Below are 144,179 nucleotides of genomic sequence, written 5' to 3' on the forward strand. Positions count from 1 at the left end.
TTGCGTCACGCATGGACAAACGCCTCACGAACCAGTCGAAAGCATCATTAAGAATCTCAAATCCGTAAATCACATTTCCACATGTCTGTTCTCCTGTGTGTCAGAGACCAGAGGAGACATTTGTCTTGATCCCAACCTGCTTTTTTCCTTCCTTTTTCATAAGTCTACGCTTGACTGAGAAGCTGGATTTGAATCTTCACTTGTGCTCTGACGTGGCAGATGTGATGAGGTGATGGGCCCTCTCATGCACAGTCGTCGTTGCGAAGAGATTTCACACGAGCGTGAACGCTGAATGAGACGCACGCTGGGGTCAGGGCCGGTTGGAGCTGCTTTGGCGGGAGAACAGCTGGCCCGTGTCAGAGCCGAACTCTCTTTCCTGAACCAACATGTGGATGTGAGGAGAAGCCCAGTGTACCGTTTCCTAGCCCCTAATTAACCTGCACTTAGCACTGTTATCTTAAGGAAACCCTCAGGAGCTGTGGATCAGTGACAGGAGTTAGGAGTGTTTCTGCAGGGAAGATTATCACTGCTGCACCTACTTCACCAAAAAAGCTTTTTTCTAATTTCTCAAAACATTTCTGTCCATCATCAGTCTCAGTCCTGACATTATTATCACATTCATGGATGCATGAAGGTGGTAAAAAAAAATATTATTATTTAGTGTCATTGTTAATAAGCAGCTGCTTATTCTTAGAAATAAGTGAAGTAGAACACTGATGAGGTGGAGTGCAAACCAAAACAAGCAGGTTGATTTTTCCACTTGATAAAAGCGCAGTGGCAATTTTCCCTTGTTTGAGTATTTACAGTCCAGTGGCGTCTGCATGTGCACGGGTCAGGTTTTTCCAAAGCGATCCCTTCTCTGTGTGGGAAGGTCATACCTGGGTGAGAGGCCTCCCACTCACTGCACACATTTCCACTGCAAACTCAGAGGCTCATGTTAAACGACAGGATTAAAAGTTCTATGGCAAAATCCACTACATAATACCCCTTAATATGTTTAAATGTATAAATGTTGAATAATTCTGAAATTAAAAACGCCAACATAGGGAGATAGGCGGGGTACAACCCTGGATAGTTTGCAGAAAGGCAACCCTTGTTCCAACCGGGGCTCCCTTTAGGGGTCGCAACATCAACTCTTCTGCCCCCATCTTGTCCTCTCTCTTGTATCCTCCTGTGTAACACCAACTGTCCTCATGTCCTCCACCACACCATCAACAAACCTTCTCTGTGGTCTTCTGCTTTTCCTCCTGCTCAGCAGCTCCATCTTCAACATCCTTTGTCCAACGTTCCTCGAAATAGGAACATAAATTACAAAAATTATGTTCTATTGAAGGAGAGCTGAAACTAGCAATTGAGACCAGTATCTTCTCCTTTTATTGGTTTTGTATGTTTTAACATAAAAGTGAGAAGTAGAAGCAAACTGTGACTTCCTGGGATTTTAATGAATGGAGGTCTTCCTGGGTTTGAGAAGCTCCATGACCTGAACTTGAGCTGTTCAAATGTCGAATCACTCGGGATAGATGTTAGATAGATACCAGGTCTAAAAAGAAACTGAAGCTAAATACACAATCACAAATGCTGTGAAATGTCTTGGCTAATGTCCGTTATTCCAAAATTTAAGCGAGTGAGACGGTGAGTTCAAGCCATGTCATCATGCCAGCACAAGATCTATTCTGCCTGGACCTGTGAAATCAGACCGCTGACCGACTTTTGCTTTGACTGAATGCCAGTATCCAAAGGTGAAAGATCTTGCATGCTGCGTTTATATTATTGTCTGGTGTCTTATAAATGGAAGTCCATGTGTCTTATTGCAGTCCATAATTCCAATTCAATCTCCAGAGATTGACAGATTTTTCTAAGATCGACTCGATCTGGAGAAGCGAGAAGCTGGAAAACAACTTGTTTGATTTGACTAAGAGAGTCGGTAAAAACGCTCCGTCAGGTGGATTCAAACCTTGGTGATCAAGTCCAACATGTGTTTCTCGCTGATTTGCTCTTCACCTTCAGACTGGACGTCATTCCATCACAGCAGCTCCTCCAGAGCCACATTTTTCAAAGCAGGAAAAACATGTGGTCCTGATTTTTTTAATTCAATGACTCGGCTCTGAGTTGGACCCAGAGTCACCCTGGTATCTAGGGTGGATGCTAACCGCCGCGCCACAGATCTGATGCCCTCAACTTCATCTGTGTGTTTTCATTGCTTTGACAGATTCCTTGTTTTGCGTTTTGTTCCGTTATGAAATGGAATTCCTTGCACACGGGATCTCTGGTAACTGCATCTCCTTGTTTCAAATAAAGGTGTCAAATCCAATCAGAGCAAATGAAAACGAGAGCACGGCCTGCGACTCTTACGTACACATTTTTGGTGAACATGTCGTGTCTGTGAACTCGGAACCCATGATGCACTTGGTTCTGCGGGTGTGTGCCTCCCTCACAGCTCATAATGTGCTGCAGCACAGCGGTCGAGAGCGTCGGCGCGTATGTAATGTGTCAGGGGGGAAGTGTGTCATGCATACTTGCGAGTATGAACAGCGTCTGCAGCTGTGGGAACCTCACGCACTTTTGATTATATATTTCTTTATTGCCTGCCTCCGTCTCTCGTGGCTTGGACGCTCGTTTTGCCTGGAACTTAGAGACAAACATGCTCGCTGCTGCTGCTGCTGCCACCGCCGTGTTGACTCTGCAGTGGCTTAGCCACAAACACACACCTGCTATCAATTTGTTTGCACTTGTACGACACTGAAGCTCCAGGAGTGTTTCATTTTCTGCTTGCGGTTGAAACTACAGCAGATAGATAACGACAACCAATACCCATAAAAGTAATAATAATAAAAAAAAGATAAAAAACAGATTTGTAGACGTCAAACTTGGACAGGGGGAGAGGATTTGTAGCTCCACTTTGACTCGTCTGCTCTGCGACTTCATTAAATGTGACATTTGGTGGCAAGAGGCAGCAAGTATTTGACCTCAGATCCAGAAATGTTTGAAAATTAAAAGCACGACATTGTTTCCACGACTTGCACGCAGGTGCAAAAGAGCAAAGAGAGAATTAACTGTTGCTGCTAAAGTTTGTTTGCTATCAAATGACTACATTTTTAATAAAGTTCAAAAGGATAAACAGTTATAATACTACTCATTTGGCTTAAGGAATAGCAATTTCATAGCTGTATTGTAGCTTGATACTTTTTTTTCTAATTAGTACCAGTGCTGGCTACTGATTGGTTGGATAGTGTGTCATGTTTCCTGTGTCTGTTCCCGGGTTTGATTAAAGGTGCATTATGTAATAAATCTAAAGCAACTGGCCATAAAATCCTCCTAATATGTCACAGACTCAGGAATAATAATAATTAAAAAAATCATATAACATACTGAACTCACCAACAACAACAGTACAGCCAAAATATTCACATTTTTTTAAATCATATTTTGGCATGTGGCACCACCTACCGCCATCTACCAATCATTGCAGTCAGTAGAGCCTCAGCGGCAGAGAAACCACAGGTTGCCAGTTATCTGAGCTACAATGGTCGGAGCCTTTAAAGCTATGGAACTCGAAGACGATTTTGGAATTTTTGGCTAATGTAAGTAACAAAATATATGACATTCATCTAATTTTTTACACATTTTAAAGCAGAAATTTGGGAAGAGCTGTTACCTATTGGTCCCTTCTGAAACTTCCAGTGACTTACTGGCATTTTGTTGTTCTAATTGCCATTTGCTATGCATTGTGATGCCGACTGGATTCAGAATTGTGAGTACTCTCACTTTTTTGTGCATAAAATTGTTAACTAAGTTAGTAGCATCAACGGTGGCTAATTTGTCCCACAAAAGCAACATTTCAGGTGATGTACACATTGAAATATCTTGCAATGACACAGATTGAGGTAATACATTATAACAATGAGGTAAAAGATTTAACATTTAAATAAAAATGAATGTCACTTTCTCACCAGGTTTTTATTCCCTTCGGGTTTTCCAGAGCTTACTGTTGCTTTGAATTATTCTTGTGACTGTGGAGCCATTGTTCATTTTATTTGCACCTGTTATGTGTATGTGTGCGTGCTCTGACCTGCAACCAGGCTTTAATGAGCTATATGTCACTAAAATGCAAATAATTAAAGCAATAAATAAGCTTCACTGTCACAAAAGGATTATATAGAGAAGCGTGTTGAGGAAAAACAGGGCAGCAGTTTGACAGTCAAATGAAGTGGCAGGAAGTGAAGGTGAGGAGGGCAGAGGGTGAACCCGCAGTCACATGTGACTTCAACTCTAATGCAAATTCTATTGTTTCAAGATTGAGAAGATTTGTTTGATTCTTTTTATGATTCAAGCTTCTTTTTCTTCATGGATGTACGGATGTCATCGCGTTTGTTTAGAGAAAAGTTGTGTAATGTTGTCTGAAACTGGTGCTTGTGTTAGCGATGCTAATTGAACTTTCAACAAACGTGACACCATAATAAATAAATAAATACATTTTTGAGCAGACACGTGACATTGACACAGATTGTTGTAATGGCTCAAGATGTAGCCAATGTTGTAAGTATCTTAGCATTGATAAATTAACTTTTAGCATAGGTACAGAGAGTTGTGCAATGGTGTCAGACATTAGTCAATGTTGTGCTAGTGTTAGCTATGTTAACTGGAGTTTTAACATACTTACACATACAAATATAGCCAATGTAGTGCTTATGTTAGCATTGCTAACTGGACTTTTAACATATTTATGCATACAAACAGTGTTTTTTAATGGTGTCAAACACAGCCAATGTTGTGCTAGTGTTTGCTATGCTAACAAGAGTTTTAACATACTACAGAGTTGTGTCGGATGTACCCAATGTTGTACGTATCTTAGCATTGATAAATACATTTTTAGCATGGTTACAGAGAGCTGTGAAATGGTGTCAGACAATAGCCAATGTTGTGTGTCTTAGCATAAATTAATTAACCTTTAACATGGTTACACAGAGTTGTGTAACAGTATCAGACAATAACCAATGCTGTGCTAGTGTTAGCTATGTTAACTGGAGTTTCAACATAGGCTGATACACATCCAAAGAGAGTTTTGCAATGGCATCAGATGTAGCCAATGTTGTGCTAGTGTTAGCATTGCTAACTAGACTTGTATGTATACAGAGTTTATTTACACAGTTATTGCCTTCAGTGGTCTTGGCATGTTTTTGACAGCATTGAACAATGGCTTGTGCACAACAATGTTTCTAAGAAACTTGTGTGGACAGGATTATTTTAAACATCAAATCAGGAAAAACTAATTTTTCAAATAAAAATAACCATCGCTGTGTGGACGAGGCCTGATTAAGACTGATGTGAACCAGAAAAAAGGACGGGCATTTTAAATTAACTAATAAAAATATTTGCCATAAAAAACCCCAGCTCAAAACAACACACATATATCTCGACTGTAACTGACTTCTATTGCTTTAATGATCTTTTTTCTCCTTAGGAACAGGTAAGCCATGACAATATAATGTAAATGATAAGCGCAAAACAAAATCTGAGACCCTTTTGTACATAGCACATTCAAACAAGTCCCATCTGTACACAGGGGTCACAGGACAAAACAAAATCACTGAAATAAGGTGACTCTTGACTCAAAGCCAAAAGGTACAATGCAATTTTTTTAACATGTTTTTATTTATTTCAACATTTTTCTTTTTATATTATTTCCTTCTCCAAATGAAAAGTGAAATGGAGCCAGTTAGTAGTCGATTTAAGAGCACTGTACCTCTTTGCTTTCAACTTAAGTGCCACCGCACATTCCTGCATCCATTAACACTGACCATCAAAATGTCAACAATAAAATGAAAATTAAAAAAAACAAACATACAAAAAAAAAACATGTCAGGAGAAATAAAAGAATAAATAAGAATAAATAAATCAATTGACTTTTGGGGTTGAGCAGGAGAAAATGCCTTTGGCAGTCTCACAAAAGCTACAGCTGCAGCGCTTCTTTGTGTTTATTCACCGTCCAGCAACTGACACCCATGTGGAATTCATGTCACCCCTCTGTTGGTATTGTGAATGGAAGTGCTTTGTTTTCACCTTTATTTCCCAGACTGTTTCCTGCCAGAAAAATACGACAGACAAGGACACGTTTGCCTCATTCCACTTGAGCAAAATGTGTTGTTTTAAAATGTGAAATGTAAAAAAACATGGTGACTGATGAGCATTTGAACATATATATGTGTATATATACATATATATGTGTATATGTGTATATACATATATGTGTATATGTAAATATACATATGTGTATATGTAAATATACATATATACACGTATGTATATGTAAATATATACACGTATGTATATGCACATATACACATACATATATGTATATGCACATATGTACATACACACATATATATGTATATATATATATACATATATTTGTAAGTAACATGCATGTTTGAATCTTTGGCAAATGATAATCAGAACCGTCATGGCTGCATACAGCTGTTTTCATATTGCGTTTGAGGGTGGATTCTTCTAAATGTTTTTTTTAATTCCCTTTGTCTAAAATGTGCGTGTTTTATTTTTTTCAATCTATCATCTTTGACTTCTACGAGCGTGTTTCTGCTCTTTTTTTTAATAAAAAGAAAGAAAAAAATACACGCTCACACGCTTTTGTCCATGCAATTCAGACCCTCGGCTTCTACCTCACTCATGCCCTACCTCATTCTGAGAGAATGCAAACCAAAGGGAAAAGAGGGGGAAAAATACAAAAAAACAATGATGAGCTGAAAACAAACATATACATGTACAAAGTAATGTACACCATATATTCAAACACATTTCAAAATCGTCAGACTTTGAAATCATTAGCCAAAATAAGTATATATTTTTTTTCTCAACCCATTAGGTAATCTTCTTTATCTAGACTGTACAATATATGTATATATGAGTAATCATGAGGGACCAAAGCAACAAAAATAAATACTTTTCGCTATGTCACCTTTCAAAGTAGTATATCTATGTACATTTATTTTCAATATCAATTTTCCTTAGCTTATTGTGAATGGTTGAGTGTGTTCGACAAGCAGGCATTTACGCAGTGTGGAAACTCCTCGTGTTCCTTTTTTGTTGTTTTGTTCGGTTTTTCCTCTTTTGCTCTACGTTGTATCGAAATGTAAAATTTTGACGACACTGTGGAAAAAAACAAACTTGTCCCCGATCAAGCGAAAAGGTAACCCTGGCTCAAATGAAAATTAAAGAGAGAGAGAGAGAAAAGTAAAAATATAGCATCTCACCATCATGTGACTAATTCAACAATGGGTTGTCTACTTCTTTTCTGGACTCTTGAGAAGAGTACAAAAATGTTGTCTATTTCATGCAGTCTTTGACAAGTCATACAGCCTCAGTGTCTGAAGGTTTTTTTTTCTTTTTTTTTAAAGTTGTTTCCTTAAGCACACAGCATAGAAGAAGAAGAAGAATGTTTTCAGTGATGGCGAATGGAGCTACTGAATGGGGGGGAAAAGGTTGCATTTACGGACAAAAACATGCATAAAGAACAGTGCATAGGTCCAGGTCGTTGAGCCACTTCCTGGTCTTCTCCAGTGTGTTTCAGTGGCAGCGTCTATCAACAGATCCACTACAGCAAGCAGTCACAGATGGGGCAAGTCTATGGGACGCTGGGGGTGCAGGGTCCAAGCCTTAATGAGTGGCGCCATCTTGTGGACAGTTTCCCCCTCGCTCTGTCTGCCATGCAATCAGGAGGATGCTGATATCAGTAAATCCAATAAGGTTTTAGGACAGAAAAGAGACAGAGTTCAGGCTTGGACTTGAAGCGGAGTGTGTGGGGACATTAATGTGGTGGGTTTTCCTTTTCCCTTTTTTTTTGTTTTTTTCTTGAGTCTGGTCTGCTAAGCGCAGTTTAGATCAGTCATCGTTTCACTGCAGAGCCCTTTCCAACACAAAACAGACCTGGAGGATAAACCCACACTAAGGATTTCACTATGACTTTTTTTTTTGTTGTGGAAGGTTGAAGAACCAAGCTTAAAGATCAAGCTAACATGCATAAGGTCTTCAGACACTGTTTTGCTAAAAGCCACGAAGGCCAACTTTTTTCCTGAAGACAAGTTCGAGAAGAAACTGAAGTTCTTTTCTCTCTTTTTTTTTTGTTTTTTTCAACACTTAATCTTTTGAAAAGAGGAAATAATTACAATGGCTTAAAAGCTACATCATTCTTGCACTTGTATTGCAACGACCTTTGGTAAATCAATCAACAAAAACAGAAAACCCTGAAACATACAAGTCCTTACGCATTCCCCCCCCCCAACTAAACATAGCATTGTTCCTTAAAGTCTTTAGCGAGCATTTTCCTCATGAACAGGTTACCCTGTGATTTCATTTTCTCCCTCCCGTTGCCTCCACTTTCCTCACGTTCTCAGCTCCATGCCACACATCCTCTAATCCCACCTTTGATCCGCATCAAATAGGCTTTCTTTCCCAAAAAGTCATGACAAATCCGCAAGGCAGAGAGAAAGAAACAAAGAGAGGAAGGAAGATGGAAACAAACCAACACGGAAGGAGGAGAAACGGAGGATATCATCGTGTCCTGGTGAAAAAAACACACCGATGACGAGGGAAGCTCTCAAAACGACCGCTGCCATTTCAATTCTGGGGGGGTTTCACCGTTTCATCATTTTGGAGACAAAGCTGACGATGGCAGAGGCGGGCTGATCTATGTCCAGCTCGGCAAACAGGTGGCTCACATTGTCTGTTGTGCTTCCTTGTTTCCTTGCAACAAATCCAAAAAGCCTGGAAGAACAAGACAACATCCGTTTTTGCTTTCTCATTTGTTTTTTTTAATTCTCGTTAAAGTGTGGTGATACGAAGTATTGACTCCTTGTTAGCGCTGGCTAAAGACCAGGTTTGGATGTTTTGCGCTCACTGAGCAACTCACTTCACCACCTGATTAAGTCTAGAATATCTTAAGAATACGTATACTTCTTTATCACTCCTTTAGACGGCATTTACCAGCTGGAAATTAAAGAATTAAAGAAAACTGAGTCTAAAACTAAAACTAGCAGTGAAAAAACAGTTTAGTTGACTGAAATCAAAATAAAAACGACAATGAACAAAGCAAAACCAACTAAAATTAAACTGAATTGTCGATAAATTCAGCTTTGTCAATTCCTCAAAATGAAAACTAAACTAAAACTACTAAATCATTTGTTGAATTAACTAAAACTAAACTGAAAATGTCAAAGCTATAATAACCTTGCCGTGTCTCCATCGGGAAGTTCAAATTTGTTTTATTGTGACTTCAGCGTTTGAAATCCTTCATTCAGCTTTAACTCAGTGACACAAACCAAACAGGGTGGCAGTCAACCAGCAGTGCTAAAAACAGAGATTTTCTGTATGGACTTTTTGTGGGAGAGTGAGCACTTTATAAACGTCCGGAAAAAACATATCCTTAAGATTTTGTAGACTTCTGTTTTTTGTGTGTGTTCTCAGCAGGAGCAACTATCCAATTTCCCTGGCTTGAATCTCTGTGACCCTCAACTTACCTCACTGAGCCACCACCTTCTTTGCCCCATCTGTGCAATGAAAATAAAGAAATATTTACCTTAAATGACAACCACATCTGGCATTTTTCAAGATTGTACATGGAATAAATGAGCCTTGAGAGTGGTCTTACTTTCTGTCCTGGGGATCAGTGTCACAGAAAGTCACTGTGTTGAGGGGATAATGTCGCCTGAAGAAAATCCTGCAGTGGCACAATGAAAACACAAACAAGTTATCATAATGGTGAGAATTGGTTTGTATGTGTGGAAACATACAGATGTCAGATCAGTCCTCACATACACCACACAGCTAGTTTTAGTATTGCTGTCCAATTTGGTGCCTTTACTAATCAACACATGAGCCTCTGGGGCCAAATCTGGGATTAAACAACAGCTACAATAAATATAACTCTAGCAGTTTTCAAACTGTGTCTAATTCACAGCATGGTGGTTTAAAATGCTATGTATATGACCATCCTATTTGTTATTTGTAATAACATCCACTTTAAAGATGGAGCGTGTGTTTTACTCACTTCCTCTGACTGTCGGTGAGCGTGATGCCCTGTGCGGACACCTTGAAGTGGACGGTTGTCGCCGCTGGCAGAGGGTTGGTCTCCAGCGTTTGACTGATTGCCTTGGAGACGGCCTGAGGCCCCGTGAGAGACTCCATGTCGACAGAGTTGATGTATAGAACGTTGCAGGCTAAAAGTCAAACAGAGCTGCTAGTAAATAATATTATTTTGTTTCGTTTTAAATGGAAGAGGCGGGTGGCGGGCGGCGGCGGTGCCCATGCAAGTTTACCGTGCGATGTTGCTGTTGTTTAGTTCGCTTTCGCATGCTTTGTTGCAAGCACATACAACATGAGCCTTCACTTCTAGTGTGGTCATTCTCATTGAAGTCATAATAATGATTTCATTTTTAGAGTACGTTTCAAGCTTATGTAAGCAAGATTAAAAATAAAAAAGGAATACAGAGTAAAATTATAAGTAGAACAAGTCATGCGCCCCATTCCCCTGAATGTATATCAAGTACATGGCAAAATACAATAAAATGTAAAAGTGGGATTAAATGTGCACCATCTTATAACAGTGCATTTTTAGAAGGCAATAGACTGCACATGCTGAGCAAAACTGCTTGTATCTGTGAGAGCAGGCATCAGAGTCAAAGCAGAGCAGACGAGTATTTACCATGGGCTTCCTCAGGAACCTTCTGAACTGTAAGGTAAAGGTGACAGGCGTGTGGGAAAGTGAGCGTTGTTTGTTCATGGAAATCAAACAGATGTCCTCTTATCATGAAAAATCCGACACTCAGATTAAAGCAATCATGGTCCGTTCAACCCAAATTATGGTTTCCAGAATATTCTGGTGAGATGTTCAGCCCACTACTACAACTACCCAGACTGATGATAACCAAACATATTTGACATTTTGGATTTACGATGATTTAATGAAGTGAAATTGAATATGTTTCCCATAAGTATGTTTGTTTTTAAGTGTATAATTACAATTTATACCCTTTTTTCTAAATACCTTTCTGCTCCCTGACATGCTATTTCTGTAAAATTGTGATTATGGCTGCACTTTTAGTTTAATCCTTACCTGGTCCTTGCTTAATGAGTTCAACGACTGGATCGGTAGGTGTTGCAAGTTCCAGCGCTTCCTCATTTGGGTCTGTGAGCAAATAAAACAAAGTTGGAATTAAAGAAAAGAAAGCATATCATGCAGAATAAAACACTGCAAATCTAAATGATTCAAACTTCAGTGAAATAAGAGGGGCGTGGCTAACCTTTGGTGGGGATCATCAGTTTACAGGGCAGAGCCAGTGGAGTCATGGAGTGTTGATAGACGAGAGCAGACAGACAACCTTCAAACACAAAGTAATGTCCTTCGTTAATGCACATTAGCCTCTCTGCTCAGCCTGATTCTATCAACCAGAATGATACACTCACCGAAGTAGGGTTCATTGGGACAACCCTTCAGACGGACGCCTTTAGGGCTCGTCTCAATCAGGAAGTGTCTTACCAGCTCGTTAGTCATGTCGCCCACTGGAAAAGATAAAACAACGAGGTGAATCCAAATGTGAGGACAATGTGCCTTTATTCTGTCAAAATCACTTTTGTTTTTACTTTTTTTGTTTTGCTGGACAGTCGGTGGAGGGCAGGCCACCTTCATGGCGAGACCATATGCCCCGCGGAAGGAATGGCTGTCCCTTATGATGAACGCCCCGGGCTCCCTTTCCTTCAACAGATTGATGGCTGGATGTTGGAGAGGAGAGGAGATTAGAGGATTAGAAACCAACCGTGAAAATGAGCCAACCTGAAATGATTCATAAAGCGTTGGACTCTCACCTTGCTCTCTGGAGATGTCCGGTTTGTACCAGTACTTGGACGTATCCTGGACAAACTTGACGTTCATCTTGATGTCTGGACAACCGTCTGTGCGGACGAGGGTGGAGAAGAAATCTGAATACACATGGTACAATCCCATTTCTAATTCCTACATCTTTCCCCCTTTAAACTGATTTGTAATCCACCCCTACAAAATGGGACACCTCTTCGACAACACATGAACTTAGCAGTCTCAGGTGGCTTTTAGGCAAGTTTTTCCTGGTCAACAAGCTCTATTGTAATATATTCTGTGCTTATCTTCAAGCTTGTGGAACAATTTTTGGCATGAACGAGCCAAGTTTTGTTGTCATAAGCCTTGCTACACAATATGCTAACCAGTATTAGCTTTATGACGGTAACATTAGCTTCCTCAGATTTTGTTTTTCTCATTAAGAAACAGCCTGAAATGTATCTGTGACAAACCTTTACTTTAAATGACGAATTGGCCCTTTAAATTCTGCCTCCCTCTCCACCTTAACACAGTACACTTTTATATAAATGCACAAAACAGAGGGGTAGCTAACCGCTACAGGGAAGAGGTGAAATGGGACCTTACCATATATGGACTTGGAGATATCCGGGAGTGTGTGAGTACCAGACAGGTTTGGCGCGCTTCCACCACTGGCCGGTGTCAGGTTATTGTTGTCCATCCTCTCCGCGTCCCCGCTGGACATGTGCCTTTTCTCTGGCAGCTGTGGGGAGACGGGGAAGGCGGGCGTGGGCGGCGGTTGGGCGCTGCCCTGGCGAGAGGCAGCCCCCAGCTCGTCAGGTGTGCTGTGTCCACTTGCTGCTGTGCGCCGCCCCATCAGAGGGCTGGGAGGCACACCGGAGGCCGCCGACTTACGGCCAATCAGAGGGCTGGAGGGGACGCCGGTCGGAGGCGGGTGTCTGCCCAGTGAAGGGCTGGCCTGACCCAGGCGTCTCTGGAGGGCAGGGCTTGGTGGCGTGTTTGTGGCCACTGTGCGGTGGAGGGTGTTGGGGCTCCCGGGGACTTTGTGGACGCCCATGATGTTGACCTGGGAGCCCTCAGGAGAGGCAGGTCTGTAGTGTTGGGGGGAGACGGGGCTGTGAGGGGCGCCATCTGCAGACCCAATCCTCCTCCTGTGGTCAAATAACAAGGCAGGCACACATTAGGGATGGCTCAGTTCTACTATGTGTGTTTGATAAAAACATTTTAGTTTGTGATATCAGTACCAGTGCACTGAAAGCAATGCCTGATTCAAACAGCATTTAACTAATTCTCATTTTTTTATATTGGTAATGCACAAACGTCACCTGCAACCAGGTTCCTATTGGATGATACCAGCTGTCAATCGCACTGGTGTACTGGTGTTTATTGTTCGTTTTCTTCTAAATGGAAACATCTTTTACAAAATTAATATCATATTCTATTGTGGAAGAGTTGAAACTCTGGATTGAGACCATCCATTCTATGAAGTAGGAACTACTTTTCCCATGACTTCAATTCAAACAGTTATATTTTCGCCCCCTGGTGGGCAACTGCTCCTCCTTCTTCCGAGGCTTGACTTATCAAACCCTAAGGAATCCATTTTTCATATTCAGATTATGATAGGTATCGTACACTGCGTATTGTATTGGTTCATCTTAAATTCACATGTGTAACGGAATCTGAATACTCACCCGTCAACACCGTGAACAGGACTGCTGGATGACTGTAGAGTGTTGAATGGTTGTGCTCTTGAGTCCCCAAAACTGTGATTATCTACAAAAAGCAAGCGACAACAAAAAAATCACAACATTGATGAGTCTCTGTTTTGTGAGACACTTCTTTTGTCCAGGATAATGGGATGCAGTTATCAAAAGATAATATTTCTTGCAGCAAAACACACAAAATAGAAGGTTTTTTTTGAGGAGGCTGTGCTGATGAAGATGCTCACAGTATGATGTCATCTCAGAAATGTCCTTACCTTGCTCTCCGTCATTAGAGTCAGAGTCTAGCAGCCCCGAAAAAGACAGACGGCGAGGGGAGAGGAAGATGGAAGAAGATGTGTGGAGGAGAAGGGGAAGACAAGGAGGAAAAACTTGAGTGTAAAGCAGGAGCTGCTGAAGTGTGTTTGTTTGAAAACATTTCCAGGCGTAAGAAAGAGCTGTGAACACCAGGGGGCAGCAGAGACTAACACGTGCGGTGTTCAAGCCACTGTCTGCTCACTGTGTTGCAAAATTACATAATGCAGTGGTGCTAAGTATCAAAGCTTCTATATGACCTAGATGAGATGAGGGCTGGACATGACTCTGTATCTATGGACTCTCTACAAGACAAAGGTTAGGTCAAGGGCACTGCACCTTTAAAATGTTACAATTACCTATGATAAGGGAAACCCCAATTTCACTTTTATACCAGGATGTAGTATAAATGAACAATCATAATAATATTACTACCACTAATACTACTACTACTAATAATAATGTTTATATATATATATATATATATATATATATATATATATATATACATACATATAAATATAATATTTACAGTGCATCAGGACACAATAGAATAAAACTAAATATAACTGAATAGAATAGAATATAAGAAAATAGGATAGTACAGAACAAAATAGAATAGAACAGAATAGGTCATACAAGAATAGAATAGGACGGAACAGAATACAACGTAAAAATAAAAAATAAAACAGAACAGAAGCTAATAGAAGGAAATATAATTGTACAAGACAGAACAACATCCAGATCCCCAAGCACATTGACTGTAAGACTGAAATCAAAGAGCTTAGTCGTTTTCCCGAGAAGCCTGAGACGACACCGTATGATTGTGAGTTGGACAAATGATCCAATATCTACTCCTTCCACGTGTGTGTGTGTGTGTATAGTTGCCGCTCTTTTGTGCGGCTTGCTGTGTAAACTCACCCGATCCACCTTGATGATGAGGCTGCAGGCCCAGGGGCGACAGAGGAGTCTTGATCAAGCCTGGAGGAGAGCGAGCTACACACACAAAGAAGAAGAAAAACACTGCGATTTAATGAAAAGAAACAAGCAAAATCATACATAACAACAAAAAAATCACTTTTGTATTCTAACTATATCAACACACCAGAGCAAAAGGTACCAAAAAATGTTTCAAATCGGATTGAATTTGTGAAATTTGGAAATACGTCACAGTTCAATGTTCACTTGGCTCGTCTGAAAAAAAATTTTTTTTATTTAATTTATGACTTCTGCAAAATTATTGCTCACTTCATATCACTGCTAAAAACGCAATATAAAAGGAATCATAATTTTGACTCAACGAAACAAAGACGAAAAAAAAAAACTTTTTAAAGGCTGTATGTAACTTATAAACACACACACCGCCAGGATGTCCATATAAGGAGTTCAATTTACTATGGGTGCCATGAGAGCACTAAGGGTTAAAACCGATGCTATAGATAACGGTATCTCCGTTGATTTTTAAGGTATTAAGGTATCTTAAAAGATACCTTAATACCTTAATTAATTGACACGAGAAACTGTTAGATTATAGCTTTTCTGGTTAGAAAATAAGTCATTAACACTTGCACTTTGTTAATAGCAGTTGGTACTTGCAGTGTTGTCCTTCATTGTCCTTTTTTAATTTTTTTAATTTTGCATTTCCTTTCACATCAACCCCTCTTTACATTCCTACATTTGTGTTCCAGGAAAAAGCCAACACTGTGACAGGCCATCTCCTTGTCATTTAAATCCGCGATTTGCGTCCTTCCTCTCGAGTCCTCTGTGTCCTTCACGGCCCATGGATAAGCATTTGGCCTGAAGCACAAAGCATTTGTTTTTGACGACTGAGGAAAAAGTCGTGAAAACTCACTCTCCGTGTGATTTTACAGCCCTTTCTGTCCACGATATAGTTACACTTACTATTTTTTATCCACTTTCATATACTGTATGAATGAATCATTTAGCGAGATTCAATCTAAATCTTTTGGAGCACATATTAAAGGTGACATGTGACCTTTACCATTTAGTAGTTTAGTAGTAGTATAATCAATTTCTGTCAATGAAGCCTCCTAAATGTTACACACTGGATGTTAAGATTATCCTGTCTTGTTCCGTCTGACCAGTCAGTTCAAAATCCACAGACATTTAGAGCTGCAATGAAAACTGCAGTAGTCCTTGGCTTTGTGTTCTGGTGTCACCTTATGCAAAAACTTGCAAACACGCAGCATAAATATGTCCAAAATCTGCTTCCATCCACACTTGACCAGCGAGACTCTCTCTATCCCTGACACAACACAGCAATGACTCCAACCTTCGCCTGCATCCTGCTCCTACTGAGCTTGCCCGCAGGATTTGGCAAGTATGTGTACGTCGACCAAGCAATGTGTTGGAGAGAGGCTCGGGACTTCTGTCGGAATAAGTACACAGACCTGGCTCCAATCAGTAACAGTAAGGACGATGACCTGCTGAAGCAACTTGCTGAAGTACTAAATGAAGGTACATATATATGGATAGGAATGACAAAAGAATCTGGGCAATGGATGTGGTCAGGAGGCGGTCAGGTGCTCACATTTAGGTGGTCACCGGAGAATACCATGCGTAGTGAAGAGCTGTACACTTCGATTGACGAGACAGGGTGGTACGATACTTATAACAGCAGGAAAAATAAGTTTGTGTGCTACAATGCGATTGTGGTGACGGAGCAAATGACATGGGTTGAAGCCATGGAACACTGCAGGCAGCATCACCGTGAGCTGGCCAGCACTGCATCGGAGACAGAGATGCTTCTGATCCAGGGAGAGTTAGAAGAGCACAACGTCAAAGAAGCCTGGGTCGGTCTGCATTTCCTCTCTGGCGACTGGCTGTGGGTGGACAGGCAGCCGCTGGTTTACGAGTCCTGGGCTATTCCTAAGCCAAAATGTCCTTTACATGTCTACAAGGACTGTGCTGTGTTACAGACAGTAGGAGGAACACGGGCGGTTGATTGTCAGGAGCGACACTCTTTTGTTTGCTACAGAGAGAACAACTTTTGAAATCTATGTCAAGTTGGCACTAATTTAAACCTCATATGCAGTTTTTAAGGCTTTTTCTGAAGTGGTGTTTTCAATGTTGCTGATTTTACAATTTAATCAATAATTTTTTTGCGTGCAGTTTGTAATCTAGTGCTAACGAATAATAGCTTAATGATATACTTGACAAATATGTTGACATTCTGGTAGAAGCTCATTTATGAAGAGTGAAATTTGTGAACTTGAGAGCAAGCTTCTCTCCACTCTGGCTCATGTCATACACACTCCTGTTTTTGAAGGTTGAATGGTTTGAATATCTTGCAAACTGTAGAAGGAGTCATGTGTCACATCGGGCAAAAGAATGAAAAGAATAATAAATAATTCTTTGCAGAGCAATTCCACTAATAAAACTTATAGTGTGTGTTATTTAAGAGCACCCCGACACATGTGGAGGTGAGGGGTCTGTGGAGAATTCTCACCACTGCCTCCAAAGGTGGGACTGTTAGCAAAACCATCTGCCCTGTTGTCCTCAAACGCCTCCCGGTAGCTGTGCATCAGATCCTTGAAGGCAACACAAAGAGAAATCTCATTCAAAGAAGGTTTACTGTGAGGGTTTTATTTTTTTTTTAACTTCACAGACATTCTTAAGTCTGCGGAGACTGTCCAATGTCTTTTTAAATCAACTCTGTAGGTAAAACACATCATATAATAACTGTCATAAACACCACTTCACTAGTTACTATACCCATTCCTTTTCTCTCTTTTCTCTGAACAGTTCTGTTTTCTGCACATGGAATAACCTACAGAACACATTAAAGCTGAATAACTGTTCTTACTAAGCTTGTCTTGTTGTCCTTTCTCAATTGTGTGACAAACTTAGGTGAGCTGTCTTGTCCCTCAAGAAATGTTTCCATCCCAGAGAACTTCCTGGTTACATGAAGATTAAATAATAATAATGATAACTAAAAAGAACCTGACAGAACACTGTAGTTGTACATTATCTGTGTATCATGCGTTCATTCATTTTTCAAAATAAAACCAGATATAAAAAACAAAAAAACAACTTTGTGTACAGAATCAAAATGAAAAAAACGGATAATGATTCGTTTATCAATATTTCCGATTTTGTGCTGAAATGAAAAACGTAAGAAACAGAAAAAGAACGTTTTACGTTTAATCCAATATTGATAAATGCAAGTTACGTGACCCGGAAGTGACCTTTACTAGAAAGCTATCAGAGGGCCTGCAAAACAAACCGAAGAAGTATGGCTGGACAGGAGGATTATTCCGGCAAGAGTGGGCAACTTTTTACGACGGTGTATTAGGGCCAAGTATGAAAAAAAAAAATTCGGACCGAGGGAGAGGGGTAATATTTTGAGGAAAAAGTTGCAGATTTACAAGATTAAAAGTAGCAAATCTACGAGAAAATATAGTCATAGATTTATGAGATTAAAAGTGGCAAATCTACGACAAAATATAGTTGCAGATTTACGAGATTAAAAGTGGCAAATCTACGAGTCACAGGTTTACGAGATTAAAAGTGGCAAACCTACGAGAAAATATAGTCGCAGATTTACGAGGTTAAAAGTGGCAAATCTACGAGAAAATAAAGTCTTGCGCAAACATGCCGTCACTGATATGCTCTGTGTTTAAGGGGTTAACATTGGGACTGCGAGTATGGTAAGGTGTTCATTGTGAAACAATCGGACCATACGGCTGGTTGCTGTACCTCTCTGTGTTGTCCTCCAGCGTGACGGGCCAGATTGTTGGCAAAGTCTGGAGAATGGACCACCGTCGTGTCTTCATGGCTGCCCTGGTACTGACCCTCACTGGTAGTTCGACGTCGGCCTGTCTCTTGAGTCACTTCTGGGGTCATACCTCGAGAGCGAACTCCTGTGACAGGCCCAAAATGGTCAGTATATGTGCAACTGTCTTTCTGTAGATTTCATTACATCCAACTCTTACTGTACAGACATTTTTTCATGTCTTTATAACCTTGGCCTTTAACAGGAAAGCTGGACAAGGAGTAAAATAAGTAATGTGCAGGGAATAAAATAAAAAAGAAGTGACAGAAAGAGGAAGTGAGGAAAATTCATGAAGGAAAATCATAAATAATAGAAATTCATTGCAATATAAATGTTTGGGAAGAAAATCAAAGCGAGGGAAAGTGGACAAACCAGAGAAGGAATAGGAACGATGGCGGTCAGATTGTTGCGATGTCATGCTTTCACTGATGCCCCGTATGCGAGCGTTGTACTCTTTTCCCAGGGAGGGAGGTCAGGGTGGTGGATGGAGGGGGGGTGAGGTGGGGTTGGGGGGTTCGTTCAGAGGTGGATGAAGGTGAGAGAGGTCGAGGGGAGGAAGCACATATACAACAGAGAGGTGATGGATTGCACAGGAGAAGAGAAAGAAAAGTCAGAGGAGAAATGAATGGAAACAAGTGTAAACTCAAATGGGATGATGCGTAGATTATAGTTTAAAATTCTCTAGTGTGATCAGTTTTACCGTATACAACATGAAAAGGAGGAATTCAAAACTTTATTCCATTGGATGGCGCCTGTGAGCTCGCACACAGTTTCAAATAAAGGTAAATGTGAATGCAGACAATGCATGGAAGCTTAAACATACTTGGCTATTCTTACTCTACTCCTGTGTCCTCTCTCACCAACATTGGGCTTATTTTACGAACACAGGTCAGTCCAGTGGAAGGGTGAGCCCCGCCCCCCTAATTAATCTGAACAGAAACTGCTCTGCTCACATGCTGTTTGGTTGAATAACATGTGAGGTGCACTAAAAATATGTTCTAACACCATGGAATAAAGCTCTAATTCCACTTTTGCACATGGATATCGATACCAATTTCACAGTATCCACCAATACCAGTCATACCAATAAAGTAGTTTTACATCTTTTATACTACTCAGCTGTTAGTAACACTTTTAGAATCTGTGCTGTAGGCATTTATGTGATACTTGGGGTCATTTTATTGTATTGGATTAAACCAAACATTTTGACCAGCATCGGTCAGTTTGCCCAAGCAGCAACAACAATATATTACAGTTAATCCCTGTGGGAATGAGCTGATACAACGCTAAGTGTTAAAAAATGTAATTCAATGTGATCCGCAAAACCTAAATATGTGAATATGTCATATGACATACATGTAAAAGCTTCACGAACAAATGCTTAGTGATTAAAAAGAAAAATCCGTCACTAAAGTTGTTTGACTGATAGTGTTCTCGGTTGATACTCAAGGATAGATAGAATGGTATTTTCTCGGACACAAAAAGTGGTATCGAGCCATCCCTAAATCCAAGGACGCAGGATATACAACTGATGGAAGCATCTATATTAATTATTGATGCAAGACACTCCTTTTATAGTCTTACCAGCAATACGATGAGCCACTAGGCCTTCCAAGTTTAAGTTTTCCTCCTCTGCATCTTGTTCTCGGACCAAGGAGGTAGAGGAGGTATCCTTGGGTTGGGGCGTGGCAGCTGGGACAGGTGAAGAGGAGGCACTGTAGCCTGGATAAGGAGACGAACCCTGCAGTTCTGGGGAATGGGAAACCCCGCTGCTTGGGTACGAGTTCACAGGTTTCACTGGTGCCTGCTGGTTGAAATTCAAAGGAGGATCTGCAGGGTAGTGGTGGGTTGCTTGGCGTGATTGGAGGTAGGGCTCCGGGGTATGTGTTGGGGTGGTGTTTTGGTGGTGATAGCTGGTATTCAGCTTCTGGGGAGAATACACCGGAGACTCCATAACTGGGCTCTGGTTTGTTGACACTCTCCCAGCCGATCTTAGGGGCTGATGGAAGGAGCTGTTCAGCGACCCAGAGTTGTTGTATCCTTGGATAGCAGAGTCCGCTTGGTAAGAGGGTCTAGCAAGGGTCTGACAGAAGGCCCCCTGCGATGAGTTCAGGTTGTTCTCCCCAGGAGGCGCACTGTGAGACTTAGACATGTGGGAGTTGATTGGATCAAGGTCGAGCATGAGCATGTTGAGAGCCTCGATAGACTGTTCTATGTCCCGCTGTGAAGCTGGGGTGGGGAAATGGGGCAAGCTGTGGGTTGACTGAATTGGAGGGCCAAAGGGATCATCCGGAAGGCTATACTGATGCCAAGTATTGAGACCTCTTTGAACTGCCTCTCGGCTACTGGTGCTCCTCTCAGGGGCCCTAGGCATGAGTTTTGGATTGGTTTCAGGACTTCCAGGAGTCGGATTGCCAAAGGATTGTGAGCGGTACATCCCTGCTCCATTCTGGTAGCTGTCGTATCCCCCCTGTGGTGACGCCAAGTCCACAGACCTCTCTTGCATCGCCGTGGGAGTTCGTACTCCATGCACAGGCATTTCGCTCAACTTTTCGCCCAAAACGCCTCTCTCAAGATATGGCCCGTCGTTCTTCACGCTGACAGGCGTTTCAGATTGGTAGTAGAGGTCAGCTGGTGTTGCCTGGCCCTCTAGGGAAGAAATTGTACCCAAGCTGTCAACACTGTTGCCCTCTTGGCTGTTGGGCAGCTCGTCGTCAAGGATATCCGTCTCACGCTCCTCTGTAGAAGGGGCACCAGCTGGCTTGGTGTGGCTGCCGTTGACGTGTACTTGCGCTGGGACCAGGTGCCGTACTCCCCCTCCTGGACTGGTGGATGTGGACAGGTAAGCTTGCCGTAGATGAGTCGGTGCCTCAAGACCACTCAGAAGCTGATCAAGTTCTCTCTTTTCCTGTGGGCTGAGCGGTGGGTGCGTTGGTGCTGGGTTGTTGTGATTGGCAGCGCTCTGCGTAGACTGGCTGTGCTCATCTGTACGGTCAGTTTTGATAGAGGCGGTAGAGTTTCCCGAATCACTGCTCACAGAGAGGGTGTGGTCCACCGCGGGGAGTGAGGCGTGGCCTGTCACAGGAAGTGTTTTGTCAGCGGTTTGAAGGGGATGGTTGGTGTGCTGCAAAGAGTTCTTGGCATTGGTCAAGGAGTTTTCATGGACAGGGAGGCCATTGATGGTGACAACTCCCTCCAGGGAGTCTTTCTTGCGGACCCGAGCATATAGACTTCCATCAAGTGGACCTTGGGTATGACCAACATCTGAAAGAGATGAAAAGATTATGAAACACATGGACACATATTTGACTTTTACTCTCTGTAGATGATATACAAAAGGATTAAGTTTACATTGGTACCAAGCATGAAGTCACTTTTGCATGGGGCAGATTCTCTCACACGCACAGTGACCCCCCTCTGCATCCGTCATGTTTGACCTGAGGTTCAGCACATTTAGCCCTGCCACCAGTAACACAGCCTCTCCAGCGAGAGAGGGGGGTCACTATTAATAGCTGGAAGCCCCTGTCACGTTGCGTCAGTGCAGGCCCACATGTTCTGTTGTGAACCAGGGTGCGTCCTGTCCAAGAGACTAAAACAGCTGAGTGGGAGCCAAAGAGTGGAGCAGCAGTGCATGTGAAAGAGGGAAAACTGTATTCCTAAAGTTGATTTCAGGCTGTTGGGTTATAATTATGGCTGCCAAATTAGACAGGTTATTGTTCAAAAGTTTGGGGTCACTTAGAAAGGTCCTTATTTTTGAAGGAAAAGCACTTTATTTCACTAATATGGTAAATGACGATTCTCGCTGCAAACGTCTGGTTTTTAATGGAATATGTACATAGGTGTATAGAGGCCCATTTCCAGCAACCATCTCTCCAGTGTTCTAATGGTACATTGTGTTTGCTAATCGTGTTAGAAGGCTATTGGCTATTATAACAATATAATAGTGTCCAAAGTTATATTCAGGCAATAACTTAATCAGAATTACTGTTACCTACTGTAAAAAGTGATTATGTTCCACATACATTTTCCATTGTTACCACTAAGCTATTACTTGTGATCACCATAGATATAACACGGAGAGAAACAGTAGCTACAAAATAAAATGTAAACAGTTTGTGAAAGAGCCTCATCATAAAATCAAGAAGAACTTTTTGATTATTCCCACAGCAAACAGCAACCATGATGGCATGGCAGTCCCATAAAGGGGTTATAGATACTCATTTGTGGCGCATGAAAATAAAATCATATACAGTGCAACTCCCACAGATGAAATACAACATGTACTGCAATTAAACACCAGAGCAACATTTCTCGGACTAGGCTGACTTCCACCAAACAACAATCACACGTGCACCACCTCATTCTGTGGTCAACAAGTAAGAAAGAAAGTGTCCTGTATCCAGCATCGTTTTTCAAAATTATGCATATATTATGTGATGATGGTGGGCTCGTATGTGGGATGTTCCAAATAGAGCGACCCCTCCGGGGACAGATGGTGGATCACTCGGGCCGCAGCTATTTTAAAAACCCGCTGTCAACAACAGCTCCCTGGCATAGCAAAGACAAGCAGGGAAGAGAGAGTGGGCGAGGGACATGTAAACACTGTGTCCCTGTGCTTGTTTTTGTTCATGTCACATAGATTAACAATTTGATGGCTCAGTAACATATCTTGCAAAAATAACTAACCAAAATAGTTCAACGGTTTTAATTTAGAAAGGAAGCAATAATGATCATATAAGAATAAACACAACAATGTTATAGAATCATACTGCTTAAAAAATACTCAGAAAATTCTAAATCTCTATCTCAAATTCAGTCAAAACATCATTACCTGTGTGTCAAAAAAACCTTGTTGTGTTCCCCTTTCTTCAAAAATCCCAGAAAACAATGAAATTGATCCTCTACTTCAGTTAGATCGCCAAAAAACCATACGTCCACATTTCTGTCTGTACATAGAGTGTTTCAGTAGCCTCTGTGCGAGTGTTTCTGCTTCTGGGCTTCGTCCGTCCCTCTCTGATTCATATCCTCCTGTCACCCAACATGTGCTCTACACTGGGGTGAGGTGGAGCTGTAACCACTGAGAGGGGTGAGCTGGCAACTCTGGGAAGATCTCTTGACTGTTCCCGGCACGGGGGGGGAGTGAGTCCACCACCACCACCACCACCTACACCCAACTGACTGCTTCCAGGGAAGACACGTCATTTCAAATGAACTACAACTCCCATGCCATCTGTCTGCTTCACACAGCAGCTCCTCTGCTTGGTGACATCATTGTGGGTGGATCACCCTCACTCCCTTGCAGTCACCATCTACGGTTCTTTCAAAGCAAATATCAACTTCTCTTAGTTATCCCAAAGAAAATATTGCATTCTGTTCCATTTAAAAGCCTTAAAACTGCATTTTATTGGCTAATGAGTTCACATGCCGACAAGAAGGGTCTGATAGTTTTGCTTGACAGAGCCTGTTTTCAGATGATAAACGCAGCATAGAAAAATGTTGTATTGTTTCTCTTCACAGAATAATACAGAAAAAGACAGAATCACAACATCAACAAAAACAAAAATCAACAAAAACTACACACTGCAGCTTTAAATATCGCTTTCCTATTCTCAGGGATTCAGTCGTACACATTTCCCACCAGCGGTGAGCTTTCTGTCCCCGTTTAACCCCCTGACCTTGCACAGAAAAGGGGAATGCCCTTGTTCTCGAGCATGAAAGACGATCCGTGGCAAAAAAACGACTAAAGGATGACAGGTTTTCCAGCTGTTAGTTACCTCCATGCTGAGGTTAAATCAGGGGAGTGGTCAGTGCCAGTGTCAACAACGTTTTAGGCACTCACAGATGGTTTCAGGAAATATTATTCCAACAAAAAAGTTACCATATATAGCAACGTTAGGGGAAAAAAAGATGGACCTCTGACATTTCATCACGGCTCTGACTCACAGTTCAAAGTATGAAAGTTTCCGCAATGAGTCGTCTTTCTTTGCTATGTGTGCTTTAACACCAGCATGAGATGGAAGTGGTGGACTGAAATCACTTTATATGTATGGAAGGTGCGATATAAATAACGATTGATTCATTGATTGAATGACTGATGGTGCTCTTAAGTCACCTGCCATGTTTGAAGCCTGTCAAGCGAACTATGAGATTACGAGAGAGACAGGCATTCCTTGCATTTATAGACAGATACTGGCACCAAATGTTAAAATGTACTGCATGCTTGCAACAGCGTGTGCAGTCGACTGTTAATTCCACTCACCATGAATATGAACACAACAAAGAGGCAGTAAATACCTGCAGCAGACTTTAGACTCAGTTTAATCCAGTTGCGTCAGTGAGGCTTGGCTGCAAAAACAACTTGTTTTCTATGCTCATTACATACAGTATCATGCTTTTTTATTTCATGTTTAGTTCATGAAATTATTTATAAAATAAAAACAACTTTTATAGTAAGGATTCTATATACATTCTCACCCTGTCACACCTGTCAACTCTCTGTATTCCGTCACGTGACAGGTGCCGTCTCTCATGAAAGTGCGAGAGGCATTGCTCATACATCACTGCACACACATGCCATATCACAGACTTAACAGTCATAAAACCAAAAAACCATTTCAACACCTGTGGCCAATGGTTTATTAAAAATAGACCATGTGCACATCAACCATTTTTATAGTTGTATTAAAATAGATCAGCAGGGATGTTGTGGATGCACAAGTTAACACAACTAAGACTTTTGAGATTAAATTACAAATGCAGGTTCATCAAATAAACGCAGTGAAATGGGAACATGGTTGTCCGGGGCTACACGGCGTCGCTGAATGCTTTATTTATACCTCAAGAATGATAGAATGAGTCATTCTAGCAAGAAAAACGTCTTCATTATTATACATTCTGTTTATTTTGAATAGCTGAGGTTCCTCTTGGCTCTGCTCTAGGACCACTTAAGTTACTTTATGATACTGTAAAAATTACTGTACATGCATCATTTAATATGATGTTTTTGGGAGTGGATTTGTCTTGCATCCTCTCACATCACCTTCTCTACAAAGTTTCCAAGTGGCGGCGGAAACTTAAACACAAGCCTGACACTTTAATGTGGAACATCATGACCTTATAAAATGTGCCAAACCCATTTTTATGAAATGCAGTCACATATAAATATAGAAACACACCTAATGTTTACGTGCAAGATTAAAGGCTCCTCTCGTGGGTCTCGTCACAAACTTGTAGGCATGAGCTCTGCAATCATGGTTTTACTGCATAGGGTGTATGATTTCATACACTGTATGTTTATAAATGTATCTATAGACTCATATGCGCGTACACCCACACACACTCAGACAAGCATTTAAAACGAGAGGCATTTTACGGTGAAGTCGGCTAGGTCTGTGTCAGGTTTTCAAAAGAACTTGGGTGTGTATAGAAGAGTTCAGTTAAAGTGGGAGGTTGGGGAAAAAAATAAATGCAAATAAGTTCTTTCCATTAAAAAGTGTACATGATGTCTTTTGCACCATGGATTTAAGTCTAACCTGCACCTTTCAACACTCGGTGTAGACATTTCAAGTGCACATTTATACACTATTGAGGTGCAGAGGTAGATATGTGCCAATGCGGTGATGTCGGAAAACCATCGCGGCACATCTACATTCACAGGTTTTATCAACTGCCACAGCAGACAACAAATCCCTATTGTAATCATAATTAGAATTCAAAAGAGATATTTATTAACACTTAAAATGTGGTCATTTTCTTACAGCTGAACGAGAAACAGAGACATCCTCATAAGTGCTGACATGGCAGTCAGTTGGGGGAAAATGGTGTCATGGTTGGCATATCGGTGTCTGGCACAAGGAAAACTGTCGCGGTTTTATATTTACCGTGTCTGCCTCTCAGTCCATCTATCTCTCAGTGTCCAGCTGTCACAGTTTGAGGTAACGTGGCGTGACTGTATCTGTGTCTGTCTCCAAGACTGCTTGAAGGCTGATGTCATCTGTGTGCCTGAGCTACCATCTGAGTGGCTGTCATAAAAAAAAATAAAAATAAAACTACCTGTCAGTGTATCTGACTGACGGCCAGCTACACTCCACAGCTGATCCGTGTCATGCAGTTTTAAATTTGCAGCTCATGTCATTGCTTCAAATTCCTCTGGACCAATGTCCAAGGAGGAAAGCAACATGTTTCCCTCATGGGACACTGAGTTTGTGTCACTGAGGTAAAGCTGATTTCCAACACCAAAGTCACAAAGAAACAGTTGATTTAAAAGTCCAGTGTGCTGTGGTGCAAAATCACTCATTTAGACAAGATAATACTGATAAAATACTTACTCGACATAAGCCGGAATATAATTTATAGGGTGAGACTTTTGTTAGAGTGGCTAAACTCCGTTTATCCTTCTGTTCCTGTTGGCAGCCATGTTGTCAGTTTGAGAGTGTATGGCAGGCAGATGACAGCTAGCGCTTCAGAGCAAGTCTGCGTCTAAAGAAGTGAATATTGGACCAAAAATGTGCCAAATTAGTACTTTTCTAAGTTTCTTTTCAGCTCTATTCACAATGTCACACAAAGCACCAGGGATGACATAAATACAATTTATCCCATAACAGTGACAGGGCAAGATGATGACCTAAATCCACCTCAGCCACCAAAATATTCAACTGACATCACTTCAACCATCATCCATGAGTGTTTCACTGGCTAAATATGTGTCTGTGGGCATAAAGAAGCTTTAAACCTGCCTTGTTTTGACTCTCAGAGACACTTTCTTCCCCTGCTCTGATGTTCAAAATGTGAACATCAGACAACTCCAGAGACAGATAAATGAACCAAAAGCAATAATATGTGTAAAAAGTAGGAGGAAGAGACAGAAAGATGGCCAGAGAAATGCAGACAAAGCCACATGAAGGAAATTCAAGACAGACGGGAGGAGAGAGGAGGCATTAAGAGATGAGGACTGGCTCAGCAGGGTCCCAGTGCTCGGATTTGAACCTGCTGCTGCAGCTCACCTTGCTGTCAACAAGAGTTCTAACTGGAACCACTGTGAAAACACAAGCGCACACATGCACACACAGAAAAACTGCTAAAATATACAGTCTTATCATTATAGAACAGTGCAGATGGAAGGCAAAGATAGAAAAAGTTTTATTTAATTTTTTTTGCCCGTAGGAAGTATGTGCACATCGCAAATCAAATCGACTTGTAAAGAGATTCCAGCCTGGCTGACCGTCGCATAACAGCTAGCTTACCCTTGGAAACAGGTTCGCCAAGTTAGGCTCAAAACAGCAGCATGCTATAACACCATATTCTGCGTTGAACCGTGTGAAAATCTCTCGCCCACCGTGAGGACAGCCTCTTCACTCCCATCTCCCCGCTCCAGACAGCACAGCTGCTGCTGGTGAGCCACTGCCTGCCTGGTGTAGCGTGATAAATCAGCAAAAGTGCAGCATGATAAATCAGGGAAAATTAAAATGACTCCAAATCAAGGATGCACACCATCGTGCTCAACCCTCAACCCATATCCAACATCTTAGGGCGATCTGACTAACGGTCTGCAGGATATGACCGTCACAGACACACAGACAGACAGACAACTTGCTTTATAGATAGATTATTGTAAACAGTGAAAAACACAGAAATCATGTTACATTTAACAATTTTATTGTTCCAAAAAAAGAGTTACATACACTGAAATTAAAGTGGTGATCCACTGACCCTTGACCCAAAATTCACACTGTACTATCTAGTTAACTGCAAAACCGGATGGAAATTTTAATATAAACACTTTTAACATCGACACTGAAACAGACTGTATAAACCAAGTTGCATCCCTGTGCAAAATCACCAACCAGGGTCCCTCATAGTTTTGGTGCACCCAAATTGCAGCCTGCTCATAAAATGTTCCACACACAAATTGCTTGGCTCCATGACTCATTTTAAGCCATATAAAAGCCAAACGCTCGGCAAATGCCACCACGTTGGCATGGAAACGCAATAAACAGACAAACAGATCCCGCCAGTCTGCGGAGCAAATGCACAAAAGGTCGTTGTAAATTCGTCTGATTTAAAAGTGCGAAAATTGTGAGGCAATATAATGCAAGGCATTATGCATGCTAAAGTCATTCAACATGTAATTTGATAAAGTGTTCAAATTTACAGGCAGGTGATGTGACCTCAGAGTTTAGGGCCTACAGGCTTCACAGAGCTACTCACCAATCAGCTATTTTACTTCATTCCTTATTCTTTCCTCCTCTTCTTTATGTATGTTTCAGCGAAAAACAAAGAAAGAAAAAATACAAATCATATGCAGTCAAAACTTTGGAGAGGTCTGGACTTCTCTGGCCCTCTGTGTCTCTGTGACAGTGATAGTGTGTCTCACTATCACTATGCGTCTCTGTCTGTCTCCATCCAGCTATTCCAGACATGTTTCAGGGCTCGGCCCCAGCCAAATATGGAAGGAGGGCGGTAAACAAGGGAGACGGCCGGGCGCTGTCACTGGGCCATACTGTACAACACACACACAAATTAACTCTTATTCTGCTGTGGCAACACTTCATTTAGTGGTTGGACTCGTTTTTTTTTCATTCAAATATCAGATATTTAAAGTTAAATTGTCTTTTTTTGTCAAATAAAAACACATATTTACATACAACTATCAAATTAGGGATGAGCGAATACCATACAATCAGTCGGTATGCATACATACACAGTTTAATCAAGCTAAGGCCATAGTGCGACTACGACAGGAAATCGGACAGCTTGCCGAGTAAGAGTATACATGAAGAGGAAAATCGATTTATCGAAACATGCAACAGTACTGCAGTTTATAAGTCGCCTCTTTCGACTTCCGGGTCATAGACCATGGAGGAAATGTTAGTGCTTGTGCAGACTGCCAAAGTCCAACTCCAGTCTGACTAAGTGTAGAAATGCAGGAGTAATCAGACTATGAAACGCATCATCTAGGTCTGTTAATCCGACTAGGACAAGTTTGATTTTTGTCTTAGTCTGACTAAAATCAACTGATAACATGCATAAAGGCACTGAATGTCCGTATGATACTGACATACTAAAACCCCTGAATATCACTGACATAAATACCCCACATCAACGTCTACTAACAAGAATGTGAGAGGGCTGCACACATGTGAGCCAGGTTGCTGTCAACATGTCAGCGATGTGGATTTATTTTAAACAAAATTGTTGTTGTGTGTAGCTAGGTAGAAAAGGCATCATAAATTCCGCTCATTGCAAACAAAAAGTGTATTTTCCAACCCCAAAATATACAATCATTTTTAATGATAAAAACTCAATTTTATTTTCAATTTGCATATTTTGAGGTTCATTTTTATTTACTTCTTAAAAAGTGTTGCTTTGTGCTGAAGTGTTGTTAGATAATACGACACGCATCTAATTCCATGGGTATTAAGCCATCCCCCTAAATCAAATAACAATTTATCATTTGTTATTTTTCCTCTAGAAATGTCTAGAGCTCTTACGTTAATAGAATAATAATTTATATACTCCTCCCTACTACTTTATATACTATATACTTTTTTGCTGGATCTTAGGTTCATAGAAACCAAATTACCTGATGTCCTAAAACCCTATTTATGTAGATTTTCACCATGAGCCAATCTTCACTCGTCACCCTCTGTCAAATACGCTGAAAATCAGACTTTGCAGTCCTGTTAATCCCTGGAATTTCATGTAAGATTTATTTTAAAATATGTTTTACTTGTGGCCAAAATGGCCTGCAGCAGCTTCAGTTTCAAAAATGAGACATGACCGAGGTACAGATTATCCAGATTGAAGATTGGTCTTTAAAACTCTACTTAGTGTTTCATGAAAGCCTAACCCTATTCCAGTATACATTTAGTATACCAGCAACACCAGAATATATAAAATAATTCCATTATAAATTAAACATAAATATCAGTCCAGAGTTGGCTCACAACCAATGATTTCTGCTCCCTGTCCCTAGAAATGACTTTGTTTAAGGTTGAGCTAAAGGCTAATTTCATAATCTTATAAAATATTTTGTTTGCATGCATCTTTAAATGAAATAGTCACACATTTGGATTGGTATTCTAACACTTTTCACGTGTCTCCTTCATAAAGCACCGCAGTCGCTGCAGCAGAAGCTGCTCAGTAGCCTAAACAGTGGCGTTTTGACGGGTTTGACCTCCAGGTCGACAGCTGCCCCAGAGTATGGGGCTATTAGTGGAGCAAAGGCAAGTTGACAAACACAAGGTGCACTGCAAAAGATCTACACAAATGCACAGAAATGTACAAGCCTGCACGGAAAGGATATACAAGCCTATAAATACTGTACGAGACACACAGTGCAACACACAAATTCCTTCTGTGGAAGACTTCAAAAACTTCACTGAGCATGTGCATCAGCGTGAAACACACACAGCTCTTAGCCACCTAATCCCGCCGGCCCCCTTTAAGACTGCCATCTTTCGTTGAGTCCTCTCAACTGGATTTTTCAAGGTCGCTGGACTTAAGTTAGCGGCGCCCCCGGATGCGTTCAGACCGCAGGACCAAAACAGTTGTTTCACAGACGCACAAATAAACAATTCTGGATTCCTCAAACGATACATTGTGCGTGGACAGAGTCTATCTTTGTTTGCAAAGCATGTACTAAAATAGGCCATTCTGTCATGGGACTTATAGTATCAGCATTATTCATGTGGCATCGGAGTGTGTGGTCACCTCAGTTCTCTTACTCAAACATGTATCTGATGTAACACCTGATTAACATTCCCTCTATGCCGACTTACAACCTTTTTATAAATACACTTATTCCCCTTGTGGATACGTGCGACCGAAATATACTCCAAAGTCGTTTTGGTCATCATTTAAATGCTGTTGATAGAACGGTTACATTATAGTTATTTTTAAAACATAAGGCGTATCATTTACTACGACGAGATGTTAAAACGAGTTCCTGCACCTTTGGACCAAAATGTCTGCACTCACACCGAGAGATGATTTATGGGGACTTCACTTTGGAAAGACAGCGTTTGTGCCAAAAAGTGATTTTCTGCCAGAAACTGATTAGAGCCGTATCTCGGAATTCAAATAACTATTACAGCTGCTTTCCTCTGGATTAAACCTGTTGTAAAGTGCAAACACATTATTCTGTCTGTGGTAAAAGCAAAGATACGTCTTTGGTTGGTATGTCTGATATCATTGTTGTCATTAAAATGATTTACATAGGTTTTTTTTGGGTTTTTTTTAAAGTAAGTATCCTAATGGAGTGTCCACCAATGCCTGTAAAGGGCTAGTGCAATATGCAGCATTTTAGTTGCCAAACATGTATTTGTGCTTATTCCTCGTGGCTGAGGGGAAGTTTCATTGAGGTGTGACATATTTATAACCCCCTCATCCCATTTTAACTGTTGAAATACCTGTAAAGGGCTAGTGTAAATTGTAACATGTAGTATTGTTGCACCCGAAATGGGATTTGGGCTACCACCTAGCAGATGAGAGTTACCAAAAAAGTGATTTGTGCTAGTTCCTTGTGGCTGAGAGGGTACTTTGTGTCAAAAGGGGCGTGAGGCCCTGGTATACTTACCCTAACTTACCCTAACCCATACACAGCTTGCAAACGTGGACATTGCACGGGCGAACTGCATTTCCGCCCCAACGGTAGGTGGTGTATTAAGCCCCACTCAACAAGCAGAAAAACCATTTTGACAACAGAAGAAGTAGTCACCAAGGATAGTCACCCGAGCCTCAACCTAGCAACCCTCGAACCGCCTGACACCCTGACTTCCCTGCCCGACGGATCTTTCACAGCTGACGAGCCACTCGGACCAGACATGTAGCATCGTTAGAGCTTAGATCAGGCCCAAAAAAATGAAGCCCGACCCTACTTGTTGTGTTCGGGCCGGGTCAGGGTCAGGCTCGGGCAGAGAACCTAAGCATCCTTCCCTTCTTCTTTAGTCGGAATGCGTCCTATTCCCTGCGTCAAGACTTGTACACCACCTTGGAGTGTCTGATGTCTGACCATGAAGTGGTTTTGCAGTAAAAAAATATCCCGTCAACTACTAGGTAGGAGCACATATTGCCCTTGCTTGCTGCTTATTGTTATGTCAATGATGCATTTTCCAAAACACAAGGATGACCTTTTCTGAGAACCATTTGCCCAGTCCTTGAAATTAACAGCCACCTTACTCCTACTGCACCATCTCCCTCTGAACCGCCGAGATTCTCACGTCCAGAGTGCAAGAGCGAACACTGCAATTAGACAAATGAATAAACTGGCAGAGAGCTTTTTTTTCTGCTGAGTGCTGAGAACACTGCTGCCCATTCAATTAGGATCAAACTTGCAATCCTGGCGATTCCCAATGACCTTCTTCCAGCACAGCAATTACCGCAACAGTTCTCTAGGGATGTTCATAAAAATGAAATGGGTCTTTGCAAAGCAATAAAAAAAAAAAAATCCCATATATAAAAGTGGATGCAGCAACACAATGGCTGCCAAGTCCTGACTCAACTGTTTGCGCAAATTTCTCGGATTAACAACAGTGATCATGAATCTCATCAACCCTAAGAGTTTCCAAGGGACTTTGTAAGACTGTCAGTCTCCTTAAGTAGCAACACTGTGTCCTGAATGGAGCAAAGATGGGGTGTTTTATGACGCTGTCAATGGTGTTCACTTTATTGCAGGAATGATCCTGTAATGAAGACAATCCCACAGAGAGACTTTCCTTTACCCATTCATAAACTGCACACACTCATTTACGATAAGAACAAAGCCCAATGAATATAAATACAGAAGAAACTCATTTTTAAAAAGCTACATTTGATTACGTCATTGGAATATCCTTGAATAGAAACGCTTTTTATTCTGTATCTGACACCAACGCCTGACAATTTACTGCTGACATTAGGACATAAAGGAAATGCTTTATCATCTATATTTAGCCAAAAATCTCACGATCAAAATTTGTGTAAATGCCTGACTTAGCAAGTATGCATCATATTTAGGTCAGCAGAAAAAGATTCCTAAATCCACCATGCTACCATATTCTATTTTTCTTTAAACTGGTTTTAAAGCTGCACTAAGTAATTTTTGGGGGATTGTTGTTTCATCCTTGTCACCTGTGTCTGTTCTTTGTGAACATAAATTATCTCATGTTTTATTATTAAGTTATTCCTCTGCGCATGTCAAGCAGTACTATCAGACCCTACTAAGGGAGCGTTTGTGTGTATACAGCAGCAGCTTCAACTGTTTCAGCTCTAATATAGAGTGTCTTATATCCTTTATTTCAGCATAACCTCGGCAATCTGATAAAATTATTAGTATTTTTTTTTCATTTTCACCAACAATAGAAACATACCTGCGCAACATGTGCCCAAATTTTCAAGATTCCTCATCTCCTTGCACAGAAGCAAAAGCAGGTGAGCGGATGGGGGTGGGTTTATGGCACACTGAGTAGGTTCGCTGGCGTTTCAAGTTACAACCCCCGCTTGGGGGGGGGGGGCTGTAGTCAGTAGCAGGGCGACTGACGCGACCCTATTTCTGCAGCGGCTATTTAAAGGCCTCATTGACAGGGTGGGTGAGGGTGGGGAGTAAAGGTGGGTGAAAATAGGGAGAGACACAGTGCATCTCCTCAGGAGAAAGCACCAAGGCATGAATTTCAACTATGGCCTCTGGATTAGTGACATGTTACCTTCATGCAATACAAACATGGCATCAGTTTCCTTTTAAAGGTCAAGTGTGTAACATTGGGAGTCTTTGCTGGCAGAAATTGAATAAAGTACCAAAAGATGTGTTTGTTAAAGTGTATAATGGCTCCAAAATAAAAAGAATATGTTTATTGTCGCCGTTCATACAAGGTTTTACGTGTACAACTCACCAGGGGCGGACGGTGTATAGGGACGATTTGGGCGACGCCCTCCCAACTAGGAGGAGAAAGATAATTTTTTTTCCTCAGCAATTCCAAAGATCCTTAGTACTAATATTCCTTTCAGTCGTCTCTGCCAGCAAAGGTAGTTATTAGCAGTGTTCTAGACATATTATCTGTCATTGTCCAATCAGAATCGTCAGATTCAAGTCACGTTTTAAGGTTCCGCCTCTTCTGGGGTGATTTGATAGACGTGGAGAATTGCCCGAAAATTCTCCCATTGACTCTCATGTTAAAAAAGTATTTTTTCGAAAAACATACCCTGCAATGCATTTTTAATGACGATTTATGTGCGTGCACTAACGCGCTTGCGTCATATGTAAATTGAGCAAAGAGAGGAGGGGATACCTTCTCTTCACTTCACGTCTCTCGATAAGATGTTCGCCTCTCTGCTCGCAGCGCTCTGAGCAAAGCGAATACACAGACGATTGTGCTCGTTTGAACGGTCCCAGCACGAACTGATAAGTACAAATAGTTTTACCAGTGCCACGGAGTTCGTGCTTTCATACGCATTAGCTGTTTATGGCTCATAGCAGCGGACGGGAGTCATTTGAAGCTACGTTCTTTAGCTTGTTTGCTAACATTGTTGATGTTTGTATCGCTCAGGGTTTAACTGCAGGTTAAACTTCACGCAAATCAGACAATCGGACTGTCGGACCGTGTAAGAGAGTATTGTAAGATGCCTTTAGCAACACATCTAAAGATCCAATTCTGCACTTTCCTTTAGACTTAATGAATAATTTGACTGCACTATCTTGTCATATGTGTGTTGTATGTACCTGGTAAAGGTTGTGAAAGCTCTTGATCCTTGGTCAGTTAATAAATACTTGACTTAATATGCTGCCCCTGTCTGTGGTTGCTGGACACATCTTGTGTTCTGCTTAGCTATTTTACATCATACATTAGATTCATGTAAATAATATTTGTTTATCAAGTTGCCATCTAGTGGACACAAGGAGGACTGTTCATCTAAAAACAAATGGATACTGTCTTGCTTTATGCACTTATTAAATGGGTCACCTTAATCATTATCAGAAAAAAATGCCCCCCCCCCCTGAAATTTTCTTCAGGATCCACCACTGCAACTCACATGTACAACTCAATGTCAAACCTCCTTCAATTACATTAAAGAAAAAACTTTCACTAACATGCTCTGTTCTCCAGTTTGGTGTGTAATCTAAATGAATCTGCTTTTTATCTACTAGATATCTCTTTGTCAAACCCTTCTCTGTAAACCCTTGAGATGACTATGCATGAAAATCTCATTAAATCCGAAATACTCTGACCAACAACCGTGCCACATTCAAAGACACTTAAATCACCGCTTTCCTCATTCTGTACCTAATAAAGTGGTCAGTGCAAGTGTGTGTGTTTGGACATACCCTGGTCGCCGTCCGCAGTGTCCTCACATTGTTGGTTGAAGCTCTCGTACGAGTCCCAGCGGATCAGAGGGTCCTGGGTGTTGTAGTCCACTGAGACACTTGGTCCGTTCTCCAGGTGGCCCAATCCTGCGGAAGACGAGAGATGATGGGTAATAGAGGCCCAACAGAAAGAAGCCACGATAAAGAAAATAAAAAAGAAGTGATATTTCAGTAATAAAGCTGAAGATTTACCTTTACCTTTGATTTTCTCCGGGCCATACGAGAAGACAAACTCCACCTTCCCATATTCTGGAAACCTCTCATCTACACATGCACACAGTAGGACTCTTTGTATTGTTGTTTTCTTATAAGTGCACACAAATACACAGTTAAATTGTTCATAAAACAAAGGTTAATATTAATTAGTTTCTGTAAGTGACAGCAGAAAGCGGCTATTTATTAAAGCCAGTTTTAGTTGTTTAAATATCAGTCATACTGCATCTAAATTACAGTATAAACCTGAATCTAAATCTAACTCATAAAGGTTGAGTCTTAACTTTAAACCTAAATCTCAATGTGAATGTTGAGAATTAAATCTAAAAGTTATATCTTATTCTAAATCTTAATTTTGGATCTTATGCCTCTGTAAGTAAATGCTGCCTTCACCACCAGAGGACCCTGTTCAGTCCTAAAATGTGAGGGAGTGTGTTCTTCTGCAGCACAGCACAAATATCTCTATATAGAAAATGGGGAATATTGAAAAAATATCCACATTTTTAGGATCCCATTGGTTACAGAGAAGAAATAAATAACTTTTGAAATCCTACATGGGAATTGAAATAAACTCTTGATTTACACATCAGCTCTGGAGTCTTTAACACCCTGAGGTCACTTATTGTTTGAGTTATTCCACTGTTATTGCTGTGATTGTGATGCCTCCATGTTGTTTTTAGATATTCCTTTTGATAAAACGATGGTCAAACACACACAAACATGTAGAGAAACGCAGCGAAAAACACAGTCACCCACAGAACGAGCTTACCTTTGAAGGTTTCGTCCAGCTCGCTCTTCCCAAAAACCACACCCAGGTCATGGATGGCACAGGTGTGGAACTGAACCCTGAACACCACGTCTCTGGTCGGGTTCCTGTACCTCTTGTGGTAACACTTCAGCTGCGGTGAAAAAATTAATCAATCAATATACTAATTTTCTTATCAATCAGCCCATATCTCTGCATTCTGATAATTTATATTTTAGTTATTTTTTTATTGATCATTTTAATGAATTTATGAAGATTGCAAGCAATAATGCATGTTTTTTCCCAGCATGTTAAAGGGATTGTTCAAGTATGGTTGTATGAGGTATTGAGATTGGAAATATAAGGATATACATATATATATATAATATATGGAGATATAAGGAAAAACTGATTAAACGCCCTAAGCAGAAATACCTCATACAACCACACTTGAACAGAACATTGAAATTGTGTTTTGCAACTGAGCTCTTACCAAGATGTCTCCCTTCAGTAGCAGGCCTGGTTCAATTGTGATGCAGATACTGGTGTTGCTGTCTCCTTGTACGTTACTGTGTAAATAAAAGAAATATATACTGTAATGGCAAATTCAATTTCTTTGTCTCAGAGCTAGAACCTTTCCCTAACACAGATTACCAGGTCCTTTTTTGTTAATTAGGACGTCTAGACTGAACTTGCACCTTCTACAACATCTGCAAGGAGTAGGCTCTGCGATAGCTACAGTAGACAAAGAGGTGTGGAAACATGGCCTGTAAAGGCAGACTCCTTTGTCTATGTGAGGAATGCGAAAGGGGAGTTTCTCAGGTATAAATGTGGAGGGCTCACTATGCTCTGTGTCTTTCTCCAGCTAGGATCACTTGTGTGCTGATCGATCTTTTCTTTGCAAAGAAAATAAAACCTTTTGTCTCCATTTCATTCTTTACCAGCAGCAGAGAATTTCCACAACAATACAAAAAAAGAGTAGTGTCTGAATTCTCTAATTAAAACTAAAACAAACCACTTTAGACTGGAATAAGAGTTTTCATACTATATTCCTGATGTGTAGACTGGTTGCATTGCCTGGTAGATCTTTAAGAAAGGACGGCAGCCTGTGAAGTGAAGTCAAACAAGGAGATGGTTTAAGAAAAGATAAAGCAGCAGAAACACAGTTGTGACTGTGGATTGTGGAAGACGGTGATCGTCACCTCCTTTGGACTCAAAGTTAGGTATGCCGTGCATGATGACGTGGTGCAGGAACAGAGGCTTGTTGTTGATTTTTATGTGTCCCGACAAAAGGCCGTTGAAGTAGCGTACATACCTGCAGACAAAGGAAAAGCAGGCAAAGTCGTAAAAAATGTTGTCAAATACTGTTCATACCGCAAATATCAAGTTGGGTCATGGGTGTGTGGACATCTTGTGATGGAAATTACAGGTTATTTTGTCATTTATAAAGAAAAAAATCCAATACAGAGGGGTGTTTCTCATTCTAGGGTTTTAAAATCAATCAGGTGTAACCGCTAATCGACCTGCTTACGCAGTAAAGGTCACAGAAGTTCAGAGGTCAAACAAGGTGTTATAAGCTATACTCTAGGTTACAGCTTAATAAGTTTTAATGTGGACCAAAAAAAAAGGTTTTAATTTGGGTGACACCGAGTTATGATTATTCAGTTGACTTAATTTAATATGCACATATAATTTTAATAAGCTCACGACCTCACAGCAGACCAATCTCTGCCCCTCATGTGATCTCTAGGCAAATGTCACAATAGAAGGGTGAGTTTGGAGGGGGTGCATCTTTGGAGTTTGTGTGGTCTGCTTGTAAGCGATGATAATGACGATGCTACTGAACGTGACCCTGACCGTCGGGTCGACACATGCAGTCACCCCCCCCCCCCCCCCCCCTTGCTCTGCTGTCTGTCGCCAGATGGTTTCACCTCTGAAATTCAATTAGAGCAGGGAACAGCACAAGAGCAGTGCTGAGCGGAGGAAGGGGCTTGTAATCACAAGACGTGCAGATGTTCTGTCTTTTATGAACTAATGAGCCCATATTAAAGCAATAGTTTGAGGTTTTTGAAGTGTGGTTGGATGAGGTTTTGACACATATCCTTGATTTCCTGCTAGAAAACTCGTTTGTTAACAAATCGATTTCCTGCACCAAATTCCATTGAGAAAACCCACGTTTTAGCTCACAGGAACACAAGAGCTGCTGGTCGACATCTTCCTTGTTTAGTCAGTTTGTAGTTACTTAAGTAACCTTGAACACACGTTTTCTAACACTGAATTCACAAAAGAACATATTTGAATGTAGAGATAGAGGCAGTGGTGGATCAACAACTCCTTTGTGCTGCATTGTAAAAATGACAATATTCACAATGTACTACTGGTGCCTCTATACAAAACAGAACAAATATCTCATAAATAATAACTATATTCAGTATAAAAAAAATCAGGGAACCAGGGAAACAAATTGGCAACATAAATTACATTTCAAATAAATAATTAACGTAACAGAAAAGCTACTATTTGCACTGACCTCAATTAATACTCCTTAACAACACTCCAGCCCTGAGCGATTAGTATACACACACAAACATATCATAAAATGACAAAAGTGGATGGTTTAAACAAGATATGTTTAAAATAAGTGTTTATGCGTGAATGCTGGCCTGGCTGTAACCCAAATTGCCCCTCAGGGATAATAAAGACACCTTAAGCCTACTGATGGTAAACTCACACAAAGCTAATGCATGATGTAAAACAGTGGCAGAAAATAGGCTTGAACTGAACTCATCTTTTACTCTTGATGACAATGTCACACATTCCAGACCATAATATTAGCAGACTCCAGGGGAGAGGTAATTATATCGAAAGCAGGAAATAGCAGCAGGGCAGAGGGCAAGCCTATATACCTGTTAGAAAATGGCTGGCAGCCTAATTCACAAAATGATGTGGTGCTGAGTTGCTCGGTGTTTCCTTGTTTATTCATCTTTTTTTCCCCACTGCTCATCTATTTTCAAGACTCTCACGTCAAGAATCCTCTCACAGCAGGTGAAGGAGAGAGACACTGTGTGGGTTAAGGCTTTCAGCTGCTGACTGTCTAATAATGCAGTGGGGGCTAATATAATGTCAGGAGCAGATTTATGACTTAAAGGAGAAGGCATTAAAAATAATAATAAAAACTAGTTTAAATATCCATTAAAACCACTTCTGCTTGGCTTGACTTGCTCTGGTTTGGGGCTGCTTACCTCTCTGTTCATGGAAAGGGCATTATCTCAAAACACTCGCTGCTAAAAATGGAAAAGAATTGGGTGCAAATATGCTCCGATATCCTTAGAAGACAGGAATGAACTGCCACTAAACCCTGGGCAGCTTCCCAAGAGACACCAGTGGAATCCCTCAGACAAGACAAGATGGATGGCCTTTTGTCTGTGCCGTGACATTTACTCACAATTATTCCAATTAAAACTAAACTGGAGATAAAGAAGCGAAAAAAAGGGAAATCATTTCCTCTGCAAAATGCTTCTGAAACTAAATTAGACTGATGGAGTTTGGCTGTTTTTGTTATTTCGTGGTTAAATTCACCCTCTTTGACCCCCAAAAACATTTTTGTCATAATATATGGCAGCGACTACTGACTTGTGGAAGTTTGTAAACATTTTTTATCTAATTTCTGGAAATAATTTCATGACCCCGCACTGCCTTTTTTCTTTTGTAAGCAAAAATTATACTTTTGCTATTCATTTTAATTAATTATTGCTATTATTTGGTGTGCCACATACATTATTCGCGAAAAGAAAGATTTTTGGGAAGAAGTGACAGTCGTGGTGCAACATAATAAACAAGAAACAATCTGTTTTGATTCAATTTGAGTTGTAATTTTGTGGTGTAGCAACAGTAGCTAGATATTTAGCAAATTGTCACTTCCTACACACTTACAGTGGTATTTTTGACATAATGCCACATATGTTAATATCGGTCAGTATTCGGTCAGACAAATTATTAATTGTTAGCCATGTTACTACACTGTTTGTGTGTGCAAAATAGCATGTAGAGTATTGTTATTGACTGCTAATGCTAACAACGGCTAACCTGAAATATGTTAGCATTCATGTTCTCCGCTCAACTCGGAGGTAACAAGTTCCAACTTACTTACATTTTGCTTCAGTTGTTCAGTTTTCTGAAAATAACTACCACAGTTTTCATCCTCTGGTGCAGAGAAATGAAAGAAGTTAACTCAAACAGGAAGTGAGGCCATTACTAACCTCCTCTGCGATGGCTGACCCACAGGGAGTGCTTTGTCCTCGTAGAAGCGCCTCATGGCAAACCTGTCCAACGCCTGGTCGGCACTGAATGACACACAAGTAAATATTAGAGCTTTAAAATTGAAAAGGAGATTGAGAAGGAAAAATATTCCAGTCTTCACCATTACTAAAGCAGTTTAAATCCTCCTGGCTCCATCCCACCTGGTAACATCTGCCCGCATTAGAGAGCAACAACAGATTGAAGCTCTTCTTCTCACAGAGCCAGGAAAATAAGCTGACCATGGATTCAGTGTTTTGCCATAATAATCATATCAGTTTTCAATTTTCAGTCAAGACTGCTCAGGTCTCAGACCCCGGGGGCCTAAATGTGCCGGCACAAAACCTCAGAGATTAGGGAAAGCTATAAAGGGATAGTTGAGTTTTTTGAAGTGTGGTTGTATAAGGTATTGACATGTTATCAACACCACTGGCTTTGCTTCACTGCTGCATTCACCATGCTTTACATGGACTAACCTGAGAGCCGGAGAATCACTTTCACTGATTACATGGCTGCCAGCAGAGACAGAATTCATTATTACACTAAACTTACCTGGCTGAAACTTTGCAAACAGCTCGCTCTACCTAAAAATGTTCATTTTTAGCATTTTGCATTGTTCGATAAGTTTGTGCCAATAAGGTAAATCCAAACAAAGGATTTCAAACAGCTAAGTAAAAAAAAGAAGCAGTTGGGAGTAGTTAAACTTTAATTTCCTGCTGGAAAAGGCTGTCTAATGTCAAAGCAAGGTAGCAAACAAATCTTTTTAAGATATCGCAGGCTTAAGCATGTGTAGATTTTATTAGGTGAGCCTTTTGAAAACTGGCTAAAACCTGTTTTTCCTTTTGTCTCAGGCAAGTCAACTCAAAGCAGTGGTCAGTCAGCCGGTGTTGATGTCAGAACCTCAAACTTTCCCTTTTAGTAGCCGAGATTAGTAAACAAAATCATTCACAACTGGAAAGAAGCACCAAAATTTGACTGAACGAACCTCTTCAGTCATTCTTTTGAAAAATCCCATTAGCCACTTAAATTTAAAAATGCACCATTTCCAACTATCAGAATTTCATTTCCTGGGCCGATTTTGGTGATTTTGGTCTCAAATGATAGATAAAAATTCTAATTAATAAACCAGAAATCCATTTCCTATCTCTTTCTGCTAGTGCTGGACGTGTTAACGGCGTCAACGTTGATGCACGTTAGCGCATGACACAATTCCATGACGACTGACCGGAAACAGACACGCGTGACATCATGTTTACGGGACTCCGGATTGTTAAAATGAGTCTCTGAAGTTATGCTTAACTTTAAAAACAGAGGCACATATACACAGCACATGGGTACGCTGGTTATTTGTAGCGCTGCTCTTTTCGTTTAAAGAGGTCAATTTTGGTGCTTCTTTCCACTTGTGAAAGATTTTCCTGGAAAAAATTTGATAAGCTCTACTGCTCTACTATTTAAAGTAGACAAATTCCACTTTTTAAAAAACATGAGATCACAAAAAATGTAATTGATACCTGGCAGATATGTTGCTGTAGTGCATGTACGCTGCCACCACGACCCCAGTTTGACCTCGATTCCCCTGTGACACAGAAGCAGAAGAAAATAAATAAACACTGTTGTCAGTCATTTGTTTTATAGTTTTTGAAGAAGCACAGCGCTAAGATAGAATACTGTACAGCCTCAGCAGCAGCGATAGACTGGTCAGCAAGCTGCATGAATTACATTTGCTGGAATAATACAAATCATCATAATATTTGATCACTTTGTTTGTTGAAAAGCCACAAAATCTGTCAAGTCAGAGGAAAATGTCAGCGTTTTTTCCCCCGCTCCATCTGGAAAACATGAATACTGTGCAGTTGCTGTATGTTTGAACAGGACATAATGGATTGTTTGACGATAAGAATTCAATATCTGCGTGATTTAGGATGGAATTTTATGAGATCAGCCGCCGCAGAGCAGACGAGATAAAACATAACCAAACATTCCACACTTTTGCTTTCTTTCTTTTTTTCTCCCTTGTGCCTCCTGGACATTAGTTTCACAGCGTTACCTTGTTGTGTAACACAACGACGTTGCGTGGGTCACCGTTGAGCCACGTGTCGATGGCCTTGCACATGCTGCAGATTTTGTCCAGCGCTGGTGCATGATGGTCTGGCCAGCCGAACTCCAGAACCTGGGCAGGAACAACGAGAGCAAAAGGGAAGTGTCATTTCTCTTCATACATGAAAAATACATGTGTGTGTGTGTGTGTGTGTGTGTGTACCTTGTGGTTTAACTTGGATATGTCAGTCCGTGTCTCGCTCAGGTTGAGCATCTTAAATTGATAAGAGAACAAACATGAAAATACATACAGGAGTAAATAAATAAATAAATAAATAAAGATTCAGGAGGTCTTCCTCACCAGATAATGTTCGCCGTGTTTGGAGTGCAGCATCGTCGCCACCTCCTTGAGGTTGGTGATGTAGCTCTGCTCCTCAGCGCCGGCGGGGAAAGAGAGAGAGATGATCCTCTCAGTGATGTAGACCAAGTCCACCTCATAGCTCTCCTCCATGGCCTGAACCACACTCTGACTCCTGCAGAGGTAAGAGGGGAAGATGGTGTCAAGAAAATGCCTGAGGTCCATCGACTCTGCTCTCCTTGAACCAGATTCTGGAGTCCTGATTTCCTGAATACTTTCAAAAATAAAACTAAGCCTTGAGCAACAAGTTCCTGGTTCACCTTGGAGTCTTTACTGCAAGCTATGGTGTAATAAAAGTCATAACAAATAATTAAAATGACTTTCTTTATTTGGTGTTCAAACAGCTCTGTTAGAAATTTGGATTTTGTGTGAATTTTGATGATTTTTGCAGGACACAGGGAAAAGAGGCTTTGACCTTTTACAGTCATAACCAACAGCCTTGTTGCATTTCATTTCCAGACATGATCATTTTTAGGACTGCAGTCGCTTTTCTTCCCCCCTGTGAGAACACGTCGAAAACTCCCTTCACTGTCTCTCGGGAAGCAACCGCAAAGTTCATCGCAAACATCCACTCGATCAAACATAAACTGCCGCTGTTCACTCTTATTCTGTGTTTCTTGGAGGTGGACGGATTTACAATCCCTCGCTGACTGTTTACACGACCTCTGCTGCTATTATGCAATCTGTTCCTCTGGCCAAACAGCAGTCAGGTGGTGGGTGAGCAGACAGTCAAGTTCTGCATGAGAAACTTCCATGTTTGTAAAACAGCAGGCAAAGACGAGTGAAGAATGAGATAATACATTTGTGGAGATAAATGTCTGTGTTTGATCAAACTTGGATAATTTCAGGTCTCAATACTGAAGGAAGTGGTCATCCTCACATTAATTCAACTTTAGTTTTATAGCACTTCATAGTATGTGCAAGTTGACCTTGCCGTGTCTTACCTGGACTGCTTTCGCCTTATCTCCACACTCTTGCAGGACCTCGTAGATCCCTAGTGACAAACACACATGCACATAAACCGTGAGATGCACATATTTAAGTACAGTATATAGTCAATGTGTTATGACGATGAAGTTCAGGAAAGGTCTGATTTCAGTCATGAACTGCAAGTGAAAGACAAAGAAGTAACAATTAAGGGAAGAGGAGAAGGAGGCGTAGTAAACGAAAAAACGATACGCATAGGATGTAAAAATCTAGCCTACGCTGTCGGGGGCCGACAGCAAGGGGTATATCCGCGAACTTGTCCTCAACTTTCCAATATATCCAAAGTATATGCACTCGCACCTGCCACTAACAAAATAACTGTTAAATATTATGATATAATGCTGACTACACTTTACACATGTTCAAAGTATCCATATAAACTCGATATTGAACACAGAATACCTGAACTCATAAATTTCTCTCTAGTTTTTAATAAAACTACTTAACCTATTATACCTTGTTAAATATTATGAATATTAAAATGCTAACCACATCTGCCATATCTTCAAAGTGTCCAAATTTCATGAAAAAGCATACACTATGTTTATTAAATTTCATGAAAAAGCATATGTTCAAACTTTCCATTCAATGCATTAATAAAGAAATGGAGGCTTAACTATTTTTTATATGATAATGAATACATTTATATTATAATGTAATAAATATTATGAATAAGTGCTAAATAAACCCATGATATCCTCAATGTGTCCAAATGAGCTCAATAATAAAGAAAAAATGCCTTAACTATTTTTTCTGTGTTCACTAATAAGTTAACCAGTTAACTTATTATGTAACTATTACCAATCATAGCCAAAGTAATAATGATTGTACTTGTAGATAGTTGTTACATGAATCATTGTACAAAATTTGAAGGCAATATCTCCATCAGTCTGGAAGATAAAGCCAAAAATGTGTTTTTAGCATAATAAATTAATTAATATGCTAATTAATAATAAAGCTGCAAAGATAGGGATAATTCTCAGGTGATATGTGATGCCCATGCAAAATTTGAAGCCAATACCGGCAATACTTTGGAAGATACAGGCGAAAATATGTTTTTTATATCATTAATTAATTAAATAATTAATAATAATGGTAGACAGCTCAAAATCAATAGGGATCATCTACAGGTGGTATGTGACCCATAAAAAAAATAAGAAAATTTAATCTCAAACGCCTTTCCAGTTATCACGTTAACGGCTAAAATCTGCGGACGTGCGAGACCGATTCCATAATATCCGCGCGCGTTTCTCGCGGATATAATTAAACTTTAAATGAAGAAATAAAAGCTGAAAATAAAATATTGTCATGAATGGTGGAACGGATATAAAAATACAGTACGACTCTGCTTTGTTAGTTGTGGTACTTCCAGTTGAGAAGTACGTAAACACCATGGACACAAACGTATCTCGGGCTAGCCACTGTTAGCAATAGCACACGATAACAACGCGTGTTCCTGCGTCAGAAAATCTCAGGACTTCGGAAATTCGGAAGTTCCAGAATGCACCAATAGAACTAAAAACAGGATTTTTAAAATTACTTTACGGAAAAATAAAAGGTAGCGGAACCAGTGGTGAAAAAATTAAACTAACTGAGCACACGTGAAAAACTCCTCTGCATGGAATTGTTCAGAGGCATGTTTTGGCAAAAATATTAGTGCTGTCAAATGTTAACGCGGCAACGGCGTTTAACGGCATCAACGTTAACACATGACACGTTTCCATGACGACTGACCGGAAAAAGACGCGCGTGACATCATGTTTACGTGACTCCCGATTGTTAAAATTAGTCTCGAAAGTAACGCTAAACTTGTAGATTTGTAGCGCTGCTCTTTTTCATTTAATAAACAGACTGCTCCAGTTCCACTGTAGGCATGCTAACCGGCACTAAAAGGAGCTAATGCAGCTAACGGCGCAAACTGGTAAACGGTGCCTGGACTCCGGTTTTGCGGCACGTAAACATGACGTTATTCGCGTCATTTTTGTGAATTGTATTTTTTAGGTTCTTGCAAAAAGACTCACAAACATAGTTCCCAATAAAGTCATCATGGCTTCCTTGCCATTCCTGCTTGAGCATTTATATAATTTAACATCATCTGTTTGTGTGCTGCACGTTCCCTGCTGTACGAGTCTGTATTATACTTATTTAAAATAACAAATAGAGCAATGACACTTTTGCATTTCTCTTTATTTCTCGACAGGACTTTTAATGTCTTGCTTTTATCCACGTGTGAATTCTGCGAACGAACTCTCCATGCGAGCTGCTGGAACAAACAGATCTGTGTTTATGCTCCGACTCTTGAGTTATCTCTAAACTAAACATCCAGATCACGCGTGATGCAAACACTGACTCGTTATCGTGACTTATGGGAGCATCTTTAAATCTAAAAACATTTTATACAAGACGACATACTACAGTTTTTTCTTTTTGCATTGGTCATGGTTCGTTCCTCTGTTATCTTTCTGGAATCTTGCCCCCTCATACTCTTCATGGTTTCTCAATATCAAGCTAAACATGCATGCACAACTTCAGAGCCAGGAGCTGGCAGCCATTTCTGGCACGGATGAAGCGTGAATTTGCACAAAGAGACGTCACGGCTGGCTTTTTTTTGTTTTAATATTCTGTCAGGTATGTACCAGACATTTTGACAGACTGGCACAGAAAAGAGAGGAGGTTAAATAGTTTAGCTCAGTAAAAGGAGCTTTGAAGGATGGTGGGTACAAACCATGAAAAACAGCAAATGTGATGTACATGTGGAAATGGACATGTGATGTATAATGCAGAGAGGGATTGTTATTCCAGCACTTGGTTGCAATAACTATGATAGCCTTGATGGAGGAAGAGATTTTAAAGCATGTCTCCTCAAGAGTTAACACTGATAAACAAGAGGCGGCTGTGGCACTTACCGGGGTATCTACATGCTTTAATGGCAGCTGAGGAGTGGGAGGCTGAAGAGAGAATCGACACAGAGACAGTGGGTTACTCATTGTTTCCCCTCACAGCGAAGAAGAAACAATACGGTGAGAAGGAAGGGTGAGACGGAGACCCAGAGAAGAGGTGTTTTCTCACACATGCACACAAATACCACATTAAATCAGAGGGATGAAAAAAAATAAAATCCTGGCTAGTGTAGTTGCAGGAGGAGGCAAGGATGGAGAGGAAGTTTGTGAGGAAGCAAAAGGAAGTACAGTACACACACACTGACAGTGATCAATGTGTTGAGGAAAATCTCTTCACTTAGTTTAAAGTGCAGCGTCTCAGGCTGATGTGAGCTCTGTAAACAAAAGTGAGGGCACTGTTAAACAAGCTGCCGTGGTCATTTAAAAAAAGGCAGCTGGAGTTCGGAATGCTCCTAATTTGGTCATAACATCAGTGTGTGTAATCTTTGTATTTTAAAACATCATAAACTGTGCGTTGTTTAGGCATTATGTGTGGTGAAACTTCACTGTAATTCAATCTTGAATGCAGAAAAATCTATTATTATAACAAATATTCCACACGAGCAAACTCGTACTTTCAGAGTTGAGAGTTGAGTCCATGGATGTATAATATGAACTGGATAGAGCTCCGCCCCCTCTGCCTTGAAGACAATTTTTGCATGGTGGCCACTGTGGGTACTGCAACAAAAAATCCCATGGAGCCCAAAAAGCAATTTTCCCATTGACCACAATAGTAAAAGAGACGCGTGTAAAAGTGTCCACAGGACACCTCGAGACATGGACACGGGCTTTTATAAATCTTTACATTATATTTTTTTTATATATGAGTTTCATGTTTGAAAAACATTCCTAAATGCCATAAAAAGCCCAGACAAATCTTATTTCTCAGAGTGACGTCACAGCTGTGTACGAGCACAGCCAATCGCGGTCATGTGGCGTCTCGGGAACGGCGCTGCTGTCAGTGAACCGTACGACATGAAAACTTTATGAGAAATGTGAATAAATGAACACAATGCGGGGTTTTCCGTTTACATTTTTTAAATATTATGACAAAGCAAGTTTTAGTTGTTTATTCGGTGCTCATTAACATTTATTTTAAAATGTATTATCGATGTATTAACGAGGTGTTGTATGGATTCATTGAGGAGAGGAGACTGACATGCTGCGCTTAATCACTGTGTTCAGTCCCGGACATCGGGACAATGATGACGGTGTGGACTACGGAACTGTGACCGTGTGATGCACTGAGGATGTTTGTCTTATCGTCACTATCGTTTCAGGAAGTTACTGTTAAATGTGATGAACACGCAAATTATAGTTGAATATAAACGTGTTGAGTGAAATAATCGGGAGTTATAAACCTACTTTAACACGTTGTTATTGTTCATAATAATAATTATACAATTATATAAGGGAAATCAGACAAAGACAACACGATTCCTGTAACACATATAAAGTAATAGTCACGGTAATAGTCACTAACCCAAATAAACCATTTTTATTGATCGTTTTAATCTTTAACTCCGTCACTGTACTTTTCAGCTTACTATATTCACTTCGATATCGTTGGTTTTGCATTTATTTACAAATCCATGGTTAAAAGCCGAAGTTAACGTGACGGCGGCATTCATTAAATCCGCTAGCACACGTCATTAGCATACTCCCATCATGCCTTTCGCTGTTCATGTACGCGCCGAGCAAGTCGATAACATGGACGGCTCATTCACATAGCCGAGAGGAATTATGGTAGGGACACTACTGCGCATGCTCTATGGGCCCCATAACCCGGAAATAAATGCGGAAGTCAAAAACTTTTTTGGCATATGCGCTGGGTGAGCAGCTTCATAGGAATGAACGGAAGCGAAGGGGCGGTGCTCTATCCAGTTCATATTATACATCCATGGTTGAGTCACAGACACATTTCCTGGATTCCTGGATTTATTATTTTGAGTTTGAGAAGAGGGCACAGAGTAATTTTCTGTATTCGGTTAAGTTTTAGCAGACCGCAAATCATGTTCATGTTTTAAAATCATGTTTTGGCATTTGGCGCCACCTACCTCCGTCTTCCAATCATTGCAGTCAATATTCTCAGAGTTGCCAGTTATGTCTGAGCTACAATGGCAGAGAAAACGAAACCTAAATTTTGAATTTTGAATTTCAGTGTAGTAACCCTTTTTGGCCACATTCTTACATATGGCGCCTTTAAGTCAACAAGTATGCTCCTCCATGAAACTTCATCATGATCAAAATGTCTCAGCCGAAAACACATGTTCACACGGTGTCTGGACTGATTTTTCTTTGAAGAGATGGAGGAAGCTCTTATGGTTACAGAGTCTGACCTTTAAACCTTCAACAGTGGCCTCATAGTGTTTCCTGCATGTGTGTGTGTGTGTGAAACAGTTCCAGGAAGGATTTAGCAGCGTAACGACAGGGATTTCAGAGGTCAACGAGATCTTTTAAGTGTTTCCTTTATGGCTATATCGGTGGCCAAATTCACACACATGCGACACGAGCACACTCACATGCACGTTGTTTACTCACCACCTCATAGCTGGTCGTTGTTTGACATGATGTGGTGACCTGTTAAAGGAAAAAAAAACACAAACATAATAGTGAGACAAGCTTTTATGTCAGAGCTGAAGAGTGAAAGAGGACAGACGTGAAGTCCAACCATGATTGAGGGATATAAACGAGTGGCTCTTTGTAAAAATCTGAAGATATTTTAGGCCTGTGTTTCACAAGGGAGGGAGAGACTTCTAAGAATCTTTTCTCTAAATGCCTGAATATTCCCAAACTCCCATTCAGCAGCACAGAAATAGCCGCTGTCCCCAAAAACCAGACTGTTCCTGTGCGTGGGAAACATTTCAGGGCCTTTCCAGGCAACAACACAGTTGGCGCTGACTTTGCACTAAAACAGAAAGTCACGTCAGCATCAGAAAAAAAAATCACGATTGAATTGCACAGTTCAGTGTCAGGACACTCAATCCCATTTAGCATGTCACAAACACACACACACAAATAATATTTTCGCCTTCTCATGCTCACTGCGTCAGATTAGGTAATCAGAGAGTCAGATTATTCTTCCAGTTATTTGGCTGACAGACAAGGCAGATGGCATCGTCTCATTCACCCATAGACAATCTGGGAAATGGTGCCAGAAATTCACAGGACAACAATAACTCAATTTAGGATCTTGACTGAACCTCGTCATCAGATTTGATGAAGAACTTCACCTTGAAATTGGGATTGGTTGCAGGTGAGGTGGTTTTCTTGTTGACTTGTTGATAGCTTTAGGTCTGCATCATAGGATACCTTACATTTTTTGATAATATGGGTGGGCCACACTGTTGGTGTGTAGTGGTTAGCACTCTTGCTGCAAGAAGACCTGGGTTCCTGACCTGGTCAGAACAAGGGCCTTTCTGCATGGAGTTTGCATGTTCTCCCTGTGTGTAGTCCAGTATGGGGATTAGGTAAATTGGACACTCTAAATTGACTGCGAGTGTGAGAGAGGATGGTTGTTTGTCTATATATGTGGCCCTGCTGCATATGGACTGGCACACTGTCCAGCATGTACCCCACCAATCGCCTTATGTCCGCAAGGAAACATGCCAGTCTACCACTTTCTAACTTGGACAAAAAACATCAAAAGCTTATGTGTTGTCCTTTAAAGGACAATTATTAAACAACGTTTAAAGGTCCAGTGTGAAAGACCCTCTTTCCCAAGGACATTAGGGATCCACAGTGGCCTTCAGATGCCACAAAGCTTGTCTTTGTTCTTAGTTTCTACTCACCAAAGGTGTGTTTCAAGGCTACAAAACCAAACTTGGTTTTATTTCAAAGCAACTTTATACTTATACAAACATACTCATTTGGCAATAAATCCTGCTGGACATTTAAATTTAGACATATAACTATATCTGGAAACTTCACTTATTATTATTGCACTCCTTCCACGTTTCTTGTCAATTGAGAACCATTTATAATGACAACCTGGCCAAGAGCCAGCATAAAAACAGGGCACACAATCAACAAACAATATAATATTGTTGTTGACGTATCTCTCTTTGCAGATCAGCTTCATAGAGAGAAACCAAACCGCATCCTGTCTCCACACGTTAACCTTTTTTTTTTTTTCGTCAACTCAACAGGAGGTTTGCCATCAAATGCAAGCCGGGTGGCACAGCAGCACTAGAAAATGCAGAGTCCAGAGCCAGTACCTGTTGCCAGACCTCCCAGCAACAGTATCACTTGTCCCCTAATTATAATATCGCCTCAAAATAAGAGCGGCTTTGATTTCCTGATGTTGCAATGCTGCATGTAGCATCTTTAAATAGCCGTTAGGGTATCTCAGGCTAATTTAGTTCCCCAAAACACTTTGCAGATCATGTCCGTGACAGGCTCCTAATAGTCTGCGTTGCCCTCTGCACCATACATTGCTGATTACGATGAATAAACAAAACGCAAACAGGGGGCGACTTCCATTTGATTGTATTTACTTTAGCTCGTATGCATTGACGTGCATGTGTGCAGGGGAATGTGTGCATGGTTACATTGAGGCGAAGCTGCAAATGCGTTGGCGGTGAAACTGTTGGATGTTTTGCAAGTTATCACCGGAAGGCAGACGCAGGAGGAAGCAACTGCAATTACGTTGCTGTGGGAAAACAAAAGACTTGTTGACTTTGTCATTCCACTGTCAAGCGTTTCAGAAAACAGTGACTGGATAGCAATCACTGCAGAGCATTTAATCTGATGTGATCTGATCACCCCCTCTACTAGTCTACAATGTCTATGTATCCTTGGACACTTAACCTCACGCTGCTGTGAATGGATATGAAAGATGTGTGATAGAATGCGCTGAATGGCAAAGCTGTAGTGTGTAAAGCAGCTACACAAATAGAGACCATTTAATAAGGAAGCATTAGCGATGCACGATATTGGCAGCTATAGGCTATCTATAGTTGCTGGTGCCCTCTTATGCACGATGAAACACCTTATATCTACATCTGCTGTGATCCATCAATCCATTATCTACCACTTTATCCTCCACATGAGGGTTGCGTTGTGCTGTGCCTATCTCAGCTAAAATAAGGCGATAGGCAGGATACAACCTTGACAGTTGGCCAGTCCATCGCAGGGCCACATATAGAGACAAACAACCATTCACTCACACTCTCACACCTACTGTCAAATTTAGACTGACCAATTCACCGAATCCCCAAATCTGCATGTATTTGGGAGGAAGCAGAAGAACCGGGAGAAAACCCACGCACACACGGGGAGAACATGCAAACTCCTTGCAGAAAGGCCCTTGTTCCAACTGGGACTTGAAGTTACATCTGCCTACAATGCCCTGCGTTGTTCACTTGACAGAGTTCAGTTGCGCGTCCACACCTCCCCAAACGAACTCGGGTTCGAGAAAGAAGGAGCTGGTGTGAATGCACCAAAGATAAAAGACATAAAGGATATTTTATCTTCTCATCTGCTTTATCTTAAACGCAGCCCCTTTAAGAGAGCATACATGTTGCGGGTATTTTGTGGCTTTGTTGCTCTGAACATGAACGATGCAACATGATCTGCACCATGAGGTCAGCCAGTCGTTGCCGTTCCGTGCCATTTTTAATACCATAAAATCTGAATTTATAGCCCAACGTTTACAAGCGCAGAGTCAAAAATACTCCTCGGGGGCAAAGTGTGTTGGCGGGGGGATACCCAGTTCCAGCCTTGTCTAGTGCATATATGGAGTTTGCAACACAACTTGTGAGTCATTGTGCAGGTTTATAAAATCAAATGGGTTTTACCGCTGTTGCTGCAGGTGCTACAGTGAAACAGCTTCAGGATTCATGCATGTACATGGCAGTTGCCAGTTTGTTAGATACACATTAAAACAGATGGAATACAATACAGTCGTTAGATAATGTGGTTTATATCTTCTGTTTTACAATACAGTCTGAGAGGATGTTAAAAATCCTTGTCTGTCAAACAAGGCTCAAACTTTGTATCATACTGTATGTTCTATGATTGTTAAGATATGCACAAAATGAGTTAAAAAGGCTGGATTAAAGTTTAAATGTCACTTTCCATTCTCAGCTGATTGTCTAGTTTGCAACAAGTGAGAAGCAGGTAACTGCGTGGTTTCCAAACGTCTTCATTTGTGCACGTCCAGGATCAAATAAAATGCCAACCTGGATATTTTAAACACTCAGAGCCGCATATACTCCAGCATAATTCATCAATTCTTAAAAGAAAATTGAAGAATGTGTCTTCTTTATCGTGGAGAAAAAAAGAAGCATGTACAGCATTTCCCCCAATACTCCTGCTGCTGCTGCACTGCAGCTTTCCTGAGGTAACATGACGTTTCAGCTCATGTTCTTTGACTGTTCCTGCACCAAACCTGGAGCTGCAGATGACATTCATACATCAGTGCTGGTAGACCTGGTGGCCCTGAAGAGAATCTGCCTTTATTCACAGCAGACAGAAAGGTTACTGTTATAAAACACATGCATCTTCTAATGATGACTTCCTCCAGTATTGATCTGAAGGTCATAAGGCTCCAGACGCGACAGAGAATATTGGCCATATACAGTAGAGCAGAATCCCATATTTGAATAAGGAACATTGTTTTGAACAGCTTATTTCATGGCCTATTTTAAAGTTGATCAAATTGCTTATTTCTTTCAGTTTTTAGAGGGAATGTGGAGAAGACCAGAAAAAAAAGAAAGAACAGAAATCTAAAGCAGGGTTCTTTTGAACGCCACAACATACAGCTGGGAACATGTCCAAAAAGATTTTCGAGACACGAGACACTAAAGGATGTTTACATTGCAGAAAAGGTGATTTATAAGACAAATGATAACTAAAAATAGGCAGAAATACACTATTTTTGGGTTATGTCGCATGCAATTTAATATGTATATGCACAATTAAGCATTAAAAAACTATTTTGTTTGGGAGAAATATAACAGTTACTCTCTAAAAACAGTGTTCCACTGTAACATAACATCATCGCCACGTCACAGAACATCAGCCACAGGCACAATGGACTTCACCCATATAAGGCAGGAGAGAGAGAGACAGTGAGACTGACTCACGCTTCATTTGGATTGAAGCTGCTCAGAGAGATGATAGTGGGAGAAGTGATCGCATCCTCATCATCATCAGACCAGACTAACACCTGACATTCATGCATCACTTATTGTTTGTGAACGCAAATTAAGTCCAGAACCTTGAAGCAGCAGAAGATATTAAAATAGATATTAAAACAAGATTTCTGATTGTTTCAGCTTCTTAAATGTGAATATTTTTCTTAGTTTCTTTGCTCCACATAACAAAGAAATCATTAAAACTGATTTTTCTTTTTTTTAATCGAGAAAATAATTGACCGATTCATCGATTGCGAAAATAATCGTTAGTCGCAGCTCTAGACCGCACATCATGTGTACCTAATAATGTGGTCAGTGTCTATATCAGTCACTTCCTCAGCACTAAAAATATACAAAGTATTGCAGCGAAAAGCTAAATATGAGATATTCTTTTATTATAAAGCAAATGCTGACCTTTTCTTGAATATCCACACAGCAGACCACCACAGAAAAGTCTCCCAAGAGTGAGAGAGAGAGTCATAGTGGGGTTTAGGCATTTAAAAAACAGCGAGTTTATAATCTCACCGAGTCACGAGGGCCGTCTGGGAAGCTACTGAGACATAACAGGGGAGAGTCAAGCGAGTCACCAGGAGGGAGGCCCACACAATCTCAACCCAGCCGAGAGGCCTCATTATGGGGCTAAACGGAGGTCACCTGAGGTGGGACAGGTTTGAATTAGCCACAACAAGGGTCAAGGGGTTAAAGTGCTGCCCTTGTCTTACACTGAGCGCACTGACTACAAGTAGATTTAATGATTTAATTCTCATTTGAATGGCTAGTGAACTATAATATCGAAGCATGACTCTACTGAGTTACTTACTTATTATAGGTTACTGCTTTGCCTAAAATGTTGAGCTTTTTACTAGTTTATCTTTATCGCAATGTCTGGGTTGCCTTTTGTCTTTCGCCCAGAATGCGATAGTCGTCGTTAGATTTAGTTTATTAAGATTAATTTTGAACACATTTTTGTTACCACTATTATAACATTTCAACAAAATGGAACGAAAGACGACACTGGCCAGTTAGAAGGAAAAATGCTTCTTCTTCTTCACTTCAATGGTAGTTGGTCTTAGCAGAGACAGTTAAATCAAATAATATCATTAAAAGGTGACTAAAATGAAATTTCTTGAATAGAATTACAGATTGTTAGAAACATTTGGGCTATGTAAGCAAACTACTCCCTCAATATACACCTGACTCGCGCTCTACGTTTGTGCTTTTTACAACAAACTTTCCCTTTTACGTCTCAGCAGCAGGAATCTGTCTGATCCTAGTTCATCTACTTCAACCTAAAGTGATGGGAGAGTTTGCCACTGAGCATAAATCATGCCTCTAGCGTCGGTGAATAAGCCTGCCATTGGTTCGACCACACTCCAAATTTCTCAAGCACTCGCTCCTGCCCACACGAGAGCCACTGCTGCAATGATGGCAGAGAGCCGGAGAATGTACATTCTTAACTTTCCAAACAGGGGCCAAATAAGGACCGAAGCTCAAACAACCAGCGGAGTTGAACGGAGGCGGAGGAAGATATTGGCAAAATAAAAACTTGGCAGCATCCTGACCAAAACACAAGAACTGGAAATGGGAAAGATTTACCACGAGAATGCTATCAGTTATTTATACAAGAGTCCCATGTTTCATTGTTAATTAAATGAGGGTTTATTGTGAGAAACTGAACCTACTACCCTCTGTGTGTGTGTGTGTGTGTGTGTGTGTGTGTGTGTGTGTGTGTGTGTATCACATTACATATTGCATTTATAGGTGATTTCTACATCCCATTTTGAAGTGAAAGCTTACAACATGGCGGCATGAACGGAAAATTGAGGTCCTGTTCAGAATCTGTCATCAGTGATCCAACCACACGAGTTAAAAGCAACAAGCTCCACTAGCCCTTTGCTGAATCCACACCGACGTCACATTTATTCACTTTTTTTTAAAAAGCTCTACTCGCGCTTCTGTAATATGAAATGAGATTTCAACCATTAGAAATGTAAATATTGTGGCTCTTGCTACAAATAGATTAACATACAAGTGTAAAAGAAATAAAAGTATGGATGGTAAGAGGACTTCAGATGAAGAGGACGGTCTTTAATCCGTCCTGAGGATTTGACTGCACTCATGCAGGATCAGGAATGTGGTAGCATTCGTCCTTGGATACATCCAGGACAGATTAGGAACAGCGATATTCAGGATGGATGTTAAAGGACTCATATTATACCCTATTTTTACAAGTTAACCTAGTTCCGTCGTTGTCGTAATGAACATGTCTGTGACATGCTTTGGTCAAAATACCTTAAGGATGAAGCACCACATCAGTTCAATCACTCTGCCAAAACAGCCCTGTTCAGAACACTCGGTTTTGAGTGTCTGTCTCTTTAAATGCAAATGAGACACAGGAAACTACGCCAGTGTCACTGAGGCTCCGGCAGCTAACAGCAGTTAGCATTTGGAAAAGCCATCATTTGCCTACTCCAGCCGGCACATTGCTGTCATATATAAATTGTATCCACTGGAGATGCAAATCCTCTGAGGCTGGAAGTTTGTGTAGAACTCGGTGCTGCACTATGCAGCCAAGAATAGAACACTTCGCGGACTTCCACTCAACATTGCACATCATTTATTTTTTCACACTTTGCCAACTCATAGGGCCTCCAGAGTGCCAAATATAAGTATTAAAATTATAAAAAAGTTGATTTTGCATAATATTTCCCCTTTAATACCAGGAATGGACAGGGTTCTAAAGCTAATGTACTTCCCTGACACACTTAAAAAAGAGAGGAGTGAGCGGAGGAGTCCTTCCATTTAACTTGGAATCCGCAATCTCACCATAAGGTCCAATTCTTGTAAAACAATGAATAAGCTCTGTCAACATGTTATTGGTGAATATACACAGACACCACGCTCATGGTGAATCAGGGGCTGGACCGTGATAGTCTCACTGCTGTTTCAGAAGCTTGTCGGACCCAAACAGGATGAAAAGGGTCGGGTGTATCAACAGAAAGTCTAAACAGTTGTTTTTGCAGAGGCAGAACACGCTGCCGGCCAGCTGTTTCCACTGACGTCCATCAACACACGCTATCGCAACACAAACAGGGATTTTTCTCACAGCATGAAAACCCCTCCTGTGATGGTTGTGTACGAATGACAAAACAGAGACTGGACAAAAAAGGGAAAAAATGCTTTGAAGCTCTTTAAAGGCTTTTTTTGGCGTTGTGATATCAACATACGCTGCAAGCTCCTCGTCTCCTGGTGAAGAATTCACCCTAAATCTTGTGGCTAACACAAGAGGGGGGTTATATTTTCTTTACACTTAAACATGGTTAACACGCTATAAATGGGGAACAAAAGGATCGTCCAGCAAAAGGCAAATACGCTTGCTTCCACCGTAAATGCTTCAGACAGAATGAACCACAACATAAAGGAGGTTATTTACAGCGAGAGTCATCACGTTGAACGGCCTTCTTATTTCAACAATTTGGACTGCAATTAACGTTATTTCACCTCAAAACCGACATGCCAACGGGTTTGAGGCCCGAGAAAACTTCATCAAGTGGACAAGCGCAAGGCCAAAGCTAATGGATCACTGAGGGAACAGCTATTTGATCACGGCCAGGCCACATTGAGTGGTAAGTGGGCTCTGGCTCTGCCTCAACCCTCGTACGGTTACGACCGAATCGCTGCGAGCAACAGGCGACAAAACAGCCAATTAAACAAAGACATGATGAATATCAGATGTGCGTTTGTGGCTCATTTGGACACAGGTTTGAAAACCTCCGAATCTAACAAGTCTTCTGCGCGGAGCATGACCGACCATCGTGGATGTGAAGTCATTTTATTGGAGTTGGAATGCTGGGAAACAAAAGCTCACCTGACGTACAGGATCTAATTTTTCTAACGCTTGAAACAAAAGCAGCACTGCTGTGGAAGCTGAAATGAGGCATGTTTTCATCATAACTGGATGGAGCCGACATTGTCTTGAAGGGGGAAGCGAGAATAAAGAAACAACGCTAAACCAAAATCAATGGTATATACACACACACACACACACACGGAGAAGTCCAAGAAAAAATAAGCTTTCAAGAACACATGGATTCGTGGAGGCTGGTTTCTTCTGCAAAAGCCTCAATTTTTTTTGGTTTTTGCCTGCACTTTTCTTACAAGTGTAAATCTGAAAACAGATTGCTTGCTTTGGCTTGTGTTTAAATTCCTTTAAAGACAATCAAACCGTTGCTTTTTACCCTCCTCAGACTGTCACTTATTGACAGGAATAAGTTAGCGGGGTAGACCCCACCGTCTACTAATTCCGCCTTGGTCACTCATGGCTGCGCGCTAAATGCCATCCTCCCTGGTCACTATTGCTTTTATAAGACGTCGCAGCGCATACTTTAGAGCTGACGCAGCTCGCGTGCTCCGCGAAACCTACTGTAGAATATGATTGTTAAAGGACTCATATTATACCATATTTCTACAAGTTAACCGAGTTCTCTGGTGTCCTAATGAACATGTCTGTGACATGCTTTGGTCCAAATACAGCCCTGTTCAGAATGCGCGGTTTTGAGTGCCTGTCTCTTTAAATGCAAACAGGAAACTACGTCAGCCTCACTGAGGCTCCAGCAGCTAACAGCAGTTAGCATTTGGAAGAGCCATTATTTGCCGACTCATTGCCGTCATATATAAAATGTATCCACTGGACACGTAAATCCTCTGAGGCTGAAGTTTGTGTAGAACTCTGTGCTGCACTGTGCAGCCAAGAATAGAACACTTTGTGGACTTCCGCTTTTCAATGATAAGGGTTAGGGTTTTGGAGAAGCGATAATTTGTCGACTCCAGCCAGCACATTATAATCATTATTAATATAAAATATAAAACACGTTGCGTGGTTCCGCTCTTCCGGATACTATTGCCCTTGGCACACATCCTTTCTGGTATGCAAAGGCCACCGTAGTTCCCTGACGTGCGATAGAATAAAAAAGAGGTGAAAATCTGCAGTCCCACCATTAGACCACAGGCCTTTTTAACGTGATTTATTAAATTTTCTTGCCTCAGAATTTCTCTCTCAAGGTTGCCAAGGATAAATCACCAGGTTTGTTATTGAGGAACAAAACAAGACAGATAGAAGTGAAGAGGGACATCTCAACAGCGGCTTTGGAGCATCAGTCCTAATGTTAAGGACACACCAGGGAGGACGGTTAAAGAGTAGATTTTTGACAAGTTGACAGAGAAGTTTCCTGTGACACTTATGATGCAGTTTGAACAGCGTGAGGGCACTGAGTTCAAAGTTATGTCTACACATTTTCATGGTAAATAAACGACATTCCTTTCTGCCGTTCTGACTCCGTAGCGTGACACAGGACATGCAAGTCTTTGTGACCCTTTGACCATCCAATGTTTAACTGCCGTCCATGTGTGAGCACAAGGTCAGAGGTGAAGGGTTGCCAGTCATCGTCTCTCTGAAGAGATACAGACTTTTCTCAGCCACACTCAGCTAGTCCCCCCCTTCACCTCCTGCGATGCCACAGATGCAAGTTTTACGCCGAGAGAGAAAACATGTGTTGTGTTCGGGGGGCTGTGTTTGACCAGTTGCCGTGCACCTCCTCTATAACCCCGGCACCACAAATCACAACCAAAAATACAAGCAGACTCTAAAGGAACAACGTCTGCTCTGCTTCCCGTGGGAACAGCTTTCCCGTGACAGTGTGACAGACTCGCCAACATTCACAACAGGCAGAGAAAAGCGCACTTTCAGCCTCAGTGTTAACCACAAAAATTCGACCTCATACACCTGCAGCCTTTATTATGGGCTAAAAAAGACACTTCTGAAGACCTACAAATGCTAAGAATTAGACATCCCAAACTACAGGTAGAATAACATGCAAAACACTCTTACCTGCAGATCAGTGCAACTATTTCCTCACACTCTCCTTGTTTCTACCTCAGCTTTCTCTCCTCTCCTCCTCCTCTGGGAGAGAAAGAGGGCAAGAGAGGGAGCACCAAATACAGCCACTCTCCTCCTCCACCTCCTCCTCCTCTCACTCAAAACAACAGCAGCGATCGCAAACGTGTGCCAGACAGCTACTGCTACACGCCATTCCTCGCATATGTGCGTGGATGTCTGCTCAGGCTCTGCGCTGCGTTTGCCGATGCATAAGACTTTTTTACAGTACTGGCTCTGGTTCCTCCTGTCAACTGCCAAGAAGTTTTGAAACATGCTATATAAGGCCAAGACAGTGGCTTGGGGCTCCCTACGATTCCGGTACCCAAAACGAGAGAGAGAGCAAAAGCCATGCGGGGGCAGACAGTAACTGTATCTCTCTCTATCCCTCCCTCACTCTCTCTCTTTCTCTCTTTTCCTCATATGCCTTCCCTGGAGCTGTTGACACACGCTTGACGGAGAGAGTGAAAGAGAAAAAAAAAAAGACTTGTTTTTGGTTCTCTGCCACAAATTCTTCAGCTCATATTTGTCAATAATTAAATAACTTAGACTCTGTGTGTTCAGGTTCCCACACACACACACTGCACTGTTCACCACGTAGCAGGGCTTCAAAATGTTGAGTTTGCAACAAATAGGCAAATAGTTTAGTGGAAGGTTTTCATGTTTTTCTGCTAAGGGGATCACTGCTAACAGAGAGCCAGACAGTGAGCAACCTATATGCACTGTTTTACTACATGGTTTATTGAAATACATCAATAAATGAATAAATAAAACGACTAAAATTTCTCTGCAAAACCAAGTAGAAGGAGTATGGCTTTGTTATAGTAAGGAGGTTGGATTTAGAGTGTGTTCCATGTAGGAAACCTGACATAATAAAAAAATTAATCAATCAATAAATAAATATATTAATGAATAAATAAATAAATGCTTTACATTTATTTCTTAGGTTTTGACAAAAAAAGTTCTACAAAAGTTATAAACCCGGTAAAAGCAATCCAGACATGAATATGTTAATAAAGTAAAAGGAGCAGCTGCTTTATTCACTGATAAATGAATGACTCATTATTATTATTTTATTATAAGACATTGACGAGATTAGAAATAATGATTTTTATTCAAAATAATAATTTTGCCCTTTCGTCAAAGAACCAGCAAAACTGTTTTCAGCAGTGCTAACATAAGTGCACAAGGGTTTTCATCCAATAGCCTTCTAACGCGATTAGCAAACACAATGTACCATAAGAACACTGGAGAGATTGTTGCTGGAAATGGGCCTCTATACACCTATGTACATATTCCATTAAAAAACAGACGTTGGATTCATTTTTTAAAAAGTGCTTTTCCTTCAAAAATAAGAACATTTCTAAGTGACACCAAACTTTTGAACGATAGCGTACATGTTGGACAAGTTCATAACTTTTAGGAATAGAGCAGTATAGATGAGTTAGTGTTTTGAATAATTACTATTCAACAATGACAGAGGTTGAACAAGTTCTCATGACATTTAGTTTAGTTTCACCTGTTGGGAGCCACTAAAACCCCCCCAGATCCTGACCGAAATTACAAAGGAGATGAAAATGTTTACAACCTCCACCCCCCTCATGCGTTTTTGGCCACATTTTGGTGAACTTAGCTGTTGACCTCCAGACGAGGACGGAGGTAAATTGGCTCATCAGTCATCTGCTAGCACCCAGTTATTAAGGCTGCCTGCACGGTTTGGCTGCCAGCGGTATCTCCCGACAACGTTGACGGTGCTTGCTGCTGCTGCATCTGCGGCACTGAAGGGCGTCTCTATGGAGATCCCGCTGCTGCGGCTCTTTGATGTGATGTGCTCGCGTCGGGGGTGAAACAGACTCGGCCTCTGTGAAGGTTCTGCTGAGGAATGAGGAGGCTTGGCTCTTACAAATGTGAGTGATAATTTTCTCCCTCCCTTGTTCTACCTTTTTCACTTTCATGCTTGGATGCTCGCTCTCCTTTCAGTGCCAACATTCTTCTCCACTCCTCGTCCCTGCCTTTAAGCACGTCTTACTGTGTTTGTGTTTTGTTTTTTTGCTCCATGCACTTTCTCCTCTTGGAAGACAAAAAAAAGGGGGAGAACACTAGGAGGAAAACAGCCTCGACAACACTTTTCTAAATGGAGTCAAGGAAGCATGGTGAGGAAAAAGGTAAATTTAGCATTATGGCTTTTACAGTGGATGATAAAATTGAGTTGCAACTGCGCTACTTGTTTATTAAAGAGCTTATGGGTTACAGTTTATAGTCCATGTCATTTGCCAGAGGTCTAATTAAAGTCCTTTCCCCAAGTTTTCACACATGCATAAATGTTAGGATGTGGATTCAAATGTGAGCACGCCAGGATTAAAGCCCTCAACCTCAAAGTTGTGTGCTGGAAGACTTAGGGTGAATTCCAATTCCTTGCTTAACCCTCAATCTCAAAAATGCGCGCTCCCGTTAGTACAAGTGCTGTCCCGATTCTCAAAAAAATTAAGTTGAGGGGCAAGTTTAAGGGCTGTATCACCCTCTATATTGAGATTTTCCGAGACCACCCTTGGGAGCAAGGGCTACCCAGAATGCATTGTGTGTTATCACATAAGAAAGATGGCGTCGAAAGCAGCGAAGCGAGTGCGATACAAATTAAGTATTTTCTTTGTTAATAGAGATATAAAAATGATGAAAACCATTGTATTATCTTAGTTTAGGCCCATATTATGGATTACTGACGTCATTGTTGCGTAACATTTATTTTTATTTTACGATCTTTTGTCAATAGCCAGCACGCACACACGATCGTTTGCTATCGTTTACCCTTCAATAAGCCGTGGTGTGTGGTAACTGTCAGCTGAATATGTCCGTGGTTGTGGTATTTGTATGAGTATCATCTTATAACTAACTGACAACCTAATAACTTGACTGAAATAAAATAATAAATAAATAATCGTGACGTAAATGTGTTCTTCTTCTTCTTTTTTGGAGTTGACAGACTGGACGCAGCTTTCACGTTATTCTGCCCCCCGCAGTCTGAAGACGTATCTGCATTTAAGGGGTGTCCCATTTCTAAGTGACAAAATAACCCTCAACACTTGGTTTTGAGGGCCAGTTAAGATTAAGGGTTGAGCTTGAGGGTTAAGATTGAGGGTTAAGATAGGAATTGGAATTGGCCCTTAGTTTGGAATGTGCATGATTGGACTTATCAGTTCATTACAATAAAAACAGTTTATGAATGTTATAAACTGCGAATTCCTGCCTCCAAGTGCCTGCTCCACACCATAGCTTCTGTTATGTAAGACGCAAATGAGTTCAGACTGAGAGAAAGGGATTGTGGGGCAGGTGGAGATGAAACGGGAGCATCAAAGTGTGGTCTGAACAATAATAACGCCAGGATTTTTTCTTTTGTGTGACAAAATATCTGCTAGATAGAAGTTTTAAAGGGGACATAATATGTAAAATCAACTTTTTAAATAATTTTAATACTTATATTTGGGACTATATTAGGCCCTATCAGTAGGCAAAGTATCCGGAAGAGCGTAAGTGTCTCAAGAATCTCAAGATTATTCATGATTGACTTGTTCTCCAACAGTATGACACACAACAATCACTTTGAAAACCGATGAATTAGCCAATATTAGCCACACTTATATAATTGGCATAGGCTGATTATTATTGTTTGATCAGCAAATTGTTACCAATCATACATTTTTGTATAAGACTTTTTTTGTCAATTTTTGTCAACTTGCTATGCGTTGCTGCTTTTTTGATGATCCATTTCGTTCAGCAAATTCTGAAGAAAATCTGCATCAATTACATAGGAAAAACTCATAGGTCGATCTCTGCTCTTTTCTCACACTCTCTGGTTGTGCTATTCTTGCACCACTCACTCCCCAGTTGAACCATTTCATTCCCTCTCCACCCTCCAAGATCTGTGAACATCTACAACCACAGGAAGTGGGGGGAAAGCCTGATTACGAGAGGGCTTTGTTCAGCAGCTCCAGCTGACCGCAGTGATAAGTGACAGAGCCGTGGGATGCACACACACACAGTGAGTGGCACATACACATGCTGAACCCGAAAAAACCAGTGATGAAAACATGGAGCGGCATCAGCTGGAAACAAGCTGTAGGTCAGTGGTTTGCTCCCGGGTCCATACAGACCTCACCTGCTGACCTTCACAGTGATCATCAAAACACAAGTCCTACTTGAATTATTATATTTACATGCAACATTTAGCATTAGCATTTGAATACACATCTATCTCTTAAAATATATATATATAGCTTGAGCAGTTTAAAACCATTAAAGAATCCATTTAAGACCGACTCAACTACAAGGGGGCTGGACTTTAACTAGAAACAGCCGACTCATACGTTTACATGACTTTGGAAACAAAACAAATTATTAAAACTGGACTTCTAAAATGCATTTAAACATGTCATTATGACTGAAATCTGAGATACAAATCTAAGATCCTAAAGTCTGACGAGGTCTTCGCTCATCTTCTGCACCAAAGACCAGAACAAATTCCTGGCAATAAACCCGATTATCAACCCAAACTGGCCTGCCCCCGACCTTTAACCAGGAAGTAAGAGAAGAGAAGGAGCTGTCACATAAAAGAAGACGACAGAGAGAACAACATGACCTTTTTTTTGACTGATTATTAGAGAGACGACAAGTCACCAGCTGAAGGTGTTTAGGTCTGTAATAAATAACTGCCTAGCATGATAAAGGACACATTTATTTTACACATTTTACAGAGGAAGCTGAGCTTCCCTTGCCGTCTTAGAGCAATCACCACTGATGGAATAATGGATGCTTAACTACGCATGGAAATGTACTAGTCATGTACAGGTCTACTAAGATTCCTCGCTGGTTGCTTGTTTGTACGACACAGCCAAACATGCAAGCTGAAATACCCTAAAAGCGGACTCGAATCTAAACTTGCATGTATTTATGTTGTGGCAGAGGTCGAGCTGCAGCATCAACACATGTGGCATGTCAAATAAGACCACAGCGAATTGAGTAAATAGTACAAACATGCACACAGGGCTTTGTAAAGCACAGGCAGGGAGGAGAAATAAAGCTCTCCAGCAACATTGTTTACATGAGGAATATTCAAACGTCTTGCGCTCTCTTGCTCGCCTTGTCCAACCACTTCCCATCATCCCCCTCTGGCCCTGCCTTTGCTCTGCCAAACCTCCGCCTACGTCGTCTTCCAACCCGAGCAGCGCAAAAACCACCGCGGCAGCATTCCAGGAGGCTCCTCCAAGACATGGCAGGGATAAATCATGGGGAATAATGAGGACTTCTTTCAAGAACACAGAGCTTACAGACGCTGAGCTGTTCAGTTAACGCACACACATACACACACACTAATGGTATGTGATTGGGTGGATCTGTTTGCATATTTTTTTAGGCTGTGCCAAAAAACTGACTCCAGACAGTGGCTTGACCTGAAAGGAGTTCACTAATAAAATCTGTGAAATTCAAGACAGGTTTCCATGGTGATGATAGCGCACACCCACCGCCCCCACATCACACACTCCCCCACACCCCCCACACCCCCCCCCCCCCCCCCACACACACACACACACACACACACACAGTAGTCAACAACTAACATCTGCAACTCTAAGGCTTGAAACTGCATGGTAATAGTATGATGATATTTCATAATAGGGAAGTTTCAGCACGATGATAATCTCATAATGGGGAGGTAACAGTATGATAATAATCCCAAAATGAGGAGGTAATAGCATGACGATAATCCCATAATAGGGAGGTAACGGTATGATAATAATTCCATAATTATGAAGTAATAGTATGATAATTCCATAATTCTGAGGTAATAGTATGATAATAATAGTGTGACAATAATTCCATAATTATGATGTAATAGTATGATAATAATAGTGTGACGATAATTCCATAATTCTGAGGTAAAATTATGATAATATTCCCATAATGGGGAGGTTATAGTATGCTGATAACTCCATAATTCCGAGATAGTAATATGATAATAATCCCATTATTCTCAGGTCATAGTATGACGATAATTCCATAATTATGAAGTAATAGTATGATAATAATCCCATAATAGGGAGGTTATAGTATGCTGATAACTCCATAATTCTGAGATAGTAATATGATAATAATCCCATTATTCTCAGGTCATAGTATGACGATAATTCCAAAATTATGAAGTAATAGTATGATAATAATCCCATAATGGGGAGGTAATAGTATGATGATAATTCCAGAGTTCTGAGATAATAGTATGGCAATAATCCCACAATTCTGAGGTAATATGATAATCCCATCATTTTCAGGTAATCGTATGATGATAATTCCATAATTCTGACAATCGTATGATAATAATCCCACATTAGGGAGCTAATAGTATGATGATAATCCCACAATAGGGAGGTAATAGTATGAGAATAATTCAATAATTCTGAGGTAATAGCATAATAATGCCATAACAGGGAAGTAATAGAATGATAATAAGAGGACAATATTACAATACAACTAAATGAATTCTAAAGTTATTTACAGGTAAAAGCTAATAACACCTGTTCTTTCAAGTTTAATAGTAAAATCACATTGACACAATCATTAAGTGACAGAGGCTGTGTTACTTTCCCAGCAAAAAGTAGATCAAATTACCACGAGCTGGTGGTAATATTGCTAAGAAGTGTGTGTTACTTCCAGTCAAATCATTTAAATTGCTGGGTCAGATATGTTTTATTTTATAAAACACCAGTCAGCAAAATACAAAAAGGTTGGTTTGAATTCAAAAATCTGATTTATGACTCCAGAATTTCCCCATGACTGCAAACACCCGAGAAGAACCCACAGCCTGGGGAGTCAGGTATGAACATCTGACAGACGAGCTTCTGTCTACAACCCGCAACTTGGGTGTCGCGCCAGCACCATCCAAGCCGCAACACTGTCCCGACAGGCCTTCCCCTCAACACAGACGCCCATAACAGGCACAGAGAGGTTCGCCAATGTCTGTCGTCTTTACACTGCGCAGCAACAGCGTTCCAATTGGGGGGTTCCAATAACAAGGCGCTTGCAGAGACGAGGCTGCGGCCGGACGAAAAGACAACACGAAAGCGCAGCCAGAGATGACGAGGCCTTTCTTCGGTCAGCCCACATCAGTGGACGCTTTTGTTTTGGATGATCTGCGAAGACGTTTTCATGAGCTCTAAAAGTTCATGACGGAACCGCACGTGGTTAAAGATTCCCAACATCAGACTGAGAAGAGGAAACGCAATCACAACGAGTGTGGAGTATTTGCACTAAAGGTGCAATAAGTGAATGAATAAAGCAAAAAAAGTTACGAATACTAGATATTCTCAAAGACATCTTTGTATGTCTACAGATTACGTGAAGCCAGCTCTTGAACCAAAGTCCAGAGATAAAATCACTGATTTTACACATATATTCAACTAGGTACTTACTAACATGCATATAAGTCGCATACTAGCCCTTTATTAGGAAATATTAAGCAAGTATTAAGACCTTATGTAGGAAAAATCTTAATTCATGTCGTAAAAGGTATTAATACGTGCTTAAAGGGCTAGTATGAAACTTATATATGTTTGTAAGCACCAAGTGAATGGTGAATATGTGTTCCTTAATCTAAAGTGTTACCAAACCTTTTTGTTTTTCTTCATTTTAAATTGTTAATACACCATTTTAACATGGAGTAAATTGTAAATAACAGCCGGATATAGAAAGTTATTCTGCTCACAGGACATTTTCTGGCCATTTTCTGGTTAAAATATGCAAAAGACGGACATTTTGAGGCTTAGGGTTAGGTTAAGGTTAGGTTACCGTTGGCCCCGACTGTCATTTGCAACAAATTTGGTTAAAGCTTAAACTGTGTATGTTGATTCGAGTCAAGGTATAAAATGTAAAGACATTAAAATGAGCCTGAGCCTCATTGAAATGCCATAAAAACACAAAGACGGTGTCCTGGTGAATGCAAACGACGTGAAAAGGGAAGTTGTGGCAACGCCGAAACGACAAACAGATTAAGTGAATTCAGTGCAGTGCAGCAGTGAACTGCACGCCACCCGCGACAACCTCATTGTGCGTCATGAAAAATTAACAGCTGGAGGTCAGCGTGGAGTCAGCCGGAGAGACCGAGTTCCACACTCCTGTGCACTTTTTTTACAGCCTGAAACTAGATTTAATTCATGGGTCATTTCAGTGGATGAAGCAAATATAAACGTGAGGTCCCAACTTCAGGATTAGCTAAAGATTTGAGAATCATTTCACAGACGTTTCATCTCCTCATCTCGGACACAAACACCCTCTGACTTCCATCTCCCGTGTCCATCACCACCAAAATCATGGATGACTCATAATTCTGGCTGTGCTCACGATTCCTTTCACCACAAAATGGTTTTGCCTGGTTTTCGAAGTATTTGGCAGATTTTTTTTTTCCTGCAATGTTTTGGGAACACGCAGCTTTTGTTTCTACACCAATATCTGGGAAGAGTGATGGCTTTATTGGGGAAGAGAAGAGGAACATTTTCTCCAAAACCAGTCCCGACTAAAACCACTAAGAATAGTCTTGCTATGCTCTTCACCCTCCGCCCTTTTCCTCCCTTCCTTCCTTTTCATTAACTCTCGCCGTTCGACTGGGATCAAATGTGGTGAGTGTCAACGCGTCAGGGTGGAAATTAGCAATTCAGAGACGACGGCCTCTCATTTTGCCCATATTATCGTGAGGATCGGGGTCCAAGCGCTGATCATTTTTACATAAATGTAGCCTGCGAATGCGTTTGCGGTCCAGATAAAGCCACACAACTGGGTTTGAAGAATCAAACCCGCAAGCTGGAAACTTGGCTACTTGGGTGGGTTTGGACATAATCAGCAATGTTTGTGAAAAGTTATTACATTATTATTATATTTTAAAATGTAACTACAGTGCACTGCAGAAAGTGCTAGGGGGCAGTGTTTAAATTGTTTGCCATGAAGAAGAATTATTACAGCTTTCAATTGAGGTTTTTCCGTATACACACGTATATATATGTATACACACACGTATATATACGTATACACACACGTAAATATATATATGTGTGTGTATATATATATATATATATATACACATATACGTATACATATATATACATACATACATATATGTAGACCAATTAGTTTTTATCAGGAATATACATGTATATATATGTTTACATATATATGTGTATATATACACACACATCTAAACATACATGCATACATACATATCAACATATATATATTCCTAATACAAACTAATTGGTAAACAATCAGCTGTGTTAGCTTGATTCATAGAGAAATTATTGGATAAATCTGTCAAATAATTACTTGATTGATTGTTTAATGATAATCTTCTGGGGTTAGGCTTAGTGTCTGTCTCATTAGGACCAGGTTCTGGTCTCCATGAGGACTACTGGTCCTGACGAGGCCTGTGTTTATGACAGGAAAGAGTGACGTACATACAGAAATGAGAATTAAATTGCAACCAGAAGAGGCCCCACCTGGTGGCTATTCATTCAACTGTTACGTCCACAATTTATACACTTATGTGTCTATGTGGATTTCAACCCAGAGACCCACATTCTGTGAGTCACCAGTGCAAGCCACCGCACCACAGTGTTAGGAAAAAGTCATTTTAGAGGAACGTCGCCAAGAAATAAAATGACAACCAATTAGGAGAGAAAGGATTCCAGACAGAACTTCAGCATGTTTACATGGACTTCTCGTTGTTTTCCCTCAACTGTGCAAACACTGTGTCCTCAGTGAAATGAGTGTGAGGGAGGTATATGAATAAAACAGCCCTGATATTTGCCACCACACGGCCAATGAGTCACTCACCCAGTATGAACACGCTTAGGTAAACACCTGCATCATTCATGGAGACATAACTGGGCTTCCTGATATTTGTTTTTGCCTGCCAGACTCAATCAATCAAGCAGACTTTAATAATAAACAAAACTAAAAAATGATAATAGCACAGTAGGGTTAAGGTGATAATTCAGAATATGATAACGTATCATTCAGTTAAAAAGAAACTAAAGGTTGGAGAAATACATTGATTGTTCTGGTATATTTTTCAAAGAGAGAAACAAAGGAATACAATTCTGTTAAATTGAAAAAAAGGGGAGTAAAAAAAAATCAGTAAAACAATCTCAAACATGCCGATACTTTGCTTTGTTCTGCTTGGGGAAACCAGAAAGTAGAATGGAATAAAAATATGTATTATTGTCTCTGTGTTGTATGTGAGAACAGATCATACAAAGAGCCATTGATCATGAGCAGTAAAAGACGTTCAAGTGTCTTACCTTAACTTCACATTTTTTATGGCAGGACAATCGACAAGCTGCAAGGACAGAGACAAAGACAAAGCAGGACAATGAGTCTCACACTTCTGCATCGACGGCCTAAACAAAGCATTATCACCTCACCTTAACCATAACCAGTTCATGCAAATATCGGGTGATACAATCTTAGCCATAAACTTAAACAGTTCCTCAGAAATTAGGTTGTGCCTCATTAGGACCAGACACACACACAGCTGCTCAGTTGGTCCTGATGTCAACATGCCGTGATGCTGCTCCCATGTGGCCAAATAGAGCAAACACATATTATTGTATTAATATAATAGTTCTCAGTGTGGGCATATTCCTGCACTCAATTTATTTGAGAATAAATGAAAGCAAAAATCAAACAGGAGCTTTTGTTCGAGGCATAAATATTAAACAACAGCAACTAGAAACAAGAAACATCAGCTTCATGAAGCCAAACAAACTAGTCAAAAACCATGAGCAGCTGCTTCCTAAATAAGGTTTCAAATATGAATGGACACGAATGAACAGACAAAGAGTGACATTACGTCAAGCTTTAGGCATGAAAATTAGTGTATTTTAATGTTTGGGGGGCCTGGGTGTGACCTATGGACCCCTGCTCACCTGCTGCATCACTGTCAACCTAGGTGGTCTACAGGTGTGTGTGTTTCTGATGTATGAGCAAGAAAAAAAAAGGGACTGCTGTGGATGTTTAAGGCAAGGGTGGTGAAATTATGTCCTTATTGTCCCACCTTATTCAGGGTATTTGCAGGTTTGCAAGTCAAATTTTAGACTTTTTAAGGATGCGCAGATGACACCCTGTTTATTCCTGGAGGCGCTACATTGGATAAGAAGCAGCAGTAAAATAGTTCTTTCCAGCGGCAAAACATCATCATCAGCAGCAGCAGCAGGGTGGTGCTGTTCCTCCAGCGCATGATCACCCTGCAGTTTGCAAATCACCTCATGTTGAAACTAAAACCCAGGCTTGGTGATGTGGGACACTTAGTGTTACTTTCATTTCACAATCGCTCTCCGATTAGCTTCCAGTTACCATGGAAAACGCCAGTTACTGCTGTAGTGACAGGATGCCCATAAAAAATAAACAAGTGTTAAGTTAAATTGAAATTATTTTCTAATGATGCTAACAAGGTCTCTCAGCATAGCGGTATGTAGCCCTTATTCTGGCAACATCCTTGCTGCACACAGGAAGCGATTTATTTTAAGTCAAGACTGACGGAGGCATCAAAAACCTTGCGTGAGTAAAGCGAGATGAGTGAAAGTAAGTGAATTCTACTGTTAAAAACTAAAGAAATTGTTGTTTAGCTGTTTGATGGGATAAACGCTTTTTCAGTCACTCAGGTCTGATAGTTTTGCCTGACAGAGCCTGTTTCTAGATGAGGGTCGCAGCAGTGTTTATGTTCACGAAAAAAAAAAAAAAAAGGCAGATAAATAAAAGAAAAATTACCAAAAGCATTGCAGCTTTAGATATTTAGGAATTGAATACCAGTGAATTCTAAGACAAAGGATGAATAAAAACAAAAAGGACAGAAAAGAGAATAATTCTGGACTGGTCTCCTCCTAAACCCTGATTTTCCTCTCTTTCCTCTGCCTGCCTCTATCCCTCACCCTTTTCCCCCCCGTCTTATCTAGGCTAATGCAGCAGCCATGCTAATTTTAACAGTAGATCCTCAGCCCAGCTCTGCTTCTTCTGTGTTTGGAGTTCAAAAAGGAAGAGCGAGAAAGAAGGGGAGGGGAGAGAGAAAAAGGCCTGATGATAATTCCCCTCAGGCTTCTCTTGCAGTGACAATTAAAAAAAAAACTTTGTTTTGTCTAAAATTAGACTCGAAAAATGTGTGACTGGATTGTAAAACCCCTGAACAGGAGAGACGCAGCAAAGTACAAACAAAAAGGAGGATCTCATACTGTACTGTACCCACAACAGGTTGAACAGATTTGAATTGTGGTGTAAAAATCACCCCAAAAATTGATCTTAATCTTTCAAGCAACAGCAGCCTCAATAAAGTGTTTTCTCAGTTTTATGTCTCGGGTTCGAAAAACCTAATTTCTCATAATTCTATCATGGAGTTGGAATCACTTTTTATCATACTATGTGTTGACATTTTTTCCCCAAAAATTATTTTTAATCTGAGTCATATGTATCTTTGTCCAATAAATCCTCTTAAGCTGTAAATGGCCAACGGCAGCGGCGTGGTTCTGCTTCGTCCTCTGCCCGGCGGCAATCCCCACCGGGCGCGTTACGGCAGCGGCGCAAAGCCTTGGGAGCCGGCGGTATTCACGGAAGATCACGCAATAATCTCGAACGGACGCGAGTTTGCTAGATCCTGCGATAGACTGTGTGTATAAAGGAAACAACAACAACACAGCTTCTTTTCATTCTCCGACGTGGAAGAACTGTTGATCTGGTGTCATAAATTATTTTATGTTTCTCCACTTCAACAATCAGTCTCTCGTCGTACATTATGACTCTCCGAGACGCTCTGATCAAATGACTGTTGACCTGGTAGCACCGGTTATGACGTAACGTTAAGGTGAAGTTGTGACCTGCGTATTGTGTTTTATTTTCAAAGGGGGGCGGAAGTGTTTTACTTTGATTCTGTGTCGGACTTCCTGTCTTGTGCAATCTGCTTCGTTGAAATTTACGAGGTTCAGCAGCGGCAACGGAAAAAATATAACTGATTCCTATCGATAGCTTTGCGGCGCGGCGAGCAGCTTCTGGGCCGCTGCTGAGATGCGCCGCAGCGCGTCTGGTGGAAATGCTCTCATTGATTCGAATGGAAGCGATTTGCAACAGCGACCGCGCCACGGCCGTTCTGCGTCCAGTGGAAATCCAGGGTAACAGGACGTTTCCCCCTCAAAAATGAGGAAACAAGCACGTCCCGCAATTTTGGTGCAGCTAATAGAGATTGTGCCATTAAATAGATTTTGTCATGAACATTGGACAATTTTTTAAGCTTCATGAAGGTGAATAAATACATTTCATGTCCAAATACCTGCTGCTAATTATTGAAAAAAATGTTGAAATTAATGCTTTTCTGCTTCATTCCTTTAGAAGAACATATTAGTGAATGAAACTCTGCCTCAGCCCAGTGCTTGGAATTTAACCCGGCCACTGTCTGGGCTGCAAAATCTGATCGTCCTGTCTGCGCTGGATCCAACACTGTGAACAGATGCTCACCTTTACAGATGAGGCCCTCCTTGGTGATCGCCTGCTTGCATATATCGCAGCTCTTGGCCTTCTTGAACGGCTTCAGCTTGAAGGCGTGTGTGTGGACGCCCTCCAGCTCGTCGGGCTGACGGGAAGCAGAGGAAGGAAGAGAGGGAGACAGACAGAGAGAGAGTGAGTCGGGTTGGATTGGCAGCCAATGGAAACACGCTTGATAATCAGCCATGATATATTGGTCTGTGCATGCACATCTGATTTCAGCTTTCTCTGGCGTTTGGTGCAGTTTTTTTCTTCCCTGCTTTAACTGAGACGACAAAGGAACAATTCTAGTCTGCTATTATGAGTTTTGTTGGTAACACTTTAGATTAGGGAACACATATTCACCATTGACTAGGTGCTTACTAACATGCATATAAGTAGCATACTAGCCCTTTATTAGTAATCAGTAAGTGCGTATTATTCTACACCTTATTCTACCTCTATTACGACATGAATTCAGATTTTTCCTACATAAGGTGTTCATATGTGCTTAATATTTACTAATAAAGGGCTAGTACGCTACTTGTATGCATGTTAGTAAGAACCTAGTTAATGCTGAATATGTGTTCCCTAATCTAAAGTGTTCCAGCTCTATTAAATAAAACCAGGCTTGATGATGTAATTTTCTGTCAGCAAATTATGAACATTTGATTAAAAACAACACAAAAGAATCACCACCAACTGAATCCACCACCAAGTAAAGTTTCAGAGTTGCGTTAGCATGAAATCGACACATTAGCTCATGAATAGCATTCAATTTTGCTCTGCTGAGCCAAACCTTCCCACAGTGAATTATAGATTTTGAAACAGCGAAACAAACAAGCTTTTCTAATAAATAATGACAGTAAAAAATAATCACCATTATGGCCATATTTTCTTCAGAAAAAGAAAACAATTTCGATACCACTCTGATGCCCACCTGCAATACTTCCAGCATCTACCAGTGAGCCACGGGGCACACTACGGGAAGTGCTGTGCCCCATATAACACTATTTTCTACCATTTAAAGGTCCAGTGTGTAATACTTCATAACATTCAGGGAACTATGGTGGCCCTCACATACCAGAAAGGATGTTAACAAAATCACTTTTTAATCATATGTGTAGCTGCTCTTCTTTGTTTGCCTCTTCAAAATATCCAACCCGGAATACCAAACAGTATTGATTTTACTGTAAATTTGCCGTTATAGACTGAAACAAAGATACATATGTGTAGTCTGTTTGATTTATGCCAATAAACTTTCCACAAACAAAAAACAACAACAACAGAAATACTGATACTGCTTGGCGTGACAATATTGCAAACACATGCATACACACAGCAACGTGATCCACCCAGCAGCAGAGGATGTTTTCACTTTGAAGTTCTCTCATTGAATGACTAATTAATGATGAAAAGCAAAGGGGGAAAGAGAGAGAGAGAAGAGGGGGAGAAAAAAAAAAGCCTCAGAGCAGACAACATCCTCAAAAACTCTAGAGAGAGTCGATGCACTGTACTGCACACATGAGATGGAGGGGAGGGGGAGGGTGTGAGTTTTCTGGAGCAGCCCCGAGGACACAGCAGCTCCGCAAACTGAGCCAAGCAGTGATGAAGCAAAAGGGCACACCCACCTTTTAATTTCCACATCAGCAAAGACATGGGAATACACAGAGGGGGATGAGGATGACAGCAGATAGGACAGGGATGAAGGTGGGTAAAAAAAAACTGCCTTCCAAGACTTATCTCATGTCTTTTCTGACGTGTTCACAGCACATGACCAAACAGCTGAACATGACTCAGTGCTGATTTCATTATAGTCAGACCTGGACAGACTCTGCTTCACTGATTTTGTTACTTGAAAGGTGCCTCAAAGGGTGCTTTCACCCCTTCAGCATTGGGTGCGCACCAAATCAACTGGTCCGAGACCTGCCTGAAGGGGTGCTCTCAGGCCGCTTTATCTGCCTTACTTTGGTACAGTTCCGGTGTGATATCAACTAAGCCAAATGGGATGAAACTGTATAGTTCAATGCATTATGGGTGAGATGAGATACGGGATTACCCTGAATTTCCACCGGCGTGGCAGTGGTGCGGAGCGTCAGTGCCGCAGTTTTGCGCCATCCTATGGCAGGGGAAAAGCCTTTGAAAAGCCCTTTCTTCGGGAAAGGGTTTTTCAAGGGTTCTTGGTAACACTAATGGTTCCAGTAAGAACCATTTTGATCCATATAACCCTTTAAAACCACCTTTCCTGAATAAAGGGTTTTAAGAGGGTTCTTGGTAACACTAAGGGTCCCAAAAAGGGTTCTCCTATAAGGACAAGTCGAAGAATATGTTTATCTGGTTCTACTTAGCACTTTTATTTCTAAGAGTGTACATGTGTATATGTTTTGGTTGTGTTGTACCCACAATGTCCTGCACTGTAGTCCACTTCCTGTGTTTGGTTCACTTGAAGCGAACCGAGACCTCCGTTTTTAGGCGGGCCAGATCGCTTCTTTGCGGCGCATCAGAGTTGGGTTGTGCGTTCACACCTCCGTAAAGGAACCGGACTTTCCAAGCAAATGAACTAGGGTTTGATTAAGGTTATATCTAAATAATAATATATTTGAAATGAGTAATGAAGAAAGCAAGCCAGGGATCAACAACTCCTGTGTGCCATTATGTAAAAAACACTTTTTTCCAATGCAGTTTGGTACAAGGAGTAAGTAGTTTACAAACTTCAGTCAGAAGTGAGAAATGATCCACCCTCTTGGAATTCCCTCGACTCCTCTCCTGAGCCGTCTTCCCCCACCACCATCCCTCTATCTGAACACCCTCAGCGAGTCATAATGACGATGTCATTTCCTTTGTGTATTTGTGCAGCTGGGTCAGTCTGGGATTGTAAAGTGTTTGTTCTGTCACCAAAGTGTTCCTTGAAGAATAATGAAGACATCTCCATGAAAGAAATGATCAGTGAGAGCCTCGAGCTGCGTTTGCTAAATACAGAGAGACGATTGAAAACTGCACTTTCCCAGCATGAACGAAAGGGAAAACATCATTTAAATATTAAAATCAGACCCCAAAGCTTAATATGCAGAGTATCATGACTCATTTAGTATCTGCAACTTATATTTTAAAGAATTTCAGTCATAAAATAGAGACAATGTGTACTGATTTTATCTTGTATAACTGTGACAAGTCATTCTGTTACTATTGACATAATTACACACATAAGCTTTTCATTTATTTTCAAGTTCTAACTAATACACTACTTTGCTAAACATAACACTAAAACCTGTCTTCCTGTAACCTTAAAATCTAATCATTGTTATGTTATGAGGACTAGGGCTGATGAATTAACGCTTTACGCTGACTGTTAATGAGACTTTCTAAGCATCTTAATAAAAGCTGTTCTGCTACATTGCTAACTACCTGGATTGAATTAAACATATAAAGGTCTGAAGAAGAGGAATTTCTCATTACAACTGTTCAACCAGTTCTCTTACGATGACTTCTCATGAGCATGTCATTTGCAAAATTAGCTAAGCAACAATCTACTTCAGGGAGCCTTTTGCGATACATACATACTGCTTCCCACTTAAATACTAAAAAAATACGTGAAAAACAGAAGAGATAAAGGCCAAAAATCGAGAAGAAGATGTGGAGCTTGCACACTGTGTACAAACTCCAAAATATTGAAGAAGACAATAAAATACAGTCTTCTAAATTCACATTGCTTATTTTGTGAACTACCTTCTCCATCATTTGCGCTTTCTGAAAAGTCTCTACCCCATTTGACTAAATTAGGAAAGTTATCCCCTTAGTACCCTTATGTTTGGTGTTCACGTTGCCACGATAACCAGAGAAAACCTTTCACTGTTGACCGATCTTACCCAAAGCCTCACATTTTCCCACTCCACCCTGTCACACACACACTTCCACTGCTGCACCGGCCAACTATTTACACGTTTGAATCTCTCCAACTATGACAATGAGGCTCACTGGTAAAACCAAAACAGGAGCAACCGAAAAGTAGATGACCGAAGAGCTAAGGGTCAACGCTTTGTCATCTGGGCTTGCTCCTGCTTTATAAATAGTGCTTACAGCCACTCGACAGCTTCCATGTCAAAGATGACCTGGCAGAAAGCCACCGGTTAAACCAATGAGATGCAACCAGCTGTGTCACAGGCAGGCACCATGGGCACCTGGCCGCCACGGCAACTTGGGTCAACGTGTCCTGTCAAACAATGATGGATGAGGTAGAATGTATGAAAAAAAAAAAATCAAAAAAAACAATACAAAGAAAAACATATAACTTCAAGTTTACACACACAGGAACATGCATGCACAATCCGGCACACGGGCCCACAGCGAGTATCATCACAGCAAGAGTGCAAATGGTTCTTGGACGGCTGCCACGTAGCATCTGGGATTTGACTGTTTTTCACACAACGGGAGTAAAAGCAGTTTAAATAACAGGTAATGATTACACTCTGTCTCTGTCTTCCACAATGGAAATGAGACTTGATTTGGAAGTGTAAAACTCAATTTTAGCTGGGCAATCAGGACACTAATTCAGTACTATGTCATCACTTTCTTTACCATCCGTGACAGGTTTTATTATCTGGTGCAGGACATTTTGTCTTTTAATGTTTCTATCCATTTCTTCTTGATGTTAGACAGCATTGTACAGGTGGAAAATTAAGTTTGTACACTACGCACTCCCTGCACCAAAGTCCATGGAGAAAATCAATGATTTTACATCATGGAAATCAGGTTGTAGTACAAGTAGTACAAATTCACGAAAAACAAAAGATCAGTAAACCAGCAGCTCCTATGTTACCTGCAAGATAAAAATGCTGATTTTCTCGATGGAGTTTGGTGCAAGAGAGTGAGCAATTTAATCCTTTTTTCCATACATAAATGGCTGTCTAACTGTGATAAAGGTCCAAACATAGTGTTAAAGGTCCCATATTATACCCTATTTCTCTGAGTTAAACCAGTTCCCTGGTGTCCTAATGAACATGTCTGTGAGTTGTAAACAAAGAAAACTTAAGGGACAGGAAATGACAGGGATAGGCTACTGGGAGCTAACAGCGGTTAGCATTTGGAAAAGTGATCATTTACAGGCTCTTGTAGGCACATTGCCGTCATATATAACATGTATCCACTGGACAGATAAATCCTCTGAGGCTGGAAGTTTGTGTAGAAGAATAGAACTTTTCGTGGACTTCCGTTTTTTTTCAGATACTGTTGCCCTCGCCAGCACTCTCGCGCGTTTTACGGACAAAACGGAGCTCCGCGAGACAACAATTCCAGGAATTTAGAGTCTTGTGACGTCCCGAGGAGCGTGGAAGTCAACATTGCGTGTTTTCTCTCCTGACTGAGGAGGACCACAAAAACATGAGTGAGTCATATTTGTTCACATTTTGGCGATTGGTAGGGAGTCCCAAATATTATATAAGGATTAAAATGATTCAAAAGTTGATTTTGCATAATATGGGACCTTTACAGGTGTTGATTTTGAGCCACTTGTTCAGTGGCTAAAATGTGTTTTTCTCTCACTAAAGGCAGCCATGTTGTCAGTGTCCCAGTCCCAGGCTGGTGAAGAAAGTGTTGAGATTTCTCAACCATGGTGCATATCTGAAAACAGTCTTCCACAAAACAAGCATAGAGAGAAAAACATGGGGGAAAAAAAGAAGAAGCTCCATCCTCAGTGTCGAGTTAGAAGGCAACTCCCTCGAGAGAAGGGCAGTGAGAGGGGAATGGAAATGGATGTATATGGAGGGAAAAAGGGATAGAGCGCACAGTCTAAGGCAAGGATGGAGGACAAGAAGATAAGGTGTGTGTGTGTGTGTGTGTGGTCAGGCACAAAGACAGCAGGCCCAGTAAATCAAGTCACCGTGCTCCTCTCCCCTAGTTGCACTTAGCTAATGAAAAGCCTCACTACGCTACCTCGACCACAAGCCCCACTTACAGCCAAGCTGTGGGAGCAGCTGAGGGAAGTGAAAGGAATGGTGGGTGGGTAGGGTTTGCGGGGTGTAAGTGGGAGTGTCTCTCGCTCTCTCTCTCTCTCTCTCAAAGGCACCGCTCTGTCCTTCACTGCTCAGAGATGACGCCCAAACACAGATTCGTCCTGGCATATACAAAAATGTATGGCGTCTAAGGACATACATGGACAAATATACAATCTGAGGTCGAAAGTTCGGTTGAAACGCACATAATATTCCTTACAATATAAAGCAATGAAAAGGAACAACAAAAAATAAAAGGTATCTGGACAATGAAAGAGAATTTAACGTGAAATATTATTTGTATTTAATCCATTGGTAGCCATTATTTTGTGGACAACGTAGCCTTAAAATATGACTGTAAGCAATTTTACAAGCTCTAAGTTTGTGTTTTATAAATAAAATCTGTAAATTAAGTGTCAAAACGTTAACTTTCTGAATAAAACTGATTCAAAAATGCCTGTGTCGATATATTACATGTGATAGGAGTTGTTTGCTGATCAATGGACAGATGGTGGAGACCAAATACAGAGCAAAAACTGGAGAGAAATTTGGACATTAAATCACTACGTGGACAAAGACAAAGGCTAAGAGTAAACTAAAGCATGGATAACCAACCCAAAGTCATCGGGAACTGATAGCTACACATGATGGGTCATGCCAATCTCAGTTATATTATGATTTATGTCGAGTCCAACGATTCAGCTACTGCCATATTAACATTTAGCAACCATAAGTTCAAATCACCTACAGCCAGACTCCATACTGGACAGAACCAGGTGTCAATCTTATTCATCTAACACATTTTAAATGATTTTTGGCTTGAAGAAGACATGAAACTCTAGATTGAGACCATTATCTTCCAAGGAAAATGACTTCAATAACAAATAGAAGCTAATTTTCTCACTCCCATTCAAACATAGTTCTTTTTTTTTACAACCACTATAATATACTGAATTTGGCTTCTAATCATCTTTTTTTATATATATACACGTATTGATGTATCCTTTGCCTGGTGACAATCAAATTTCCCGTCGTGGGATAAAAGTTTGATGATGATGGTGAGTGATTGGGGCTTGGGCCGAGTTTGCTTCATTTCCTCTTGGACATTTTGTCAATATTTTTTTTGCCAAAAATGGAGCTCGCATTTATTATTCTTGCCATTTATTGCCATTTTAAAATTTGATTTAGCAAGTGGTCTGCTAATAAACTACTGTCAACAGTACTAGCTTGAGAGAAAGATCATTTTATTAATCTGACAGGGAAATTCCAAAAAAGTTTCGAGCAGCACTATACGATGTGTCGGACAAAATTCTGGATTAGAAAACTGTTATGCTTATAGGATAATAAGTGAAGTCCAGTGTAGAAAAAGCATTGCAATTCTACATTTAAAATAAGCGTTTTACTTAAATTGTTGTTATAGGCAAATTTGACATATAAGATTCATCCAAAAAGATGAAATTTCAATTTAAATACTAGCCTTAACCATGATCATCAATTTGCAGATTATCCAATCCAGAACAATAAAGTGCAGACACCTCCATGTCCTTATTTAGGACCCAGAAGTTCAAAATCCGCCGTCTCACAATCTTATATGAACACAAACTCCCGGCTTCATCCCCATACACATGTCCAACATGCCTCCTCTAATGTTTTAACTCCACATGTGGTTCCATTTAGTCAGAGGAAAGTCTTTCTGCATGCACTGGAAGAACAGTTTATAAACACAGAGGAGAGGGCCATGTTGGAGTGAAGATGTACAGTATTGTTTTGCATAATGATGTCATTTGACACGGTCCCTGCAGAGCATTTATCGTTCTGTCCCATAATGTGCAATAACTGTCGAAAAGGAACGATAGAGCAGTTAATGCAGACCTTTGGGGATTAAAGGTCTGTATAAAACTAAGGAGAGGGATCACGTGTTACTACTTTCTCTTTTGTTTTCCGAAAAACATTTAGCAGCAAATGAATATAAATACATATGTATTTATTCTCCTGTAATAAATAATGTCTCCCTTTATTTTCTTTTTAAGGCAATTATACCTGGCTAATGAGGAGGTTAGGGGCGATGATGAAGAAAGAGAGCACGAGTCACACGGGGGAAGAAAGATGGACGAGGGCTGACCTAAACACTGGATGATGTGAGAAAGAAAGTAACAAACGAGGGGTAAAAAACAGAAAAGTCCTGCAGCCACTAAACCGCCCCCTCCCACCCCCGACTCTCCCCCCTGAAAACGCGAAACCACACCTGCTTTCAATTTCCACCAAATTGAAATTCTGTCAGGAACAATGACCGCCTTTGTGAGACACACACACTGAGAGAAAATGAGATTGAGAAACACACAAAAAAAAGAAAAGGAAGGATATGGATATTCGCCATATTTATAAGCCTTTGTGTTTCTATGGCACGGTGACAGACTTGCATTTGATCTAAAGAGGAAACGGGGCTCAAAAAAAAAAAAAGGGGTTGAATTGGTTTCATGAAAAGGACACAACCAGTGACTCAGAGCAGCAGAAGCTGACATCTCTTGAAATGTTGCCCCCCGAGTCAATGTCAAACTAAGACAAATATGGATCCTACATTTCCCATAATGCACTGGAATAGCACCTTTTGTGTTCATGTCCTAACTCCCTGATGAACAGTCACATCCAGTATATACACTATTCAACTCTTGCTGAATTTTAGGGATCTTAAACAATCAAGTGGTGACTAAAAAGGCTAGCTTAAAGATGCATTATGTAATAAAGGTAAAGCAACTGGCCACAAAATCCTCCTAATATGTCACAGTGATTCAGGAATAATATTCATATAACATACTGCACTCACCAACAACAACAGTACAGCCAAAACATTCACATTAAAAATATAAATATTTTGCAGACCGCAAATCATGTTTTGGCATGTGGCTCCACCTACCTCTGTCTACCAATCATTGCAGTCTGTAGAGTCTCAGCTGCCGAGCAAGCGTGGGTTGCCAGTAACGTCTGAGCTACAATGGCGAAGAAAACGAAACCTAAGACCTCTGTATTTTGAATTTGAGTGTAGTAACCGTTTTTGACCACACTCTTACATATGGCGCCTTTAAGTTCGCCTGCAAGACAGATGAGGTGAAATGGCACAACTACAGGTGAAGAGAGTGAACAACTATTATCTTAATAGTTCAATGCAATAAATGTAATTTGTTAATTTTCCACTTCTGTTCCAAATCATCGCAGGCTGTATGGTTTCTTTTGGTATATATTGTAATATTGATGTTTTTTGCATTAAATTTACAGTACAACAGAATACTCAAGTTCATGTTCATGTGTAATCTCCATTTTTTTTTTTTTTACAGTGTTAGAGAATATAGGTCGTTATTCTGATTTCAACCCCCGAGGAGTTTCCTCCACTGTGATTACGGGCACATCAGTGATTGGCGGAACAGAAGTACCCACAATCACAGTCAATCATGTCGAGCGGGGCTGATCCCGCGACAGTAAATACGCTCATTGATTTCAACTCAAGCTGCAGCTTTAAGACTACAAACATAAAGCGTGGCACGAACCAGAAACCAAATGGCAACATTTGGTTTCTGCATGTGTACATCATGGGAGCGTGGATCGGCCTGCAAGAACATGCGTCTGAGTGCAGGATGTTTTATTTACAGATCTGTGTGCAGCAGATCCCTGAGGTCTGACAACTGTGGGCCGGTTGCCAGATTGTAGTGGATTCCTTCAGTTTGCATCAGCAAACAGAGAAACGCCGTGTATACGTGTGTGTACAGTAACTGCCTCACTTGTGACACTGTCTGAATGCATTAAATAAGCCGTAAACACGTACATTTGTGAGCGTCCACACGGGGACTACAGCTGTTATGGTGTCGTGTGATGCCATCAATACCAGCTGCGGACGCAAAGATCGATGGGCTGTGATCATGAAGTCGAGGCTGCTTATATGATCATTCATCAGCCGCTAATGAACTTTGAGCGCGTCACATTTTTGCTAATTAGCTTGCAAACGGGGACGCATTCACAACAGAGCAGCAGCTATGAGATGCAGGCCGCGTAGACAGTTGATTTATACAATCCTAATCCAAACAGGACACAGACACTGCATATGCCAAATCCATAAGAATCAAATGAAACAAAAAGTACAATTTAAAGCTGTTAGCTCTGAAAAATGTCCACAAAGTACTCTAAATGGCCACAAGAGGGCGCTCACACAGCTAACAAACTCACAATAGGACAGCTCTAAGGCTACATGAAGTACGTTTCCATTTTTAAAAAATGCGTTTCCATATAAAAGTAAGTAACTGGCGTCCATAGTAATATGGCTAAAACAAATGTGACCATTCAGATTCATTAGGGTAAACAGGAAGTTGACTCTCTCCTTTTTCTCCCTCTGAGCTGAAACTCTACAGCCTGGGAAACCACTGGTCCATTCAAGTGTAAAGATTTGTAAGGTTTTGTGTGGTTTGAGTTTGACTACATTTAACTTAAACTTTGAGAGCTGAGATCCAGACTATGTGGGCGGAGTGGTGCACAGTACCCAGGGGAAGTGCTCTAAAGCTGGGTCACACTGGTGGTGGTGGCCTGGGGGGTCTGGAGGGAGGCGGCTCGGTCACATCACTTTTAAATCACCAGGTCACAGATACATGCTTTGCTCGAGTGATGGCTGTCCACTCTCAGAGGACGCTCTGATTTTCACAGATACAGCAACACGTGCTTTGCATACACGCGCGGTGACTGGTTAGGAGAAAGAGAACGAAAGCATGGTGGACGCTTGCAGCGAGAGTCGAGCTGTGGCTGTAGAAAGATGGCCTGTGTGCCAATGGAAGAGGACGTGAGGTCCCAATGGAGGCTGTGAGCCAAAACGAGGCCTGAGTGCAGTTTCATGTCACTTGTAAGTGGACATCGTCATTGCAACAACAAAATCACCATTTTTTTTTCTCCAACAGTAAATTTTCCTCATGTGCTCTGTTTTTTATTTGATTCGATTTATTTGGCACAAACAAATACCCGAAAGAATGTAAAATTCTAAATAAATACACATATATATATATACACATATATACATATACAGTATATATATACATATTATATACACATATATGTGTATATATACATATATATATATATATACAGTGGGGCAAAAAAGTATTTGGTCAGCCACCGATTGTGCAAGTTCTCCCACTTAAAATGATGACAGAGGTCTGTAATTTTCATCATAGGTACACTTCAAATGCGAGAGACAGAATGTGAAAAATCCTGTAAATCACATTGTAGGATTTTTAAGGAATTTATTTGTAAATTATGGTGGAGAATAAGCATTTGGTCAATAACAAAAGATCAACTCAATATCACGCAAGATCTCATCCTGTGGGGTCAAAATGATCATGAGAACGGTGAGCAAAAATCCCAAAACTACACGGGGGACCTGGTGAATGACCTGTAGAGAGCTGGGACCAAAGTAACAAAGGTTACCATCAGTAATACACTACGCCGACAGGGAATCAAACCCTGCAGAGACAGACGTTTCCTCCTGCTTAAGCCAGTACATGTCCAGGCCCGTCTGAAGTTTGCCAGAGAGCATATGGATGATCCACAAGAGGATTGGGAGAATGTCATGTGGTCAGATGAAACCAAAATACAACTTTTTGGTACAAACTCAACTCGTCGTGTTTGGAGGAAGACGAATGCTGAGTTGCATCCCAAGAACACCATACATACTGTGAAGCATGGGGGTGGAAACATCATGCTTTGGGGCTGTTTTTCTACCAAGGGGACATTTTGAGCTCTCCATCAGTGAGAGCATTGAAGATGAAACATGTATGGGTCTTCCAGCGTGACAATGATCCCAAACACACCGCCCGGGCAATGAAGGAGTGGCTCCGTGAGAAGCATGTCGAAGTCCTGGAGTGACCTTCCAAGTCTCCAGACCTCAACCCCATAGAAAATCTGTGGAGGGAGTTTAAAGTCCGTGTTGCCCACCGACAGCCCAAAAACATCACTGCTCTAGAGATCTGCATGGAGGAATGGGCCAAAATACCAGCTACAGTGTGTGCAAACCTGCTGAAGACCTACATCAAACGTTTGACCTCTGTCATTGCCAACAATGGTTATATTACAAAGCATTGAGTTGAACTTTTGTTATTGACCAAATACTTATTTTCCACCATAATTTACAAATAAATTCTTTAAAAATCCTACAATGTGATTTCCAGGATTTTTTTTCACATTCCTTCTCTCACATTTGAGGTGTACCTATGATAAAAATTACAGACCTTTGTCATGATTTTAAGTGGGAGAACTTGCACAATCGGTGGCTCACCAAATACTTTTTTGCCCCACTGTATATACTTACATACATATAGACATATATCTATTATACATGTATATATACATGTATATATACACATATATAAAACGTATATATATATAGACACATACATACACACACATACAAATATATACATATACACACACAGATACACATATATATGTAAATATATATATATATATATATATATTTATGTATATGTAAACACCGTTTCTCTTCGCTACCTCCATTTATGCTTTAGGTTAATGTGGGCAGAGCCATTCTTCATAGGCATTGTATGCTTCTGCTTCAAACTGTCTGTTACAAAAACATGGCGGGACAAGATGGCCACCTCCATAAAACAAGGCCCTGCATCCTAAGGCTTTGTCCGAAACCAAACACATTTTATGACACAGGGATTATATACAAACATACTTATGGATAGCACATAACATTTCTGCCCATAAAGCTTCCTCAAGGCGCTTGTCCTTTCCAAAGTGCACGGATGATGAAAATGCTGTAACACGCGCACACCCAGGATTAATTACTTGAATGGATCGCCTCACTCAATGCAAGCTAATCACTGGGTAGAAGATGTGCTCTTATTAGCAGAGGGAAATTTCCTCATATGCAGTACACACACACACCTACACATACAGAGAGGAGAGAGAGAGAGGTGACACACACAGAGACGTAATGTCCAATCAAAGTGCGATTGATTTTCAGAGCTCTCGGGGGATTCTGGTCAGTCAATACGGGTCTCTGTTCGACAACTGAAGACATGATGGATCTACCATACATATTAGCTTACAGTCTTTCAGCTGCACTAATAAAACACTGAGTTGTATTTTGTTGTAATGTAATGACATGATTCATTACCTATTATTATATCAGAACATTAAATTATACTGCATTTAACATTTAAGCATGTAGACACGATGACGACAGGCTGCGAGGTGATTGAAGTGGCACAGTTGTGGGCTGGTTTGAGAGTTTCAGAAACTACTGATCTACTGTGATTTTCATGTGGAACCATCTCAAGAGAAAGTTCTATGAACTATCAACTATGAGTACGAGAACCATCACTGAACACCTCAAGACTGTGAAAGTGAAGCTACAGCAGGAGAAGAACACATCATGTGCCACTACTACCACTTAATGTGTCCTGCATACCTAAATAAAATGTAAGTACATCGTTTAAATGTAAATGACCTCCCCACTGAAATTTCAATTTCATCCATGATGTCAAGTTGCATCACACACTGACAGGTGCACATCTTTAAATAACATATACCCTTACCCATATGCATATACATAATATCATATACCTCAAAACGTAGTATATTATGGTCCTTCTAAAAATGAAAACAAAACAGACCCTGAGCCACTTATGTCATGCCTGCCTCACGTTTGGCAGAAAAGAGCGACAGAAAAGATGAAACGGAGAAAGGCTTGGGACAACAAAAACATCTAAGGATTTCATTTTTGACACCGGAGAACATAACCCTGGAGCATAACGGAGCAAACCTGACGGTAAACATTTGCGGCGAATTCCGTTTCACGAATTTGTTAAAAGTCACATTGGCGGCCGCTGTTGTTAATCATAACGGAGATGCTCTGCATAATGTAGCGCAGTAATGAGCTCACAGAAGTATCTGGCCAGCCATGTAGGAGCTAATCTGCATTTGTGGCTGTTTCTGTCTGCATGTCAACTTGAAGATTCTCTCTCAGTGTGTATAGGTCTGGTAAATTATTAATCGTGTGTATTTGAGGAGCGTTCCTCGACCCTGGCTTCTTGCACGTCACTCAGCTTATGCTCCCTGCTCTTCCACCCTTCTCTGCTGATGTCATTAATCGCTGGCACTCGTCACTCTTGCCTGTCTTTCCTTGCCAGCGTCCACGTCTCCGTCATTGTACTCTGAAGGGTGATCATGCCAGATTTGGGATCCTCGCATGCCGACAACTCAATGCCTTAATTTGCATATAAACTGCATGGGAAGCTTTTCCTCCCATCCTCCCTCTTTCCCCCTTGTATCTAAATGGCTCTCTCCTCCTCTCCTTTCCACTGCAAGCTCAAGAAAAGTAGGGCAGATGCTTCATTTAACACTTGGGTGCGATCATGAAATGCTGTGTATACATTAAACCACAAAAATGGGATAAATCCAACTTCTTCTCTCGTAAAGATGGTGCTACGGCACAGTTCAGAGTGTAAACCCCCACTTATTGTGTGGCGATACTGTAACCTAAAAGGCCCCCAGTTATTCATATTAGCATATGATTGTGTGGCTGAAGCCGACATGTAAGCAGATGTTCTTGGGTCATATAAATCCAAGTCCAAACTCAACTTTTCTTTCCTTTTCCTGACCATAATGATGCTAAGATGCCCCCCCCCCCCCCCCAGGTTCCTGATACACTCATTCGGTCCCAGATAGGAGAAGCAAGCAGCAGCAGCAGATTAAATTATACAGGAGAAACCAGAAATAGCTCCAGTGCCGAGGCCACACAGACCCGATGCAAGAATGCGGCGATGTGAGTTGTCCACAGAGCAGTCAACTAGATTAGTCTTGCACGGATCACCGACCAGAGCCAACTACAGTAGATTTGTCCATCATGCAGCTATAGAGGAATGAACGAGAAAGGAGCAAGTGTACTCGACACTTAGTGAGCAAAATACAAAGGATGTTTGTGGACACAGTAATAAAAGATAATAATCATTAGATGCTAAAGACAAATAAATACAGAGGCAAACATGCCGCCATTGTGCTAATAATTAACCTTTGACCTTGAACTACACATAAACATGACCTCTCACATACAGGTATCATGGAACGTTTAAACCTATGAGCAGAAGAAGAGTCATTCATCACTTTTGCCTCCACTGTGCGAAATAAAATCTCAGACCATTTGCAGATGATTGACCCGTATTCGCAAGTGTGCACACATTCATAATTTCTTACCCAAAACATGCAGGAGAGGCAAACCCACGTCCTGACCCTCCCTGCCAGAGCAGAGGGCAGAGACAGAGACACAGAGGGCATCTTTTAAAACAATAAAAGCCTCCCCGGGGGGTTGTGTTCACGGCAGAAATCCACAGCATTCCCAGATATTCCCGGTGATCCCATGCAGGGTTTTGTGACACGGATCCATGCCAAACAAGGTGCGAGGTGCAGCGAGGGTGGAGAAGACGACACTGCTCTTGCTTCTTTTTTCCTCTGATGGCCTCAGTCCCTCGTGAGCTCCCTCTCTCTCACTCTGTCTTTAGCTCTGTGTCTTTCTCTCCTGCTCCTTCACTCTCCCTTTTGTTTGCTCACTCACTTCTGCCTTCCTCTAGAAGTGTGGTAACTTTATTCCATGTAGTGGAAGGGAGGGGGAGGTGAATCTTGGGCCTTTATTTTTCTCCCCTCCAATTCCTCCCCTCTCCTCAAATGATCCTCGTTAGTCCCTCCTTTCCCCCCTTTGCTCTCTTTACCTCCTCTCACACACGCTCCATTCATTGACCACCCTCCACCCCTTTGGCTTCAGCGCAATGCATACCTCACCTCTCCTTCCCCTCCACCTCTCCTATGCGAGCATGCTTGCTCATGTCCAAGCAAATGCTAAATTTTTCATCGCCAACCCCTCACTGTTCCGAGAACCTCTCTCCTCAACGATGTCCACAGGACTCAGAGACCAACGAACAGGTACTTGTTGGGATGATTAATATATATAGTTATAGTTGCAAACACTCAAAGATGTTTTTGATGTGTTTCTGGAGTGAAAGCAGTTACGTGATCTAATCTGAGAAGCAGATAATTGTTCCAATTTTCTTTTGTGCGGATCTATTAGTGCTGTCTGAGAATCAAACCAGTCCCTTACCAATATTTACTGTGTTTCTTCTTTCTCTTCTGCTAGAACTTTACCATAAAACTTGGGACAAAAAGTCTACTTCAACAATTCAGTGTGACTTTCCCCTCATAGTTCAACAAACTTGGAAAGAAACGCAACACGTTGAATGGGCGCCAACATAGGACAGGCTATCTACACTTTATTTTATGAGTGAACCCAGATTCTGAACTACCCATGATTCAACTGCGTAGCATCTGTAATACAAGCCGTTCTACCTGAAATGCCCACATTTTAAGCTAACCCTGGTTATAATTATAGTCATACTTCCATCCATCCATCATCTACCGCTTTATCCTCTACCAGAGGGTGCTGTGCCTATCTCAGCTGACATAGGGCGATAAGCGGTGGTACACCCTGGACAGTTTGCCAGTCCATTGCAGGGCACATAGTCATAGAGGGTGGCAGTGAGCTGGAACCAATCCCAGCTGACAAATGGCAAATCACAGGGCCATCATGCATAGACAACAACCATTCACACCCATTGTTAATTTAAAGTGTTCAATTAACTTGTGCATGTTTTTGAAACAGGGTGTTGGGCAAGCTTGGGAATCGGAGAGAGGCTTGGAGTCGAGATGCTGCTCCTCTGCATTGAGAGGAGCCAGTTCAGGTGGTTTGGGCATATAGCCAGGATACCTCCTGGACGTCTCCCTGGGGGAGGTGTTTCGGGGCATGCCCAACTGGAGGGAGGCCCTGGGGCAGACCCAGGACAACGCTGGAGAGATTGCATCTCTCGGCAGGCCTGGGAACACCTCAGTGTCCCACTGGGAGAGCTGGGTCAAGTGGCTGGGGAGAGGAGTGTCTGGGCCTCGGATAAACCGAAAGAAAACAACAGCAAAAAAATAATAATATACTGGTATGTTATTATTTTTCTAAGCCAACTTTTTTAAAGCATATACTCCGAAGTCTCGTAGGTGAGTTCAATGACATGATGGACAGAAGTTGGGGCAAAAGTCAGGACAGAAAAGGGATAAGAAGGTGCAAGTTGATGACATAAATAACTAGCACCAGTAGTGCGGATACCAGGTGGTGTTAAGTTTCTGCTTCTATTCTATTCTTCTTTTGTGGAAGAACTCATCGGTCACCACCTCCTCTAGTCCACTGTTTCACATGATTTTGAAACTTTTCCACTACCTTCAAGTGTAAAAATTCTAAAAACAGGATTGATGGAATACCTACTTATTGATGAACACGCAAAGTACGTTTATGGAACTGATGTTGGTTGGTTGCCAAATAAAATTGAAGAATTTCTCTCAGCCTTTCACCAAAGATGAATGCATTCAGAATACCGTGCATGAATGAAATCATATTTTTTTTAAAAGTCTGGGTTTACCAATTTAAAGTAATAGCAGAGAAAGCATCAGGAAACCTCACGGTTTACAGTGTGAACTGGGTCACTAAAGTTTGTGAAATAAGTAGGTCCTAGTATAAAAAGTTGGAGATTTAAGGGGGTTGTAACACTTCTTCGCTGCATAACTCCGTGTCCTGTGTATACATGGAGTAAACATACATACACGCATTTTCTGAGCACATGCGTGACAGACTGCTGTATGCATGTGTACACCTATATAACACGCAGCACTGAATCAACATTATATCAGCAGTGCGGACATATTACATCACTCTACAGTCAGATCCATAAAGGGCTAAGAGCCAATTCATTTTGAGAAAACACCCCTCTATTGATCCCCGCTGCACTCCATCATTTCCACTGGAACTGTTGCCTCGATCCATAGGCTAACCTGACACATAATCTCTGTGAGTGTGTGTGTGTGTATATATACTCTATTAACATAATGTCAGCAAAGAGCAGAGTATGCACACATTTGGGGGAAATGTTGCTGGAGTACAGCAGCAGCAGCAGCAGCCATGTTAACTGAAGTGAACTGGTTTTTAAATGGATTTGGTGCCTGGTGTTTGATACATGACAGCCAGTCCTCTCCTGCTGCCAGTTGGTCTAAACTGGGTTGCTAGCAGCCTCTAGTGGCCTCTAACCAACCCTTTAAACACTCACTGCAAATGTTGGGCAATGTTCTATGTTTCGACATAAGCAGCTCGTGCATTGCAGCTTTTGTTTCATTTATCTATTTATTTATTTATTCCTAAAATGCCAGAACAGCCGTTTAAGTGTTACTTCACAACCTGCAAAAAAAAGCATTGATTTTTGGGCTGCTATTGGGAGTGGTATATTTTCTCAGTACAACATTTTTGCACAGTGAGGTCAGGTTCTTACTCCCTTATTCCCAATGCAACATGCTGGAGCTCAGTGAAAACACACAAGCAGGCAGTCACAAGGACACACACTAACACATTCACTCAGTCTCCTACAGAATTGCACTCATAGAAAATGAGGAGTCGGACCAATCACAGGAAACTAATGGTGTTAGCAATCTGCTGTAGTTACTTCACAGCTTGATGGAAATGTAATATGCACACATAAACGGACACATATACACAAGAGTAGTGATATTTGACCCACAGCTCGACACACACACACAGCCGGAGTATGATGGGCATGAGATACAGCGAGGAGAGAGGAGAGATTATTCTGGACTCTTCAGCAACCTGTCCTCCAACTGAAACATAGATTTCTGTGTTAGCGAGTGAAAGCCTCAACAAAGACATTGATGACAACACAGACACCCAAAGGTACCAGCTGGTATTTACCACTAGGGGTGCCAATTTTAAAAAATGTATGAAGTTAAGTTTCCTTGGAAGTACGTCTCGATTATATCCCTGATTATCATGGATGCAGCAATTTATCGCAAATGAATCGCACACTATGTTGATTAATCATTGAATTCTTCTCGCATACTTCATAAAAATAGATAAATATATATATACTAAATTTTATTTAGTTTAGCCATGATTTGCAGTCCATACACAATATGCAGATTGGAGAGCCAGACCATAGGTGTTATTGCAAAAGTATAGCTTATATTGTATGCATTACTTGTTATTATTGAACCATTTGACTGTTACTGTTGAAAAGTAAGTCAAACATAGGCCGAAACAAATTGGGTACCCTGATTTCTAAATATTGGAATCAGCATCGGCATAAAAAAACATATTGGTCGAGAAGAGTGACCAGAGAGAGTTGAAAGATAAGTGTCCCCCATCAGCTCTACAGTCCCCTCCTCTGTCACTGGAGAACACATCACATTAAAGCTTTAATGCTAGAATAACAAAACATCCATCATCCTGAACGCAGCGAGGCCAGTCAGAGCAGAAGTCTGCTTCAGAAGATTCTCAGAGCATGGACCCTGCACACGCCAAGACCAGCAAGCATTTCTCACCACGAGCGGTAAAGTTGTTGTTGAGCTTGTGATAAACACAACGCACGATAAATGAGGTTTTCATGTATATGCTGGAGAGGCAATCTGGAGGGAGAGAATAAGGAGCCGTCGAGTGGACAGGTTTCCCATCAGCCTCTTCTCTTTTGGCTGTCTGCACGGCTGCCTGATGTGAATTTACTGCCCCAGGAGACATTAGTTAAATGAATAGGCAGGCAAGTAAACACCAAACACCACGGAGGAGAGGAAACAAAGGGCGAGGAGAAGGAGACAGGAGGAAATAAGCCACACGAAACAAAAGGGAATGTGATGCAGCGGAAGTAAAGATACGGAGAAGGAAAACAAATGGAGGGGAGACGAGAAGAGAGGAAAGTGAATGGGAAAATTAAAGGATGAGGGGGAAAAGAAGGAAAGGTGAAGAGAGAGGATATGAAAAGGGAACGAGAAATGGAGACTCAATGAACAAAAGAGAGAAGAAAGAGAAAGGGAAATAAATTGTGAGGATGAGAGAGCACAGGGAAAGGAGAGGAAACACGAGAAGTTAAGATGGAAGGGAAGCTGATATGCAAAAGATGTGAGGAGGATGAGAGACGAGGAGAGGAGGCCACCCTTCTGTAGTACCACAATAGTGTCACCATAGTAACACACATGGAGAAAACGCATCAACACCATCATCATCATCACACATCCTCCCTCTCTCTTATGAAAGCACCACCCCATTCACAGTCAAACACACACACACACACACACACACACACACACACACACACACACACACACACACACACACACAACCAACTCAGCCACATTCCCAGCACATCTCCTGTAGTAACCCGGCCCCGTCATGTGGGGACTGCCGTGTGAGCGCCGTTGCCATGGAAACTGAACACCTCACACAGCAGCGGTGCTCGGGAGAGAGCCTCATACCTCTCCACTTTCACCTCCCAGTCGGTCACGTGGGCCCGCAACTCTGGCGCGGCAACAGACTGAAGCACCGTCATGTGCACTGTAAAGAGTGACAGCTCCAGTCAAATGAGATGGAAGCCGCAGAGCTCACTGCAAAGGGGAAATTCTACTGGTAGCCAAAGTTAAAGGCAGGTTATTTTAGAAATGGAATATATTAAGTCATAAAATGACATTAGGGAAACATCCATCCATCCATTTCTGCCGCTTTATCCTCCACATGAGGGTCGCGGGGGGAGCTGTGCCAATATCAGCTGGCATAGGGCGATAGGCGGGGACAGTACACCCTGGACAGATCGCCAGTCCATCGCAGGGACAAACAACCACTCACTCTCACACTTATGGTCAATTTAGAGTGTCCTGTTGACCTCATCTCCATGTTGCATGTTTATGGACTGTGGGAAGAAACCAGAGAACCCGGAGAAAACCCAGGCATTAGGGATACAAATGTTTCCCGATAATTTTATTTGCATATTGCCAGAAGAAATTAGTAATCTAGTTGCTGCTATGTTGGTTGGAAATACCCAACGTTACTGAACGTAAAAGGCGAAGAAGATGAGAAGAATTTTCTCCTGGACAGGTAAGAAATTGAGCTTTGACTAACCCACTTCTTGCCTCAGGATAATCAGAATACAGAGTTTCACTTTTCAATCTATGCTTTTTGCTGACACTCAAAAACTAATCAAACAGGTTCCAACTGTATAAGAATAAAACATGCAATGGTCCAACCACAAACACATCCAATATTTTGAATCTGGTCTGCAGTCCCCATGTTAAAAAAAAGTAATAAAAAGCTATATACGTTAGATATAGAGCAGATGTTTTAGATGTGGAGCTTGCATATGGATAGAGAGCTATTTTATCTATGAATTTTACGAGAAAGATTATAAATAAATGTATAAAATGAAATCAATCATCCTATGAAAAATAAAGAGTCCAAATGTCGACTTAAGGTGTATTGGAGCTTGTTTTTCAGTACAGGTAAAGGCATGAAGACGAGGCTGCACTGCCAATTTCTCTCTCCGTCTCCCTCTCTCTCCCGTACAAGGGTCAGCTTTTCAAAAATACCGTGGAAAAGCTTTCATTTTGCGACTTCTTGAGTGTGAAATTTTCAAACAAAAGGAAATCCTCTTTCTTGATTGAAGAAAAATAGACGGGGGCGCTGAAAGCGAAAGCACAGCCCGAGCCAAAAGCGAGTGAGTGAATGAACATAATGGGCTGGGGATTTGTTGTGTAGGGTCAAGGAGATATACAGGTAGTGTGTGTGCAAATGCACTAACAAGCTCTACACACACACACAATAAGAAGAGAGTGCGACAGAGGGGGAGCGGGTGGTGGGATTGAGCATGGTTGTGGAGATAAGGAGCTGCGGCAGTAGGGGTGGGTGGTGGGGAGAGCGTTGGTGCTGGTGGGAGGGGAGTTGGGGCTCGAATAGAAAATGGGCCGAAGCCTGCAGCAGCAGCGCCGCGTGTTTTGGTGTCGCCGCACGCACAATCCCGCCATCGCCGGATTTCATGACACAAACAGTGCTGCTGCTGCTTGAACAGTTGAGGGAGTTACACCACTGCAACACTGAAGTTCCCCGGCTTGAAGTGGTGAAATTAGCCCCAAGTTGAGGATATGAAAGTGATGTTTTCACTCAGCGATGACAAACTGCTGAGGATGCAGTGCATTACAATGATTGCTTTTCCAACCTCAGGTCCACTGCTTCATGGAAGCAGGAAAAAAAAACCTCCAAAAAGCATCCCACCATACAGCCATACATCAGAAGATCACCTCGGGCACTGTTCCTGGCGTCCACGCACATGTGTAAGTGCGCATGTTGGAGTGTGGTCACAGGAAACGGTGCCATTTAGACCAAGCCGGAGTTGTTCCACATGACTGATGATGAGAAAATACGGCATGGCATGGGAAATGAGTGGGTGGAATGTGCCAAGATTCTTCCAAACAATGGTGCATCACATTTCTGCAGTTGTGAAAGCAAGGTGACCTGAAGTATATGGAGAAACAAGATTTTCTCCACAAAAAAAAAAACAACACAATGAGAACAAAAATCCCATCTCCACGGCTCCACCACCGTGTTTACATGGAGCAGCTGCTGCTGCCTTGGAGACCACTTGGAGATGTAACACTGACCTTGAAGCAGCAACTACGAGGGACACCAAAGCAGCCCTTCCAGAGCCTGTGGTCCATGCCGTTTTTTTTGCTGCTACGTCATTTGGTAGTTTAGGTGACGCCATGTCACTGCTGAGTGCTGTGACTGAGACGAGGCCCATCCTGATGTAGATTTCATGCAGAATAATAATGTATTCTCTATTGCACCTGCACAGGATGAAGCTGAAGCACATCCTCTAAGTCCTTTGATTCCCTCCCCTCCCCTCCCCTCACCCCCCTCCCTCTGTGAAAGTCTTACCTTGTCTCGCTTGGCCCCCCGCAGCGGAAAGAAGCAGGCGAAGAGGAACTTGCCCCAGCTGATGACAGCAGCCAGGCACCAGTTGAGGCGAGCCATGCCTGCGTCTGTCCCGTCTCGTCTGCCAGCCTCTTATCTCCTACCCCCAGACCCCCTTTTTGCCTCCGGGTTAGGATCCTGAAAACCCCTTAACCACCACCCCCAACCCAAACCCGCCCAGAAAAAAGTGGGACAAGATCCTGAAGTGAAAGTCCTTCCTTTAAAGTAAGAAGCCAACGTGCGGTTTTATTCTCCTTTAATGAGGTCTGGTGGTCTTGCTCGCTGTCTGTCTGTGTGTCTGCATTTCCAATTTGTGGTGGGGGGGGCAAGAGATGGAGGGGGGTGCTGTGAGGGTACTGGTGTCCCAGAAACGGACTAGACCCTTGGAAGGTCTAGGAGGGACCCAGACGAGAGCATCAACAGCCTAAAACTGTCCTCCTTGTCCAGCCATCTATGTGCTCCCCCCGTTTTTGAAAATCGTCTTCACAGTCCAGTCAAGATGAGTCAGTCCTCAAAGTGAGACGAGCACCGTCGGGCTGCATAATGCGAAGAAGAGCCTGGGCACTGATCGACGACACTGTTACATGCCTGCACTCGTTATCTCAGTCGCGAATGCATATGCTCATGCACATGTGGAAAAATTTTAAAAATAAAAAAGACGCTGTCCTGCACTCCTTGCACATACATCCACAGGCAGAAGAGCTCCCCCCCCCACCACCAGCACCACCATCACACAGATCCCCTTCCAGGCTCAGGATCCCCGGTGCTTCACGCTCTCTCTCACACACACACACACACACTCACTCACACACACACTCCTCTCTCTCTCCGTCTTTCCCTCCGTTGTGCTGCTGCTGCTCTCTCTCACACATACACACATGCACCGATGCTGCAGCACTCACTCAGCCAGTGTGGGAGGAGGGTAGCGAAAGAGTGAGGGGGAGAGAGAGAGAAATGATTGGGAACATAACGGTTCACGAGGGGGGGGGGCAAAAAAGGGGGGTTTCTATTGTGAATGACGTATCGTGCGTGTGTGTGTTCATTCTGTGTTTTTATGTTTCCAGAGTTGAGCCTGGAAACCACGGGGGGGGGGGGTAAGGAAAAGTGCGCATCAAGTAGTGATCGCCAGAAGAGGTGGAGAGCGGGAGTGACAGCAGAACGGACGGAGAGAGTGAATGGAGGGTGGGGGGGTTTGAAGAGGAGGGAAAAGTGTGTTAAATAATGACGACTGGTGAACAGTGGCTGCTACAAGGCAGGCAGAGGGTGAGATGATTGTAGAATGTGTGAGGAACTGGGTCGAAGGAAGGAGGGAGGAGAGAGAGAAAGGATGGAGAGAGAGGAGAGGAGCTGGGTGTTGAATCATTGTGTCCTGGCTGATTATTTCCCTCACACACACACACACACACACACACAGAAACGCGCACACACACACACACACAAGCGACTGCAGGTGGTGCACAGGCTCGTTCACTCTGCTGCAGTCTCTCTACGCTTCAGTGGGAGCACATTTTTACTGCAGAATGCTTTTCTCTGCTACGTACCCCCCCCACCCTCCAAACCCACACACACACACACACACCATCGCCTCCCAGCCTGTACACAACCGCCACACCAACACAATCACAACACATCAAAGCAATGAGTGCGAGAGAAGGTGCTGTTCTGTCAAACCACGGCTAGATAAGCCTGAGGTGGAGGAGATGGGTGTAGGGGGGTTGGAGGGGGAGGAGGAGGTGGTGGTGGTGGTGGTGTGTACGACACAAAATTGTTTGGCCATATGAGAATTGTGCGATCAAAAACATTACACTAATATCTGCTTAATATGCAGCACATGCAGCGCGTGATGTGTCCTTTTGTTTCTGAATGAACACCATCCGTCAATTACTCGCTTAAAGGGATAATTCGGGGTCTTCTTTTATTTTTGTGAAGTGTGATCGGAGGAGGTGTTGATACATGGATCGACACTGACTTCCAACGCCAACCTCACCAAATCTATGCTCACGCTCCTGCACCAAAGTCCATAGAGAAAATTGTGTTTTTAGCTCATATTTGTTACTTTGGTACAAACAAACAAATGATATCAGACATTGAAGTTGTAAGATATATTTGAATGTACTAATGGAAGCAAGAATAATTCTCACTTGCAACTGCTGGTTTGGGACGTTTATAATAACACATGACATGCAGTATATAGGACTCAACTATTCCACATGAGAATGCCTGGGTACTTGTCTGCAGCCAGAAGACAAATGTGTCCCCAAAAAGCAAATGGACCCAGAGATGCAAAGCAGACAGTACGTTTTTTTTCCCCCCTTCATGTCAATAATATTAATGACGCTGTGGAGCTGCCTGTTTGCAGCAGAACAACAACAACATAATAATATGGGATTATTTTTTTCCCCGCTCTCCGCAGCGCACACGAACCAGGAATATGTTTTTGTGCAGCCCGGTGCTGGACATCTCAGTGTGAGTCTGGGCATGTGTCCCACTCTCTTGGCAACGCGCTGACCTTTCTCATTAGGCATAAGCAACTTGCATAATCACTGCTGACTTCTATTGACCGGGCTGTCATGACTGTCTATCCATGTGACGGGAAAACCGGTGAAAAAGTGCGGCCGACAAAAAAATAACTTCAGTGTTTGTGTGTGTGTGTTTTTTCTATTACTAAATGAATGAAATTAGAATTATGTGATGTCCTACATGATGATGATGTTACAATGTACCCTCGTAGCAACAAAACTTCAATAGGATAACTAGGGATAGACCGATTATTGTCCTTTTGACGCAAATCTGCATTGTTGGTGGGCACGTCAACAGCGATAACGACTTCAAAGTTGACGCATGGCGCGTATCCATGACGACTGACCGGTAAAAGACGTCATGTGTGACGTCATGTTTACGCGACTCCGGATAGTTAAAATGAGTCTCTAACGTAATGCCAAATTTTAAAAACAGGCATACATACGCAGTACAAGTACGCTGGTTATTTGTAGCGCTGCTGTTTGCATTTAATAAACAGACCGCTCCAGTTTGACTGTAGGTGTGCTAACGGCGCTAACGGAGCTAACTGGTAAACGGTGCCTGGACTCCGCTGCCGCAACTGCGTTAATTTAGAGATTCATTTTAACAATCGGGCCACCATAAAAATGGTAACTGCAAGACAAATTTAAAATAACGGAGAGCGTTGTCTCTCCTCCACAGACTTGAGGCTTTGTAATTTGTTAAAAAAATAAAAAATAAATGGCCGATTAATTAGAGGTGGGAAAAACTAAATTAAAGACATTTAAAGTGTAGAAATATTGTCAACAGTGAGAAGGTAAATTGTGCAGCAAATAAGTCTACAAGAGGTTATAACGATTTTGAATAAATAAACAATTGCTATTATTTTGACAGCAATTGCGATTGCATTTTTTTTTTTGCAAATTTTTATTTGAAAAAACATATTTATTAGGATTATTGTCTGATATTTGTGCAGATCTGTAAGGGAAAAAACATGTTCTCTTCAGTCTGCAAAGTAAGATGTGTATAGATCAAGACAATAATGAATCTAAAATGCCCTAGCAGCAAACAATGACACAATTCAAAGACTTAGTTGCGGATGCATGTTTTCTCGCTGACCTGTGTGTCAGGGAGGATATGCTGGTGAGCAGTGAGAGTTCATGTGATCACATTGGCCCACGAGTGGTCTTGTGACACTGAATCCTGCTCACTGCTGCAGCATTCAGGGAATGTGTGGAGTTTCAGTTTGTGCCAAGTCATTTAAATACAACATAATGTCAATTTGCATATCTTTAACAAAAAAATATCATGATATTATCTTAGATATGTTTTTTTCATCCCTACTATTAACAGATAATAATCAGCCAATCGTAAATGCAGCTCACCGTCAAGCTCGTGGAGATTTTGCCAGGGTCCACGATTGGAGCGCGAACGGCCACGTTTGGTGGCGATGAGACAGCTGGAACAGCCTGCTGCACGCGCACTACAAGAGAAACGGGAGACAACAGCAGGAGGTGCAGAGTTTAGTTTTCTGCACCAGCATCCACATTCACATTCAGCGCACAGAGCACAGTGCACTGTACTGAGCAGACAGCAGATTAGGGTCCCATCGCACACATCATCATTCACTAAAACGCAGATTCATCTGGCTTCTGTTTTTTCCTCTCCCACTCACGATTACATACTTCTCCATTTTTAACTTTTTCTCTTTAAATTTTTTTTAATTTCCTCAGCCTTTAGGAAAAAAACGGTTGCAATATTTGTGTTTTTACCCTCAACACAGCTCATCCATCAATTTTAAAATCTAACAAATTCCTAGTCCTAGGGAATGACTCCTGGATGCAGGGTACCATACATAACACATGGTAATACATAGTAATGACAAACACCGTGTTGTATCAGAAACATCCCTCTTCCTCTCATCTAATCCACAAGAAAGCTCTGCAGAGATAGAGGTGACCCCTGTGGCCTGTGATCAATGAGTCAGTCTATTAAGTGAAGGTGCTTTGATCAGTAATCCTCAATGACAGTGCCCATTGTACTTCAGTGATCTCCACGTCAGAGACTTCATATTTTCCTTAAAAGAAAATCAAGGTAAAGATTCTTTGGGAGCATGCTCATTAGTGTGTGTGTGGCGAACATGACTGCTTCAGGTGACAGGTTCATCTTTAGAGGGAGCGGATTATGTGGCGGGACAGTGAAGTCCTCGCATGTGCTTAGAGTGGAGGGGCTATGAGCGCTGACGCTTCTGGGGCCTGCTGCCAAGAGAAACTCACTTATCTCTACCCCCGCCCCCCCCAACACATACACACGTGACTTCCAACCTTTCCTTTTTGACCCCAAGGGAAAAAGGGAGGGCACCAGGGAAAGGGGAGATAATGAGGCTATTGACAGAGAAGTGGACCACACTCTCTCTCGGGACATGAGCGACAACATGATCGGTGCTTTGACAGATTAGCCAGACTGTCAACGTGATTTTAAAAGGGGTATTTGAGAGTTTTTGTTGTATGGAGGTCCTGCTGCCATTAGGGCTGTTTGATTTTTGCCCAAAAACAAAATAATGATTTTCTTCTCTCAATACCAGATTTCTGATTCCGATTTTTACAAAGACAGCTTTGCCGAAATGTTTTTTTCGGCCTGGTAGCTCGTAGCGGGGGTCCAGCACATAAAGCCTTTTCTGCTGTGTATCTCGTGACCATGTCTATTGCGATGCGATACCACCTCCTTTCGGTCTTTCGGACGAAATCCAATGCCAACATGTCTGTTTACCTCGATACATGAACGGGGTTTTTTTTTTTACGATTTTCATGTTCCAATATTGTCCCAACTGAATAATTGCGATTTAAAAAACGATTATTCGAACAGGCTTAGCAGCCATTTTGATCTACTCCTGTGATATCGTGAACGTTTGCAGCATATTCTTACCGATTATTCAACCTTTTTCCAGCTGGGAACTGAATTTTGTAAACCTCATACCAAAGCCCATAGAGAAAATCAACAATTTTACATGACTATACAAGAGGAGTTATAAATCTACTGCCTTCTCTTTCAGGAAGTTCAAATGTGCAATTTTGTGACTTTGGAGTTTGAAAACCTTGGCTTGGGTTTGCCTTACGAAGACAAACTTACCAAACACGGCAGTAGCAGACAAGCATCTCCCTTATCCCTTAGCCGATTTTTATTTATGGACTTTGGTGTGGGAGAGTGAGGGGTTTCAAAATATCAATATATATTATAGATTTAAGTAGGTGAGCATAAACAAGCATTGTAATTGAAATGCTAACATGGCTACAGGAAACTATTTCCAACTTTCAAGGCAATTGTTATTCAGATCACAAGTATGAACCGTTTTTATTCTTGTTGACACTCTTGCAAAATGTCAAAGGGCCAACTGTCATTTTCACAAATGGATGACGGATTTCTGCCAGATTTATTGTCCAATAGTGTGGACAGGATGATCTGGATACAGCAGCAGCAGGCTGAAGGTACTCTGTGATGTAAAAGCTCCCGATAAGCGGCAATCAGGTATCAGCCAGACGACAGCAGCATAATGCAACTCAACAGCACCGTTATCGTCTCAATCAGCTGCGGGCTGGGGCCAAATGAGAATCGACCTCCGACTCTGCACTGCTTTTCTTTAAGTTTATAAAGCCTGAGGTTGAGGTTTAGTGATAAATAATGGTCATTGAAAGGCAAAGACTATATTGAGCCTGGAGTCACAATTAAAAAAAAAAAAAAATTAACAAAATCATAGACGCTATAAGATAATTGCCGCAGACACAGGTTTCTAAAAAAGGGCTTGAAACCTGTATTAACTTAACAGAGGGTGGCTCCTCTGGTTTCTATTGCTACATTGCATTTACATCGGGACTGGTCCTCAATAACCGAGAATTATTTTCAACAATGACGAAGGCTGTCCGTCATTTTGACAGATATAATACTGAGGGAAATCTATCGTAACTTCTAATAATTCACACAACACCGTCGATAACCTATTGATCGGCACCGGCAGTCGTAATCCTATGCAATTAAATATACTTATTTAATAGAATTTCATAATAATTGCAAGTAGGAAAAAGGTATAACATTTTATTTGTAAACATACAATATATTAGAATCCCATTGTTCCAAACTGCCTGCAGGCAGCATGCAAAATGTAGGCATCCATGTGAGGTAGATAAAGAAATGCACATCGTTGGCTGTTGATTACAGCATTTCCTCCACCGATGTAGGCGTCTCCCTCACTCCTCTGGCAGATGCACCATGGCAGTTCTCCTAGAGACACAGCTTGGGCGGGGGGAGCATCAGGTCACACTAGCGTCCACCGCACCAAACACTGCTCCAACACTTGGCACAAGCCCGATTTATGTCCAAAAGTTTGAAAAAGTTTATACCAGGCAAAGTTGAATATCTTGAAATAAGTATTACTTGATAATAGCAATAGCTTGTGTTTAAAAAAAAAAAACAACAATTTAGAATACATCTATATTGTTCATAAGAATAACAGAAACTTGAATGGTAGCAGCAAAATTGCTAAAAACAACCGTACAAATAACAGTGTAAATAAATATATACTAATAACAGTGTTGGTAAAAACACTGCCGAGAACAGTTAGAATTAAAAACCCTGCATTTACAAAGACTGCTATTTACACGTTCATATGCAATCCTCTGCAATTACACTCTTGACTCATCTGGTGTTGAGGGCAACCAATGCCGTCTGCTCCGTCCTCCGCGATCCCATCGGTCGTCTGAGCCAGAATTTTCCCTCTCAAAACACTCTAGAAAAATAGAAGAAATGTCACACAATTTGTGAAGCAGAAAATTCCTGAAACACTGGGTTTGCGAACTACAGTAAATGCTAAAATGTCCTTTCAGATTTAGATGAATATCTGTTCTGTTGGCTTACCGGTGCGTGTTCCACGTTGCTCTCGGCCTACGGGCAACTGTTGCCGTTGAATCCGATGGATGACAGACGTAGTTTCGCTCTACCAAACTCCCAACTTCATCTTTAATGGTCACAATTCCTAGTTTCGTGTCTTCTTTAGTAGGACATCCACTTTGTGAATGAAGTCCAATTAAGAGTCAAATAGACCAGTCCACAACATTTTTTGTGTCACGGACCAGTGCGCAAAAATACACCCCACCATCCTGCTGAATTTGCTAGCCTGTTGCTACATCATGCAAAGCGGGCTTGGTACGCAAGAATGACCTGTAGTGATAATCCCGTATTTTAAGTAGGAATCCTGATATTTTCTATAAAATTAAGCTTTCTTTTCCGTCTCCTACTTGGGCCTTTTTCCTTTCCAAAGACGATCTCCGAAGACATTTAAGTACATTTTTGATGTACCCTATCACGTGACTGAGATTATCAGACTCTGAAATGTTTTTATTATTCAGTCTTCAGGTTACCAAATGTGTGGCCCGGTGGTTGGGGACCTCTAAAATGGACGATAAAGCATAGCATTTATGAGGGAATGGACACAGCACGATGGACAGCTACAAGGATACAAAGGTTAGCTTCTTCTTAAATTGACCCATTTGTTAAATTTTTTCTGTAAACACCACAGTTGCTTCAAATCTTTCTCTTTCTGGTCATCACAAGAACATAGTGGAAGGATACTGTACTGTCCATTTGGTGCAAGTTTGAAAAATATCCCGAGGGAAGATCCCCCACCTCTCCCCGCTTGCTAACACCACTCATATCCAAACATCCAACACATACACACCGCATCCTCCTGCTGAGTTGGCTCTACTCTGACATGCTTTTAGCCCCGCTAATGTAGCTACCTATGTAGGTTAAAGACCCCCTTGCGGTCGACAAAACACACCAGTGCCTGGGGAGACATCTCAAGGTGAACACTGTGTTCAGATGAAGCACACACGGCCCGTTCACCGGGACCGCCAACAGCAAATAGGACAGGAACAGCAATGTCACAGAAAACAATTCGGCTGTGGTGGATTTATTCTAAGTGGCAGGGGAGGAAGAAAATATTGTGATAAACATGATAAGGTTTTGTCTTTTTAGATTTCATCGATGCGCGAACAATTGCATCTGAATTACAAGAAACAAAAGTACTGTAAGCACATAAGAAATGAACTTCTCTTCCCCTGAAAGATGGAGCCTGCACCACTTAATCTTATTCTGTCTGCTTAGGATTTTGCAGACCTCCTAATTCCCTAAATGAGCCAGGAAATCAATAGGAAGACAACAAGGTCTTACTCAGTCTAATTATATGCATTTATCACCAATCACAGCCTTGGATTTGACTTTGCTGTACTGTGAGGCAAAGTGATAGTCCAGTACCGGACAGTTTAAGCAAGACTCAGCACTGTGATATAAGGGGGGTAAAAGTGATTTGCAGAGCTGAGGATAAAGATGAGCGAAAATAACCGTGAAACCAGAGGGAGGGGGGTTGCAAAGTATGGACGAGGGCAGCACGCCTTCACAGAACATTGCCTTTCAGACTGCATGAGAGGAGGCAGAGCGTGGTCCTTCGTGCCCCTCAAGCCTTTTCACGAGAAAATGCAGTAATCCCTGCAATTACAGTGCAGCAGAAAGATACAGAGAAACTGTCCGGACCAATCTGCAGGTGACTTAGAGTTTTGGAAATGGAAGTCATCAATACGACTGTTCTTGGCCAGACGTGTTACTTACTCCTTGTCGCCATGAACTAAACAAGTGCACACCTTCTGTTTCAGAACCTTAACTGACGTTCCTACAGTAACAATCGGTCGATAGTTTTGTCCGATAGGAAAATCGTTGTGTGTGCATGTGTCGTTCTGGAGGACATGGACCCACAACACATTTTGTTATTTAAGTTGATGAAAATGTTCATAGAATAAGGATAAGATGCAACGGTGTACAGCCTGATATATTATTTGTAGATCAAATTAGAAATGTTACATGGCAGTCATTTCCAAAGTAAAGGTACTGCAGAGGGGCCACAAGAAGTCAGAAAAACAAATGGAAAGGTTTTTCTATTGTCAACAATAAGTAAATATTACACTTTCTATGTGTACGTTATGTCACAAATTAGTCAACGCGAATAGGTATAATGTAAACAAAGCTTACGTTTAATTGTCCTACTTTTTTTTAAGTGAAAATTATCACAGTATATACACATATACACACACATCTACATATATATATACATATACACATATACATATACACACATATATATACACATATACATATACATACACACACACATACATATATATACATATATATACACATATATATATATATATACACATATATACACATATATATATATATATACACATATATACACATATATATATACACACACATATATATGTGGCTCATCATCCGCTCCACCGAGATATAGAATATGATGTATATCTTTACATTTAATCTACTGAGAGCCCTCATCTAGTTTTAAATAAAGCCTAGCTATTCTTACCGCTTGTGTCTTGGGCTACGGCCGGAGATTGTACACAGGGGCTGTTTTGGGGCACTTTTGTGAGGTTGAAGGCATGCTGAGATTGGCCTGATAAACAGCTGTTGTAGTCGGTCTGCCACAGTTAAAGAGGGAGCGAACTTCTTCGTCAGAAGAACGGGCAGCATATTGAGCAGGTGTATCGGGAGGATTTTCACACGCATTCGCCAGTGTCTTAATGATGTCCTCATTGTTTAATATTGCTGCAACGAGATTGCGAGCGGCCTGACTCATTGTCACTTTTTGCTGCAGCATCCACTCGTTACACAATATGGCCGCAAGCACTTCCGTGAAGTCTGACGTCAGTCAAGATTTCATTATATATATATTCAAGGTTTCATTCAATATATTCAAGGTTTCATTCAATATATTCAAGGTTTCATTATATATATTCAAGGTTTCATTATATATATATTCGAGTTTCATTCAATATATTCAAGTTTCATTATATATATTCAAGGTTTCATTATATATATTCAAGGTTTCATTCAATATATTCGAGTTTCATTCAATATATTCAAGTTTCATTATATATATTCGAGTTTCATTCAATATATTCAAATTTTATTATATATATTCAAGGTTTCATTCAATATATTCAAGTTTCATTATATATATTCAAGGTTTCATTCAATATATTCGAGTTTCATTCAATATATTCAAGTTTCATTATATATATTCAAGGTTTCATTCAATATATTCAAGTTTCATTATATATATTCAAGGTTTCATTCAATATATTCAAGGTTTCATTATATATATTCAAAGATTAATTTCCTGAACGGCATGCCATAATATACATATACATATATATATATACACACACACATATATATATACACACACACACATTTATATATACATACATACATACACACACACAAACAAACATACGTATGCAAAAGTACAAATGTAATTTTTGCACACTTCGTGGAGGGTGATTTCAAAACCAGCATCCTTTCTCTGGACACATGTGACATTAAGTGCCCAGTGGCCTTGAAAAAGAGCGAAATATAGACATGAGAGGGAGAGGACAAACTGGATAGCCAATACTTAACTGGCACACTGAGTGACAGTACATTTACATAATGGCACTGACGTCCGTCTATTTCTGAGTAAAAAAGACCTTGACCATAAAAAATGTATAAATAAAACAAGCAAAGGCAGAACCATGAGGGCTCGGAGCAGCTCTCCTCGGGAAATCTTCTCATCTCAGCTGAGAGAAGAAATATAAAAGGGACAAACGGGAAAGGACACAGTGAAAGAGGAGGTCAAATTTACAGCAGAGACTGAATGAGGTGAAGATTACAAGGAAAGATGTGGAGAAAATGGGGATGGTCCGGTAAAAATTATGAAAACAAACATGTTTGTTAATAATGCTTTTTTGGAGGTGCCAAATCAACCATCTCTTTAACACATTATCAACACAGACTTTTCAGAGCATGCTGCCATTTCCAAGCCATGAACAATGGTGTACTAACACTACGGTTAAATCATCAATGTCTGAAAATAAAAATGCCTCATGGCAAACACTTCAGAGGAGAAAAGCGAGAGAAACTGAGAGTCACTCTTGTGACTTCTTATCCAAAGTCACAAGAGGCAGCGAGCAACGACTCTCACTCTCCTGAGGGAACTATGGGAAATGAACCGCTCTAAAGGCCTTGCGTATCCAAAAGGGACACAACTTCAGGCGTCGCTGCCAAAGTGTCACAACACTGGCAGGCCACGAAACACTGTCGCACACGAACGCAGAAACACATACACCGTACATGAAACTATTAGAGCTGCACTTTTTTGGGCTTTCAACTAAAATATTTAAGATGAAATGTATTCAAATACAAGTAGTTTGATGGTATGATTGACTTATAGGTGACTAATTAAAAGGATAAGGAAGCAAGAAACAAGGCTGCAAAACGCCAACAACGGACACTCAACTGACCAGAGCGACGACGATGCTTTGCAGGGAGGGCTCCTCTCCCTGCCTTCGCCTGGCTCTGGTGCACTGTTGCCATGGGAGATGTTTATGTAAGCCATGTCTAATCCTGTTAATGGTTACTGCAGCTGCTGAGCAGCATAAATGCTTGGCAATGCTGTATTGCAAAAAAAGCTACTGTATGCCCTTTTATGTAATACTGACTTTTTGTCTGAAACAAGTGAAAATGTGAAGAAATCATTCACTTTTGACCGAGGAAGACTCATTACACACATACATTTTTGATTTGCATTGATCTTATACCATCAATCTTCCGATTCTTACCACAAGATCATTTTATTTATTAAATGTTTTACTTGTCATGCAACTAATAACGGGATTATCTCAGCTAAACTTATTTTACAAATTCAAGTAAAGGCTAAATCTTTCAATTCTTAACCCTAATCCATCAGTCATACACATATACACTTCGAGACTAGCATTGGCAAAGGTTTCTGCTCTTTAAAACTATAGTGCATGTTTTTTTTGTTTTTTTTTTAATTACAAACAAATGTCCACTAGATTCAAATGACTTCATGGCTGAAAACAAAGCTTCAAAAGTGAATTTTACTGCAAAAAAAAAAACCTGGTTCTGCAGTTCCACATGATAAATGCTTCTCCCCGCCCACCCCTACTCGCATAAATGCTCCCCCATTCAGGGCTGATAGTTTTGACTGACAGAGCCCGCAAACACAATTCTACATGGTTACGGTTCACGGAGAGCAAACGGAGGCAGAATAACAACAAAACTGTGAAAAGTTACACACCGCAGCTTTAGGTCAAGGCCATTTTTAAATATGAATGAAAAACCACCTCAACACTAATCCCGTACCATCTACCAGGAGATTAAATTTCAATGCCTGCGCAAAATGGGATCACGTGACCAAGCAGAAGAGACAATGAGTGAAGGCAAAAGTCACACAAAGCTGAGAAGGATCCTGCGATGCAGCCTCGTATCCTCCTCTCTAAAGTGTATATGGCCCTGTCACTGAAATGGATTTTGTCCGGGACAATCCAAAGCATCACGGACCATAAACCCCAACCTTGCTGCCTTATCTTCAACCTTCGCCGCTGTCGTGAATTACAGCCTTTAGATAATTTTTTTTGATGATTATCCTTTATTAAAACAGCAGCATTATTTAGCACACGAACAGTACGTCCGCCATCTTCTACAAGAAAGGAGTGGCATGGGAGAAGCCTGAGCCTAATTATTCTGATTAAGGAGCAACACAGTATGAACGAGTCACACCAAAGAAGATTATACAGACATGAAAGAGAAGAGCTTGTGCAAAAGCAGACGTGGATGATGAGACGTCACGTACATACAGTCCATACACTTCATGGAAGAGCCTACATATGCATGGCTGTCTCCTGGTTCCTGGTCTCCTCCCCCCATTTCCCCCCCAATCACTTGATCCTGAAGTCTAACAAAAGTGTCATTGTGGCTTTTGGTATAGCTACAAATCGGACTTGCCAACCTGCATTCAAGACAAAGGACATTTTGAACACGACACGCTTTGCATTCAAATTTGACAACACTGTTGCTAGGCAACCCAAGCTAGCTTGTGGGTAAGCTTTAGGAATATAGACGGAGGGGAAAATAGTTGGATGGGAAGCTTTTCTGAAGACATTATGGACTCTACGCACAAAATGTCAAGCTAGCTTTGATTACAACACGTAGTGACTGTATCTTATGCTATACATTTATTTCAGTGTTCAATACGGTTATGTACACGTGCCAATACACCAGTCTTTCACATTTTGAGCCCAATTAATCCTTACATTGTCATCTTAGCATATGCCCAAAAAACCTGGTAATCTGGAGGTGGTGAGATGATCTCATTGTCCACATCAAAACTACGCTGTGATTACTAGATTGTGAGATATAGTGGTAGATAAACATGGCAAACGTTACCATCTACTGTCATGAGACTAATCACCGAACATCACCAGCCAACATTCAGACTTGACCAGCTGTCATTTTGAAACATGTTTGCTAGAAAACCACAACTTAAAGCGGAACTAGACCGGAAGTTCCAATTAACGCTGTTTTTTAGTGTGTATCTGAGTCATTACCTTGTTTATGAAGCCCTGAAGTTTCTAAACAAACAGTTCAGCCATTGCTGAGAACGCGGTGTTTTATTGTAATCTCGGGCTCAGCGAGATCTCTGAAAATCACGTTATAGTTACGTAAACAGCGGTTCTCCGGAACAGCCGATCGTCCTGCTCCGGGCACTAGTCCGTGCACATCCATGGGTTGCGTACATTGAACCGCAGAAGAAGAATAACGTCCGTTGTGGAGATGTTTCACGAGCGACAGCGTCTTCTGACTCTGGGTCTGACTCTGGGTCAAAGTCATAAAAGGGACTGCGGCGGGGAGTCGTGACGAAGCTATTTGTTAAAACAATGTTTTGATAATGAGGAGCAGTGCATCCACCGTTCCAGAAGGGGAAATTGCGCTTCTGAGCGCGGGTGTGCCGAATGTCACTTCAGGGGTACTGGCCAATCACAACACAGTCTTCTCAGGCGAGATTTATGTCTGAAATAACGCGGCTGACAAGTGCTTCAAAAAGGACAGATTTCTACTGGCTCGTTTCCAGCAACTAAGAGGTTTTTGACCATAAAAACAAGTTAATGTATGTAAGTAGACCTCCATAACTATGTGCAACAGGACCACTCTATGTGACCTTTAATGGTGTATACTGTACATATAATGTATATACATTAATTTTCTGTTATTGACATCAAATCAGAGCTGCTTCACATTGAAGTTTTTCCATTTAACCTTTCATACTGTATAGTGCATAATGTGCAGCGATTTCTTTATCAGACCCACTCACAGGCTCCTTTGGCAACAACTTGGGGGTTAAAGATTTTTTGCCCAGGGACACGTCGGTATGTGAACTACCAGAGTCAGGGATCAAACCTCCCGTTTGAAACCTCCCACTCTACCACCCTGATAAGTGTTACCGATCACATCAACAATGGTTCTGTTCAGTTCATGCAAGTCGGGACAGCGCAAGGTTTAACCCTAGATTTACACTGGAACGGCAGCGGCGCGGTTCTGCTTCGTCCTCTCCCCAGCGTCAATCCCCACCGGGCGCGTTACGGCAGCGGCGCGGAGCCTTTGGAGCCAGCGGTATTTACGGAATATCGCGCGATAATCTCGAAGGGACGTGAGATCCAGCGATAGACTATGTGTATAAAGTAAACGACAACAAAACAGCTTCTTTCATTCTCCGACGTGAAAGAACTGTTGATCTGGTGTCATAAATTATTTTATGTTTCTCCACTTCAACAATCAGTCTCTCGTCGTACATTATGACTCTCCGAGACGCTCTGATTAATTGACTGTTTACCTGGCAGCAGCGGTGACGACGTAATGTTGATGTGAAGTTGTGACAGGCGATATTACCTGCGTATTGTGTTTTATTTTGAAAGGGGGGCGGAAATGTTTTACTTTGATTCTGTGTCGCTTTTCGAGCCGCTTCTGGGCCGCTGCTGAGACGCTCCGCAGCGCGTCTGGTGGAAATGCTCTCATTGATTAGAATGGAAGCGATTTGCAACGGCGACCGCGCCGCTGCTGTTCCGCGGCCGTTCCGCGGCCGTTCCGCGGCCGTTCCGCGTCCAGTGGAAATCCAGGGTAAGACAGGATACACCCCGACAATGTGGAAGCTATATGGAACTCGGTCCTTATTCATTTGAGCATGAACACCTGTGCATTTCCTAAGGTCACCTGACAACCCCATCATAAAAGAGTGGAAGAGACGCCAATTATTCCCATAGGCTGACTAGTGCTATCCACATGGAGGAAACCAAGCTTGATCCGTCCCTCTCGCCACTCTACACTGTGCCAACGCTGCAGAGCAGACAGACCTCTTGCCCATTAAACGCGGTTTTGTTCGACTCAGCGCGTCATCATCATGAATGCATCTGCTGATCACAGCACATGGAGGAACATTAAAACACAGGCTGCGTCAGTTGCCAAGTGACCAAGTGGCCTTGGCCGCATGTCAAACCTCCCAAACCCCTTTCCTTTGCAATTCCCTCTTCACACATTAGTCAAAACCGAATAAGAGAGTCCTGGTGGCATTTTTGATGCAACATCAAGATCAGAGATGGGATTGTTTGACCTTGCTGAAACTCATGCGCTATGATTTAATGCTGATTATAATACATATTAACCTTTGGTGTGAACTGGTTAATGTAATACAATTTATCAGTTTGGTCATTATTTTTTGCAAGGGTAAAACTCTAATGTCTCTAATGCTTGATAAAGGTCCTTTAGTAGGTTTACTGACACATATACAAGGTCATAAGTGTTAAATTAATTTTCAATAAAATGTTATTTTTGAAGCCTTAAGAATGAGCCTTTTACAGTACATGCACTTACTGCCATGTTTCCACAATGGACCACCTACATAAACCCAATCCATAAACCATAAGAAAGCCCAAGAGTCCAATGTTTGGTGCAATCTGCAGTCTCACCATTAGAGGTCACTCATTCTTACACAGTGAACCTTTAAAGTCAATTTTGACAGTGACAATCCCTCGATATTAATGTTCCAATCTGTGTAATAGCAATCATCATAAGTGTATTTGATCATGCAAATACCCATTTTGCACAGTGAAAGGCTAAAAACCTTGAGCTTGCAGGTACAGCACAGCCAACATTTTCTAATTTGCTGTGAAAATGAAAACATGTACAGTATATGGATAAGCACTTTTGATGAAAGCTGTTGTGAAAAGGGATAAATCGACTCCCACCAGCCGGCACAACACAGCGGCTCAGTCATGTATGACATTTCCAATCATGCAGTGCATGCAGTGTCACAACTACATGTACAGTAATTCACACTGAGCCCGTCGTCTACTATTTCAATGTTGATGCCTGCGGTGAGGAATAAGGTTCCTGTGCCTTTGGACATTCTTTGGACCAAACTGGCTGTTGGCATCTGCCTAATGTCTGGTTTAACACTGACAAACTGGTTATCCCGGCAAATGGTTTCCTCCAATGCCAGAGGCCAGGGGTGCAGGACAAGTTTGAAATGGTACGCCAAGCTCATTAGAGGAAAGACAAACCAGCAGTCGACAGACATTTGTGTGCCAGCGCAGTAGCAGCAACAGCGGGGTGGCAAATCCCATCCACGACAAGGTCAGAGCTTGGATTAGAGATCCGTGATTGGACAACCACATTTGAACGTTTCGCAGCAAACACAAGCAAGACAACCCACTGAAAGACATGAAGCTAATATGATAAAGACAATTTTCCCCACGGGACACTGAACCGATCACTTTGACACGTTTCTATAAAGTAGGTAAAACGACAACCACAATTTGACACACCAACCACAGGAAGCTGTGATCATCTCGCTGTTCAGGAGAGAAGCACCTGTTATGTACACACCATGACACACCAGGAGGAAACCGCAGAGTCGCTGTGTCAGGGACTTGCCTGTGGATCAGAGCAGCATGGAAGCCAAATGTGTTACATCCTTCCAGGCTAATTTAATTAAAAGTGCCATTTATTTTCTCATTCATCTCCCACACGGGGGAAACTACCATCTCCACTCGCAGAATCTTCACGTGGTGAATTCACTTGGGAGTGTTCAGATCTGTGCGAGTGTTGGATCATCTTAAGAAGAAAACAGGGGATTTGATTATGGGCTTTTGAATGATAACAGACTTTGAATTTCAGCTCTTGTTCAAAGGCACCAAAAAAATAAAGGTTTGTTACGGAATTAGTAACTATCTAATAGTGAGCCTGCACACTAACAAATGGATTACTCTATACTAGAAAGCAGGTTCTATAACACTTTTTGGTCCAATATCACACACCTAAATTCAAATTCTGACACCAATAACGTAGCTGTTAATTAGGTCTGCGTATAACTCACTCTCAAATGTCATAAACTTCGGCTTCATAACATGAAATGGAACATCTGCCTGGTTTGTGTTTTCAGAGTATAGTAGAAACTAGGGATAGACCTATTATCTGCGCCGTTATTCGGCATTTTGACGCATATTGGGTTAGTTTATTTTAACACATAGTGGGAAATTATGTATTTAAAATTGTCAACTTCATAAAAGATGCTGCTGACCCTGGAAACCCTGCACTTTTTTTTTTAACTTAAAATAAATAAAATAACATTTCAGTTATATTGAAATTTTGGAAAACTTCATTTACTTTAGGGAGCCATTTATTTGTTAAAGGGACACTGTGTAGTATTTATGGGTTTATATAACCCAAAATCCACTTTTTTATACATATTATGTGCTCCTGCATAATAGTTTTTGTTTCATTTATCGTAGTTTTTCAAAAAGTCATGTAAAATAACATGGTCGCAGGCCGCGGTTGCATTGCCACTGTTAGCAGCGAGACGCCATGTTTCTACCGGAGCCTGTAAGGACAAACGCAAGAGAACAAATCAAGCTTCGCTTTACTAGTAGCGGAAGTCCCGCCTCCACTCTCTCCGCGGTCTGCTAAGGCCGCGTTGGCTCGCCCTCTCCCTCGCCTCACGAACTTCATCTGCTGACAAGGAGAAAGACAACGAGGACGACATTTGACCGGCTGAGGATACCGTAGCGCTCAGGCAAGGGAGGGGGTGAGCAGAGGAGCAGTTATTTGTTGTAAATTTCAGCCTCTCCTCTAGATGTCACTATAAACTACTTACTTCACCTTTAAGGTTTCATTTAACTATACTCTTTTACTGCAAATGAATATTGCCTCCAAATATCCATTATCAGCCTCCTTAACTACTAATAATCAGTATCGATATCGGGCCTTAAAAAGAGATTTCGGTCCATCTCTAGAAGAAACATGGCAACCCAAGATGCTACCTTGGTGAACTCCGTTTGCAGTTAGATATCTGAAAAAACAAAAACTCAAAAACAACCGAACCGACCTCAACAAGGCATTTCAACATGGCTGCCACCACATAAACACTGCTAATTGTACTGTTAATAGCACTTCACAGAAACATGTGCCGTCTGATACAAGCTTGAAGGGCGGGATGCATATTAATGATACAGTTGTGGCACAGCAACTTGGAAAAAAAAACACATAATACTGGATATGACCCACGCAAATGTCTCACGGTCTAATCTCCCCTTGGATCACTCATCATGCACAGACAAACAGAAATACACTGCACACACTCTGTGCAGATGAGCAGCAGCGTATATGTCTTTTTTCAGGCCCAGCAGGAAGATTTGACATTGTATAGTTGACTGTGTGATATGAGGGGTGACCCGAGTGTGTGGAGGGTAAACGTAGTGACTCCCGGGGGGGGGGGTGTTCTCTGTAGCCCTCTTTTAGAGTTCGGCAACTCCCAGGATGCTGGGAGATTAATGAAGCTGCACTGGCACTGTGATCCCGTACAGGACACACACACACATTATTCATTTCAGATCAGTTTCCATGCGCCTGCACCGAAGTGAGCTTAAAAAGGGATAGCTCAGGTTTATTGAAGTGTGGCGGTATGAGGCATTGGCACATTATCAATACAGATTTTGTCAAGCAGCATGGGACCCTGAACATGCCAGGGACAAAGAGGGAAACCAAGTTTGTAGACTGCTCACTCTCCAGCACCAAACTCCATAGTCAACTCCCAAATTTTAGATGGCAGCAGACACAAGTCGATAACCCACTGTTGCCTCTGCCACCAAGTTCAAATGTGTTAAATCATGACTTTAGTGTTTGAAAGCCTTTGTTTAGATTTACCCGAGTGACACAAACTTACCAAATGAGACAGTGGTAGACCAGCAGCTCCTGTGCCCCCCCCTGCAAAATAAAAACACAGATTTTATTTGGTGTAGGGAGCGCTAAATAAAACAACAACTTTATTTAGATGTCATAGACTTAAGCAGGTGTATATTTTTGTAAGTGGCTAAAATCTGGCAGCCATGTTATCACTCAGTACGTTTCCATGCACAGTTCTACTCTCTCACAGGAACTAGTATACTTGCATACACTCCATATCATTGTCTCATACATTCACTATCATGTTGTTGCATCCATAATATTGTGAAAGAGAGTATGATAGCAGATGTACGTGACTATAGTAGTGTTTGTGAGAGAGTATGATAGTAAACGTACGTGACTACAGTACCGTTTGTGAGAGAGTATGATAATAAATGTACGTGACTATAGTACTGTTTGTGAGAGAGTATGATAGTAAATGTATGTGACTATAGTAGTGTTTGTGAGAGAGTATGATAATAAATGTACGTGACTATAGTACCGTTTGTGAGAGTATGACAGTAAATGTACGCGATTATAGTACTGTTTGTGAGAGAGTATGATAGTAAATGTATGTGACTATAGTACGGTTTGTGAGAGACTATGATGTAACGTGAGCGCAAGACTGAATTATTTCTCAAAACAGCCTCTCATACAAACCAGTTGGACGTGGGACTTACCCTACCTCCAACTAGAAAAAGTGCACTGGAATACCTGTCGAAGTGGGACCTCCTACTCGCGAAGTCAGGGCTGATCGACCTAACCCGACTTCAACAAAATGAAGTTGGAGAATAATGGTGGCGCCCATGGAGTCGCAAGAATAGGCTATAAACTTTACTTTTCTACATGTAGAGTTGTTTTAGACAGCAATTTTATCACAACTTGTTTTTCATGTTATGGTGTGAAATTATGTCGTCGTTATCTGATAGCATGAAGATATGTAGGGCTACGGTAAAAGTATACTCATGAGGTTACATATCGATATGTATTGCTTCTACATATACGGCTCGCTGGTAGCAGACTGAATTGCTGGCAGTCAAAATTACTCTTCAAACATAAAGCGAAAGCGCCCACGATCGTCCATGTTTTCTAACATTCGACAATTGTATGGAACGCTTTGAAGTAGGAGTGAGTACAATTCAGGTCGAAATAAGTCCCACATCCCATTTGTTTGGATGGGCTCTGGAACACCGCATAGGTGCCCATATATCAGCTTGATAATAGCAAAACAGCTACAGCTACTTAGCCAGCTAGCTGGTACCATGTCAAGCTCCATTTTGCTTCTTCCTACGATCCATGAACTTCAAAAATATTCAAGTCTTAGAGCTGACAGAGCACTGACAATAACTATCACATTGGCCCAATATCATCACATACAAGTCTGAATTTATATAAACATATACACATACATACCTCTGTAATGAGGATATAGAAAGTGGAGGACCCAAATGTAGTTGTGCCAAAAATGAACAGAAAGTGTCTTCAATGAACTAAACTATCAAAAAGGCAAAAAATAAAAAACAATGAGCAGAAAGACAAAAACCACTGCATGAAAAAACCTAAAAAGACTAAACACACGCAGGCACAATCACGCACAGCTGAGGCAAACAAGACACAGGTGAAACACATTAGGGCGAGTCAGGCAATCAACAGGGAAGACAGGACAGGAAGTAAAATTGGACAAGGTACACACAAGGAACAACTTCAAAATAAAACAGGAAACAAGGAACTGAAAAATCAAGCATAACTAAAAGCACAATGTAAAGAAAACAGATGGATAAAAAGTCCAACAAAAAAGGGCTCGGATGATCATCTCATCCTGACACTCTTTAAAAAAAAACAAAAAAAAACGAACTCTTCCTTTTACAGGGAACAGGTATGTTCTACACTAAGACTGGGACATTCATACTAAAGTCAGCATCAAGTGAAATATTTCACTCCGCCACTGATAATGTCAGTGGCGTACACGCTTAAAATGGCAATTTACACATTTAACGCATCATCATCATCATGAATAACAAATGTGCAAACCTTCCTCCGGTGGATTCGGTTTATCTCGTGCACCCGCACCGTCTGACGAGGACACGAGCGCAGGCTGCACCACAGTTCGGCTGAATGTCGCATTAACACGAGGACTAATCATGGCACACCTGCAGTCCGCTGCCGTGCTCTTTGAAAAGACAACACTGCCCCTGCGTGGCTTTGAGTGTGTACTGCAGCTCTGCCAACTCAGGGCATGTACCACTTCACAGACTGGAGGGGGGGTTAATTAGACATAAAATCATGAGTATTCAGGGTTTTAATGTTTTATACCCAACACGTGATCCCTGACGTAATAATGACAAAATGATTGACATCACGACACCTTCCGGACATATATTTATTATGTTAATTATAAAATGTACATAAAACTGTATTTTTATTATTGGTATGGCTGTAGAACATGTTTCCTTTTTAACTTAAATATCATATTCTAATATAATCGTAATTAAATGTAATCGTAATTACAGGCTACTGCCAGATTAATACATTCATATGAAAATGTAAAACGAAATTTACACATTGACTTGATGAACAAACATACAAAAGGTAAGAATTAAGAAGAGGATATAAAGCATTTGAAAACGTATATTTGTTCTTCTTTTTATTTGTTGTTAATCTTTCATATTTTTACAAACTTATTTTCCTCTTTTTGCAAAATCAAAAATCTAATTCCCCGCAAAATAACAACAATAAATGAAAAATAACACTGTGTACATCACATAATAAGGACAGTAAATAATATTTCAGTTACACACAGTAGATTAGAAACATTAAATAAATGCTATAAATACAATAAATCATCAATATCAACACTGAACACAATGGCTATTGTGCATTGGACTTATTTGGTATATATATTTTTTAATTATTTCAAATTAAAACCAAAATCATCACCCTCAAACTGCTATTAAGTGCTGTATGTATTCATTTTTTACAGCAGCATCAAACCTGAACATGTCAATCAATATTTTTGGAGCATTTCACCCTTCACATTCCACATTTTAGACAACGTCTAACACTCAAAATATGTATATTCGATATATCCTTTTGAGATATAACACTGACTTGTTTCCATGATCATTAGAACGACCTTCAGTGCAAAAAATGTGCTGCTACTAACCACTGTATTTATTAGTACTTCTGTTATTATTCACATTCAATTGATTGATTACTTTAAGAGAGATAAAACAAAAAATCAAAAAGAATTACACATGGTTTTTTTTGTTTTCTTTTTTTTAATATAAAACCCCAAAAATATGCAAATATGACGTTAAATCCGCTCTGGATGATCCACACACTTTAATAGTTTAATCCAACAATTCCAGGGAGGAGATTCCAGGGATTTGGGATCTCACAGAAACTCACGTGATTGAATGTGACTTCAGAATATTTTGTGTGCAATATTTTATGCAGGGAATCGCAAAAAAACGGCAGATGAATTCATGGCTGAGAAGATAGAATCAACTTGGCTTGTTCTAAACAAGAATATGCATTATCCATTTTGTGGACCCAATGAATGAATGAATGAATGAATAAAAGGACCTTGGTTACAAGAGGGTTAAAGCCATAGTTTGCAAATATAAACAAATGTCTGTTTAAATGAACAAGTTCACACAATGCTGATTGACAGCTCTACAGTAATGTCCATGTCTCTAAATATGATTAAAAAAAAAAAATGTATCAAAGATTTAAGATTTAAAAAAGCACTGCCTGGTCAGCTGCCTCCCCACATGCCTTGCACGTTCATTTATTTCACAGCTGCTGCTGTTTTCTTCACCATGCAGCTCCAATTGAGTGTCAAAAGACCGTTATACAATATAACTCACCAAAGTAGCATTGAAACAACATCAGAAGACACTTCTGATGGGGAAAAAACAACAATCCCTCTCGTGGAATGGTTCAGTTTGGTACAGTACTGTGCAGAATGTTTTGCATTTCCATTAGGAACAGTGCCAAAATAACCAGCCCCAACCGTTCCATTCTTTGGCACTCTTCCATTGAGGTACCTGAGTAAAATTGTACGGTATGGTCTCGCTCCACCCTTGACAGTTAGCTGATTGGGTGACAAAAAAAGTTAAGACATAATCTCTTATGTAATTTTACACAATTCCCCCTGGGGGATTACAAACACATGTTTGATTCTGATCATTTAAGCTGGCTGGTAATGGAGAATGCGAGGTGAAAGAGGAAGAGCCATCTGGCCACGCTTCGCCATCACTCGGACATGGTTGTTCTATACCTTTCCGAAACATTTCTACCCTCCTGACATGGCATTTAACAGCACACAGAGATGAGCAGCTCCCTAATCTGCAGGTTGCGAATGAGAAAGGTGGCTTGAACGGCAGACGGTATCATTATCAGCACTGGTGTCGGCAGCGCCGTGATCACGCGGAGGGAGGGAGATTTCGCTTTGCCCACAAACATGAGGATAATGAAAAACAAGTTTGGTGCCATCTGGAGCAGAAACATCAACAGGTAGAGTCCCACGGTGCAGTTGGCTCGCTGGTTACTGAGTTTAAGAGCTTTGTTCACCTTGAGTGCTGCTTTATACATGCAACCGTAGCAATAACAGAAGGACGATATGCAGGCAACTGCGATGACAGACGGGCCCCCAAACATGCTCAGGTTCTCATAAAAGGAAAATGTGATGAGTTCCTTGATGGCAACAGCAGTGCACAGGAGACCACTGGTCTGCAGGTGTTGGCCACTCTTCATCCCTTTCAACACCAACCCCCCTTGAATGCTCAAAACTCCACTAATTAGCCAAATAACTCCCAAACTCATCCGAGAGCTGACGGTGTTAATCAACATGTGGTAGTGGATGCTGTGACAGATGAATATGTAGCGCTCTACAGCCATGAGAGCCAAGGTCATCTGAGAAATCACGAAAAAGGAAACGCAATATACAGAACTGCACGATGCACCAGCCTCCGAAGATCTGATTCCGTTTGTGCGCGATGGAGCACGAGATGATGAAAGCCATCCAACTAGTTAGCCCGAAACCACAGGCCGACTATGTTCTTTATTAGAATGTACTGTGGCTGCCACAGCTGCTGCTTGTATTGCACAGTGAAAAAGAAGAGCAATCCGTTGACTGACAAAGAAAGAAGGGCACTGCAGAGAAACACGAGGAAAAGAACCAGGGAGCTTCTTTCCGAGATAGAAAAGTCCCAGGAAGGATATCCAACCATCTTGTCCTCAAGGTGGTTTCCATTAGAAGTGACTGTCTTGTTTGGTTAATCGTAAAGAGAGGTGTTGGTGGGAACCTGCATCGTCTTGCTATAAGCCAGGTCAGCGTTTGCTCTCTTGAAGTGACTAAAAGGGCGCTAACGCATATATAGGTGATGGGTGGCAAGAGGAAAAAGGCAGTCCCATTGCCATGGAAATGGTAGAGCAAGTGAAAACAGTATACACACACACACACACATAAGAATAAAAGATTTGATACCAAATCATTGAAAGTTAATATTTATTTTTTATGATTTAGCAAATTTTTTTTGTTTTCTTTTAATAAAAATCATAAATATAGACACGCTCTTTTTACGTTTTTTCTCGAACGTCACCGCTTCTCGAATGACAAACCAAAAATGAAGAAAATTAGGACAAAATCAAGCAGCACTGAGCCCATACTTTAGATTAGCATCACTCAAAGCAACAACATGCATGGGAGTTGGATCTTCAAATAATGTCTCCAAGATCACTGTGATGGTACGTCAACGTGCAGCAGGGTGAATGGCATCATTGTTAACCCTTAGAATACAGAGTATTTCGGCAGTTTTTTCCCATAACTGTTAAAACATACATTATATATAAGACTATTGAGTGTCTTATATCCTTTGTTCCACCACAGCCAAGACAATCTGATCTGAAACTCGGGAATACGTTCGCACAGTTCAAAGTTCACTTTGACTTGATTTTATGAACACATTTTATTTTATTATTAGTCTGAATATGTGACCTATAAACTCACACCCCACAGGATGTCCATATAAGGAGTTATGACCACTAAGGGTTAAGCATCCAGTTTATTGTAGATTCTATTTAGACGTAAAGAACGTAAAGAGTAGTCTGATGTCTTGTATAAATTATGTTTCCCTTATTTTTTACTATCTGTATCGTCGATATCAACCTGTATTTGACTCGGTATCGGATCGGAAAGGAAATCACTGGTATCACACATCACTGATTTTTGTTTCGTGATTCCATAAGGAGCCAATAAATGAACAGGTTTTATTTTGGACACGTGTGTGATCATTCCTTTGGACATCGTGGGGCCAACACACACTGGAATTATACTGTCCTTCATCTCCTAATCCTTCAGTCTGAGCTGAAAATGAACATGAAGAACTATTTTTTTCCCATGCAAGAACTGTTAATGGAAGGAGGCCACAGCAGGAAATGGTTAATATTGTTTTTCATCCTAGGGGTTGTCATGCAAATTGTTGTGAAGTGGGACAGATTATGTAGTCCCTTTCACGCAGCCATGTCTGGCATGCCAGTCATTTTAAGTGACCGCCGTGTAAGTGTAAGGCAGCAGTGAATGTGCATTGTTGTGGTCGTTGATTCAAATCCTAAGAGGTCCGATAGAGATTTAGAAAGCATGACAGCTTTGTCTGGCAAGGCTATGACCATACAATTACAGTTATTAACAGGCTTTTAATTTGCTTTTTGAAGCTCTCATATTACGGTATTTAAAAAGCTTCATTACTTCTTAAAATGTAATTAAATTTAATTTAAAAAAAAAAAATACATTCCAACATCTCAAATATCATAATGTGTGTAATATCAGCATGGATGATGAGGATAGCATCGTCTTAACTCATTAAAACCGAGCGTATTGCAACGGTTTCTGAGAGCTGAGAAGTTGCACGTCAGAACCAAGCGTTTGGTTATTACGGTAATTTCTCTCACGTTGTTGCAGGAAGCCGGTGAATGATCGTCTTTGTCGCCAGAGAGAGGGTTGGAAAAAAGATGCGCTTTACTGTTTGAATTTAAAATTTAATATGAAAAGCTGTGTTTTTGGTTTTCTTCATTTTAAATTATTAATACATTATTTGGACATGCAGTAAATTATAAATAACTGCCAGATATTGAAAGTTATTGTGGAAAAATGCATTTTCTGGCCTTGGTCCAGACATTTAGAGGCTTCAGTGTTGTGTTGATACTGCGTCGACACCATCTCTTAAACAGTTAGTTATAAAAAATAAATAAAAGTCCACGTGAGCAGCATCCACTTTAACCAATGACTCAGATTTATTTTTTTTGAATTAAATGAAGTACATTTCACAGCTATAGAGGCCTACATAGTAAGCAAAACAAAGTCTACTCTTTGTCCATGTGCTTAACTACACCACAGGGTAGTTCAAGAAAGTTTTGCCATCATCTGAATGAAGGAGAGAGAGAAAGAGAGAGCGAGAGAGAAGAGGCAATGAAGCCAGAGAGAGAGAGAGAGAAACTGCCCAAATGACTGCATGATGCAAAAAAAAAAAAGAAGATGGCGAGATCCTGAATTTGTGGCACCGGGGGAAGCATTTCCGTGCCGAGTCCTTCCAAAGTCGGTACATCCATGATTTGAAATAAAAAGGATTTCACCAAATGACCATGCTATACAAGGTTAATGCCTCGAGTTCTCTGTAGTGGACATATAGAGGCTGAATTAATAATATTTTAGAGATACTTAACGGTAAAATTGTTTCTATTTATTTTTCTTCCAGTCCAAAGTCGACATATAGTGACTTTTTGGCTTTGGTGATTTTCTCTTCAGTGAAGCATCGCGCTCTTCCACGTCCTCCACGCAACCGCTTGCGGGGGCTTAAGAGAGCACGGCCTGCGAGTTCTTGACGCCGACCAGGTTGTCGGCACTGACGGATCTCCTCAGGTTCGATTTACTCAGGTCCTTGTACTTATCCTCACACAGCCTGGAGATGGCCTGGGGACAACCAAACATGCACACATCTCTTTATTTAGTCCTAAAAACTGACTCTGTATTTGGACACAATCAGATGCAGGGATGGATCTACTTACTTCAAGTTTCTGCGCACGCTTGTTGCTCAGCGGCTCCAGCGGGAAACTAAGATTGTTGTCATCAGCCAGAGAGCGCAGGTCAAAGTAATACTTGGCGTAGACGCTGGCTGGGACGTTGATGTTGAACTGGAGCAGCTCCAGGAAGTGACGCTCCATTTCATTCCTGCGTAACACCGAGCAGAGCGGGGTAAGATTAGCTCAGCGGTATAAAGGAACGCGTAGGTTTCTGTATTTGACGGGAGCGAAACTCTCACATGTCTTCCACGGTGATGTCTTTGAGGATCTGGCAGTAGTCGACGTTCCACACGGCCTGGTCGTCCCAGACCTTGGAGGCCAGGAGGATGGCACCGAGGACGATGCGCTTCCAGTTGCAAGGACAAATGTCCATCTCGGCGTAAGTCAGCAGCCTTTCCAGGTAGACCTAACGCAGCATATGACCAGCCATTCACAGTCAGTACTACAACCTCTTCATATGACAGGGGAGGGTTGGATGATGAGGTTATCGCAATTATCATGATAAATTATGGAGACTCAGTTTTGCTTGTAAACCTGTAAATTGTGGTTTCGAATAGAGCTGAGACAATTAATCGATTATTAATCGATTACTAAATGAATCGTCAACTATTTTGATATTCAATTATTCGGTTTGAAGCTTTTTCTCGTTATTAAAACAAGATTTCTGATCGTTTTAGCTTCTTAAATGTGAATATTTTCTTTGTTTCTTTGCGCCATATAACAAAGAAATCATTAAAACTGAATCATTTTGGTTTGTGGATTAAACAAGTGATTCGAGAACATCGTCCTTTCCAGCGTTGACAAACACTGATCAACGTTTTTTCAATATTTCATGGACCAAACAATTCATCTAGAAAAGAATCGACAGATTAATCGATTACAAAATTAATCGTTAGTTGTAGCTCTCGTTTTGAAGTTCTATATGGCCAGAAAAAAAGCAAATCACATCGTCACATCACAAATCTGAGGTAAAAAAAAAGTGCTTTGCAAGTCAATGTTTGTTTATGCAATGACTTCAATCTATTACAAAATGAATATTTAACTAAACCTTGGCTCAAAACCTTTTGCAAATAAAATCGCAACAGCAAAAATCTGTACGCTTTCGACCATTTCTTACACAGAATTCTTGGCTACTTGCTGACCTTTAACAAAAAGGTCACGTCAACTGAACTATGCTGCCACCCACTGGCTTTATTACAGACTGCAACTTCAGTGACGTTCGAGTACACACAAGCGTCCGAATTAACCTGACATTTTTTCCCCCCACTGTGATTTCTTTCCATTTTCTCGACTCTTGACAAATAAAAATCCACTACTGCAAACTCACCAGAGTGACGATGGCACACTCGGCGGTGAGCTGTGCCGAGCTGAAGAGCGTTCTGATGAAGCGGTAGATGAGTTTGTGCTCTGGGTCGATCACGGAGTAGTCGTCTGGGACCTTCTCTCGCTGTTGGGGGGGAGAAGAAAAAAAAAACGTTTGCGGACACATTCTTGCACTGCTTCGCGTAATCAAAACAATTGGACTCACCGACAGAGGATGCTTCTTTTCATCAAAAATATCCAGAGAGCGGTTTGAATCTCTGCAGGAGAACAGGAAAAAACTCATGGTTCACTGTAATTTCATGCTTAGTTGAGAGTAAATTTACGCTCTTGAAGTTCAATACTGAGACTTGTGTAGACGCTAATGTGTAACGAAGTCAAAAAGAGTGTAAACATAGCAAACATGTTACTATGACAGTTACTAAAATGGTAGGTCTGTCAACAGCCTGCTAAAAATCGAACTGAATTAATTGACAGTTTCACCACAGTTCCTGAATAAATAGCTCAGCAGGGCAGAATGAAAACAGAATAATAAGAGTATAAGTACACAAAATTCTTCTTACCTGTTTTTTATATGATAGTATATAGCCAGTGCGACACTGGAAAAGAAAGAAAATGAACACGGATGATTAACTACTAGTTGTGATTGTGCTCTTTTGCAAACAGGAGCTCCAGCGCGTCATCGCAACACTCCACCATGAACAAGTTTGGATGTGTGTTTTGAACATTTGTAACTCAGCTCTTCCATCACAAAAGAAACTCCAAACGACACCTGTGCAAAACGAGGAAAGGCGACGAATTCTCTTACCATCTGATCGTGCTCTTGAGGTTGGGCTGGCTGACTGTGCTATCGTCGATAAATATCGTTGAGCAGGAGCTGTACTTTTTTGTCAGGAGACCTGGGGACATCTGTTACAGAAACAATAATGATGTTTACAGAAATAAAAATGACAGAAGCACAAATCGGAGAGAGTCTATTTCAATCCAATTAAAAGACCAGTGATAAATGCTTAAAGGTCCAGTGTGTATCAATTAGGGGATGTCCACACAGAAAGGGGTTTAGGTGAATATGTTTTAATTTAGGGAACTACAGTGGCCTTTGCATAGCAGAGAGGATGGTTTTCTTCATTTGCATGATAAGCTTCCAGTTCAAAAACCACACTCTGGTGGGTTTGTGCTTATGGACTCCTATCTTACTATAGTTCTGCCAATAAAACCCCTTACATGTTACACACTGGACCTTTAAATAACATTTCCAGGTGTCGTTTTCTGTTGTTTTCCAGCCACCACAGAAAGCCTGAACCCTATATGTCACTCACGTGATTCAAGTAGTTACTTTTCCTTTTCTCACGCACTGAAAAGTGGAGGGGGAAAAAACATTGTTAGATAGAAAACCTAGAGGAGCAGCAAGGTAAGACACACACAACACAAATTGAATTGATACAAGCATCTTAAACAGAGTAATTCCAATACCATCAGTCTGTGACTTGTTGAGGAACAGCGTGCTGGCTCTGGGGTGGTCCGAAGGGTTGGCTTCTTGGGCCAGTTCTGCAAAATGGAAGTACATCTTAGACGTATAGATGTATATAAACGAAAGTGACCAACTTGGATCAGCAGTGGAGCAATAAACACCCACCGTCTGGAAGCTCCCTGTCACTGATGTGCTGCAGGTAGGTCCCAGTGTCTTCACTCACGTCTTCGGCTGTGGTGATGGGACACTCCTCCAGCTCCACCTCTCTCCTGTAGATCTTGGGACTCTCTCCAGTGGAGATACAGCAAGACACTGAACCTCCCATTGTCGATCTACAACAGTCCTGCTGCAGCTACCACTATTACCCATACAACTACCACTCAGACTGGGATGCACTGATTTGCACAGTGGAACTTGAAAGATCAATGTAATTCTAGCGCTAGTTAAATTTGACTTTAGTTTGGTCGACACGGGTTTTAGTAATTATCTCATATATTTTAATTCAGTGTATAAGGGAGTAGCCAGACCTGTGTTTGGCTGTAGAATGGAAACGAGCAGCTTCAGAGGAGGATGGGCTCTAAGCACTGACAGCCCAGTAGGTTTCTGCAGTTGTCACATTCATGGCGTGTGCGCAACACAGCACTTGCGCACTTTAATAACCATTACATGCGTGGACTGGTCGGGTCTGAACGTGGAGTAACTGATATTAAACTCATTATACGGCACAGAGGCCAACATGTCAAATTCACAACTAGCTCCCCTACCCGCCTCCATGGCTAGCCGGCTAACGCTAGCTACCGCACCTCAATCTGTTCTCGCTTGCTTCTTCAACAGCATAGACCAATCCATGTTGTGTCTGTGTAGCCACCCAAACCCCCTCCTAAAAGACAAAAACACACAATCATTGAGTGTTGAAAATCCCCCGGAGAAAACTCAGAGGTGGAAACGCAGCCTGAGCCGGATTAATTCAGCGCCGACGTTAGCTTCGCATACACTTCTGGGATGTCAAAACTACCGAAGCCGATAAGTTTTAAGGAAACTTCCTGTTACGCAGCGTTTCAAATTAAAAGCTCCCACCGTCACAAACGTACAGTTGATTTGACTGAACGATTGCGGGTGGTCTAATGAGCAACGGGTAACATAATTTACAAATAAAATAACATTATGAGGTCAAATAATTTTCGGAGTTTAGCGTTTCAGATTCCAGTTCCATCCATGGTAGGAACCTTGTGTGGGGTACTGTACATCCCATATAAGGTTCCTACCTCTGTGCTTGAAGTGGAAAATCAAGTACTCCCTTATTTATATGAAGCGCGTCTCTAGGTATTACATAATAATTAAAGAGTGACCTATGTCTTTTTCAGTCAAGAAAAGATACCCCAAGATATCGTATGTGTTGATGTACACTGACGTCTGCAATGGGGGGTACAGTCCAACAACAATAAGCCCACCCAGTCCAAGAAGACGAGTCTTGGACAAAACAATAATTGCTGATAGCCCTAAAACAACCATTACACGACTCACACACTGAATACAATAAGTAAACGCCAAACAGGAAAATGTGAGCCCTGTGGATGCCAAGAATGAATGCGTTTTTTATATCATGCCAATCTTATGTTCCACACTTGTCCGGTAGGTGGCGGTAGTGCACCAAAGATGTGTTTGCCAACCGCCATTCTAATCACAAAGAAGTATTTGTGCCAGTTTATGTTATTTGTCATCATGGCTCTCGTTCCTTATGTTGAGAATTCTCTGCCTGCGCTTTCGAAGCTCCACAGTTCTTCAGCTCAGTTTAGTTTCGCCAGTCATCAGCTGCGTCTCTCTCAGGACTGGAAAAAGTTTGGAGTAGCAGCAGTTGTGTGGGATGCGGTGAGCTAGCATCCAGTTTTACCTGCTGGCTAATGTTGTTCGCTACTCAGTATATAATAATAATATACGATGTATGCCAAGTGTTTAAATAAATGCGCCTTTGCGGTAATTAACATTTGCCATAACGAGAACATCATTTACAGTTCGACATTTCTGTACTTCAGTTTTTACTCGACACAATGTTGAAATAATCAAAATCCAAAAAAAAACTTTATTTATACACTACCAACAAACAAAACACCTGGCTTCCGCTTGTAAAACGAGGAAGAAATAAGAGTCAACAAGATATTGTAACTTAAAAAACAAGAAAAATATAAAATGCAACATTAAGAACATATGAAATAAATACATAAATAAACAGATAAATATTTAATTTTTATTTATTTATAATTCAGCTGCAGATATCCAAATATATGTTTATATATAAGATATGTTCTTTGTCTTAATAATAATGAATTTCATGTATGTGTTATACAACATAGCAGATAAACCAGTGAATGTTATAAAGTTTTCCATAATAGTGTGTTTTCTTGTTTTCCAGGCAGTTGTCATGTGCATGTACCTGGAGCTGGGGAAAGTGGAGCTAAAGGGGAAGTCGGTGATTGAACTGGGAGCTGGAACTGGACTGGTGGGGATTGTTGCATCTCTACTGGGTGAGAGTATCTTTAACAACAATTGCTTTCATGACAAATCACGAGTTGGAAAATTAAAACTTATTTTAAACTCTTCCAGGTGCCAAAGTGACTATCACTGACAGAGAGGCTGCACTGGAGTTCCTCTCTGCCAATGTGAACGCCAACCTGCCTGGAGACTCCCAGGAATCAGTGACAGTGTCTGAGCTGACCTGGGGCGAGAAGCTTGACCTTTACCCAGCAGGAGGATTTGACCTCGTTCTGGGAGCGGACATAGTTTACCTGGAGGACACGTTTGTCGCGCTGCTGCAGACTCTGGAGCACCTGTGCTCGGACACAACTGTGGTACTGCTGGCCTGCAAAATCCGCTATGAGCGGGATACAGACTTTTTGAGCATGCTCAGACAACGGTTCACGGTTGATGAGGTCTACTACGACAGAGAAAGGGACATCCATATTTACAAAGCACTGAAGCTGCCGCACAGGAGGGATTTGTGACCACTGAACCGAGTGTCCCAACTACTTTGTAATCATTTCCAGATGAATTAAATACATTTCCAAATCAAAGATGTGCGAATAATGATTAAAAGTGATAATTTGGATTTGCACTTTCTGAGGCTGGTAACTCTGAACTTACCATCTACAGCAGAGGTTACTCTTAGTCTTCCTTTCCTGGGGTGAACCTCATGAGAGCCACTTTCATCATAGTGTTTAATGGTCTTTATGACTGCTCTTGAGGAATAGACTGTTGTTTCTCTTTACTTAGTTGAGTGGTCCTTTTTTGTTGACTACATAAGTCCGTGTTCCTTCATAGTTTGGATGTCTTCAGTATTAATCTACAATGTAAAAAAATAAAAGGAAAAACCATTAACGTAAACGAGAAGACAGAAAGGGTTGGGAACATAAAGGTTTACTTCAAGCAACTTACCTCGCTCTTAAGATTTTTTTTTTTTTTTAATAAATTCATTCAAATATTACCAGAAACACATTTATTACCAGCTGCCAAAAATGTAATATTTGAGTTGCTCTGACAATGCACTGTATAACACAAGTTTGTGAAAATAAAATCAGTGAAAAGCAACATAAAAAAAAGCATACTTTCATGACTATACATAATACCTAAGAGAATACTGAACACAGTCCATAAGCATTTAAAATGATCCTCATTTGCTCACTATGAAGTCTCTGCCGCACTTTGCTGGGTCGTGTGATGGTTCGGTGCAGTTTACGATCAAAACATGATAACATTTTGATAAATAACCAAACTGTGGTTAAAACTTCAAACTGGAGGGAAACATTACACCTGCTGGAAATAATTATGATTATTAGACACTTCAACGCTATATGACGTACTGTGTTGTGTTCAAGTACAATCATAAAGGGGGCATCTTACCCTGCAGTGGCGAGATTACTCTTGTGAAATGTAGTAGGATTGTATATGCAAGGCAAGAAAAGTGCGAATGCCACTTTGTAATTGTGTAAACAATGTGGACGCATTGGGGGGGGCGGGGTCAACAACAAAGAGATGTGGCGTCCTGGTGACTCGGATTCTTTTCCACTTTTTTTTATATAAACAACCACCTGCAGGATTTTTTTTCTCTTCGGTTATACAATTAATTCAGACAGCATTCAGTTAAATCTTTTTTTTTTGAAAATACAGATAGAACAGGTGTCAAATTGGTTGAGAATTACGCACGTATGCATCCCATAGCATGACACGTGGCTTAATTTTTCTGTCCATAATTCTGGAATTATTTTTGACAGACATATTAAAAACTTTGTTAAAAACATAACATTAACATGGATGAAAACAAAATCAGTTAAAAAAATGTTTGTTTTCATTATTTTTGCCCCAATTATTGACATTAGAAGACCATAAATCGGAAAATGGGGACAAAAAATAGCTAAAAAGACATGGTGTCTTCATATTCTGTCCATATTCTCCAGTATTTTTTTTACCCTTTTTTTAAAAAACAAAAACAAATCTGCAATTAACATTAACACAATTTTACAACCTGACTCAATGGTCTGCTTTTTTGTTCATGTATCACGGCATGGTAAATAAAATTTAACAGAAAAAAAAACTAAAACATGGCATTAACAGAGCAGATAATCTTATACATAAACCAAAATACAGCTCAAAAGATAAAATATCCATGACACAGGCGCCATCTACAGGTCAAAGCATTAGTAAGTAACAGAAGTTAATGCAAGAGCTCGGTGCGGTAACAAACGTTGCGCGCAAAGATAACCTCGAGATGATCCGAGTGTCTCTGGGAGTTGAAAGTGTAAAAAGGTCCGTTGTTAGCGGTGATGTCGTCCTGTTGCTGGTGATGTTGCCCAGTATGTCTTCACACCAGAAGAGTGGAATGGTTCCATTTAGTGGTGCAAAAAAAAAAAATGTATACGTCACCACAAGGACCCTGTATAGTTGCAAACTCCTCCGCATCCTCATTTCTGGTTACCTCGCTCGTTCACGTGAAACCGATAGGAAGTGAAGTTGAGGAATTGTGTGTTTGTATTCTGTTCCTGGTGAGTCATTTTATAGATTTTCAGCAGTTTTTTTTTTAAAAAGAAAGCAAAAGGAGTAGAAAAGGGGGAAGGAGCATCCAGGTGCACAGCTCTGTGCTAAGTCTCTGTTCACCTGTCGAGCCCCCGGCAGGCATTTGGTAACAGTTCTAGTCGGATTTGTGGCAGTACAAGTCTTTGAGGGCTTTGAGTTCCTCGATGAGGGTTTTGTTCTGGTTCTCCAGCACGGCCACACGGTTCTCCAGACACTTGACGTACTCCTTCTTCTTCCTACGACATTCGCGAGCTGCCTCTCTGTGTGACATGAAGATTGAACGTGTGTCAGCAGTTAAAGCACATACTGTATAAGCAAGATTTGGGAAGCAACCGCTTCACCCAGGTCATGACCCCAAATCCTCTTAACTACTTAAAGACCAGATTATGCGTTATACAAAAAGGTAAACAAGGCATCATTGCATCATTACCACTACATTACAACATAAAAATTAAACCTCCCACACAAGTGTCTAAAAACAAGAGGAGGAAGCCACATGCATTTTAAGGGTTGTGCTTGAAAGTGTCTGTTCTGAAAGTTTTGAGATGTTTGCACTTCTCAAAGGAGAGTGACAACAAAGAAATGTGTTTCACTAATGTATTCAATATAAACAATATGATGATGATCAATGCAACAGCCTTTAATACCAGGAAAAGTCATCACGGATACCAATATCATGATCTGACGATATCCAAAACCAAAAACCATATCTTGTCTAATGTCACAATATTGATGTATTGCCCAGCCCTAACACAAGTCACATACCTGTTTTTCATAAGCCGAACCTCCCTTTTACGCGTCACCTCCTCCGTTCCTGTTCCCAGAGCAGGTGACGTCGCCATGACAACCCCTTGGGTCATGGCACTGGTGGGGGCTGTGCGGATCTGATAGGCCTGGACATCACCAGAGGCGGCTGATGGACAAAGAGTTATATCTGGTAAGAGATACGCATCATATCTGAAACTTGCTCTCACTTAAATTGGACTTATTCCTCACCTTGTACAACCACTTGGTTGCTAGGCACCAGGATTTGCTGCCCGTCGCTAGTCTGCGCGTACTGCAGGATGGTGGTGCCAGGCTGGGCTGCAGCAGTGCTCGCCATGGTCAGCGCCTGCAGACCTTGAACTGCATCTGTGCCGTTATTGGCCAGCTGGATGGCCCCTCCCTGGGTTATAGCAACTTAAATAAACACAAGACATTGTCATATGTTAAAAAAAAGTCCAAAATAGCTCATATAAAGCCAGCACATCAAGACACAGACACAGAGGTTAACATCTGAAGTGACTGGCTCATGCATCTTGTGTGAACAGACGTAACTCTTTCTATTGCTCATTTGACAGTGATCTTTTTACCCCCAAAGCCTGCAGAAGTCTGATTATTGAGAAAATAAAACTGACATGAGGCCAGCTGTCTGGATTTATTAGTTGGAAGCTACACACTGACTTCATTGAGATTCCTCCAAAAACAAGAAATCAATCTTGTCTGCACATCAAACCAAAGTCACATTTGATATTTGGGGACCATCACAATCTGATAGTACTCACTATACTGGCCACTGCTGGTCTGATAGATGGGAGTGGGCATGGTGACTGTGGTGATGGCTGGAGCCGAGTCGTCCTCTGACTTCTCTTCCTCGATTTTAGGCACTGCTGGCACGTCTGATGATAAGTCGTTGAGAATCTTCCTATGGAGGAGAACAGTCAAAGAGAAATCTCAGCTATTGCATATAAAACAAACTTCTCCCTAAGACGATTTTAAGTATTTAACTTTGTGTTCAAAACCTATAACGGTTGATAAATTGGAAGAGCATCAGTCTTTCTCCCAAACTTAAGCAGGTAGATCAAAACAGTAATAAAACAGAATACATTTTGGGAGTTAATGTAAAGAAGATGGTCCAGCTTAACGTACACAAGCACACAGGTCGTAAAAACAACAAAACTAATTTCTAACTTTGTGTACAAGATGTTGTGCAGACCTGTAAGACGGTCGTCTTGACAGGATCTCTCTCCTTTTCTGAGAGTCGATCACGCTGTCAACAGACTCCTGCGAGTCTTCACTCTCAGCAATAGTTGAAATCTGCATGTGAGAAAAAGAAAAAAAAATCACAACACCTTAAAAAAGGGAATTCCAAGCTTGGAGATATTACAATGTTTATGGAGGATGTCAAAACCTTCTGATTTGGTGCAATTAAGCGAGCAAGGTTATTCACTATGATAAAACAAAGGTTGTTTTTATCTCTTCTCACCTGTACAGTCTGGACTTGTGGGGACTGGATGACAGAAGGCTGTGCAGCTTGGATCACCCCGTGCACTTGGACCGTCTGACCGTTGGGTAACTGCACGAGGGTGACTGTGGGACTACTGGTGGTCACCTGGCCTGCAGCTATGGATGCCTGCAACGACGACAACAAGGCTCAATCATTCTCTATCTACATGCAGTGCTGGAAACCGTGAATTTCTGTGATATTTAGATGTTGGTTACCAATTTGGAAAGATGGGGTTTACCTGGGTCAGAGTAATCTGCTGGACCTCAGACTCTGAGACCGTTTCACCACTTTGCTGTGTGTCTGCACCAGCCTCCATGGTCATTTAAAATCTGAAATACATGATAGATACATTAATACAAATAAGAACTGCTTGTTTGTGTCACCAAGTGAAACTTGAGCACACTTTGGCAAGCAGTCACAACAACAGTTATGAGATAAATGCATTTCAATTTAGACGAGGCCAAGCACAAGTTAACGATATCTCCAATATCTTATCATAGTTTATTTAAAAGTATCAAAACTTGATACTGAATATTTACACTAAATATAATTTTCTTCAATGTCAAAATAATGTTTATACATAAAGAAAATACAATGAGACATGCATCACATGCAACAGCTTTGGATGTTTGATGTCAGATGTGTAACATGTTTCTCTGTTAATTTAACCCCGTAAAGATGTTTTTTTTTATCAACTTTCACTCCATGGCATAATCATTCTTTAATTGTCTTTCACTATATATATATATATATTATTCATAATTAACAAGTACATATGAATGAATATTGAGCTGGGATTATGACTGAATCATAACTGTGTGGAGGATAAAGTGGTAAAAAAAAAAATAGATGAATAGATACAGTATACTATTCTACACGTATGATTTATTTACAGATATCTGCTCACACTGTGGAATCAATGATATCTGTAATGGCATTACAGATGTGTGAAATGTACATTTTGACAGTTAAATTGCGGACATAACTGAAAATGAAAAAAAGGTTCCAGACTGACTTAGTGGCTATTACATTTCAAAGCAGCATTGGAGACGAAGTTGTCTTCAGTGTCAACTTCTTTGGTTGCTGATGCCTTAAAAGGAGGGTGTGGCTTAGCTTAGCATGCTAGTGCACGATTCATTTATACTGTTCCCTTGTAGAAACAGAGGGATTTTAAATACATGGAGCAGTTACTTGCAATGCTCAATATTCGACCAATATTTAAAAAAATCTTAAGACTTGCAGCGACACGCTTCTATTTCACATAAACACCCGGCGCTAAATGCAGCTCCTCCTGTCTCTCTGTTGGTGACCAAGTTTAAGATAGCATGTAGCATGCTAACAAGCTATTGGGAATGCGCAGTATTTCCGCGGCAGCTATTTAAATGAAAAAAAAAAGAGTCATTTATCATGTTAACATTTATCATGTCGTGTTGCAATGTGCCGCTTCATAGTGATATTCAAACACAGTAGGAAGTGGCCCTGCGTTAGCTAACAGTGCTAGCACTGGGCTGCTAGCTGAGAGCCTACATGGAGGGAAATGTCTGCATGCATTGTATGCCAGTTTTGTTTCTAACTGAGACAGTCCACTTTCACTGGAGTTTTTTATTGACTCAATTCAACCAGATCACGGTGCTGCCGTGAGCCATATGCACATGATTAGCTGCTTTTGTAACTTATTTCTAAATAGTTTAATAATACGGATAAATAATTCAAGCCCACTCCCTTAATAATACCTATGTTGGAAGCCAACGGGGCTTGCAGAGACTGACTCATTTTGTGAGCCTCTGCAACACCGCCGCCATGATCTCTTTGTTGGCTTTGTGCGGATATCAGGCGAAAACAACTTCTCTGGGCAGCCATCTATCTCTCTAGCAAACATCGGATGCGTATCCTCTTACCAACACAGGCTCGCTTCGTCACTCCCGAGTCTACGGAGCTCCACTTTTATTCAGACCGACACGTAAGAGACCGCGTCAGGCTACACCTCCGTCGCGTCACCGAGAACAACAACAATGAGAGGAGGACGAGGCAGACGACGACAGCGAAAATCAGCTCCGTCGACGGGACCCGAGTGGACACGGAGCGTGCCGGAAAGTCACGAAGGTCCGCCGAGGGAACGAGCGAAAGCTACGGACACAGCCGAGGACTTGCAGCTCGAATTTATCTGCGCATGCGCTGTGCGGCACACTGAACAATCCATTAAATAAAAACATCTATCGATATATTAATGCCCACGTCTTTTTCAAATGGTCATCAACAATGCTATTTAAGATGTTTATACAATTACAATTATATTATTAAATAAATATATGTGCACCTAAAGAAAACGGAAGCTAAAACACATAAACTGTAAAATTAGAATTTATATTAACACCATTTTAACACTGATACACTTTTTTTTTAATGAAATAAATTAATAAATTGTTTCTTTCAGTAATTAGGCATATTGTTGAGATGGGTTTTAAAAGAATTCACAATCTCTCCGCTTGGTGGCAGCAAATCCTTCTTTATGTTTTCCCACCACAGGCACAAGGACTGACTCTGTCCCGTTATGTCATGAAGAGGGACATGTTTCTTTTATCCCAGTCTGATATGATGACTTAGATTAGATTAGTTGTAACTGTGGTCCTGTCTTTGAACCACCAAAGCACATTGTTGCGTTTAATGAGAAAACCCGAGGCGCACTCGCTGTGTGTTACTTATTATTATTGTGCACTATTTACCGTCCTCGTGATTCACATTTTCTTCTCCTTGCTCATCGTCTCCGGCCATAAAATGTGCTCATTAACTCTGTCACTTGACTCGGTGTGTGAGGACTGGAGCGGCGCGACTGAAATGGGTTCAAGCTGTGGCAGCTGGTCAGAGTCCTGCGGGGAAAATGAGACTTCAGGCCAATTTATGGCCATCATCTCGATGTGCGAGGTCATTTCAGAGGCCCTCTCGATACACACGCAGATGTCAAACATACCCATCTTCACCTATCGAGTGATTGATTGCTCCTATTGCTGCAAACATATTCACTATACTGCGCCAACCAATCTCGTGGCCTTTACTAGCACAACTCGCCAAATAGCTTTCTGCAACAAAGCCTTTACCTTCTCCACCAAAGTGAAAGACTGATAATGAACTGTGCGTCATCCGTTAAAAGTCACATAGCAAATAAAATAAATATTAGTCTCAGGGAGGCATCTGCTCCTGAGCCTACGTCAGTGATTGATCTCCCTCAATACTAACCACTGGCTAATGTTTGCTTCCCTACACAAGGGGAGACCTCTCGTAATTGCAATTTGCAAACAGAATAAGCGGCAATTTAATTATGACATTTGTTATTGTTCCATCCATGATATAAACACACAGGTAAGACTATTGTGTTGACATATTATCGTTTCAGAGGAGCGGTTGTACAGAATAATGTAACTTAATTCAACAAAAATAAGTCTTATAAGGATCAAAATGTTCTACCAAACAGTTGACTTGTCATTTTATGGTAAAGGTAGAGAAGCTAGCTAATGTTGGTAAAATCAGGGAGTAAAATAGGGTTAGTATTGTTGAAATGATTACTTTAATTTATTGATAAAGACATTGCACTTAATGTGACTTCAATGAATGTTGTACTTTAATTATGAACAGACGTCTCAACCGTTTGGTAGAGGACTATATATCGATTGTTGTTATTGTTATCATAAGTGAATAAAACATGCCTTTACTTTTTTCTTGGTGCGTACCTTAAAGGGTCGATAAACTTTATTTTGTGCCTTCAGAAGTTTATTTGACAAACATACATTTTATTGGCCCGTTTCATTGCATTTAATGTACTGTGTACATTATGAAATAATGCATATACTGTGATGTGTGCACTGTAGTACACAAATGCAGATTGGAGAGACAGACCATTTATCAGTGTTGCTCAATTCATGTTTATTCAAACAACCCTGTGCATAATTTGTTACCATTAAACCGTTTTATTTTACAAGATAAGAGGGGAAAAAATCATAGAATATATCTGACACTACTTTCTAAAGCATTCTAAAACGCATAGACAAGACAAGCACAGACTAGTCTTCTCAATCCCTCGGTTTAATATTTTTTATTATTATTATTGTTGAAAACACATAGAATCACACAGCCACGACATCCTCTCGTTATTCTTCTCTCCATCAGATTCACATCACATCTTTCTCGCAGCATTGGAACACGGCTGCTGTGCCCACTGATTAAAGCAAATTTTTCTGACTGCCAATGCTGGTAGCTTCTGGTGCAGAATGTCTGATTACTTTTTTCTTTCCTTTTTTTTTGTTGCTCTGCAGCAAGCCCACCACCACCACAGCAGCAGCAGCAGCAGCGACCCTAGTGTGTAAATTGCTGCTGAAAAAACACCCACAAACAGCCGAGTGCAAAGGATGCCATAGACGTCCACATCAGTGTGGGAGGAGGAGGATAGGAGTTTAATCTTCAGAATATGAAAGCAAAGACCTGACTCCAATCCATAGCACTTTCCTCTCTCTTCCTAAACCCAGCTGTCAAAGCTCCTGGCTTAACACAAGCCTCCAAAAACCCTATCGACAGCAAACCTTGTTACACTTTCCCCCCTCAAATTTTTTTTGCCCTTTTTCTTCTCCATCCCTTCTTAGTTTAACTTCATTTGTCCTGCTGTCCTTGTCTCTCTCTCTGTGTATGTTTTAATTCACATATGTCACATGAAAAATCACGACCCTTACCTAAATCACAGCCTGAGGCGGCCGCATGTATTCGGCACGTGTCTTAGCTGCATGTTGTCGCAATATTGAGTGTATTAATAACATGCCTGATATATTCTGTCAACGCTGTCGTTGAATTTTAAACGCAGTCCTCAATCAAACCGCATTGGAAATATCATACCTGTCAGTCAAAGCGGGGCATTGTGGGAGATAGCGGTGGCTAAATATGAATACAGACAGGAGAGAATGTGTGCTGCATTTGAATACCACTGACCTTATATGCATACTTTTCATTGTAGGTTGAATTACCTGAATTGCATATGAACCATTGCACCTGGCTGGGGTTGCCATGGATACTGGGCCCCGCAGTCTCTCTTTCTTTCTCTCACTCTCTCTCTCTTGCTCTCTCCTGTTCTATCATACATGCACAGGTTCTCAAATCTGAAGATGTGAGTTTCAGAGATATCCAGTGAAATATATATATATTTTTTTGCCGCTGAGGTGCAGTATCAAGCCACAGCTGCGAGGTAGGAGCGTTATCTAACAAACCCACGAGATTGTGCTGACCCAGACCTCTCGCTAATCTAGGCTGCAGGCAACATCGTGTATTGGGCGATCTCAATCAATCCGTCAAGGTGTCAGCACCTCCCTCCCTCTGTATCCTCTCCTCCTGCAAGCGCCCCCCCCCCCCCTCCCTCTCACTCCCCTCCCCCTGCTTCTTTAATCTGAACAATCACTTGTCTTACTTTCTTGGACAAGCTGGACACAGGTTTGGACACAGGTTTTTGTAAGACTGTTCCCAACTGAACTCCCAACCCGATATTGCATTTTTTGACCACTGGGAATGGAATATTAAAAGGTAGATGGAGTAAAAGTAAATAAATAAAATTAAAGCATTTAGTTATGAAGAACAAAAACTGTATAATGCAAATAAAATGAACAAATAATATGTGCATAACCCACGATAATCATGACATGACCTCGGATTCTGCAGCTGTAGCGGCACTCTTATAGAAATAAGGGTGCCAAAAGGGTTCTTCTACAAGGGCTGAGGTTCTACCTGGAACCATTTGCTTCTGAAAAACCCTTTACTGAAGAACAGGTTTTTCAAGGGTTCTTGGTAACACTAATGGTTCGCGTAAGAAACATTTTGATCCAGAGAACCCTTTAAAACCCCTTTCATGAATAAAGGGTTTTAAAAGGGTTCTTGGTGGAACCCTCCAAAAGGGTTCCAGGTAGAACCTTTATAAAAAGGTTCTACCTGGAACCAAAAAGGTGTTCTTCTATGAGAACAAGCCTAAAGAACCTCATATGGTTCAACATGGCACTTCAATTTCTAAGACTGTACTGCATAACTGTTGAATACAAGCAACATGTCTGAGGCAACAGCAACACTGCGCGAGTAGAGCGAGTTGGATGACTCGCTTTATGACTGAAAATACTAACAAAAGGCCCACAAAAAGTGAATTTTAGGGCGCTTTCACACCAACAGCAGTTGGTGCGCACCAAACGATCCATTCGAACCAAAAACTCTAGTTCGTTTCATTTTCGTTGGTGTGAAAGCATCAATCGCACTCGGGTCCGCACCAAATCAAGCGGACCGAGACTGCTAAAAAGAGGTGGTCTCGGTCCGCTTGACTCCGCAACAAATGTCAGACTCTGGTGCGGTCCCTCTGGTGAGAACGCGAACTCGGGTACAAACCATATTCTGCCGCGACTCATTCTCAAATTGGATATTTTGCCAAAAATGGCCAATACAGAGGATGTAATATAAGAAGATAAGAGCAAGTAGCAATGTGCGAACGTGTTGCTCCATAGTGAGTCAAAATTGGCGCTTTTCTACCGGAAGATATATACACATTGATGAAACGTCAATCGTGCCAATTTTGGTTCGTTTGCTGGTGTGAAAGCTGACCACACGGGAGTCATATGTTACATAATAACAATTGTATTTTCTGGTGCGGATCAAATAATCGAACTAGTGGTGTGAAAGCTCCCTTACTGCTCAAAATATCTGTTTTTTAAAGCAGTTTTATGGGATAAACACATCTTGTTTTCAGATGAAGGACGCAGCAAATACAATGTCACGTCGCAAAAATCAACAAAACTTACACAGTGCAGCTTTAAAGACACTCGGGTCTGGATTTATAAAAATGCAATGGAAATAGTTTTTCTGAGACCACCAAGCAGCTGGTTCCAGTGCTGTGCTGTGTCGTAAATGCTTCTCTACTCATTTAGATTTTACTTTAGGGATCTCCTACTGAGATACTACTGATTAAAGCAAGTAAAAAACGTGGTTTTTAGTGTAGATTTCTTGTTAAGAAGGTATCAAGAGTCTTTGACAGTCACGACTATAACTTGGCGCACAGCAACATGAGTTGTCAGCTCCATGCGGTGAGATATACAGATATTTTATTCACAAGAAAGAGAGGAGAACTGAATGTCAGAGGTTTCTGAATCAGAGTGGAGGGGGAAAACACACACACTCACACAAGTGGATTGGTGCATTCATAAATTTGACTTGGCAGCACAGTGTAAAGAACACCGGTGGAGCCCCTGGTGTTGTTTTAACACACAGTTTTCCATCTGAATGGCCTGTAAAGCAGACTGCTCACTCTGGCTTAGCTTTATGTAAAAGGAACTGCAAGAATTTATGACTCATCTCTGAAACCAGGAGAGTCGATGACCTGCTGTGTTCAGGTTAATCCTGCATTTGAATATGCAGGTGAGGAACTACTTGTGTGTTGAAGTTGGATTTCCAATCTGAATCTCTAGGATTTCCAACTTGGAGCGTCAGAGCAGCCTCACATAAGGTTTCTGCCTTGAGATAATATATGCTGTGTTTTGGTGCTACATAAATAAAGTTTGATTTGACATCAGAAACCTAACCCTAACCCTCATCATAGGATTTCAAGATGGCTGCCATTTGCATTGATAGCCGACTGACTGATTCTTTTTTTGTGTAGCTGTGATCCCACAACACAAATATCCTCATTTCTAAATCATATTGTACCCATTCCTTTGTGCTTTCTTCTCAGCAAATATCAAATAAATCAAATGCAAATAACAAAAGCCCTCACCAATCCTACAAACACAATATCTTTTTTTGTTAATTTAGCACCAGCTTCTTACTCTCAGTTAATTTTTTTTGTGCGACTGCGTCTTTGATTTTCAGCACTTTGAAGCTTGTCTCTGCAGTGTACAGGCTCTTTGCCTGTGCTTGTAGAGGCATCTGATTCCAGGCAGCGTCTGTGAATGAAGTAGAAGTGCAGACAGATGCAAGTGCTTTAATTGTGCTTTAATTCAGGTTCTGCAGAGCTGAGAGATACAGTAACTTGCTTGTTCAGGTGCTTGAGTTGCAGGAGAAAAACGTGGTCCCAGTTTAATGGACACGGAGGACGTTCTACACCAGTGAGGACAAAAAGATAAGAATGGTGTCTTTTACTTTTACCCCCATATGGACATGCATTCATAAGGGCAGTAAAACACACACACATCAAAGACATGTAGAAGGCACACACACACACACACACACACACACACACACACACACACACACACACACACACACACACACACACACACACACACACACACACACACACACACACACACGCTGGTGTTTTATGATGTGTGTGTGTGTGTGTGTGTGTGTGTGTGTGTGTGTGTGTGGACATTCCGCAGTGCTCCTTTCCCGTCATAACATGTCATTCTGGACACTATTACTCCCAACAGAGGCAGACGCCGCGGCGCAGTGACACGGAGCGTGAGGTCACCCGTCAAACAGGGAAGGCAAGTGTGTGTTTTGTGTGTCTGTACGCAATGAAAGTGTGCGTTTGTCCACGTACACTCTCTGTCTAGGCTGGACTATGCTTTTTATAATTGATTTTCATTTTTGTTAGTTTATATGTTCATTCAAACTCAGGTCAGAAAGTTGGGAATATAATACACAACTCCTTATATGGGCATGTGTGTTTGTAGGCCACATGTACAGTGTTTTTATGTGATTTTGACTCAATGTTATGATTGATTTTAAATCACATTTTTAGTACTGATATAAAGCAACAATAATAGCAATAATAAAAATACAAAATAAATACAAAATAAATACAAAATAAAATAAAATAAAAGCATTGTTGTGAACGTTGAACTGATTTCACAAATCCTAGTACTCGTTTTAAGTATTTTTTGCTGAGGTGTGTTCATATAGTTGGTGAAAATAAATGTTATTGCTCATCAGATTGCATAGGTTGTGCTGAAAAAAAGGATATAAGACACTATATTTCTTATACTGTATGTTTTAACATAGTAATGGGAAAAAAAGCAGTCAAAATGCTCTATGTTCTAAGGGTTAAGATTATTTGAGTGTACATATATCATGTATTTTCTGGCTCTATCTCAACAAAGAGAGTGGAAAATAAATAAAACAACAAAGTTGGCAGTGACTTATGCACAGCTCTGGATGTACACACAGTAT

At 41.1% G+C, this 144,179-nt stretch overlaps 4 protein-coding genes across 9 annotated transcripts; 1 reads left to right on the plus strand and 3 right to left on the minus strand.

Moving 5' to 3' along the window:
- Positions 1 to 5,424: 5,424 nt before the first annotated feature.
- Positions 5,425 to 74,297, minus strand: tns1a (tensin 1a). Of its 6 annotated transcripts, none has more exons than XM_083889980.1 (34): positions 74,248 to 74,295; positions 71,049 to 71,086; positions 50,185 to 50,223; positions 47,611 to 47,652; positions 44,662 to 44,711; positions 43,661 to 43,832; positions 43,523 to 43,573; positions 43,310 to 43,432; positions 42,774 to 42,838; positions 41,226 to 41,309; positions 38,169 to 38,281; positions 38,012 to 38,072; positions 37,460 to 37,535; positions 36,991 to 37,120; positions 36,207 to 36,272; positions 35,970 to 36,095; positions 20,258 to 21,937; positions 19,046 to 19,126; positions 18,598 to 18,761; positions 17,348 to 17,429; positions 14,800 to 14,874; positions 13,842 to 13,868; positions 13,555 to 13,636; positions 12,470 to 13,014; positions 11,875 to 11,961; positions 11,653 to 11,781; positions 11,476 to 11,571; positions 11,313 to 11,390; positions 11,126 to 11,197; positions 10,715 to 10,741; positions 10,061 to 10,229; positions 9,662 to 9,730; positions 9,531 to 9,560; positions 5,425 to 8,778 (listed from the first exon to the last, which is right to left on the minus strand). In XM_083889980.1, exons 6-34 carry the CDS (start codon positions 43,808 to 43,810, stop codon positions 8,649 to 8,651), a joined length of 4,668 nt encoding a protein of 1,555 aa, XP_083746106.1. In that variant the 5' UTR covers positions 43,811 to 43,832; positions 44,662 to 44,711; positions 47,611 to 47,652; positions 50,185 to 50,223; positions 71,049 to 71,086; positions 74,248 to 74,295; the 3' UTR covers positions 5,425 to 8,648. The 6 variants fall into 6 exon arrangements, with proteins under 6 accessions (XP_083746106.1, XP_083746105.1, XP_083746104.1 ...); XM_083889979.1 differs by having other exon boundaries at positions 36,201 to 36,272; XM_083889978.1 differs by having other exon boundaries at positions 35,970 to 36,272; positions 74,248 to 74,297.
- A 49,885-nt stretch (positions 74,298 to 124,182) lies between these two features.
- LOC310935706 (cyclin-Y-like protein 1) lies at positions 124,183 to 128,520 on the minus strand. The gene is made up of 10 exons (XM_083899640.1): positions 127,841 to 128,520; positions 127,678 to 127,752; positions 127,524 to 127,558; positions 127,013 to 127,113; positions 126,768 to 126,803; positions 126,413 to 126,464; positions 126,212 to 126,331; positions 125,124 to 125,290; positions 124,870 to 125,032; positions 124,183 to 124,774 (listed from the first exon to the last, which is right to left on the minus strand). Exons 1-10 carry the CDS (start codon positions 127,998 to 128,000, stop codon positions 124,658 to 124,660), a joined length of 1,026 nt encoding a protein of 341 aa, XP_083755766.1. The 5' UTR covers positions 128,001 to 128,520; the 3' UTR covers positions 124,183 to 124,657.
- An 877-nt stretch (positions 128,521 to 129,397) lies between these two features.
- Positions 129,398 to 130,687, plus strand: mettl21a (methyltransferase 21A, HSPA lysine; the record flags this gene model as incomplete). The annotated part of the gene is made up of 3 exons (XM_083897541.1): positions 129,398 to 129,544; positions 130,086 to 130,197; positions 130,277 to 130,687. 3 exons carry the CDS (start codon positions 129,398 to 129,400, stop codon positions 130,672 to 130,674), a joined length of 657 nt encoding a protein of 218 aa, XP_083753667.1. The 3' UTR covers positions 130,675 to 130,687.
- Positions 130,688 to 130,962: 275 nt separating this feature from the next.
- Positions 130,963 to 137,020, minus strand: LOC310933435 (cyclic AMP-responsive element-binding protein 1-like). Its single transcript, XM_083896926.1, has 8 exons — positions 136,904 to 137,020; positions 135,244 to 135,334; positions 134,985 to 135,131; positions 134,715 to 134,815; positions 134,284 to 134,423; positions 133,736 to 133,918; positions 133,505 to 133,652; positions 130,963 to 132,999 (listed from the first exon to the last, which is right to left on the minus strand). The coding sequence occupies exons 2-8, from the start codon at positions 135,325 to 135,327 to the stop codon at positions 132,855 to 132,857; spliced, it is 948 nt and encodes a 315-aa protein (XP_083753052.1). The 5' UTR covers positions 135,328 to 135,334; positions 136,904 to 137,020; the 3' UTR covers positions 130,963 to 132,854.
- Positions 137,021 to 144,179: the final 7,159 nt, after the last annotated feature.

The sequence above is a fragment of the Microchirus variegatus genome, assembly GCF_963457635.1.
Source record: "Microchirus variegatus genome assembly, chromosome: 1".
NCBI classification, from domain to species: domain Eukaryota; kingdom Metazoa; phylum Chordata; class Actinopteri; order Pleuronectiformes; family Soleidae; genus Microchirus; species Microchirus variegatus.

Coding starts and splice junctions, on each gene's coding strand:
- tns1a (XM_083889978.1), bottom strand. CDS start 43,810: ATGGAGGAGAGCTATGAGGTGGACTTGGTCTACATCACTGAGAGGATC. Junction 43,433..43,522: donor TATCCAAGTTAAACCACAAG/GTACACACACAC, acceptor GTTCCTGCCCAG/GTTCTGGAGTTCGGCTGGCC. Junction 14,875..17,347: donor TCCCACCTTTGGAGGCAGTG/GTGAGAATTCTC, acceptor TTGTGTGTGTAG/CTCGCTCTCCTCCAGGCTTG.
- LOC310935706 (XM_083899640.1), bottom strand. CDS start 128,000: ATGGGAGGTTCAGTGTCTTGCTGTATCTCCACTGGAGAGAGTCCCAAG. Junction 127,753..127,840: donor TGACAGGGAGCTTCCAGACG/GTGGGTGTTTAT, acceptor TCCATTTTGCAG/AACTGGCCCAAGAAGCCAAC. Junction 126,465..126,767: donor TACTATCATATAAAAAACAG/GTAAGAAGAATT, acceptor GTTCTCCTGCAG/AGATTCAAACCGCTCTCTGG.
- LOC310933435 (XM_083896926.1), bottom strand. CDS start 135,327: ATGACCATGGAGGCTGGTGCAGACACACAGCAAAGTGGTGAAACGGTC. Junction 135,132..135,243: donor AGCAGATTACTCTGACCCAG/GTAAACCCCATC, acceptor TCGTCGTTGCAG/GCATCCATAGCTGCAGGCCA. Junction 134,424..134,714: donor TCAAGACGACCGTCTTACAG/GTCTGCACAACA, acceptor TCTCCTCCATAG/GAAGATTCTCAACGACTTAT.